The sequence below is a fragment of the Melanostigma gelatinosum genome (genome assembly GCF_949748355.1).
Source record: "Melanostigma gelatinosum genome assembly, chromosome: 11".
Lineage (NCBI taxonomy): Eukaryota > Metazoa > Chordata > Actinopteri > Perciformes > Zoarcidae > Melanostigma > Melanostigma gelatinosum.
Window position 1 is genome coordinate 2,495,075 of NC_136644.1, and position 125,998 is coordinate 2,621,072.

At 45.0% G+C, this 125,998-nt stretch overlaps 15 protein-coding genes across 22 annotated transcripts; 8 read left to right on the forward strand and 7 right to left on the reverse strand.

Annotated features, from left to right (window-relative positions):
* The first annotated feature begins 866 nt into the window (after window positions 1-866).
* LOC306784172 (uncharacterized protein) lies at window positions 867-7,264 on the forward strand. Of its 2 annotated transcripts, none has more exons than XR_013772348.1 (11): window positions 867-965; window positions 2,188-2,286; window positions 2,418-2,558; window positions 2,730-4,419; window positions 4,530-4,583; window positions 4,671-5,499; window positions 5,586-5,789; window positions 5,943-6,006; window positions 6,091-6,212; window positions 6,364-6,465; window positions 6,639-6,663. XR_013772348.1 is itself a non-coding variant. In XM_079278029.1 (11 exons), exons 1-11 carry the CDS (start codon window positions 870-872, stop codon window positions 6,737-6,739), a joined length of 3,552 nt encoding a protein of 1,183 aa, XP_079134155.1. In that variant the 5' UTR covers window positions 867-869; the 3' UTR covers window positions 6,740-7,264. The 2 variants fall into 2 exon arrangements, 1 of the variants encoding a protein (XP_079134155.1); XM_079278029.1 differs by having other exon boundaries at window positions 6,314-6,465; window positions 6,639-7,264.
* Window positions 7,265-8,406: 1,142 nt separating this feature from the next.
* On the forward strand, window positions 8,407-13,830 carry ogal (O-GlcNAcase like; the record flags this gene model as incomplete). The annotated part of the gene is made up of 17 exons (XM_079278508.1): window positions 8,407-8,479; window positions 8,599-8,650; window positions 9,041-9,138; window positions 9,538-9,668; window positions 9,983-10,154; window positions 10,360-10,458; window positions 10,554-10,693; window positions 10,776-10,920; window positions 11,352-11,450; window positions 11,560-11,804; window positions 11,902-12,076; window positions 12,252-12,337; window positions 12,489-12,581; window positions 12,660-12,748; window positions 12,829-12,949; window positions 13,044-13,173; window positions 13,687-13,830. 17 exons carry the CDS (start codon window positions 8,407-8,409, stop codon window positions 13,812-13,814), a joined length of 2,076 nt encoding a protein of 691 aa, XP_079134634.1. The 3' UTR covers window positions 13,815-13,830.
* A 332-nt stretch (window positions 13,831-14,162) lies between these two features.
* On the reverse strand, window positions 14,163-19,754 carry cant1b (calcium activated nucleotidase 1b). Of its 3 annotated transcripts, none has more exons than XM_079279390.1 (5): window positions 19,660-19,754; window positions 15,930-16,526; window positions 15,704-15,844; window positions 15,288-15,491; window positions 14,163-15,032 (listed from the first exon to the last, which is right to left on the reverse strand). In XM_079279390.1, exons 2-5 carry the CDS (start codon window positions 16,465-16,467, stop codon window positions 14,662-14,664), a joined length of 1,254 nt encoding a protein of 417 aa, XP_079135516.1. In that variant the 5' UTR covers window positions 16,468-16,526; window positions 19,660-19,754; the 3' UTR covers window positions 14,163-14,661. The 3 variants fall into 3 exon arrangements, with proteins under 3 accessions (XP_079135516.1, XP_079135515.1, XP_079135517.1); XM_079279389.1 differs by lacking the exon at window positions 19,660-19,754 and adding an exon at window positions 18,318-18,383; XM_079279391.1 differs by lacking the exon at window positions 19,660-19,754 and adding an exon at window positions 18,101-18,191.
* Window positions 19,755-20,472: 718 nt separating this feature from the next.
* afmid (arylformamidase) lies at window positions 20,473-25,080 on the reverse strand. The gene is made up of 11 exons (XM_079277792.1): window positions 25,016-25,080; window positions 24,587-24,677; window positions 23,642-23,746; window positions 23,482-23,530; window positions 23,311-23,396; window positions 23,129-23,201; window positions 22,883-22,980; window positions 22,114-22,192; window positions 21,830-21,965; window positions 21,549-21,653; window positions 20,473-21,239 (listed from the first exon to the last, which is right to left on the reverse strand). The coding sequence occupies exons 1-11, from the start codon at window positions 25,043-25,045 to the stop codon at window positions 21,195-21,197; spliced, it is 897 nt and encodes a 298-aa protein (XP_079133918.1). The 5' UTR covers window positions 25,046-25,080; the 3' UTR covers window positions 20,473-21,194.
* Window positions 25,081-27,420: 2,340 nt separating this feature from the next.
* Window positions 27,421-30,213, forward strand: tk1 (thymidine kinase 1, soluble). Its single transcript, XM_079278255.1, has 7 exons — window positions 27,421-27,622; window positions 27,806-27,837; window positions 28,259-28,372; window positions 28,648-28,741; window positions 28,859-28,948; window positions 29,254-29,373; window positions 29,625-30,213. Exons 1-7 carry the CDS (start codon window positions 27,557-27,559, stop codon window positions 29,802-29,804), a joined length of 696 nt encoding a protein of 231 aa, XP_079134381.1. The 5' UTR covers window positions 27,421-27,556; the 3' UTR covers window positions 29,805-30,213.
* A 643-nt stretch (window positions 30,214-30,856) lies between these two features.
* On the reverse strand, window positions 30,857-36,892 carry syngr2b (synaptogyrin 2b). Its single transcript, XM_079279416.1, has 4 exons — window positions 36,610-36,892; window positions 34,097-34,334; window positions 33,410-33,546; window positions 30,857-32,622 (listed from the first exon to the last, which is right to left on the reverse strand). Exons 1-4 carry the CDS (start codon window positions 36,718-36,720, stop codon window positions 32,368-32,370), a joined length of 741 nt encoding a protein of 246 aa, XP_079135542.1. The 5' UTR covers window positions 36,721-36,892; the 3' UTR covers window positions 30,857-32,367.
* A 174-nt stretch (window positions 36,893-37,066) lies between these two features.
* On the reverse strand, window positions 37,067-41,511 carry LOC306784545 (Fc receptor-like protein 5; the record flags this gene model as incomplete). The annotated part of the gene is made up of 13 exons (XM_079278579.1): window positions 37,067-37,156; window positions 37,248-37,313; window positions 37,479-37,527; window positions 37,771-37,798; window positions 37,877-37,978; window positions 38,065-38,364; window positions 38,457-38,729; window positions 38,819-38,919; window positions 39,588-39,774; window positions 40,420-40,595; window positions 40,685-40,811; window positions 41,370-41,393; window positions 41,481-41,511. 13 exons carry the CDS (start codon window positions 41,509-41,511, stop codon window positions 37,067-37,069), a joined length of 1,554 nt encoding a protein of 517 aa, XP_079134705.1.
* Window positions 41,512-41,842: 331 nt separating this feature from the next.
* On the reverse strand, window positions 41,843-45,246 carry LOC306785146 (Fc receptor-like protein 5). Of its 3 annotated transcripts, none has more exons than XM_079279375.1 (9): window positions 45,113-45,246; window positions 44,991-45,017; window positions 44,497-44,778; window positions 44,071-44,367; window positions 43,672-43,902; window positions 43,256-43,588; window positions 42,902-42,955; window positions 42,700-42,809; window positions 41,843-42,578 (listed from the first exon to the last, which is right to left on the reverse strand). In XM_079279375.1, the coding sequence occupies exons 1-8, from the start codon at window positions 45,159-45,161 to the stop codon at window positions 42,751-42,753; spliced, it is 1,332 nt and encodes a 443-aa protein (XP_079135501.1). In that variant the 5' UTR covers window positions 45,162-45,246; the 3' UTR covers window positions 41,843-42,578; window positions 42,700-42,750. The 3 variants fall into 3 exon arrangements, with proteins under 3 accessions (XP_079135501.1, XP_079135500.1, XP_079135502.1); XM_079279374.1 differs by having other exon boundaries at window positions 43,672-43,944; window positions 45,113-45,239; XM_079279376.1 differs by lacking the exon at window positions 42,902-42,955 and having other exon boundaries at window positions 43,672-43,944; window positions 45,113-45,238.
* A 130-nt stretch (window positions 45,247-45,376) lies between these two features.
* On the reverse strand, window positions 45,377-52,373 carry tmc8 (transmembrane channel-like 8). Its single transcript, XM_079278184.1, has 16 exons — window positions 52,064-52,373; window positions 51,115-51,376; window positions 50,245-50,393; window positions 49,996-50,130; window positions 49,847-49,899; window positions 49,629-49,768; window positions 49,377-49,524; window positions 48,329-48,493; window positions 48,100-48,251; window positions 47,957-48,023; window positions 47,740-47,849; window positions 47,395-47,581; window positions 46,685-46,842; window positions 46,431-46,574; window positions 46,119-46,197; window positions 45,377-45,979 (listed from the first exon to the last, which is right to left on the reverse strand). The coding sequence occupies exons 1-16, from the start codon at window positions 52,104-52,106 to the stop codon at window positions 45,833-45,835; spliced, it is 2,139 nt and encodes a 712-aa protein (XP_079134310.1). The 5' UTR covers window positions 52,107-52,373; the 3' UTR covers window positions 45,377-45,832.
* Window positions 52,374-53,941: 1,568 nt separating this feature from the next.
* Window positions 53,942-67,509, forward strand: tmc6b (transmembrane channel-like 6b). Its single transcript, XM_079277781.1, is given in 25 exon segments — window positions 53,942-54,073; window positions 57,619-57,802; window positions 58,520-58,650; window positions 59,207-59,317; window positions 60,817-60,981; window positions 61,118-61,226; window positions 61,725-61,809; window positions 62,445-62,489; window positions 62,491-62,550; window positions 62,552-62,578; window positions 62,580-62,619; window positions 62,622-62,707; window positions 63,064-63,269; window positions 63,365-63,509; window positions 63,655-63,810; window positions 64,040-64,206; window positions 64,289-64,379; window positions 64,503-64,600; window positions 64,696-64,791; window positions 64,883-64,958; window positions 65,335-65,468; window positions 66,202-66,378; window positions 66,538-66,616; window positions 66,701-66,787; window positions 66,883-67,509. Coding segments are annotated over 24 exon segments (2,442 nt in total). The 5' UTR covers window positions 53,942-54,073; window positions 57,619-57,746; the 3' UTR covers window positions 66,898-67,509.
* A 124-nt stretch (window positions 67,510-67,633) lies between these two features.
* notum1b (notum, palmitoleoyl-protein carboxylesterase b) lies at window positions 67,634-73,626 on the reverse strand. The gene is made up of 11 exons (XM_079277782.1): window positions 72,962-73,626; window positions 71,783-71,835; window positions 71,590-71,685; window positions 70,940-71,000; window positions 70,451-70,509; window positions 69,945-70,047; window positions 69,667-69,858; window positions 69,456-69,553; window positions 69,211-69,358; window positions 68,968-69,015; window positions 67,634-68,766 (listed from the first exon to the last, which is right to left on the reverse strand). Exons 1-11 carry the CDS (start codon window positions 73,315-73,317, stop codon window positions 68,430-68,432), a joined length of 1,551 nt encoding a protein of 516 aa, XP_079133908.1. The 5' UTR covers window positions 73,318-73,626; the 3' UTR covers window positions 67,634-68,429.
* Window positions 73,627-75,907: 2,281 nt separating this feature from the next.
* Window positions 75,908-88,275, forward strand: aspscr1 (ASPSCR1 tether for SLC2A4, UBX domain containing). 3 transcript variants are annotated; one of them, XM_079279080.1, is made up of 17 exons: window positions 75,908-76,010; window positions 76,236-76,291; window positions 76,739-76,853; window positions 78,440-78,540; window positions 79,320-79,377; window positions 79,464-79,537; window positions 79,626-80,364; window positions 80,664-80,723; window positions 80,985-81,124; window positions 81,841-81,922; window positions 82,016-82,082; window positions 82,396-82,458; window positions 83,162-83,214; window positions 85,521-85,572; window positions 85,680-85,749; window positions 86,194-86,372; window positions 87,991-88,275. In XM_079279080.1, exons 1-17 carry the CDS (start codon window positions 75,921-75,923, stop codon window positions 87,999-88,001), a joined length of 2,010 nt encoding a protein of 669 aa, XP_079135206.1. In that variant the 5' UTR covers window positions 75,908-75,920; the 3' UTR covers window positions 88,002-88,275. The 3 variants fall into 3 exon arrangements, with proteins under 3 accessions (XP_079135206.1, XP_079135208.1, XP_079135207.1); XM_079279081.1 differs by lacking the exons at window positions 75,908-76,010; window positions 76,236-76,291; window positions 76,739-76,853 and adding an exon at window positions 77,885-78,039; XM_079279082.1 differs by lacking the exons at window positions 82,396-82,458; window positions 83,162-83,214; window positions 85,521-85,572; ... (1 more) ...; window positions 86,194-86,372; window positions 87,991-88,275 and adding an exon at window positions 82,235-82,364.
* Window positions 88,276-91,232: 2,957 nt separating this feature from the next.
* Window positions 91,233-94,756, forward strand: LOC306785162 (myeloid-associated differentiation marker-like protein 2). Its single transcript, XM_079279398.1, has 2 exons — window positions 91,233-92,168; window positions 92,463-94,756. The coding sequence occupies exons 1-2, from the start codon at window positions 91,888-91,890 to the stop codon at window positions 93,103-93,105; spliced, it is 924 nt and encodes a 307-aa protein (XP_079135524.1). The 5' UTR covers window positions 91,233-91,887; the 3' UTR covers window positions 93,106-94,756.
* A 4,060-nt stretch (window positions 94,757-98,816) lies between these two features.
* pycr1b (pyrroline-5-carboxylate reductase 1b) lies at window positions 98,817-103,998 on the forward strand. The gene is made up of 9 exons (XM_079279069.1): window positions 98,817-98,950; window positions 99,504-99,597; window positions 99,966-100,036; window positions 100,212-100,391; window positions 100,719-100,826; window positions 100,995-101,108; window positions 101,433-101,525; window positions 102,027-102,190; window positions 102,445-103,998. Exons 2-9 carry the CDS (start codon window positions 99,531-99,533, stop codon window positions 102,620-102,622), a joined length of 975 nt encoding a protein of 324 aa, XP_079135195.1. The 5' UTR covers window positions 98,817-98,950; window positions 99,504-99,530; the 3' UTR covers window positions 102,623-103,998.
* A 15,511-nt stretch (window positions 103,999-119,509) lies between these two features.
* mafgb (v-maf avian musculoaponeurotic fibrosarcoma oncogene homolog Gb) lies at window positions 119,510-120,406 on the forward strand (the record flags this gene model as incomplete). Its single annotated transcript, XM_079278580.1, is given in 4 exon segments — window positions 119,510-119,578; window positions 119,582-119,590; window positions 119,763-119,828; window positions 119,918-120,406. Coding segments are annotated over 4 exon segments (633 nt in total).
* Between the last annotated feature and the right edge of the window lie 5,592 nt (window positions 120,407-125,998).

Genomic DNA, 125,998 nt, shown 5'->3' on the forward strand with positions numbered 1-125,998 from the left:
CGACAGGAAGCAGACACACCACTCCAAGGACTGATTCCAGTGATGCCACATATTATTACGTCGACTCCACTATGATACTCGTGTTGAATGCCTTTACACAATGTTTTCAACAACGATAAGGAGGAACACAATGAAACACTTTGTGTTCTTTCCAATTTCAAGATAACTCAGTTACACTCAGTGCTCTCTCTGCCATACAAGGAGGTAAACTGATCCAAAGGAATGATAACTCCACAGCTGTGTTTCACATGGTTTTCCCTCAATTTGCTGAAATTGTGAATATTTGATAGATACAAATAATATGACTGCATCTTTTCAACACTTCATCGACGATCAGTACAGTTGACCATTACTAGGATTGGTCAATTACAGGTATATAAACCCTGTGATACCGTATTTGGGTTATTGCTGTATCGTCATTTGGACGCAAGGTGTCACTTTTGAGCAATATTAAAAAATAAAAAATCGTATTAAAATGTGAAAGTCCTGCATTAAAAGTCCTGCAGTAATGCTGATTTATACGACTTAATTGACGCCGATAATGTGATACTGAAGCAGCTCAAAGACACCAATTAAATGCATCAACTGTCAGAGACATGAACAACCGTTTTCTTGATTTGACTATTGACTATTCAATCAAAATGAACAAATAATCAAACACCAGAACAGCGTTGATCCACTGAGCTCTGGAGCAATGTTTCGAGAAACGAATTAGTCACGAGAAACATGTGGCTGACCTTGGATCGTGTATCTCTTCATCTCCTCACTCTCAGTAATGAAATCGGTGGTGTCAATCTGATCCCAGGTCGGTGCTTTTCGCGCGCTTCTAGTCTGTGACCACGTGTCTCCCTCCGGCCTGCCAGCGGACCATGTGGAGCAGCAAGATGGCGGCGCGGTGGAGGGGGAAAGACGGGGATTTAAATGCCGGCAACAGCGACTTTCTGGCCAGCAACACTCCCAATGAGGTACCGGTTTGCTAATATTACCTGGCCGACATGAAAAATAGCTGCACGCGAGCGGTTTCCCACGTGTTAATAGGCGGTGTTTCGCCGGCGCGCGAGGGCCACATGCGCGCATCGCGACACGTGGCTGGAACAGGGTAGTAGTAGTACTACCGAGGTAGCGACCGGGGAGTTGGCTGAGCTGGTCGATTAATCTGCCGTTTGGCCCGTGCAGCTACGGAAACCTATCGGCGACACGTTACTTAACGGAGTTACCTATTCGCACGTGTTTGACACAAACCTCACCGTCAATGATTAACATGTGAAAGCTGCCGGAGAGACCGGTTCACTTCCTCTGTAGTACACGATGCTCAGTCCTGCTCACTGCACTGTCCTCTTTCGTTGTTTTGTCTTCAACTATACTCTAAAATGTGCCGTCCTCGTTTTGCAGTCACGAGTGTAATTTAGTTTCCAGGCAGGCACAGATGTAAACTGCTTTGCTGTCACACAAAAGCGTTGAAATGCCTTCTTACCACAGTACAGGGCCTGAGAGCAGTTGTTTCAACTTCCTAGTACCGGTGGTGACCCGCCTCTCGGCCCCTTGTCTCCTACATACTAGCACACTTCTGTCCTGATTAAACTGTGGTATGGAAAGGCGTTGCTCTATGACAGCGTCTATGAATTAAGCCACAGAGGTAGTGACACATGTACAGATATGGCTGCTGTTTTCAGTTCTATAGAGCTTAAACTATACTTAAGATAGATCTAGAAACTATATCATTCACTGGTCTCAGTTACTCATGAGAGTAAACCTAATATCTTTGGTTTTGGACTGTTGTTCTGACAAAACATGACGTGTAAATATGTAATCTCTGACTTTCCGTGGTTGCGATCTGATAATTTATGAACCAAATGATATATCGAATAATCAAGAAATTAATTTACATAGAAATGTCTCATCAATGCACTTATTTATGTTATTACTTTATAAATATAGAGCATTTAGCACCAGCTCTGCCTCACTGTTTTTTTTTCACTGCTGTATTTGAAGAATTGTGTGAATTGGCGGCGCTTCCTGTTTATGCTGCGAAAGTTCATTTTGAGCTCAGTGCGTCCTGTTCCTCAGCTTCTGGTCGCACCCAGAGGTATGAGCGTCCTGTGAGATCGCAGGAGGAAGGAGTAGACCAGATCAGTGGGCATTCAAATTAAAATTCAATAATAAAATTGTGTGTTTTTGTCGCTGCAGTTGGTCCTGAGCAGAGTGGGAGGCGTGGAGATGGACAGCCAGTCCTGCATCGATCACTCGATCCTGGCCATTTTTGAAGACTCCACTGTCTCGTCAGAGGTCAGCGTTAAAGCCCATCGTCACAGCGCATCGGTCGTTCAACAGATGCCCTCTTCACTCCTGTCGTTTGTTGGTAAAATATGAATTCCGCGTATAAACGAATAAACCTGGATCCTCGCGCTTCCTTTCAGTACAAGAGTGGAGCGGAGGAAGAGAGCGAGACTCTGCTGTCGGCTCTGACCGAGATGCTGGACAGCGTGGAGGACGACGACGGGACTCTGTCTCCCTTTGACACGCTGCCAGACACCAAGCTCCTCAGGGACGCCTCAGTGGTGGGTGCACACACATGAAACGAGCTTTCAACTAAACTTCCAGTCAATTGTATTGTGCGTCATGGTCATTATCAGGACTTAGATGGTGATGTATCTGTACAATATTTGTTTAAATATATGATGTCCCATTATTAACATGTCGGCTGTTTTTTATTTCTCTCTTCTCTTTAGGAACCATCACTTGCTGACAGACTGAGACCGAGATCCAAATCACCAAATGTAACCTTCTCAATGAAGTTTGACGGAAAAAACAAAGACGAGAGCAAACTGGAGAGAAGCGGTCCTCCACCGCTGTTCAAGCGACAAAGTCAAACGTTGTTTCACTCCACAAATAGGAGAGCGGAGGCTGAAGTCGAGGTGTTCACCTCGACTTCTCTCGTCAACCTGGTGAGGCTCATGCACCCCTACTGCCTGAAGCTGCGCGTGGAAGAGGAGGAGGGGGATAGACTGAGGAAGAACCACACGGTGTTCTCTCAGGAAGAGGTGTGGAAGTATGAGAGACCCAGCGAAGAGAGCGATGAAGAGATAAATGTTGTGTCTGATGATGAGGTAATGGGGAAGGACACAAAGGAGGAAGAAGAGGGAGCTGAAAAGAGAGCGAATGACATCCTCTTGAAGAGTGTGCTGCTGAATGGAAACTCGTCCAGAACTCCTCCATCCAGAGAGAGACGAAGCGTGAGCTTTGGCCCCATTCAAGTGGCTTCGTTTGAATCGACAGAAAAGGGATCGAACGAGAGAAATGTAACGACTGGGCACACAAGTGAAACTGCAGCAGTTCCACTGAACAGCATCAAAGCACTTGAAAGTCCGGCTGGCTCAGCACTCGAACCCCAAACACTGTCCTCAGAAATGAGCAGCAACAAGGGGGCAGTTCTGTCTCTTAAAGGTGAGACGAAGGCCAAATCGCTCAGCCTCCAGCAGTACAGACAGCTGCGCCAGCAGAGACGGCCTCTGGTGGAGAAGCTGGGAAACTACACCACCATGTGGCCCTGTGTTTCTGAGCCCCCCGAGGGGCTGACCCCCATCCTCTGTCTGCACAGACCAAACAGCTGCGGGCCAAAGGCAGCACACGGTTATCCCGACGGCAGGAGAAGTGGTGCTGGTCAGCTCCGAATATCTCAAACTCCAGGTCACAGGGCCCATTGCGTCTCCGCTCCGCCCACGCCTCACCGCTCAGAGCCCAAACCATCCACTCATCTACGCCGCAGCGGATTGAAGCGCTCACGGACCGAATCCAACATCACCTCATCGGCCGGTCTGCAGCCAGACGTCGCAGCTAACCCGACTGTTACTGTGCCTGAAAGCAAAAAAAGTCCAGTGAAGAAACAAGCACTGCTCAGTAGTGATCCCCCAAATCCTGTCCTCCTCCCCTTACCGGTTAGCCAAACAGCATCACCAACCGCTGACCCCTCCTCATCAAAGTCCAAAGGGGAGTTCCTCAACAGAGACTCCTACCCTGACAGCACCAGACACTTTCCAGAAATCCAAAATGAACCCTCGGGCACATCTCTTCAAAGACAGCCATCCGCCTCAGGGCCGAAGCCCGAGGTGTTGTCAGTAAACCAGGGCCGCACCGCCCCGTTCCAGGAAATCAGAAACGGGCTCACCGAGATCGCTTCAGGCGTCTCCTCCGGACCCCCAGCGCTGGGCCCAACCGCAACACAAACCAAATCTGCCTCAGGGTGCAAGAAACTGCAGCCGCAAAGAAGCGGTTCGAGCCCGACTGAAGAAGACGCCGAGCTGGAACCAAAGAGTCCTCGGTCACCAGGTCCAGATACAGGGAGGCGAACAACGTGTCCTTCCCTCCCTGCTCCTGTAGACGCCCCCATACCAGCAGAGGGGACGGCAACAGCGGACTCAGGTAAACTGTTGAGACATGTTTGTTCATGTGACTTACGATACATTGAGTTCACTAAGAACTGAGAAATATCAACTTCATCTACAAAATGTCTGTTTGTTCTTCTGCTCCAGGGATTGAAGCGCTCGATGTGACCAGCCTGCTGGAACAGTTTGAGGAAACACAAGGTGAGTAATCAGATTACTGACACCGCTGTATCGTCGGATGCTGATGTGCGATCGTCGGGTGACCTCTTGTCGTTCTTCCTCCTCCAGCTAAAGGGGAGCGGGTGTGTGAGAACGACGCTCCTTCACAGTCGGACCTACAAACAGACGGACGCCCGGACTTGGACAGAACTACGCCTGTCGTAACGCAGAGAGCCTCTGTGGAAACACTTGAACCTTTAGGCACTTCAGAATCACCGGGGAACCCAGAAACCCTCGGGAGTTCACCACCTCTTCAAAGTGTCCCAGAGCCCCTCGGCACTGAGATCGTCCTCGGCACTCAACAAGATCTGCCAGCAAGACGCAGAAACCCTCCATCCAAGGCCATCCAGATGATCGACCCCCGTCCTCTACCGTGCAGGAAGACCAGCACGAGCCTCCCCGCCGCTCACGTCTCCCCTCACACGTATGCATCCGTGTCCTCCGATCACGATTACTGCGGGTCCGCCGACCGCTCGCTCACGAGTGCTCCTCAGCGCAGCAGAGCCTCTAAACCCAAGGATGCGTCTCCAACCTCTGATGAATTGCAGGTGACGACCCACGACTCGTGTGCTGCCGCTGAATGCAAAAAGCCGACCTCCACCGGCGAGGTCGGAGCCGTCGATGACTCTGCAGTGACGCAGCGTCTCTCTGAGCGGCCCGGGACGAGCCCGTCCACAGACATGGTTCTTTCGGACGCTGCTTCCACGGAGCCAGACTGCGTTTGTGCAGCTGAAGACGAGACGGCGTCATGCGCGCCCCCCACGCCTCCACCCAGCCCTCCTGCCAGAGGCAGGGAGAAAGGAAGATACCGGAGAAGATCTCCTCGTTCGGACTCCAGCTCCAGCTCTCCTTCCTCGTCCTCCTCCAGCTCTGCATCTCCCTCTCCAAAAAGACAAAAGTAATCCTCTCCTGCTGTGTTCAGCGTTCGTCTTCATTTGTCCTCTTTGTGCTTCACGCCTGATTCTCCATTTGTCCGTCTTACAGGCACCGCCACAAGCGTTCAGAGAGCAGCTCCTGCTCGTCGTCGTCGTCCCCCTCTCGCTCCCCACCTCGGCGCTACAGATGGTCTTACTCCAGATCGAGGTCGAGCCGGTCCAGATCCAGATCTTGGTCCCAGTCTAGGTCCACGTCCAGATCCCGATCGCCATCCCCGCGGGTTCGCCGTAGACAGTGGACAGATGTTTACAGGTCCGTTCTAGTCGGGAGTTTTCCATTCAGACATTTAAAGGGAAATTAAAATAGACAACGGTGTTCCTTCTTAATGTCCGTTTGTGTTGCACGTCTTTCGGGCTTCACTGAGTTCATGAGTGTAATCTCGGTTTCCGTCTTCCTCTCCTACAGCAGCAGAGAGTCCAGGAAGCTCAGGAGAGAGCACGAGATCAGGATCCAGAAACTTAAAGCCATCGTGAGTGAAAGATGACTGACATGCGTTTGTGTTGTTTTGGTTACGTAGTGAGTGGTGAGTAATTCTGATCATCCTCTCGCGCAGGACGAGCGCAGGGTGGTGTACGTCGGCCGCATCCGCAGGTCGATGACGCACGACGAGCTGAGGGAGCGCTTCTCTCAGTTCGGAGACGTAGAGTGCGTGTCGCTTCACTTCAGAGACAGAAGGTGAGAGTGTACAATTGAAGTAGATGTTTTTACAGTGTTTTGTTTTGTACTATCCATCTGTTTCTGTTGGTGTTAAAACGCTGCACCTTTGGCTCCCATAGCGACCACTACGGATTTGTCACATTTTACAACATGGACGATGCTTTTGCAGCCATCGATAACGGCGGGAAACTCCGGAAGCCGGACGAGCTGCCGTTTGACATCTGCTTTGGTGGAAGAAGACAGTTCTGTAATTCACACTACGCTGACCTCGGTGAGACTCAAAGCACAGAGCTCGGGTGAAAGTCTGACTGTCTGGTTTTTCTCTTTTTATTGCAAGCTGCACCATTGAAACTGTGACATAATGTTCCTAGTAGAATGTGAATTCATTGATTCAAATGTTAAACACATTTGCAGATGTGTTTTAAATGTCCATCTCTCCCTCAGACGCAAACAGAGATGCAGAGCCAGCTCCTGCCAAGTCCAGGCCCGAGGACCTGGACTTTGATTCGCTGCTGAAACAGGCCCAGAGAGGAATAAAGAGGTAGCACAGCTGTTTGAGAGCACAACAACAACAACACAATGTAATGCAGCAAAGATCAAAACGGGTTTTTGTTTATGAACCTCAGAGCTTTATGCTCGTACTCGTGTAGCAAACTTTTGTATGGAAGTCTGTTCTTTTTAAATGTTTTGACTCTTAATACGCATGCAGTTTCTGAAATGTGCAGTTGATATGTACAAATACGTAGCACTGTTTATTTCAAGGCAAGGCAAGTTTATTTGTATCGCACATTTCAACAACAAGGTAATTCAAAGTGCTTCACATAAAACCATTAAAAGCATCAAAACACAAGGCAAAAGAAAAGGAGATTTAAAAACAATTAAAAAACAAGAAATAAAATGCAGAAATGCAGGAAATTGATTAATATATTAATTGAACGTGGTTCAATTAAAGGCAGCAGCAAACAGAAAGGTCTTCAATCTTGATTTAAATGAGCTGAGGGTCTCACAACATGTTATCAGTGGAACCCACGAAAGATTTGTGTTTCATTCCACAACACTTATATATTATGTTTTGAATATTTGTGTATATATATATATATATATATAAAAAAAAAAAATGCTCTTAATTTTGTTTCCTGATTGACTGACTGGTTTAGTTTAAATCCAAAGAACGATTCCAGTGAGCCAGCATGCACAGAGCCATCAGAGCGCTTTTACTATAAATGTTACTCGTTATATATTCGTTTCACTCGTCTAAACCGTCTGTCATGTTTTTGTTAGATTATGCTTTCACTTCTCTGCTCTTAAACTAGACATTTCTCATTGCGGGCAGAATACATTTTCAAACTGTTGTAACTAATAGCATAAATTATACTTGTACTCCAATTAAGTAACACTTCCAGAGCCCCATGATGTCCCCACTGGCTTTCTAGCTCTAAATGAAACTGTGCTTCACTGTGCAGAATGATATCACATGTGTGCAGGTTGTTTTCACATTGACATGCTGGAGGGGGGAAGGTGTCTCTGTACTCACCTATCACATATCGGATACAAATTACTATTCAAAGTATTTTATATATACCGGTACTTTGAAGTGTTGGGCATCTCTATAACCTGACACTAGTCCTGATTGGTAGTCTTAACATTGTTTGTGGCTGCAGCTTTACATCAGTCATTGCCTACATTGCTGTCAGTCACAGATACCTCCAAATAATGTGACTAGAGGAAAAACTCACAGAAAGCATGACGCCGTGCCATGCAGTATGGAAACTAAGCTCAATATTTACTGAAGAGCTATGAAATGCAAAGCGTTTGTTATTGTGACTGCTCCTTTCGTGTTTTTAAGGTGAACTGTCCCTTTAAGCCACAGGGACACTGTCTCTTTAAGACGTACGCGCACGGTATGCTCAGCCGCCGACACGCGCCTGAACTATAGTAAACACTAAACAAGAGCGTTTTACTGGCTCACAGCATTTACAACTTCAGACTTTAGACCATGCGAGCATCATGCTGTGCAATGCCCCAGGTGCTTAACACCGACGGGTCTGCGCAGGCGTGAGAGGACGGTGCAATAAAAGTCAGACCAAATTAAAAACTGGCATAAAAAGCTGTGACTGACGAGAGAGCCGTGTCAGTGCGCGGAGCGTCTGTCTGAGCAGCGGTGAAGTGGAAGCAAGAGACTGAAGAAGAGACTTCACATCCACTGTAAATCATGTCAACACCGGGCAGTGCCGAGGGCCGAGCCCACACCGGGACGAAGCGGTTCATCAGTGGAGTGGTGGAAGGTGAGCAGTGGAGACCCAGCTGGAGCACAGCGCAATCAACGAGCGCATATGCACATCGTGTAGAAGTGCAGTCGGGACTTCTGGTATTCTATGCATGACGTGACCTTTGCTTGATGCAGGCTTTTACGGGCGACCATGGACTATGGAGCAGAGAACGGAGCTGTTTAAAAGGTGCGTGCGAGGAACAAGTGCAGGAACACAACTGAAAGTGGGGGTTGAATACAATTTTCAAACAGTCACATGACAAGACACTGGTGTTATTATGGTGTCATTAGACCTTCATCAACACCTCCTCAGGTGATATAACAAGATAATATAATTAAAACTAAATCATATCCCCCATACTGACAATCATATCAGGATAACAGTAATTTTCAGGTTAATATACAGTCTATATATACCTCTAAATAAGCCACAATGCAGAAATGTAATGGTCATATTCAATCATGTCTTCGTAGAAATATGCATATAAATGCATAAAGAGGAGAGTTAACATCACTGGACAAACCAGCCGATGTAATATGTGAGGAGATTGTTGATCGCTGGCGTTGGGTTTCACAGAGAGCAGAAGTGGGGTTTGAACACGTACTTTTACGCCCCGAAGAATGACTACAAACACAGGATGTATTGGAGGGAACTGTACTCTGCAGAGGAGGCAGGTGAGTTTCAGCCCTTCACATGGCCTTGTTAGGGATTGAATGACATCACAAATATCATCGTAGTACATGTCGGTACCAGGATACTCCATTTAATAACTAAATCAAAAGACTTAAAAACAGAACAGATGTGGTCCTTTTCAAACTATACTTGTTTCTCATTCGTATCGGTGTCATACCAAAGTCCTATTCTGATTCATCACTATCTCCCGAGACACATTGTTGAATTGCTCAGTTTGGAGCCTCTCCTTTTGCATCTTATCAACAGTGTTGTATACTGAAGGGCAGTGGGGATTTGAAGTTTGACCCATCATATCTCTGATGACTCCTGTCCAAACAGACAGTGGACTTTGGTCCGTCACAGATTTGTTTGTTCGTCTCATCTCTTATTCTTATTACCAGGACAACTCACCGCCCTGATATCAGCAGCCAAACAGCACGACGTTGAGTTCATCTATGCCATCTCTCCTGGCCTGGACATTACTTTCTCCAACCCCAAAGAGGTTGCCGCTCTGAAGAGGAAACTGGATCAGGTTAGGACTTGTTATGCAGAGATGAAGGGTGGAGCAGGAGAGATCATTTAATCTCAGCTGTATGTAGTTTTATGGCTCCCTGGGGGATTGGTTTGGACACCATATTACTTCATGTGAAACATGCAGCAGTAAAATAGAAGCATTTAATACACTGAGAGTAGGTCAACGGGCAAACGATAGCACTGACGCAGCTGCAGGTGGTCGGTTCAATCCCTGGTGGAATAACTTTATTGTCCAAAAAGAAAATGTACATCGTCAGGAGCTGGAAAAATACAATGATGGTAAGATGTGAAGCGGTCCTCTCTGTCCCCCAGGTGAGGCACTTTGGCTGCAGGTCCTTCTCTTTGCTGTTTGATGACATTGAGACTGAGATGTGTGCAGCTGATAAGCAGGCCTTCAGCTCCTTCGCCCACGCCCAGGTGGCCATCACGAATGCAGTGTACCAGCACCTGGGTGACCCCGAGACCTTCCTCTTCTGTCCTACAGGTCAGGCAGCGGGGTTGCCTAAAACTGGAAAAAAAAAAGCACACAGAAGTTTGTTTTTGTAAAATGTTTCAAAAATGATTTTGTCCTTTTGAACGCAGCCTGGAGAGTTGTAAGCATGTACACACTGTGTGATACCTTTACATATGACGCTGTTCTTTGTCGCTGTTTTCCGTCATTCACACTTGTTCTGTCCCTGTCACTCCAGATTATTGTGCTGCATTCTGTACTCCCAATGTGTCCCAGTCCTCGTACCTGCACACGGTGGGAGAGAAGCTGCTGCCTGGGATTGACGTACTGTGGACTGGTGAGGCTGCACTGACCCAGAACCTCACTGAACCTGCACAGAAGGATCTATAACACAGGTGCTCTCTCTGTCTCTCTCCTATTTGTGTTGTTTAGGTCCCAAAGTGGTATCCCACAAAATCTCTGTCGAGTCCATAGAAGAGGTGTCCTCCGTGCTGAAGAGGGCACCAGTCATCTGGGACAATATCCACGCAAACGACTATGACCCCCAACGGACTTTCCTCGGACCCTTTAAGGTCAGTTCATAGGTTGACATGTCTGTATAAGCTCCAGTCTGAACTGCATCCAGAAATATTGAACATGATCTCCTCCTGTTAGGATCGTCCCACTGAGCTGATTCCCAAACTGGGAGGAGTGCTCACCAATCCAAACTGTGAGTTCGACCTGAACTTCGTGGCCATCCACACCTTGGCGACATGGTGCAAAGCGACCGCTGACGGAGCGCAGAGGGATGTGGAAATGGGTGAGTGTCTAGTTTTTCGTGAAATGAAATAACACTCTCTGTGCTGCTTTTTATTGCATCCATCAGCTCTGGTGCATACACAGAGTATCCCCGCACAAATTAGACTTTTTTTCTTTTGCTTTGCCAATACAGCAATGTGACTATTCGTAGTGAATGTGGGGAAGGAGCTGCAATGGTCCGCCCTACTGCCATGTTTTCCAAAACTCAAGATGGATAAGATCTTGTCATAATCCCATATACGTCAAAAATACCGTCTAGCTCATGCAGGTCTCGAGTGTGAACCTGAACCGAGACCAGGGGCTGCTTGAAGTCTTTATTGCATTCAAACTTCTTGTGACATAAAACACAGTTTGTCCAGAGGTGATCAAACCCAGAAATCTGAGAATAGTGACAAAATATACGATATATTTGTCTCTGACCTCCATCGCCAGGCGACGAGGAGCAGGACCCCCGCTACAGCCCCCAGAAAGCCCTGACCCTGGCCCTCACTGACTGGCTGCAGGAGTTTCTGAGCACCGATCAACCTGGAGGTAAAGAGTCATGAACCCTTAACGTTCAACCACAAACTGTTTAATGGTATCCGAAAAACAAGGTGTGTCAACGCCCTCCTCATCCTCCCGGGCCCTTGTCGTCCTCCAGCTCGTCTCAAGAAGGACTCGTCCGACGAGGAGCCCGTGCAGACAGACGGGGGAGAGAGCTCCTATGCTCCTGGACCCGGGGAGAAGCCGCTCTACACAGCAGAGCCCCTGTCTCTGGATGACCTGAAGCTGCTGTCCGACCTCTTCCACCTGCCGTACGAACACGGCCCGGCGGCCAGGGCCATGCTGCGGGAGCTGGACTGGCTCAAGAAACACAGTAGGGCCGCCGGCGCGGAGACGGACGAGGTAGAGTTCCGTGTGTTAGATTAAAGCAGACGATGTTGTGAATAATTATCCTCATCCTGTAAATTCATGCTTAAACGCTGTTGTTCTGTTGTTTCAGACTGCAGAGTGGCGCTCCAGAGCGCAGCAGTTTGATGGCACGTGTGAAGCGGTGGTGCAGATGTTCAATCGTCTGTCAAACGCCCCGAACCGCAGCATTCTGTACGACCTCTACAACTACATCTGTGACATCAAGAGCGGGGTCGATCTGGCTCGAGCCTACGTGAAAACACTCGGTGAGAAAAAATCCTTTTAATGCCGATTAAAACACGCATGCTGGCGTGTAACGGACACAGTGTGTTCAGGGGGGGGGGGGGGGGGGCTGCTGTAGGCACGCTAAAGGGATCTTTAACGAGATTTAAAGCACATTTGAATCCGGAACAGTTGGCCATCATGTCGTGTTGTCCTTAGGAGGGGAGAGTGGACCCTCAGCCCAGCGGATGAGCGAGGATCCTGAACCCTGGGGCTTCAGAGGAGGCCTCTCTGGAGAGTTCCAGGTAACTGAAACTGTGTCTCAAGACATTGACTTATTTGACCACTTAGTATAGAATGTGTCATTAAAAGGACGGGTATCTGGTGAATCTCTTCTTTTATAAATAACTTTCCAGTGTAGGGCCACATGCATGTACTGTGTGTTTGTACTTGCAGAGAATGCTGCCTTGCCACGGAAACAGGGACCTGTTCAGACATCCTCCCGCGACGGCGGTTTACAGCATACGGGAGTACTGCACTGAGGACAAGGTAAGGATGCCAGCTTTTTTTAAATCAATTAAATTTAGCATTGACGTTAGTCAATTGACGTTTTGTTTTCTGTACTAGCTGGAGGTGCAAAGGATTTCCAGGGAGATGCAGAGTGCAGGAGAGAGCAAAGTCCCCGTGATGACGCAGCCTCCACTTCTCTGTGACGGGTAAAGAAAGAGTCGAGTTTCTCTCCAGAGTGTTCGTGCGTTTCTTCTTCTGTCTTAACGTTCCCTCTGGCCCCCCACAGCCTGTCAGCAGGGGAGATCTCCCCTTCCCCTCAGTGTGCTCTCGTCCTGGAGGATGAGATCGGGGTGTGTGGTTACGCCCTGGCACTCACCGACGCCAAACCAGCCGCAACCAAGATCCAGGTGATCAAATGCAACAGACAGTTGTTTTAGAATACAAGAGGAAAATCAAATGCATTTTTTATTTTTTTGTATTTTATTTATCTCATACCTCTAGAGGGCAGTAAGTGAATCAGTGTTCAAGGACTTCCCCTCCCTGGTTACCGTACAAGTGCTGCCCCGGGTCACCGATCCCTCTCCAGCCAAGCGCATGATTGGTCGGCTGTTGTCCTCCATCAGGAGCAGTGGTAGGTCAACACCTGGCACAATGCCTTTGATCATTGTGAGAAGTGCCTCATGGAACTGGCCTGCTACCGATTCACAGACATTCAACAAGCTGCATGTTCTCCACCAGGAGGAGCTGTTCAGTCATTGTCACAACCGCTCTACACCTGCCAACCCTTCTGTAAGGAGGGGAATTCACAGCAGTTTATCCCTGCAGCTGTTTACCTTTAATACTAGTGCCAGCTGAGAGTTGAAGCTGAGTTAGTTTTTTCAAATACAATCCAGGTAGGAAGACCCTGCTTCCCCTCCAGAGTAAAAGGACGTAAGATAGCTCCGAGCAGCAGACTATATGCTCGAGTACAGGTCCAACTCTGGAGGCACCGCTCGTCTGTATTAATACCCGCTGCTCTTTAAGGGCTTAGCATCCCTGATGCTGCAGGAATATGTTGCAATATTTAGCAATTGCATTCTAAAACACAGTATCGATCATTTTCTAGGACTTCACAGAATAAACGTCACATCACTTATCTTTTAAGGTTCCAGAGGAGTTTTCTGTGAGTTGAGGCAGAACGACCGGAGGATGCACGACTTCTACGCTAAACTGGGCTCCTTCAAACCCGTCCAAACACCCGGAGACATCGTCGCCATGGGAACAAGCTTGTAAACCAGATGAGTCGCAAGAATCTTCCTCAGGTTTGAAATGTTTTGAGATGAAACTGAGAATGATTGCTTTCTGTGCAGCTCGTCAAACTGGAATCAGTCGTAATTTTTGATCAGTTAATATCGTTATTTGTATCATTTAGAAGTTATCATCATTGTCCTTCTGCAAAGTTACATGACTCAATGAAATGTGTGCGATAAAGTACAGAATAATGATGAAGTGTAATGCGATATTTTTAAATGGAACGTGACTTTTTTTTTGATAAAAATTCGGGTTTTTTTCAACGCAGCACAATTCAAATGTTAACATAATGTTACACATTAAAAACAAGATGTCAAAACATTGAAACAAGAACATGTTTTTATTATTTGCATTTTGAAATGATACAAAATTAACTTATGAATGGTTTCCGGTTAAATAAAGTAGCTGGTGTTTAACAGAGTCCTGTCTGAGCAGGTAAGATAAAAACAAAGTAATGGGTGAGTTTAATATTTCAAGTTATTTAAGGACATTCCTTAAAAACATTTAATCCTGAGTGTCTGACCAGCAGAGGAGAAGAGATCCACATTACCTGCTGTTTGATAAACTGACTCATTTACCCAGACTCCTCTAGAATGTCAGCGGTGTCTTATTATAAAAGCATTAAAAGATCTCATAGGTGGAGACCTTCTGTGTGGCTGGTCACAGACGAGAGGCCCGAACGGTCTTCTCCTCTACCTACCATTGTTCCTCTCAATTATCATACAATATATAATCATGAAATATATACTTTTGGGTCATACCACATTATTGCACAGTGGGACTGTAATACTAAGCACTGAAAACAAGTGTTGCAAGTACACAGTCCGTCTCAAATGAACTCCAGTCCTTCAAACTTCACGTTCCCTATCTTTGTCTCGGGCATCAGCACCCGACCGTCTAGCGTAAACGCAATGATGTAGGTGGCAATCCGGCCGGCATCCTCCTCCGACTTCAGGGCCACGACGATCTGATCGTCGGTGTCGGGAACAAATTTGAACGAGGAGAAGCCGTGGGTCGGGTCGAGCGGGCCGACGTGCCGCACTGTGGTGTAGCTGAAGTCCGCGGGGCAGGACAGGAGGAGGTTGGTGGCACGCCGCTCGTCCGCGGTCTCTTCGTAGTGCTCGTGACTGGCGCGGCGAGGGAGGAAGAACCAGCGCTGGAGACGCTCGCTCCACGCTGCCGATTCATGGATGAGGTAGCCTGGAGAACACGGGACATAGAAGGAAGAGTGGGAGGAATTATGAGTGTCCTAAAATCTCTTAAGTGTCCTAACTCAAAATCCAGATAATAGCGGAGTTTAAAACTTTTTTTATTTGCTCATCTCCGTCGGTGAGCAGGTTTTAGTCATTTATTTTTAGATTAAGGAACCTTTGACACCTGTTCCCTTGGTTCCACTCATGTGTGATACCACTGCCCTAATGGCTGTATGTGGCCAGGACTATAAAGAAGACGAACCTGGCGGTTGTATCCCCGTTGCGCTCCGCAGGGCGTTGTAGTGCGGCACCCAGTTCTCATGCTGCACGTCGCCGCGGTAGCCGACAACTTTCACCCACTCGGGGTGGTTGTTGACGACCTCTCCGGACGTCGTGGTCCACTCTTTGCCCAGGCCGCCAACATACAGTTGCTCATCTTTCACTGCCAGCCACTCTGCCTTGAATCCTGCACACGAAACGAGGACTGATTTGTGAGACGGTATGTGAATATCTTAAAATGGCCGCCAGCCTTTCCAAAGCTGTTTCTGTGTTTTCTGAAATATAGTGCACGACACACATTTAAACAATCGAAGACAGGCTGCATTGGTTGTATTCTGACAACGACCAGAATGTTCTTCACGAGTTTGTTTGAGAGCTCAACTTCTTTTGGGGACTGACCTTTGGAGACTGAGCCGTCCCCGTCGGGTAGTATAACCCAGGGGACGGCCCGGTTGCCTTCGATCCTGTACACCACGCCCGTACGGTCGTCCACGCTGTACAGGTGACCGTTGAACGCCACCAGCTCAGACAGCTCCATCCCTGCAGTCAAACAAACCAACATACTGATGTGAGAACACAAACGTAGTGAGTGTAGATCAGTATGTGTGTGTCCTCGTCTCTTCACCTCGTCCTTTCTCAGCCAGATGACTCTCCAGTGTGACCGTCTCAGCATCCCACTCCACCTCCAGTCTGTCCGCGCTGTCTGAAACGGTCAGGTGACCTCTCTTCATGTAGCTGAACCACGTCTGGTCCTTGGAGCTACGCGACGCCGTGTCCAGATCTGCGATCACACCGACGCGGTAGCGGATGCCGTGCTTGGTCTTCTCCGGCGGACTTAACGGGTAAGTGTCATTGTACGGTTTCCCCCTCCTCTGGTGGCGTGAGAGGCTTCTCGCATTTTGCCTCTTCGTCTCTTGGAAGATGCCATCCTCGCCCTCGCTGTGCATTTGCAAACCGTCGACCCTGTTGCGGTAGTAGCCTCTGGCGGCAGTGTCTCTGTCCCCTACTGTGCGGTGCAGGTATAACATGAGCACTAAAGCCAGCAGGGTTGCCACAGTGATTGCTCGCCATTTAGGGTGGAAGCGGGAGTCTGAGGCGGTAGCTTGCGTCATGGACGCCAGGGCCAGGGGGAGGCCTCGGACGGCGACGCCAAAGGAGGTCATGGAGGTGTCGTCGGCATCCTCGCTGACAGGTTTGGACTTGGGGCGACGACCACTATTGCCTGGGGTTGAGCATAGAGAGGCACATTAGAGCCATGATCAAGGATGTGGTACAAAATGGACTGACGGAGGGAAGTGCAGTTGCAAACAATACCAGAAAAAAAGTATATCTATACTTCCATTAAATTGTTTATGTATCGTTAATTTCAAGTCTGTATACAGTTCAGATTTTAAAAAAACACCGAAAACGATAGCAGGGAAAGATGAAGGAATGAACACGGGGGAGGAGGAAACATGTTGGAAAAATAGAATGTTGTTCCTCTTGTTCTTTGTTCACAACAGAGCTGTGTTGTCTCATTCGGGCACAATCTCTAATCTGCATACTGAGGAGGTAGCCGACACGTCCTACTGTCTCAGGACTACACGCGTACAAGTAACCTCGCTCTGTTCTGACCTCAATGTCAAATTATTTCTTCCTTCTGATCGCCAAATATACATGTATGTAAACGGAAACTGCATTCACTAGTGCAGTGTGGGGTAAAAACAGCTCAGTTTTGTGTTTTTATTAAACGTTGTCGGTTTAACAGGATGGTTCCCTGCAGTGTTTTGTAAGCAGCTCCAATAACCTCATTAAAATGAATACACGTATAACTTCACTAACCTACAGGGAGGCACACGTTCACACCTGTAATGAGTGAGACTGTTGTTCAGGCCCTCGTCTACTAACTACATTGATCACGAGAAGAGATGCGTGAGGACCTGGCTGGCTTATCACCTCTGCTGAAGCACATCCTTTGGGACTTCCTGTTCCTCTGTGGATTCAGTGACATGCATGAAGCTCATCGGCTAAAATGCACCGTCAAAAGGTTTAACAACAAGGTCCCTTTTCTCTGCTCCTGGGAGAATTATTTGGGAAATAATTTGCAGACACAAAATTGACCCGATCATCCACTTCTATAATTCTGCTGTGTAGTACTTTTGACCCGTCTCATGCCAGTTGTAGTCTGCTGTCGGAGGCTTCTCGTCTAAAGCGAGAAGCCTGCTGACCATGTGCAGGAGATGATAAGCTCACCGCTCTGAAATACGAGAGGTGAGCTTATTATGTGACAACAAGAGTGCCATGGTGTCCCTCGACCTCTCTGCACAGTCATAGGTTGAGCTCCGTGGAGTCACATGTCCCCGTTTAAATCATTTTATATTAATAATAACTGGAGAATATTATCATGTCTGAAAGGCCTCTCTCGCCTTTTAAAAGTCATCTTGAAACATTAACCATCCAAAACAATGACACTGCTTAAGTTGACTAGATCTTTCTCTCTGCATTACCACAGGCATTTATTTCTGCAGTTTACGTAATTTTTCTGAAAAAGTAAACCACGCCCGGCTAATTATGAATGATTGCTTGACAATGAAATGTGTGACTGAAGGATAATATATTATAAAGTTAGCTCTCTGGAGGATAACGCGCTGAAAATGTACATTGTCGTTGCTGAAAATCATCATTTAGCAACACAAAATAAATGTCACAACAACGCCAACAAAAGAGCGACATCAGCCGGAGAAAACGGTCTGATGTAATGACTACATTCTGAACAAATATGAAAGCAGTTTGTTGAGCTTATTTGGTATTACTTACATAATGTCACATCCCATGCCTATTCAGCGGCTCTCTAAACAAGTTCATACTCCTTGACTAACACGCGCTATACAACATACACACGTCAAACTCTTGGCAAACAAATAATGCCCTTATTGTCACTATTGAACGCACGACCCCCCCCCCATTCCCCATCCCTCCACAGCACAGACCCAAACACTGCCTCGCTGTACGCTGTAAGAGTGCAACTATTCACCCTCGCTTCGCCTCTTCTCCCCTGGATGCGCTGTAACCACCATGCTGTTAATAAACTCCACGTCCCTTCAGCCCTCGGGCCCGTATGAATAACTGATCTCTATCTCGCAGAGTCTCCTCCTTTTCTCTCCGTTACACCGTCTCAAGTTCCCGATCCCTTGTTGTAGACTCAAGAAAGAAAGGCAGGCTTCACTAAGATGCTAACTACTAAGTAAATCAGGAAGAACTTGTAAAAAGGTATAGCATGTCTGAAACAATAAGGCCCCGTCAGCAATTACTGATTAGTGGTGGTGAGAACATTGAATCCTGACAGTTTGGTAACCAGCAAAGGACTCGACAGATCATACGTGTGGTTGGATACACAATATATACATTTAATACTAAGCTTCTCCATGATGTTTCATGTAAACATCACAAAACGGGCAGAACCTGCTTTCAGACGTGTGACTGTACATTCAGAAAGATTGTTAATCAACACAAATTGTCATTTCTCCATATTTCATTAACCCAGTTCATCCAGCAAACAAACTGACCAAATATTTGCAGATTACAGATTTATTTATGCGACATGTTTGCGTCCCCTCTTTTCATATTCAACTCATCTATTTTGACCAAAGAAAAATCTTTACTCTCATTTACTAGTTTTTGTTTTCTGGAGCTTTCGACCACATCTCGTGGTCTTCCATTGTGGGTGGAGTTTGCTCAGTTGTCATGACAATGCTAGGAGCTGGACCTCAACGTTAGATTATTTTACGCCAGACTTCACGGTTATGACGACACGTGACGCTCTACTTTGTCTGTGTGTATTTATGGCACGTGTGTGTATTGTATTCTACACGTGTCTCTCCGTTGACCAATACCGTTACAACGGGTTTAAAGATACAAACAGGTTAATGTCATGGCTAAAGAAACATTGTAGCTAATTTAACCGAATGGCTCATTGCACGCGACCTGTTCAGAGCGACACGACGAGTCAGTAAAGCGACGCTTGTAAACTTTGACTGGCTTCCACAAAAGTGAACAAAATGTCAAACTGTCGAAGCTATCACCTATTCCAGTCATATGAAAGTATAAAGCATCCAACGTCGACGTGCTTCAGAATAAAAGACACGTCGCTGAGTACATAGTTAGACCAACACGTGCTTATGCAAGAGTTTTAGACACAACGGTTCCATTTAAAGGCGCTAGCCGTGAAGCTAACGTCGGCTAGCAGCTAGAGCTCGCTAGCGTGATGCACCTTCGTGTTATCGTTAGTGTTACCAACGAGCTGAGGCACCGGACTCAAGAGGCCGGACGGAGTGAAGATGTGTCAGGTCGTCATTTAGTGACTTTTAAAACCTCACCTGGTGCAGAGGGTCTTCGAGTCCGACCAGCTGGCCATGTTTGTTGGACTGTTCGGCGATTAGCTCCTCCTGCCTGGAGACTGAACACTGAACTGATGTCGCGAATGTTCAACTCACCACACTGTCAAACCCCTTAATGATCTATTTATCTCATATACCCTCATTTATATTGATGGCGTGGACAAAATATTCCAAAATGACCTAAAGTTGAATGGACACCTTTCTAATGTAAACTAACACTGAACATCATAACCTTCAGCGAGGTATTACTGCAGGCTGTTGTGTTCAAATTGCATTAGTTTCAGCAACATAGGCACCTCATAGACTGGCAACTAAAGGCAACACCCAGAAACCAACCAGCCCTCCTCTGATAACACATCTGACAAACAGTCATTTTGACTGGATACAGCTTTATTTGTGAGTAAGCAGCCCTGTGAGTTCAGTTTATACGGTAATAAAGGTCTTAAAACTAGATTTTGAGACAGGGCCACAATATCAATAATGCAGGACCAGCCTCAGCATAATAGTGGACTTAAGTTGTTCCCTAATAAACTTTCATTAATCAAATTACCATAAATATGGCTATGACAGGTGTGGAACTAATGCTAAAATCAGACATATAGAGTACATATTTTATATTTTTGAGAGCATTATAACATGCAACTAGTTGATTCAAAGACAAGACAATCAAATATCATCTACTTACACGCATACACAAACTGCCTCCACAGCAATTCTCAAATAAATATTTATTATGATGATTCTCTTTATGATCTACAGTAATGATGAATACAACACTTTATAATAATAAATAATAATAATGTATTTTATTTGTAACGCATTTTTCTAAAATGTAACAAGTGCATCGCTACATTTAGTCACATCTGTTTGTTTAAAATATGTGTACTTAAATATCAGTAATCTACGATTAGGTGCAAATATATAGTGTCCATTAAAGTGTCCTGGGTGAGATGTCAGCATTGTGTAGGTTACAATTAAAACCTACATTAACTCGGTATGATGTCAGTAGTCTTGACATGAGCTCCTATTCATGTCCTACCGATGAACTTTAAGTTGCATTTCAGATTGTTTTGTGATTTTCTTTCTTGTGACAAACAGACTCACCCTTTTACAAAACACTGGAAATATGTCTAAACTACGTATCAACTCTGCAGCTCTTAGTGTGCCGGTGGAAGAGTCCTTCCTGATGATAACATTGTGCACAATGGTCGTTAAATAATCTGTTTATAATGTTTATAATAATCAGCAGTATCATTTGCTACAATCACCCTCCTTGAAGTGACTCTGCTTTAGGCACGCAACGTTTTTCTGACTATCTACAACGAACAACTGTGTACAACAAATGACTCAGTAATCAAGATGTTCAAAACAATCCATGCCACCTGATTATTGATGAATCAAGATGATAGACATTGTACATTCACCTTGTACAAACCTGAAATAATGCATATATTATCAGTGTCGGTGCACGATGACTGTTAAGAGGTGTACGCTGATACAGAGGTACGTTGAGATTAGGTGATGGAATAAAGACCGCCGCCGAAGCTCTTCCCCATCATCTTCAAGAGAAGTTAGAGGAAAAAATGAATTTAAAAACTGGGTTAAGTGCCTCCCACAAACATAAAACAATCTTAAAGATTATAGAAAACATGCTACAGTCAATAAATGTATGCTGAATATTGTAACTAGTAACTAGATAACTAGTAAAGATGTGTTGATGATGAAAGGGAGGCTGACGGTAGCAGGTTTAAGACTACTATGCTGCACAGTTACAGGGCTTACATTAATATTGTATCGCTATTGGTCAGATAAAAAGACTGGAAAATGATATCAACCTCAATCAATGCTTGTTTCGTGAACGTGTGTACCTTTGTCAGGTGATACTCCCCATCTACCAGCTGCTCAATGATATTGAAGTGGTCGGTGTCCGCCACATCCTCCTTGGTCACATTGAGTCCTGACGCCTCTAAAGTCTTTAAAGCCAGAAAATACACTTTATTATTAAAAGGTAGCTTTAATAAAGAAGTCCCATCATACTCTAATCAAGCCCGGCGACGTCCAGGATAAGCGGTTTAAGATCATGGATGGTCATGGATCATGGATCATGGATACTCTCATCAAAACGGTGTTCACGCTCAGCAGCACTCACTTTGTAGTATTCTTCCGACTGCTTGCGAAACTCGGGCGAGTCGTTCTCAGCGACGGCCACCATGATGCGGCAGCTGGAGGAGGAGAGTTTGAGCTGAGGGACCAGTTTGCTGGGGCTGTTCCTCACCGCCACCTCCCTGCAAACAGGAGACACCCCGAGGAGAGAGGAGTCAAATACTGAGTGGTACGACACACACACACACACACAGTTCTCCTCCACAAACACAATCACAACACCCTCACACACACAATGCTCTCTACATCACAGTGCGGTAAGGAACGTACTCTGTCATCTTCAAAGGCTCGTTCACGTAGGTGGACAGGATGGGCAGGAGGTCATATATGCCACTAACAAGGAAAGCACCTGTTAAGACAGTTGGAGGAACAACAAAGACAAAACTATATCAGCTGTGCAGTGTTTGCGTCTCAACCTTTGCATTTCCGAGATAGCTCCGATCTCTCCACTGGCTTCCTGTAGCATCTCGGATACACTTCAAAATTCTCACCATCACTTACAGAGCACTTCACGGTCAGGCTCCGACTTATGTAGCTGATCTACTTCGCCCCTATTCACCCGCCCGCACTCTCAGGTCAAACGCTCTAGGTCTTCTGTCAGTCCCACGCACACGATTTAAGACCCGTGGTGACCGAGCCTTTGAGGCAGTGGCCCCGAGGCTCTGGAATGCTCTGCCTGCAACTCTACGCCTCGCAGATACTGTGGATACTTTTAAAAGCCAGCTAAAAACCCACCTGTTTAGGCTGGCGTTTGTGTAAAAGTAAACCCATGTCCTAGACCTGCTCTTAACATTTGTTTTACATTTTTATTTTATTTTTATTTTATTCTTTAACATTTTTTATTCACTCTGTGTATGTAATGTATTGACCCTAGGGTCACATTGTGTTTTTTATGCTTTTAAATGTCTGCTCTGTTAAGCACTTTGTGATAGTACTGTCTGTGAAAAGCGCGATATAAATAAAATTCATTCATTCATTCATTCATTTCTGTTTGTCAGTCGCCTCCATCACTCGTCCCGTTTCACCCGATGGACCTTACCTTTGATCTGAGGAGTCACGCTGTATTGCGACCAGTCAGTGGAGAGGACCATTGCAGCCAGGTGAGCCCCAGCAGAGTGGCCGCACAGGTACAGACCACTGAGGGAGGGATCAGAGTTTAGAAAAGACAAACGGAGATGACCTTGATGATGGCATTTCATCTCTTTCTGGGTGAGAGGGAACATTTCAAAATGCATTTTAATGTAATGCTTGAATTAATAACGGGTCAGAAAACAAGCATGGGTACCTGATGTGAGAATACTGCTGGACAACAGACACGACACTCCTGCGTACTTGAGACACCATCAGGTCCATGCTGCCTGAAAGGGGCACAGGCAGAGCGCTGACATTCCCAGCTCATCTTCATAAAACAATCTTTTTTTTCCCCCAGGAAGAGAAAAAATCTTCTCTGAAATGAAGAGACTCTACCTTTGGGGGCGATGTCATAATCGACGGCAACCACCACTACGCCTTTGTCAACGAGCGGAACAGCCATGAATCCTGACTCCTCCTTGCTGTATGAGCACAAAGCATCAACAACGGGACAAACCTGAAGAAGAAATTTAAATCTGCAACGCAGACGAGAACACAACGCCGTACCTGAGGACCTGCCAGAAGCCTCCATGTAGGTAAATAACAAGGGGGACATCTGAAACAGAGGGAATCAGGCCCGTTAATCCGCACGAATTATCTGAGCTTCTGCTATTTGAAGCATGTCAATGGGGGGGGGGGGGGTGTTAACAGTCACACATGTCAGTACCCAAAGAGCTGGTGCGGGGTATGTAGACATCCAGTTTCTCTCCATCTCCCTCTCCGTACGGCACGTTGAGCAACGTTTGAGCCAGACCGCGGGCGAGCGCCGTCCCTGGACACACTCAGAATCAAAGCACGACACGAGGGGTGCACAACGTGACCACACATACAGGGAGACAAGGTCACCCTGACATCTCTGGGTGTATTAGGTCATTGTGGACAATGCTGCTCTGTATTGGATTTTAGCATCAATGTGATGAATTCCTGATTTTGTGTCTAATTCACTGGTTTAGACGGAAGCAGACAGTCCCATTAGTTGTCCCAGTTTCTCACGGGAGGCCAGTGGGTTGAGGCACTGATCGTGAACGGTAACAACCCAGATTCAACTGCGGTTGGGGACCTTTGTTGCATATGGCTCATCTCTCTCACCGCTCACTTCCTGTCATTTTCCTGCTGTTGGCTGTCTAATAAAAAGGTATCAAATGGAAATTGTATATACCATTCATTCAAAATCAAGTTATGGAGAAGCATATTTGTACAAGATTTAGTCCAAATTATGCAGATCAGTGAGAGGCAACTTAATTTAGAGACCCTCATTACCAATTTTCCCTTCTTTTGTTTAGCTCTGGCTACAAAACCTGGCACAGTATCACCAAATTCAATTCAATGTCCCAATTAGGTAATTCTGTGTGGCACATGTAGCCTAGATGGATTTTTGTTGTTTTATTTCTTACACTCTGAAGTTTTGAAATCTTAACACAACTCATCCAGAATACCGATTACTATTAGACATGTTAGACTTATTGAAATATATTAAAGCAGCTTGCGTTTTCGAAGTTAAAATATCTTTCGAAAAACATGTCGACTACCTATCTCGGGCTACACACTTCCTGTCCGACCGGATTTATGTTAATTGTTGCGAATTAGCATTTTAGCTTTAAAACAGACCGACCTTCCTTTAAAGCCTTCTCGTGAGCCTTGAGCACGTCGTCTGCCGACATCCTGTCCGACCACTGGCTGGGTGAATACTGCCTGTCAAGCTCCTGTCACACGGAGAGACTGCTGGTCAGCTGGGCGGCCATGAGAGCCGAGACACCGACCACAATGAGCCGCTGATGACCGGTGTAAACATGGGGAACAGCGCTCTCCCCTGCTGTTATTTACCCCCTTTACTGAGGCAGTCAAGCTTCTAATGCAACTTCATTCATCGGTTGTAAAAACGGGAACTATAGAATATTGTTTTTCCAAAAAGTCAAATTATATCCTTAACTCACAGTAAGATACAAATTACAACAATCCTGTCAACGTTACAGCCAACAATCTCAGAATGTTAGCAGAGTAAACACATCAAATAAAAAGCACTTAAAGTCAAAACTCTTACATCTTTCTTCATTTTAGTCCAGTGCATCATTTGTAGTGATGTTACGAGATGTGCCGACACTTCGAAGCGTGTGTCGAGTAATGGAGGGGGCGTTTCCTTGAAGCGCGTATCGAGGCTTGCTTCATTTAGGGGAGGAGCCAAAAATGATGACGTCCGAAGCCTCGCTGCCCGGCTGTACCACGTGACTGCTTCGGGAAGTGGTTCAGATTTTGCCGAGAGGTTTGACAGCAATATAAACCACTCAGGCTCCATTCAAAATGTGGGTTGTTGGTGGAGAGTTGTGAGTTTGGATAGTTTGGATAGCGTTTATATAGTTTGGAGAGTTTAGAGAGAGATAGTTTGGATCGCGTTTATATAGTTTGGAGAGTTTAGAGAGAGATAGTTTGGAGAGTTAGGAGAGTGAGGAGAGAAGGATAGGTGATAAGATGGAGCCAGCTAGGAAGAGGAGGATTTCTCCTGTGTGGGAACACTTTGATTTGATAACTCCTAATAAGGTAAGCTAAATCTAACTCTATTTCAGACACATTAGGTTTGCTTATCAAGAACTGTATTTTTCACAGTTTCTTATTTTATTCAAAGGTGAGGTGTTTATTGTGCTCCAAGGAGTTGGGGTACAATAACAACACCTCATCCATGCTAAGGCATCACCGTGCCTTGCATGAGAATAAGGAGGAAACTGGAGCTTCACCTAGCCATTGTAAGTCATTACAATATTACAAATGCACCATCACAATTTTTCCCTGTTCACTTTTGTTTATTGTGCAAATAAAGACAGGTAACAGACACTGTATTTATTCTCTTTTAACCAGCCACCAGAAAACAAGAGCTGGATGAAGCCCTCGTCTCCATGATAGTGAAGGACACACAGCCCTTCAGTATTGTGGATGATGTTGGATTCAGGGCGTTTGTGTCCAAACTGGATCCCGATTTAAAGTAATAGGATTTTTCAGCCAAACAAAAGCCACCGAAGCAATAAAACGACTGACCTCCGAGTGTGCCACCATTATACGGTCAAAACAAAGCAGAGAGGAAATCCCCCAGGCTTCCACCTCTCATGATGTCACAGGAGGTAATCTATTCTTTTACATTTTGAGATTGATTATTCCGATGAGAACACTTAGTAACATGATCTGTGGTTTCCTCTTAGGTAGCAAACTGTGGCATCGTTTAGACACCAGCGTCATGGAGGCACGGAAGACTCAAAATGTAACAGCAGATGCCACTGTGGAGGTCCAGCGCTACCTTTCCGAGCCAAATATAAGCAGGCTGGAAAAGCCTCTGGAGTACTGGGAGAGGCAAAAATTCCTGTATGCAAATTTATATAGACTTGCGCTTGCGTTTTTGTGCACGCCAGCATCTTCTGTACCCTGTGAAAGGGTGTTTTCAAAGGCCGGAGAGGTTGTGTCAAAAAAAAGGAATCGTTTAAAACCAAACACTGTTGAGAAACTGTTATTTCTGAATAAAAATGAATAAAATGTCCCGTGTCCTGTACATCACTGTCCAAGTTACACAAGCATATTCAGTCCCCTCTTCCTAGTTCCACAAGCACTTTCACTGTCCTCTGCCTGCTTAAGCCCATGCCATTTTCCTAAAGTGACATAATAACATCATTACACAACCTGCCATATCATGATACTACCATTTTGGGAAAATGTACACACACAGAACACATTAAAAAAATATTTTATTATGCACATATGTCATAATTTATGTACAGAAATGATTTGGTCATACATTTTTGTAATTCCGTCATTCCCAACAGCCATAACAGACACAAAAATTCAATGCATCACATTATGTGGTTCAGATACAGCTGCCTGTGATTATACACTTGGCCAGTAGGTGGTATCGTGTGCACATGAAGCTTCGAGTAATGAACTCTTTCTCGAACCAATTGGCTGAAGTGTTGCGATGCCTCATGAGGCTTCATCTCGCCATCACTAACTGAAAGTCTGCTGTCACATGACTCCGATCCACATTGTGCGCAGCTGAGACTTTCGGACTTTAGACTAATGACCTAAACACGTCAGTGTCTGACTGCACTAGACACAGCTGCTCTCTGCAGAGCACACGTCACCGCGTGCTGATAAAACTGATAAAAATTGTTCAGAGTTGCCTCGGTAAATAGCCAATTAAAAAGAAAACCTGAATGTGTGAATTTAAAAGGGTATGCTGTTTAGTAACATTTTACAATCCCACATTTTAATCTTTTTGTCCTATTAGTGCTCCCTTCCTCTAAAAAAAAATAGAAAAACAAATGTAACAGAGGCTCGTCCCAACGATATGACGTTATGTGCTCTGATTGGTCAGAAGTCGCTCAGGGGCACTCTACCGTCACATCTCTGAGGGCGCTGGTTGGGTCAAAGAGTCACGTGACTCTACGTTCATTGCTTGAATGGGAAATAAAAAAGCGCACAACCGCTTGCGCGCTTTCTCAACGTTTGGATTCAGGACAACTTCTCCTGTGGGATTGAATTAGTAATATATTTCTTATTTATTAAACTTTTTTTAAATTATTATTTATAGCATCTTTAAGTCAGAATGGACTGTGTGGACTTTCCGAGAGTTCTGCCAAATTCCCCGAGAAAAGCACGCGGACAAATTCAGGTTCGTGTCTGATTGATCTGAAGGTTTATGTCTCTATCATATCGTACTATCAACAAACTAAGATGAGCAGGACACGATAGTGGATAACTTTAGGTGTCTTTTTTTAAAGAATACCATGTCATTGACTCGTTAAACGTTTATCTACTTCCTCATTCGTCACTAACGGCCTCTGTCTGTCGGCAGGTCATCTTTGGACCGATGTTTTCAGGCAAAAGGTGAGTTCTTCATTCACAAACAGAAGGTCTCTCTGCAGGTGAAGCTAGCTGTTGTTATTCATATCCACTGTTAATAATTACATTACGCAGGAAAAACAATATTCCGCCCAGACTTCAACATCCCGCCAAATCTCGTCCATTGTTTACCGAACTCCCACAGAATGCATGTCATACTAACGTTATACAGTGAGTAACGTTATGTTTTGTAAGTTAACTCATTGTATGACCATATTTTACTGACGTTGCACATTATACGAAACAACATCGCAGTATTTATTACCTCATGCTTATGGTATTGTAGGAAGTTGGTGTTCAAGAGGCTCTGTCATTCATCTGACTGTCATCGTCTTTTAATGAATAAAATAAACGTTTGTTTTTTACTGATATAAACTCAATTTATATGTTTCCTCTTAACCTGCAGCACTGAACTGATGAGGAGAGTGCGCCGGTTCCAGATAGCCCAGTACAAGTGCTTGGTGATCAAATATGCCAAAGACACGCGTTATTCTGACACAGGCATGGCCACACATGACAAGTAAGTCCCCCGTTTTCATTCACTGGGTTCTATGTGTAGTTTGCATGTTCTCCCCGTGTCAGCGTGGGTTCTACGGCTTCTGCCCACAGTTCAAAGACAGCGTAGGTTAATATTGATGACGCTAATTTGCCCGTAGGTGTGAATGTGCTTGTATGAATTAAAGTGCCTGTGTATTTATTACACATACCTCTCTTGCATCAAAGTTCAGCAGCTTGATGGAGGCCAGAACAACACGACATCGTCAAGTTTTCCCCTCCATCTTGTCCATCTTTTAGAAACACAATGGAAGCTGTATCCGCAAGCTGTCTGGAAGAAATGCGGCCTCTGGCAGCACAAATCTGCGTCATTGGAATCGACGAAGGGCAGTTTGTAAGTCTACATATTCCGTTTATTTTCCTCTTCGTCGCCCTAAAACCGTTGCTGTTCACTTCCGTAGAGACCAGAATGTTTTACTCGGGACAAATCCCGCTCTAACTGTTGTTGTAGTTTCCAGACATCGTGGAGTTTTGTGAGGAGATGGCCAATTTAGGGAAGACGATCATTGTAGCTGCTTTGGATGGAACCTTCCAGAGAAAAGTGAGTGTTTGTGTTTTGACTCCACATGTCACTGTGATACTGGCAAACACTCACGGTCCGTACTGACAGACGGACAGTGTGTGGATGCTGCTGAGGCAGATAAAGCACCTCTGTGGCTGTGGATGCAACAAGAGACTCATTAAGGAAGGAGCGTCAACAATCTGCACGAGCGGCACTATAACCGAGAGTTCAACGTGCTCATTATTCCTCACTATAGTGCGTCTGTTCTGTCCTCGTAATGTGATTGTGCCTCCATCCATCCAGTGGTACTTAGTGCTTTTCTGCTGTCCTTTGCGTTCCTGTAGCCGTTTGGAAACATCCTGAACCTCGTCCCTCTAGCGGAGAGCGTCGTGAAGCTCCACGCCGTCTGCATGCAGTGTTACAAAGAAGCCGCCTACACCAAGAGGATAGGAGTGGAGAAGGAGGTGAGGAGGAGATCCCAAGAACAGTCAATGAGTTCGCCATAAACATAAGCGAATGACTTCTAATCTCTCGTTATGCATTAAGTATGTTGTAACAAGATAGTTTTACCAAATATGTTATTGTATGATAATTCTGAATATCATTGTTATGTTGTGTCCGTCAGCCATCTTTAATTATAGAGTGGTTAGTGAACCTTTCTTTTCTTTGATCAAACTCTTGTGAACCCGTCGACTGTTGTTTCTCTGTGCCACAGGTGGAAGTGATTGGTGGAACTGACAAGTATCAGGCGGTGTGTAGAAAGTGTTACGGAGGTCTGATGGTGGACAAAGAGAACAGCGCTCCTTTCAGGAACGAAACTCCACAACACATCCTCTCGGGAAAACTCGTGGAGTCAGCGATTCCTAGGAAGCTTTTCTCTTCTCTCCATTTCTGAACACAAACATAAGACTTGTTGCCTGAAGTTCGGTGGAGAGTATAAATCCAGAGATCTAATGGTGTTTTTTTTGGTTGGTTTTTGTGCATGAGCGAGCATTTGGTTGGAAAATGGATTTTTATTTGACATTAACTTTTGCTTCCTGATATTTTAGGTACCTTAAAGTTTCTGCTAACGAGTTGGATTTCATCAGCCCAATTAACTTCCTAAGTGTTTGTATGTGTTCTTTATTTGGTGTCTAATAGGTGTAATGTATTAAAACAGTTTTTACTTAACGGGGCGCTTAATAACCCTGAAGACTAATAACTGTTATGGGTTTAAACTTCCTTCATTGTAGCAGTATCCTGTCAAGTGTAAGGTTTTTAATTGTCTGTATAATTGTGTATTCTGGTTACATTTGGCAGGTCAGCAGGAGTTTGAAATACAAATTAAATTTTAAAGTGTACATTATATCACAACAGTTGGGAGATTATCTTTTCCCCATTTTAAAGCGTACGGTATGTTTTTAACTCTCGCACACTTAACTGTGATACGTAACTGAATGCCCTCACATGTGACAGAGGACCAAAATAACCTGTTTAAATCCTGGCAGGCTGGAATGGAAAAAGTATATCATCCCTAAAATATAAAACCTGTAATACTGCAGTGCACATACGCAACAATAACCTTAAAACAACTGAACATCCTGTGAATGATTTCATTCTGACATCAAAGAAAAATGAAGGCGAAGGGTCACATGGCAACTTAACTGTCATATAAAAACAAATCACACTAAAAGTGACCAGTATTTATAGAACAAATCATCCAGCCTTACATGTAAAACATGGCTCTTGATCAAATGTAACTTAAAATTTACAGAATACCAAATTACCTAACTTTGCAAAAATATCACATGCGCCACAAAATAATTACCGTGTTACCGTAACGCTATATTTGGAGAGTAAATCTAAAGAGATGTCCTGTCAGTCGGGTGATTTAGGAGGTCGTGCAATGACGAGCTGCAGCTCCAACTGCTTCTCCAGAGCCTGAAACTCAGCCTTTGCAACACAAAAAAAAAACACACTGGCAGCTGTGATGCAGTTTAACTTTAATATTTAATCATTGCACATTTGACTCACTTTTCTTCCCCAAAAACCCTTTGTTAAATTTCTCCTTACGGTACAAATGACAAATCAACAGAAGTTTCTCATATAGATGGCTTAAGCAAGTTCTTTATGTATTTTCTATTAATAATCAATGTATTTCCACTTGTACAAATATCTTCAATGTGGTACCACAATAGCATGTTTATTTAAATGCAACCACATTCAATTACTGGTCTGTCATTCGCAGATCTAGAGTCTGTTCAAATCAAAATCTATGTTTGAGCATCACTTTAGACGAGCTGCAGCAGCCGGACCTTCGGGCACAGAGCAACACATGAAACCAGTCGTCTAACGAAGGACGTCGCAGGCTGAGCTGTTAATCTGTCGTTGGTAAAGACACACCTGCTGCCTTCAACAGTTTAGATTAAGACGCCTGTAAACGGGAGATAAAAATCAGTGTTTAGGAAACTAACCGTCTCACAGACCTTGGAGGAAGTGAGAGGCCGCTCAGTTCGCAGGTTTGAGAGGGAGCATTGTTTCTGCTAGTTAATAAGTTACTCCCCAGTAAGAGCACATGCTCGGTGGATAAACCTGTTCAGTGCAGTTATCTACATTCTCCTCCCTCCTGTCTATCGGAACCACAAGTTTAAAGGGCAACACCGACTATGAACATCCAATAAACGCCTCTACAGACTACCACCCGTAACCCACTGTTAACACATATTAGTTATATCTGCAATGATCAGAGTTTAAGAACCGGAGGGGGTTTTATGTGTTCTCATGTAACCAACAGCACATTAGAGTGCTCTTAAAGACGCCACTAGTTGAGATGGAAAACCCAGGAGCAACATTACTGCAAAGATTGCAAAACTCTCAGAGGTGATTTTGTGGTTTTATGTCTACGAAACATGACTGCACAATCTGTACAGAACTACATCACGGGGGGACATTTGGCTTTGTAGTGGTCTTTTCCCACTGTAATCGAGTACATCCTGAAACATCCACTGAACCAAACAAGCAAAGAAAAACAGGCACATAGATCCATGAAAGTGGCAGCTTTGTAAGGTGACGTCTATGTACAAATGCAGATTCTCAGGTTCCACCAGAGAGTAAAGAGGAACACGTTCTTCACACCGTCACATTATATGTCACCTTTGACCTGCTGGGCACATTCTATCTACCTCTCCCCATCAGGATCAGCCCACTGGAGGTAAAGAGCTGCGTCTTTGCACACAGGTCTCAGGTCAGATACTCGACAGTCAGCCCGACGTCTTGATATCCGACCGCCGACCCGGTGGCGTAAACGGCGGTGTCCCTCGTCTCTAACTTGCAGTTGCACTGCGCGGGCTCTCAACACTTGGAAAGGTGTGTTGAATCAAATGTAAAACCACATCAATATGATATAGCTGTGGGTCTGTGCAGTGCAACAACAATCAGTGGACCAACAGATGATCTGGTCCAGGCGACCTCCCAACGTCTCAGTAGCTGGGCGGCTGGTAGTCAGCGTCTCCTTGCGGCTGAGGGTTTGGCTGGAAGGGGGGCTGCATGTCGGGCGCTTTGCTGGGATGGGCGTTGTAGGTGGTAGGGGTGTAGGTGGTGGGGTTGTAGGAGGTGGGGGCGTAGGTCGGAGGGTACGGGGTGTGGTGATCTGCTCGTGGCTCTGTGTAGGTCGGGATGGTCACTTCATTCACACCGCGGCGGAAACGGATCAACGCAAAGTAGGTCAGGAGTCCCTGTTTAATGAAATAAAAATGTCACGGTTAGTACAGTCACTTTGAAGAGTTCCAGTTTTGTTTCACAATATTCCCGAGGATGTTTTAAATCTTTACTTTTTTTCAGTGATTGATGCATTTTTCTCAACTTCTAACTGAACTGGTTTCACTTCGTATCGTTGTGTCAAAACTTGCCCTAACGTGCAGAGACCTGAGGCTTCTCAGTGGAGACGATCCACCACGATGACACTTAGTCGGTCCATGCATCACATTATTGCAACATGTGTGATGTGTGCTAATGAGGCTTAATGCAGGGTTTGAAGTCTTCTGAATGGGGGGAAACACCCTGACGATCACATGTCCAGAAGACAAACACTTGCTATTTGCGCTCAGCTATTATTGTAACTTAAGGGAAATAGAAGTGTTACACAAGATGGAATATCTGTGTGAGAGCAACTTCATTATAGTTTCTTGAAATATAAGGTTTGCTGTTCAGCAGATGACTCTGAAGCATCAAATGTCAGAGGTTCCCACCAGTAATGGAACGCACCGTCCTGGAGGACTTTTACAAACAATATGCAACTTCATTAATGATTGTATGGAACACATGATGTCTCTTAAGCAGATTTAAAGTCTCTTGCAAGTTTTTGTACCTTACCAACATGAACTGAAGTCAGTGGTGGCTTTAAAGGACTCATTTTACAATTTGGGAAATATGCGTATTCGCTTTCTTGCAGAGAATCAGGTGAGGATGAAATTCGGAGCTGTTTTTTTTTATTAAAAAGAAGACAACAGCAGTCCTGCTCACCCATGTGGCGATAGAGAAGAACGAGAAGGCCACAGTGGCTCGCGCCGCGTCCTGTGGGACGCCGGCGACTTCGTCAGTTCTCGCCCACTCACTGGCCAACAGGCAGAAACAAACAAACCAAAGGAAGCACCACACCCCTATAAAACACAGAGAGACACAGATGCACAAACACACACAGTTGTGAATTATTAAAAGATATCAAAACTGTGAAAAACATACTGTGAAAAACATACTAAAAACAATGTCAAATGAAAACAAAGGGCTCTGCTGTTGCCATCTGCTCGAATGACCACAAGCTGTGTTTCTAACGGCCACTTCTTTGTTTGCTTGAAGAATGGCTGACTGTGAACTGTGGCATGTACAGCTGACGTTGCTGCCGCGTGCAGCGATGAATAATACACGTCGTCGTGTGTCAGCAGAAGAGGCGGCGGTCTGTCGCACATTACGCCAATTCCCAGAGGCATTCTGTCCAGATACAACACTGACATATTGTCACCTAATTCAGTTGATATGTGGTGAACATGTTAGCAAACCGTAACACCAAAACAATGAGCTAAAAGGAGATAAACACGACAAACTACACACTCTTTTATATTACACAAAGTCATTTGATCCACTGTTAATATAAAAATATGAATTAGTGCAGCTTTAAAGCTCTTTCAAAACAAAGACAACGCTCCTGCTCACCTGAGAATCCCAGGTCTGCCATGACAGCGTACTTCCTCTCCTGTGCGTTGCTCATGAAAGGCACGTAAGCGTCCAACACCAGGAAGGCAACGCATGCCAGGAAGGCGATCATCCCGATGCCAATAGCGTAATGACATGCCGAGTCGTTCTGGTTGAACATGCACTTCGCCTCGGCACTGTGGGCAGAGTTGATGTATCCCTCCGTTGTGATGGAAGCAAACACCACCAGGGCAAATATCTACATTGAATCAGAGAAAAGAAGAAGGTGGCCTTCAATGACTTGCAAAGCCGTATGAAGAACGTGTCTTGTTGAAGGACCATAGCGTTGGCTTTTACAGTTATCCATTAACTTCACTGCCGCGCTGCTCGCTGTTGTTTTGAGGCTGATTTGCTGCCTTTGGTTTCACTTCACGAAAGCACAATGTGAACACATCACCGAAAGAGAGTTTTGTCACGTGACAAACATCCTCAGGTGGAGTACTGAAAGCAAACTTTACAGAAGATATATGTAGAGAAGAGGTCTGCTGCTGTCTCCTCTGGTCACCCACCGAACCATGTGACCCACTTCTGAGTGCAGCTGCCATGTGACTCCAGAGACACCACAAACTCCACCAACAACACTCACAATGAGCCTGGGAGGAGGATAGAGAGGGACTGTTTCACTCTGTTTCCTGCTGATGGGACGAGACGAAAAGTACCAAAAACTAGCAGAAGACATCAGGGAAGTGAATGTGGGGAGTTCCAAAACACAAGACACGAGTGAGACAGAGGGATCGTTAGTGGAGCAGACGGATGTTTCTGTGCATTGTGACGACAACACAATCGGACAGATGGAAAGTGTTTGAGAGTGACAGATGTCACAAACATGTGAAAACGTCCCGTATGTTCATGCAGCATGTCCTTTTGGCGCTAGTTTGTTTTGCCCTGTCAGACGCCATTAAGCTGCACAAATAACAGAGACACCCTCCGTCTGATGACTTGTGTTTACAACATGAATAAAACGCCACCAGAAGGGAAACATCTACCGTTTCACATGCAACAGCAGGGTCAGACCAGGTATAGTGATGTGATTCAACACCTTAGATGAGCAAGAAACACTGTACGCAGACATTCCATGTTGCAGGAGCAGGTGTGGTGCATTGTGGGACCTGTAGGCTGTGTTACAGACCGAATAATCCTCTCTTGCGTCACAGGTGCAGGCTTGTTGAAGTAAGATTAGAATCACCAGAGATACACGGCGATCTAGCCAGTGTGAATTTGAGATGAGTTGACCACAGCTGAACTTATGTGCGTGCGTGTGTGTGTGTGTGTGTGTGTGTGTGTGTGTGTGTGTGTGTGTGTGTGTGTGTGTGTGTTGTGCGTTGAGGAGGAGATCAGTGGCAAACATTCACCACGAGTCAAAGCGAGGGCCAACGGGGGAGAGGTATCACCTTCCCTTCCCATCAGCCCCTGTTTTCCAGTTCACACATAATCTCACATACATTTTCCCAAACATATCAACACTCAGCAGTTGTGGCAGCCAAGGGCACATTCTGTCCTCTGTCCTCATCTACCGCGCAGGATAACTGTGTGTCTTCTCACCCACCTACGATCACCCTGCATGTGCATTAGCTGGAGGCCGGACGAATAGCTTACGCTCCATGAACCCAGTAAATGGAAATCAAGCTTGGTCTCTGTAATCTTGGACACGAGTCTGTGGGGAGAAGACGGCAGTCACGTCCAATAAAACTCTCTCTGGATGAGGATCCAAATCGTGTGCTTCACCAGGGAAGTGTTCCAGGACTTCAGTTCAAATCCAGTCCTTTAAATCGGCTCGCTCACAAACACGCAGGGTTGGACAACAATACATTTTATCGCACAACCTGTCTGGTTACAAGACTTTCCAGATCAGTGTTTTAATCACAAAAACAAATCTTTGCCACAAGATCTGCCTAGCAACAGGTGATCAGCAGGAACAACTTCTCAGAACTTTCCTTGGTACATGAAACCTCCTTTTTATGCAAATAAACGTTGTGCGTACAGCCCCTTTATGATGACAACAACTACTAATACTACTGTCATGTAACCATTGAAATACATAGACTCGTGTAGCAGAGAGTATTGTGGTCTGTCTATAAGTTAAATGTAATCTTCCTCTCTGGGGAGCACAGCTCCAGTGTAACAGACTGCAGAGATCTCCAAAAGATGAACATGATCAAACATCCTGGCAGATTGAGTTGGTGTTTTGCTTCTAACTCAGTGTCTGACAGTTTTCTGTCTTTTGTCCTCTGACAACAGCAGTGTTGACCTGCGCTGTCACCGAGCTGCTGTCACGCACCAGCTGCGTGCAGCACGACGCCCCGTAGAGACGCTGCACATAGGAGCCTGTTGTTCTGCCAACTCAAATAGAAACGGAGCGTTTCGCTCCACAGAGCCAGTTTACGCGCTCCAGGCCATGTTGGATATGACTTCTGTGTCTCCTTAACCTTTGAACACGCGCTGGTAAATCTCCCACGCCCACACGGCCCACTCACCCAACTCAGTATCCGCACGATGGTTGGCGGCTGTCGGATAAACTTGTAGAAGTCGAAGCCTCCTCCTGCGAGCGAAGCCCCGTACGCACTTGCACCGGCCGTCTCCTCCATGTCTCTCTCCCGTCCAACAGGTTGTCCGAAGCTCGCCGAGGGGTTTACTTTTCTCTCCACCGACCTGACAGGACAGCCCGCTAAACTAAACTACACTACGCTGCTGTCACCTCCTGTCGTGCTGCTTCTCCAGAACGAAGACCAGTGGCACCCGGAGGAGCTGCTGCGCGTCAGAGGGGCGGAGTTGCGCGGTTAGGAGCCCGGAAACGCGATCATGAGCTGCTCTTGTCATTCTTTTTCACTCACCACAAATACTTTAAAGATAGACAGTCTAATGCACCATACTGAAAAGAAGTGACAGCACAGAGGATCACGAGCAGATGTTTATTCAACCACATCAGCCTGTTTATGAACAGTTTGAACCCTCAGGGTCCCTCAACTGGTTCATCCTCCAACGTCTTCTTCTCTGCCATTCGTCCACCGAGGCCTCAGATGCCTGAGGAGACAACAGAGTTTGGCAGCTTGCTTGTTTGAAGAACCGGTTCACTGGTTGATATATTTCATGATGAATTCATTTAGTTTCTAACCTGATCAAATTCACCACCTCTGGCCATTGCCACTAAATCAGCATCTTCATTGTACTCTGACAAATCCTGTGAGGAGAGAGAGAGAAAGAGAGATAGAGATCTCTGTGTCACAGTTCAGTGTTCATCCTAATGGAGATTAAACAGTGTGCGACAGTGAAAGTGGCTCATGTGAGAGTGGATGAATGGGGGAAGTGAGCCGCCTTTGGAAGACGGAGAGGCACAGAAACTAACCAGCTCGCCCTCATATGCAGCTTCCATTCCCTTCATCTCCAAGCTCAACCTGAGAGGAGAAAGGTGCAGTTGAAAGCATTGGTACAGTGCCATAGCATAAAATGAATGTAATATCGGCGCCGTGTTGTTCCTGGGAATGGAAGTGTACATTCCACAGTTGACAGTTCACACACCCAAAAAACATGATTTGTTTCGGACTGATTCAGAGATTTCTTTTGACTTATCCTATTTACATTTTATTTATGTGGGCATTGTTTTTTTAAGGTGTCAGAGAAACAGAAAAATAACTCACAGAGACCTTCCTCCATACTGCCTTCGCCCTGCAACGAGAGTAAAAAGATGAATTCTCAGTAGCAATGAGGAGCTACACCGAATGAAAACAGGTCTCCGAAACTCACTGAACATTGCTCCAACCAAACAGCAAATAGAGACCAGGACAACCAGGAATGTAAAACATCCAAAGACAACTGCCACCACCGAGACGCCGAGACGATTCAGCACTGGAGGAGCCGGAAGAAGAAGAGGAGGTGAAACCAGCTCTCTGTCTTAAGAATGTTCTACCTGACTCAATCAGTGGATCGACTACCTTCTTCATTCAAATACATCCAATTGCTGCTGATGGAGCTGGTGTTGTCGAAGCTGTCTGACACTTCGCAGTGGTACGTTCCAGCGCTGCTCCTCCGCAGCAGGAGTATGGACTGCTCTGGAGGCTGGTTGACCACTTTGTAGAAGCTTCCTCTGTCATGTAGGAGGGTTTTGTTGAGGAACCACCGGTACTGAGGAAGAGATCCCTTCGCTGCCTTGCAGTAGAACCTCAGGCCGGTCACGGCGTAGTTCTCTCCGACGTCATAGTCGTAATGCATCATCACAGGCCCACCAACCGGGACTGTTGCAGACGATATGGATCGGAAAGATACATCATGGACAAACACTAACAGAAAGCAGTGTTATGTCAGCAGTTTCAAACAATTCACATACCAACTTCCAGGGGAATCCATTGACTGAATCCGGTCCGGTCTCCGTTGTTTGCCTGGCACTGGAGCCATCCCAAGTGCTGGCCCAAGACCAGTGGAACCTTAAATGTCGCGTTTCTCTCTTCAATGGTTATATTGGCAACTAATTCTGTCCTGTTGTAGAGTGAAAAGGTGACGGGCGGAGCCCCTTTTGTTGACTGACAGGTGACCTCGGCAGAATAGCTGTGGGAATCTGCCTTTAACACGGCGAAGGAGATGTCAGGGGTCGACACCACGTCTGAGGGAGTAAGACGTCGGAGAATTCAATGTTGTTCAATGAAAACATTTACAAACTTTGAACGTCAGAGGTTATTCATGGCAGCTGACCTTTGACTGTGATCATAACTTCAGAGCTGGAGGTGAAGTTTGTCTTGTTAAAGTGGTTGGTGGCGACACACATATAGGATCCGCTGTCTTTGGAAGTAGTTCTGGGGATGAAACACTTTACACATTAACTTCCTTCAGTGGCCTCCGTGACAAAGGACTTCTCTCTCAGACAGCGTTGAACAAATGTTTGTTGCGCAAAATGAGTCATAGAACACAGGAACTTGCTTAATAATCAAAAGCTGCAACGCGTTCCAGCATTTGACCCCTTTTTCATGTCTGTGTAATATCGAGAGCGTCTTTTTAGTCCAACTACACTTTTTGTTTTTCTTCAGGGTTACAATTCTCTCCGTGTTTTTCTCAGGTACTTTCAGGTTCTTAGCTTTCTGTCTGTCCACAGATAAAACAAACGAGTCACATGTTGATAAGTGAGCTTTCAAGGTACTATATATTTATAGCCACAGTAGCTATCGGTGTCCTGTCTGTATGCTAAGCTAACTGATAGCCTCTTTTGCTGATATAGTTAATTTAATATGTAATTACTGACAGCTAATAATACTTTGCGGCTATACTACTACTCTGTTGCTGTTATTTACACATTGTATGCTCTATCGTTCATGCAGTACTTCCTGCCAGCTAGAATCAGAAGGCAACCACCTCCCACCAACCACCAACCAGCCACCGATAGGGCCCCAGTTTCATGTTTGCACCGGTACATTCAGCTGCTCACATCACCATAGCAACCCTAAAATCTCGATGGGATTCGACTGACCTGTTGATCAAGAGATTGTTATCGGCAACATGGTGGAGAGGTGACTGAGAGACAAGCTGACCATTCAGCAGCCACTTGTAGGAGACCTGATTTCCAGCGATGAGGTCACAGTGTAGCTCCAGCGTCTTCCCCTCAAAGAAGTCCACTGGACCTGACCGAACGGCAACCTCTGCACCCTCCACTGGCTCTGCAGGACAGATACAGCAACAAACTGAGATCCTGGTCTTATTTCAAACCAACAACAATCCTTAATGGAGAGAAGTAAAACACCTGGTGTCCAAATATGATGACTGTTGTAATGTGGCTCTATTGATGGCAATGTTGTTGTTGTGTTGTGGTGGTTCATCACTTTGGACCTGTCTGAATATAACAACTATTGGATGGACTGTCATGAAATTTCGTACAGACATTCATGTTCCCCTGAGGATGAATCCTTCTGACGTTGGTTATCCCTTGACTGTCCCAACATCATATTACAGGGACATCATTGTTCCACTGTCTTGGCTTCAGTTATAGAAACATGAAGGTTTATAAAACAGCTGGGTGGCTAATGGACAGCAAATGGGGGGTAACGTGTCAGAGCATTCATTATGGGGGGCCTGTGTTAAATGTACACAATGCTGATGTAAAAGTAGAGAAATAACTGTAACATAGACAGTATTCCCAAGCTAAGAAAAATGTCACTTTACAAAAACAAGCTGTTCGAGAAATGTTTTTTTCTAATTTTGTTGAGCTTTTACAAGCACGAACGCCCTGAATGCTCGATGTTGCTGCTATAGGGAAGCCATGTACATGTGACGTACAATACATCCATGCTAAAGAAGAGACTCACCAACAACCTTCAGGTAGTGTGTGTAGCTGACAGTGGGCTCTATGTTAGAGTTGTTCTGAGCTTTGGCCACACACTCCAGGCTGCCTTCATGGTATGGTGTGATTACCATGGGCATCGTTCCAACCTCCCCGTTCAGGGAGGTTGATTCGCCCAACAAGCTGTCACGGTTATCCTTCCTAGTAACGGTTGATAATTAGAGGGGTTTTCTGACATTACTTAATGCATTTTGATGCAGTGGTTAGATTTAATGTGAACAAATACTCACTTGAATAACTGCAGCAGGATAGTTTCATTCTCTGGGTAGATTTTCAGTTCACACTGGAAATCTATAATGCTTCTCATCAAAGCTTCCGAAGGGCCAATTACTTCTGGACGCCCCAGAGTGGACCGGCCTGTCAGAATCAAATGTAGGTATAAATATATAGGGGTAGGGTTTCCTAACCCCTAACCCTAACCCTAACCCTAACCCTAACCCTTAGGAGGGCCCCGCTCCCAATTAAACCTAACCCTAACCCTAACCCTATATATCTATATCTATATAGATATAGATATATCTATATCTATATATATGAATATGAACCTATAAACAACAATGGAATTGAGGTGATAGTGCAAGTAGTGGTAATAGTGCAGACAGAGGTACAGTGCAATATGTCTGATTAATTGTTCATCAGAGTGATGGAGGGGAGGAGTTGGAACAGGTCGTGTCCAGGGTGTTTACCAAAAATAAAATAAAATAAAATAAAATAAAATAAAATAAAATAAAATAAAATAAAATAAAATAAAATAAAATAAAATAAAATAAAATAAAATAAAATAAAATAAAATAAAATAAAATAAAATAAAATAAAATAAAATAAAATAAAATAAACACTCAACAGAAAGAACCAAGAGCTACACAATTGACTAAATATGTACTAACAGACATTCAACAAATATAACTGACTTACTGCTGCCCTTACAGATGCAGAACCCTGTAGAGAGGAAGAAGAAATCAAAAGGTTGACAAGAGTTTCATGTTGTGAAATGTACTGCAGTGCAGTTTGTGTTGAGTAGCTTACCCAGTATGACCACGAAGAGGGAAGCAGACATTCTTGAAGAACAGTCGTTAATAACTATAAACTTCAAATATGATTACGCTACGCTGTGTTTTGCAGAAGTTTTGACAGGTTCGAATGGAGGATTGAGGCACTGCTGGTGAAAAAAGTGCACACACACATTTAAAAACGTGCAAATAACTGATAGTGATAAACTAACCCCTCCCTGGAGCCCCCCCCCCCCTCGTTAAACATCATGAGATCAAGTAATTTACTCAGAACTGTTGTGTCATATTTTGAAAAATGTCAGTGTCAAAACAACATAAGTCAGAGGATTTGCGAGGATGTGAAGGTGTAATAAAGCATCATTTATTTCATTGGTTTATTTGAAAAAAGAAGACCAACAACAAAACATCAGTTGACAGTCACATTCACAATCACTTCATTCCAGCAAACAGAGATCATCAGTAAAGTTGCTGTGCACTGCCTACATGCCTGCGTAGTTCTTTCCAGAAAACGTTTGAGGAAGTTAACGGGATTCTTTTTGGGAAAATGCAAACATTTTCAACTGAAAGTGTACCAATTACATATTGTGTCTATTTTTCCTATATTTTGAAGTAAGTAAGTAAGATTTATTTATAAAGCGCTTTTCACAGACATAAGTCACAAAGTGTTTAACAGGGTCAGAATCACAAACATAAACAACACAATGTGACCATATAAGGGCCAATCATTGACATACACAGAAAGTACAACGTTAAAACATGGTTTAAAAGCTAAATTAGAACATGGTGTGATAAGGCCTAGGACATGAGTCTAAACAGGTGTGTCTTCAGCTGATTCTGTCATGAATTCACAGAATCTGTGAAGTGCAGGGGTGCAGGCAGAGCATTGCAAAGCCTTGGTGCTACTGCCCCAAAAGCTCGGTCACCACGGGTCTTAAAGCGAGTGCGTGGGTCAGACAGATAACCTGACATGTTTGACCTGAGAGCGCGGGCGGTGAATATGGGTGAAGTAATTCAGTGGCATATGTAGGAGCCTGATGATTTGAGTAACAGAACAATTAACTTTCTGAGGTCCATCAAGACAAAGCTTACTCTGTTGTAGCAACGTGGGCATGAGCTGGGAAAGAAATGAGAGGAGAAGACATAAGAGCAATTAATATAGGTTGAGTTACACATTTCCAGTGGATTGATTTCTCTGTCACACACGCACACACACATGCACACACACATACACACACCTTGCTTGTGGTCAAACATCTTGTACACACGGCCTACACCCACTGCTAACATCAGAAAAGGAAGCAGCAGAACGTGATGGTGAGGACATCGATGGTGCTGAGGAAAACCTCTGTGGAAGAGAAGGGACAACGCAAATGAAGCATTATGTACCGTAGAGGCAGGATGTAAGGCGTTCAAATATCTACGATATGTGCTTTTTACTTGGTGCTGTTTCAGTGGAGGATGTTGCTGGAGGCAAGGAGTTAAGGATCCTGTCTGAGCAAGAGTAGAAAGTGTGATGTGGAACACTAAAGATCAACTACACAAAGAGGAAATGTAGAAACGGGCACATGTGAAATATTAAGATGAGTCTGTATTCAAGACTCACAACCCCCTCAAAAGAATAAGTTGTCCTCAAACATGTTAGTTCGTGAGCGTTAGAGGTGTTTATAGGCAGATTTGGTGACCTTTCGACATAACCAGGCTATCTATTTCCCCCTGTTTCCAGTCTTAATGCTAAGCTAAGCTAACTGACAGCAGACTGTAGCTTATTTACTGTTAGCTTGATGTTTTTACCTGTGACTCGGACCAGCACGGCTGCACTCTCCACCCAGGGCCCGGAGTCATTGTAGCTGTCCCTGGCCCTGCAGCGGTAATACCCAGACTCCTCTGGGCCGAGCTTGGCCAGAACGAGGGTCCGTCTACGGTCAGTTAGGGCACCGTGATACAGGACGGGGTGGATATGGGAGTCCACATCCGTCTCAGTGGGAAGGCCAGAGGTGTTCAAGAGCCAAGAGACGTAAGGGAAGGTTCCTCTGCTGACTTGGCAGCTCAGCTTGGCAGCAGTCAGTTTGGAGTCAGCACTGTAGAGATATTCAACTTCCACTTTCACATCACCTCCGACTGGCACTGGACGAATGAGGGGGGGGATGAAAGACAGGTCAGCAATCACAAAAAGACATATTTCCTACAGATGTGGGTGTAGTTCATACCCATTTCCAGAGTCACAGGCTCACTCATCAACTCCTGCGCCTCAGTCTTCACCCGACATCGAGCAACGGCCGTGTCCTGCCCGGGTACCATGGGGACGGGGAACCAGGCAGCGAGGGATCGAGCAGCTGTGACAGATCCCACTTCTGTGTCATCTACTGAAAGAGAGATGTTGACCGGAGGACTCCCTCTTGTTGACCAGCACGTCACGTTGCCACGGTGGCCGGCTCCCTCTTTGGAGATGGAGAAAGAGATTCTTGGTTTTGAAACGTAGACTGGTGGAGGAATAAAGAGGGGAGAAGTTGGGGACAGGGATGACACAATACATGTTAGGCTAAAGTGAAAACACATCTCATCAGCATTTCAGGCAGGTGTCATTGTTTTCTTTTTTTGTCACACACCTTTGACTGTGACCTGGACCTCTGAGCTGCTGGAAAACCTCCTGGTGTCCTTCACCCTGGACCAAGCCATGCAAGAATAGTACCCAGCATGCTCTGGAGCCACCTTCCCCATCACCAGCTTGTTCCCAGTGAGCAGAAGCAGGGGAGAGGTTAATGATGTCACTTCCGTCCTGTTGAAAAACCAGGTGTAGAAAAGGTGGGAACCCTTCGCGACGCTGCAGCTCAGTTCAATGCGTGACCCCTCGTATGCGACTGGGGGGAAGGGTTCAGCAGTCACTCTGGTGTTTGATGCTGGAGCTAGAGGTTGGGGAAGGATGGGTGGTTGGGGAGGCGAGACAGAGGTAAGGTTTGGGAGTGTCTCCGGTAAAATAAGCCAGTTATTAAAGCTGTAACAGGATGAATGCTTTCTCTGTGTTTGTCACTCACTGACTACAGTCAGCTTGATGCTGTTGCTGACTCCAGTGCTTCTTTGTGTCGTCGCCTTGCAGTGGTATGACCCCTCCAACGTCGCAGCGACTTTTAGGTAGAATGAGGCCGTTTGGTCCCCTTGGAGATCAGCGACGGTGGCGATTAAAGCGCTCCCATTCCTAATCAGCTCATAGGTGACTGGCAGAGAGGAGTTAGGTGCAATACAGCGGAAAGCCAGCCTCGAGCCGAGGTAAGCCACGTCAGGACCAGTCAGAACCGGGCGAGGAGAGAGCGATCCACCTGAAGAGAGACAGCGAGCACTGGCAGTTTAAGTGGAGCCCTGAAATTTAACCACAACAAGTTTTAAAGAGAGTATGAGCAGGTACAGCCACAAATTATTTGAGATCAGTTTTTGAGAACAAAGAATAATGTCTGAAAAGTTCTGAACCAACGAAAGATCAATCGATCAGCTGAGCACCAGATCTCAATGAGCTCCACTTTAACAAACTTACTTATGCTGATGAAAACACCTGCCAGAGCTGAAAGAAACAACAACAGATTGTTGTAAGAATATAAATGAATCGATCAAATTATTCATTCATATTGCCGGTTTAAACTATGTTGATCAACTCACCCAAAGTTGGCAGCAAAGTTAGAGTTTGTAGATTCTTCATACTCTTCATAACTGCTCCGCATTTATCTTTGACACGGTTTCTCCATAGCTTCGTTCAGTGTCCGAATGTGTGTGTGTGTGTGTGTGGATCCTTCGGATTCTGTTAAAGCGAAGGGTGTTACACACGTGTTGCAACTAGATAACATGTTAGGCTGCGTTTTAGCTTTTATTTTAAGTGCGACATATAAAGCTTAACAATGCACCACAAAGCTTTAATGAGCAGGATATTTGAAAATCACTTACAGTTCATTGAATTCAGGTAAAGGGACATTTTGGAACAAAACTTAGCACTATGATCATCGTATCAACAATAATACAATTACATAATATGTATTGTATGATATGCATAAATTAATAATTTACCCCCAAAAACGTTCAAACACTTTTTCGCAGTCACGACCATAAAATAATAATCAAATCTTTAATTCCCCAAAAAATGAATGCAGAAATGATTTAGAGAATGCATCACATGAAGGTTAAAATAAGACCTTTGCAGGAAGAGGCCACAACTGCTTTTCTTATCTTTGTATCTCACGTAACTGGAACAGCCCTTTTGACTTCTTATTTTCAGCCACTCATAAGCCTCCGCCCGGCTGTGGCTGCCTAAAAGCACGGCTTTATATTTAAATGATATTTAAGTCTGTGGATGGACAGGCCTGACAGCTTGGGGACTTTAATGAGTTAGTATGCCTGAAGGGGGGGGGGGGCTTCCAGTGGTTGAGGGGGGGCTTCCTCTTCGATGGCTGCAGAACAGACTCTGTGGGGTTTTCTCCGCCGTCTGAGCATCGTGGCATGCTGTTTAACCAGGAAACGCTTATCTGAGCTGCTCTGTGGGACAAAACACATACAAATGTATATAAAGGCACAGCATGCACACAGATAGACTGGAGAAGCACAACTCACCAATAGACATGAAAAGTAGTACCTTGCAACAACCAAATCAGCTGCAAACTCAAACATTCCTTACCACAACCAGCATGTCTTTCAGTCTCTCGATGGCCTTCTGATTGGCTCGTCCCCGTGACACATACGAGGTTAAGAGTATACTGAGGAGCAGAATCAAGACAGACAGATCAGAGGAAAGGACTGTACGTCTATCCTTAAAACAGCTCGTATCCATTGAAGATCATCACTTCTACATAACGTGTTTGCTGCTGTGCACTCAGTGCCTCTCGTTCTGCTTTTCAACGTAGATTTTACTTGTTTTCCTTCAAACTGGAAAAACTCATCCCACTGCAAATACAGAGCCAGTGTTTGTATAAACCCGTTGCATACTTACATCTCAGCGAGTATGAGCGGCAGGACGAAGGCCTCGGAGGCCAGGTAGCGGAGCGTGGTCTGTGCCGGGCTTGGGAGGCTGTTCACACACACTCCTGTCACGTTAAACACAGTTTCTCCATTTCCAAATGGACCACAGGAGGACCTGGGTAGAAACAGGGGGAAGAAATTGGGGCAATGAGCTGCAGAGAAAAGTAAAACTATAAATGGGATATTTCCTTCTAGTGCTAACATGTTAAGAGAGTAAGAAAGTACATGTTTTGGTCGGGTGTGCCTTCTAGCTGGTAGAGGTTGAAGCCCAGTGTGGTTGCAGCCATTAGGAGACCGAGCAGCAACATGAAGTGGAATAAAACAGAGGAGCTGGAGCCTCGGAACATCCTCTGCTCTGCCACACAGCACCGCAGGACCGTGAACTGAAGACAGTGTTAGAGGGAAGGACGTGGACATTGATGGTAAATGTACAGTTGACGGTCACCAGTGCTTCTTGGTCACAACTCCATCTAATCATGCACCATGGGCCGGTAAAAAATACTCAAATAGACTCAGATCTCTAGAATGTGACAAATGTATAGATTACTTGAAGGAATAGTTCGACAATTTGGGAACCTTGCTTAGATACCACTCACACGTTAGATATGAAGCTCGAGTCAGGAGACGCTTAGCTTAGCTTAGCATAAAGACTGGACACGGGGAAACAGCTAGCCTGGCTCTGTCACCTCTACAGCTCACATGTTCTTTCTTGTTTGTTTAATTTGTACAAAAACCAAATTGTCCAATCAACCTTATGTGGCAAACTATTTAATTTATTTTATTAGTATTAATATTTAGTTTATTGTTGTGTTTTTAGGTCATTGTTCTCAGGCATCTTGTGACATTCTTGCCAGTACAAGATGCTTAACTGGATTTAAGAGACACAAATAGGGAGCGAGAGTTAGATGGTCCATAGCGCTCATGTCCCAGACAACCTTTTGGATGTAGAAGGTGGCCATCAGCGTGACAGCTCCTATCAGAGGCAGTAGAGGGCAGTAGTAGACTCCCACCCAGGACACTGTCTGACTGTACACCAGATCCAACACTTTGAAAGGGATCAGGAAGCGCTGTTTCCCCAACAGCCGGGCCAGCAAGGATGAGGGGTACTTCTCCTGCAGCAGCCTGTCAGTCAGAGGAAAGTTCATGAATCTCGACAACATACGAACTGAGCTCCATTCTTTCCCTAGATCAGACAAACTATTCCAAACGCATCGATCTTTCTATTCAAACCACAACGATGACTAAGAGAGAAAGAGACTGTTGATCTCAAACAAACCCACTTCCTGGGGTAGTTCAAGAGGAAGACGTTGCAGAAAGTGGCGAGGAAGTTGAAGATACACAGCTTGTACATCTCTCGACCAAACATGTTCTCCCTGCAGTGAAAGGGATACTGTACAAGAAATCAAAATGGATTCAGAACTCACTTAGAAAAACATCGATCTGACACCACATATCAGTCCGCAGGACCTCGAAACATAAATCTCACTCTCAACTCACTTTATGCGCTGTTGTGAAGATGAAAAATAGGTAGATCCCCAGCGAGGCCAGCTTCAAGAAGATGCTCCTGAAGAAAAGAGGGTGAACCAGTGCAGTTGTGTGTGTATGTGTGTGTCCTGGGTTCATCTCCCCGTGCACCTTACCTCACTAGAGTGGCATTGACCTGCATGGTGAAAGAGTAGTCCTCAAAAGATGAGATCTTGCGGAACATGTGAGGGAGGAGCAGGTTGACAAAGGTGATGGTGATGGGAGGGAGGTACTGGAGGACCAGGCTGACCAGCCAATAGTGCCCACTCTGAAAAACACAGTCAGATGTGAAAATCTATTCACCAAATCCAGGACACACGAACAAAACCAGCATCAAAGTCTCACCCCGGACTGTGATGTTTGGGTGGCGAAGTAGATGAGGTAGAAGGCTCCACCCAGCAGGGACAGAACAAGCAGGTTGAGGACAAACCTGAGCAGGTAGAGACGCACCCTCTGTCCAAGAGTCCTCTGAGCCTCCCGCACAGAGAAACTCTCCTCCTCCAGGAACAGCTGAGGACGAGCGGAAAGAGGGAAACCTCTCAACTGTGAGCATCGCCGGTGTTTTAAGTCAATCAAAATATTAGACCAGCAGCACACACACACTAAAACTACAATCAAACAGTATAGTTTTATACATACAAAGTAGGACATGCGTTGGGGGAGTGTGTAACCATTTCCTTCATGGCAGAAGTGCAGAGAAAATGCTTGATGATAAGAGCAGTGTGTTTGTTTCACCTTACACTGAGTTTTGTATATTCATATTTCACTTTTGAGCTGGTTCTAAAAAGAGGTTTGAAACTTTCAACCACTCATTTCTAAATTGGCATCACAACTTCCTCATCTGCCTCAATGTTGATGCATGTGACACCACTTTTCACTGACATTTACCACCTTGTGTCTGCATAGTCAGGAGTGTGTGTGTGTGTGTGTGTGTGTGTGTGTGAGTGAATACATCTGTTTTGAAAGCCAGGTGGTCACCCACCTGTTTGGTCACCCATTTTTAGGGTTTAGTTTGCTGTAAATAAAGCTGTGGAATTGCAAAATGTTACTTTGTTCATGAAATTCCAGGTTTGATTCTAAATAAGAGAATTGAAAGACAGGTGACACATTTAAGGAAAGACCTGAATAGGTGAGTGGAGAAAACATGCAGATGCCTCCTTGCAGAGCATGAAGGGTCACTGAATAGTTTGATCATGATAGGTTGAGGCAGGACATCTCATTGAACACCATGGACCGGCCTTCAGACCCAACATTACGTATACGCAGTACGGAAAACAGCCAAAGTGGGCAATGGGTTTGACAGATTCACCGTTGGACCAGCGTGTGGTGTGCGACCGTGGTAAACTAGAGCAGCGCCATCATGCATGCCGGTGATGCGTGTGCATCCCTTCACCTTGAGATCGTTTCTGATGAAGCAATGTTTGAGAGTGGCAGCAGCGGGGTCCTGGATGGTGAAGTCCCAACCACAAAAGATCTTGTAGCTCACGTTCATACTGTAACGCTTCCCGAGCATCCAGGTGTGCTTGTAGCCAACCGTCGTTCTATCGGAGAAGTTTACAGATTGAACACAGAAGCTTTCTCTACGATGTGAGGAAGATGGATATCGAAACGTTTTGTTCTTTTTGCAGTTACTTTCCTGACTGACCTACGGACCACCAGGACGAGACTGAGGAAGAGGATGATGAGCATTCCAGCGAGGTACAGCAGAGGCGTATTCAAGCACAGCAAATTCAGGGAACCACGAGTATAGAAACCAAAGAAGACCGGAGAGCGATCCAGGTAGCCCTGTAGAAAGGAGCAGATATATTATATGAAAGATGTATAAAACGTACAGTACATACACACAAGCAAACAAACCCTTACCGATCCCTGGAAGAAATCCAAAACCGAGTCATTGCCACCAAACTTCAACGGCTCTGTAACATCACAGAGAACAACACAACAGTGTTTTTGCAGGAGTCTGCGTTGAGTTGTGGTTGCTGTACTTTAATCTGCCTTTACAGAGGACTCACCACTGCTGTTGCTCCTGCCATAAAATGTTGTCGGCCCCAGAATGAAGGCCCAGACGAGGGCACAGTGAAGCAGGTTTAAGTAAACCAGATATCTGAGGAACACAAAGTAAGCCTTCACGCCAACTCCAAACCTGCCTGGAACAGATCAGTGAGGGTTAGAATATGTTTGGGTGAAATCATCTAGTCGTGGTGATACAACAGACTGGAAACGAGTCCTTATAATCCTCATCATCACCGGTCCTGTCTCACCTTCGATGGTGTGGAGAGTGTGCTGCCATGGCAAAAGGTCTGATAGAGCTCCTCCCATTTGTGCCCAAACCCTCTTCCTGTTGATGCTCTGGCTCCGCCTCCAGGACTCCCAAAAACCAATATTGCTGATTTGCATCTTCCTCCTGTACCTAATGAGCAGAGTAGATATGATACTTCATCAATGCCTCTTTTATTTTAACATGTTAAATCCTGAGCATGAAAATATCTAAAATAACACAAAACTTTAAACACGACTGAACTTTTGAAAAGGAGGTGAATAAACTCGTCCTGATGTTTAAAGGGACAGTTGTATATTGTTTTCTGAGGCTCTGGAGGAGCTTTCAAAAGTTACCCTGATGACGTCATCCCCAGGGTTATTTTTCCAGTGTGACCTTTTGTTGTTGTTGTTGTTGTTGTTGTTGTTTGTAATGTTATGTCTTATTCACATTTCATTTGATGTTGTTTGTAATTTTGTAAAATTGTAATATGATATAGGTGGAGGCTTCACATAAGCCCAGTTGGCTTTTTGCCTCTTCCTGCACTGATTCATTTATCTCTGTTATGTTTGTATATTTGTATATTTAAACTAAACTTCAGGTCACTCGCTGAGAGTGTTCTCACCTGTGACATCGTCTGCTGGTACAGGAAGCTGAGCTTAAGCTTTGTGAGACACACAGCCTGATCATTGGACAAACACAACTGGAACTCCAGGACCTATATATACAACTGGTCCGAAGCCAAAAAGGCAACCCAGGTCTGTAATGATGCCACCCAAAGTCCAACTAGCAGGAACAAATGTGGACAAACAGTAATTTGTGTCCTCTGCTGTGGCCGTCCTAAACAGAGACATATTAGAATAACCTCTCCCACCTGGCGTCTCTCTTCCTCTGAAGACACATGACCAGGCTCCTGAGCGGCTGTGTAAATGCCTTGTCTTTGGGTGCTCTGGACAGGTGGCCATGGCTGATCCTCTGCCCCGCTTCTGGGCCACCCTGGTGGGCCTCGCAGGCTTCCCAGAGACCCTGTCTGTCCTGCTCTGGCCGGCTGGCCTGGATGCTGGGCAGCTGATCAAATATCTCTGTCTGATAGTACTCGCAGGAGTCCGACGACACGGTGGAAACAGTGCTCTCCTCTGTGGTGGGAACACATGAATGTAGATCACAGTGCATGTTTACGTACAAGATGTTTTACTTAGCTCCGCATTTGTTACAGGTTGCAACATAGTAGCAAAGTAGTGAAAAAGGCCCACGGTCACATCCTCAAATGTCTTGTTTAGTCTGATCCACAGTGCAAAACCCCAAAATATTTAATTTACAATGGTATGATTTTATTGGGGACTGATGTATTGTAATTTGATTATTTATTATCTGTGTTGATCACACCTGGTTTTATTATGTGTAACTAATGTTGACATGTGTATTTAAGCATGTTTATGCATGAGTGTGTTCTATGCGTGCATGTGTATTGTGGGATGCAGCGGCTTGGAGCTCAAGACAATAAAGTACATCTTATCTTATCTTCTATAAAACAGAGAAATATTTACGTTTGAAAAGGCGGAACCAGGAAATGTTTGAAATCTATGCTTAACAAACAATCAACACCTGTATTTTATATGTTTAGTTTCCACAATGTCTTTAAACATCCCGAAACAGAACCACATGCATATCCATTTCTTTACCTCTAGCCTATGCGTAATATCAGCAGTGTCTTATTTAAATTCATAGATCATGTAACACGTTAATGTCACACACACACACACACACACACACACACACACGCACACAAAAAAAGGCACATTTTTGTAAAATGATTCTGTTACCTGACAGGAGTCTCATGAAGTTGACAGAATTGTGCTCCTCCATTTTATTCTCCCTGCACTTCCTCTTTTATAACAGATCTTCAGAAACCAATCGTCCCGCAGTATATACAGCACAAGGCGACAAACCTCTCCACCAAAGCTGCAACTCAAACTGAAAAAAGTTACTTCCGCACTCTGCATCTAAACAGCCTGCTTTGCAGCCCACATCAAGGCCCACTGAAGTGAAGACCCATTAGCGGCGGGCCTGCAGTGAGTGTTGTCCCTAAAGTCCTGTTGATGTCAGATCTGTGCTCCACACAGGCCGCGTCTCAATTTGACAGCTCACAGGAAATCACATGACAGGATGCAAAACGCAGGCGTTGCATTGGTGGCTGAAAATAGTTGACATGAAGCACACCGGACAGTGTTTCATCATCTGGAAACCGACGTTTGGAGTTAATGTATGAGACGATGGAGCAGAAAGGCTTTCTCCACCCACTCACACCACAAAGACATTTGAGGCTTCCAGTCAGAAGCATTTACAAAGAAGCAAGTGTCATTTCTTAAGAACTTGCTCGACATACACAGTTTCAATTATGTTGAGACAATAACCACACAATAAACACACAATAAACACATATGGACACATCAGGTTTGACTTAAAATGTAAAAAATAACGTCCCCTTCGTTGGTGAAACATGATTGTGCACGTGTAGCAGATGAGTTATGATGGGTACAGGCCTTTTTCACAAGAACACCAGTGTTATTACTGATTACATTAAAGATGGCTCTATTCCAGTGACCCAGTGAGCCACAGCAATGAAACAGTGCGCTACCATACAAAGTACACAAAGTATCAGGATCCTGAAACTGAAGCAGCTGAATGGAATCCAGACACTTTTCCCACTTTGACGTGTCAGAGTGTTGCTGTTGCTCACACGTTCAGTTGTGGCAGGTCACGCATTCAACCTCACACAGGCTACTCAATGTTGTTGTTTTTAAAGATGTAGCCTATAGGTGTGGTCAGGTACGGGCAGGTGAGTCAGTCTGTAATGTTTTATTTTAGTTGCAAGTGGCCTCGTGCTGTTTGTTCACCATCTATATGTACATTACTGTCTGTCTTGTTGTCTGTCGCTTTGTCTGTCTGTCTGTCTGTCTATCTACCTACCCACCTGTCTGTCTGTCTGTCTGTCTGTCTGTCTGTCTGTCTGTCTATCTGTCTGTCTGTCTATCTGTCTGCCTTGTTGTCTGTCTGTCTGTCTGTCTGTCTATCTATCTATCTATCTAAATGTGTTTTTTTTGTGGGGGGATGTGCACAGATTGTAAAGGCATCTGAGGCAAATTTGTGATTTTTAATTTTGGGCTGTACAAAATAACTTGAATTGAATCTATCTTAATCAGGTGTGTTGTTTAATGACTTACTTTACTTCCAGTTAAGTTTCAGCGTAGACTCACTCTTTGTAGGACATGTAGCTACCGATAAGTCAAATGTATTGAACACTAACTGTCTCGATGAGTTACGGTGAGACTGTCTTTATGTACTTCTGTTTTGTTTGAGTAGTCAAACACCGGTAGGGGCATGATTTCATGCCTGAATAGGACTGAACCAAGAGTGTCAACCCTGTGGGGGGTGGTCAAAGTTACCTCACCTCTTTATCAGAAGCTGGTGAATCAGTTCAGATCATTGGTGTTTTGGAGAACATGAGTATGTCATTACTATGAATGTGTATACGTGACTGAAGGTGCAGCTCTCGCTTTGTACCGTTTCGTTTGAAGAAGTAGAAACACAACACCCCTCGGAGAAAATGGTTTCTCCCGCGTTGTCCGGCCGAGCGTGGGGACTATTTTGACTGACATACTGGCGAGCACACACACACACGCACACACACACACACTCAACTGGTTTGTCAAGTTACTGAACGGGTGAGTGAGCAACTCTGTGAACGAGTCTTTGTGGAAGTTTGATAAGCTGGTCGCTTCATGTCGCTACCTCTGGATTCCTAAAACCACAGCCTTGTTGTCTCCTCGAAGGTAAAACATTTGTCAACCGAATGAAACTCATTGCCGTGTTGAGTCCGTAACTGAGCTCACAGCCTGCCGAGTTAATTAAGATGTAAACTAACATTAAATGACAACAGACAGCAACACAAGAGAAGTCGGTGTTTTTAAAGGAACGAGCTGACTCGTCAGTTTGTCTGCAGAAGTAATTAAATATTCACAATCTCGGGTGAATGAATTGTCGTCTATTGTGCAACGGCAGGGTGCTTTGTTGTGGAAGATCTCTTGTACTTTATTAATGTCATAAACTTTGGGAATATGAACATTGATTGCCACATCTGTGTGTTTTATCACCGGGGTTTACAGTCGTGTTGTGTCCTTATTCTGAATGAAGGCAGAGAGACGTGCAGCGCTATGGGCCCCGCAGCGCAATAACAGTGCAATTGTGTATGTACATGCATGCCTGACTTAATTGCATGCACATTTTTTCTTTTGTCTGCCCTCATCTCCGCTGTTACCATTCTCTGCCTCCTTTGCTCTTCTTGTGTTTTCCCTTTTTAAATCTGCATTCCCCCACAAACACAAGTTAGTATTGATTTGTACCAAAACACCGAATTGCAGCTCTGCTTATTCAATGTAAGCCCCTTGTTCTTGAGGCAAACCGTGATAACTAACAGATAACTGTTGAAATACAAGTATATCTACTGCAATGTTTGCTGGAGCTTTGTGCATCCCTGCTCCTCTATCCCCCCCCCCCCACACACACACACACAGCACTCTGGGAACTGATTTCCATGCAGTTGTTGAAAGCTGTCAGAGTGGACAGATTCCTTCTTACCCCTCCCTTCACTCTCTGCCTCACCCTCATATCGGCTCATAACTACTCTGTTTTCTCCACTGGTCCATAATGCATGCGATGTCCAGCCGTGCTTTCATTTATGGACAGCGATGCCTTCCTTGTGTCCAGATTATACGGCTCTCTAGTGCACTTCTGTGCGTTTCACACTACTTATTTCCTCCTTTTTTTTTAACGGAACAATGTTCTCTAATTTACTTGTAACCCAACTTAAACTCACATTGACTCACCCATCTGTGTTCTGTTATTCCCATAAGTTGTGTCCCCGTCTTATTTTATTTGGCAATGGTGCAGCTCAGCGCTGACCCTCCAGTCAGGGCGGGTTGAGTGTTTGTCCCACCCTCTTAATATATCCTGTCCTGGCTCTACGGTCTCGGAGCACTTCTTCAACACCAATATTCACACATGCAGACATTTTAATAAGTCACAAAGAGTCACAGCCAGACGTAGTGCACAGTGTTAGAGGATGACACCCCAGCAACACAGTGGTGTGTAAAGGTGTTGTGTTTGTTTCTGTGCCCGGCAGAAATTAAGTCACACAAAAAAGAATCGCCTACAACGAATATATGGAATAGAAAATGGGCCGTTAAGAAAAGTGTAACATGATCCTGGAAACATCAGGTCATGAAAAAAGTATGTGTGAGAGAGAAGCAAAGAAAAAGCAGCAGATGTGTGCAGTAGATCAGTAGGTTGCCTGAATAGAACGGGCACAGAAGCAGGATTACCGGTGCCGGTGGTAGAGCGACATTTTTCAGCCGTTCGGTCACGTATTCAGAGCTGCAGCTGATATCATAATCACTCCAGACCAGAACCAGAAAGACCTCCACCCCGGAGAAAAACCCCGGGCCTCATAATGATTGAAATATTCACACACCCTGTGTTGTTATCAGCCGTTACACATTATTACACATCGAACAAACACAACCAACTGCTCGTGCTGCGGTGGAGGTTTGAATCTTTACGTCTTTGCAGTGCGTGTGAGTCGATGTCGGAGCAGCTTACTGGGAACTCAACCTCCAAGCTCTCTGACGGTGAAGCAACAGTGGAGTTTGCTGTTGTGACTTTCCCAGAATGAGACAAACTCTCTGATGTTTCCCATGTCTGTGTGCAGTTTGGAGGCTTGTTGAATGGCGAGCTTCGCCTCGTTTATCTTAATTACTGGATGTCTGTGGAAGCAAGTAGCAACTCTGCGATACAATGTTGCACCACAGAGCAAAGACTCAACCCTGAGATCCTTTCACAGGAAAACAGCACCTCATGAACTTCGTTCTCTGTGTGGGTGCATGTAAACAGGAAGTGGATCTGACGTTTGTGCTTTTTGTCACTGAACTTTGAACTGAATTTTATAGTTGGCCCAGATATTCATCTTTGGAAACAACATCCAGATGTACGTCAATGCTATTCTTTCACACAGGGCTGCTCGGCCATAACTAGATATTGTCTTTTATATTGTCTCCGAATAATTAATTACAGTGAATCAATTTCAAACCGATGACGTGGTAAAAGGTTTGTTACAAGCTAAGTAGGAAACGACAGTGACTCATGCACATGCAGTTTTATGTTCTTTAAAATCAATTGATGAATTGAATATGGATACAATAATTCAGGATGAATGGTGACTTAAATACCTGAAAAAATCTATTTGTGTTGGCATATTAATGCAAAATTCCGTCATTCCCGTAAAAGGTCATATTCATTGATTTGCGTCATTGCCTACGATGACCTCATAAATCCAAAGATATCAAAGAGAGAACCGCCACACGTCTCTGACGGGCAGGAAGTTTGTCTCTCGAGGAATATTCCATCATCCGACAAGTGCCATTTTAAAAGTGAACCCGCCCGTTTCATGTCATGTTATGTCCTCTTAACTGTGAGGTATGTGGGCATATTATCTGATCAGGGTTTTTATGAAGCCATCGCTAAGCAGAATTTAGAGGTTTTGATTGCGTTTGCTTTATCAAGGCAGGCTTGGAAAGCAAATCTGTTAGAAGAGGTTTAAATAGTCTACAATGCATATCTGGATCCAACTTCTTTAAATCCCATTTCTTTAATATCTTCTGTGATCATGTTGTAAAACAACAGGACGTGTCCTCTCTGGGTCTTTGACCAATGTTGATGAGATTGTTGCGCGTAACTGAGAGCAGATTTTGGATGGGGGGGGGGGGGAGTGGGGGCCTTTTTAAATTTGCACAAAGACAGAGGAACCAGCGTGCTTCCTCCAAACCTCTCATATGACACACACACAATGCATCATTCTGTCTCCTGCCATGAATATTCATCTGGCTGGTGACATTGTGCCATCTGACTCGGTGCACAGTCCTCATCATAAACCACAATGGAGCTCTCGCGACCTAATCCCTCAACTCCATGAGTCACCGTCACCTCACGCTGAAAGCATGCACACATGATGCATGAGATTTTAACAAGTTCTTCATGTGGACTCAGGTAATTGTAGTCCGCGAGACCCCATTCATACTTTAATCCTCATCCAGATACAGATCACATATCAATGAAAAGTGTAAATGACACCTTTAGGCGTATATTCCTGGTCACACGCTCACGTCTTGTTTCCTCACTACGCAGTTACAAATGTGTGCAGGACAAGCAGTGACATGACGAGAGCATTCAAATTCCAAGGATGTGTGTTGGCGTTTCCCCCTCACCTGTAATTCACTCGCTTCCCTTCGCCCCGCCCCCCCTCCCCCTCCCTCTCCTCTCTCAGGTAGCCGAATAAACACCATGGTGGGAGTGGCGCGCGGGTCTGAACAGGAGAGGGTGTGATCCCGCTGCCATTGGTCGACGAGGAGGCCGACAGCCACACGCAGATCAAGACTTTCAGAAGAAGAAGAAATGGCTCAAAATGTTAACCTTGACCTGAACCACCGGCTCATGGAAGCTGGACTGGAGTAAGTGCTCAAGCGGTCCTCTTATCTCTTTACGTTCCTCCCTTTCTCACTGGCGGTGTTTGCTTTGCTGTTTCAATCTGCCGCTATTTAAATTGAAGGCTGTGAGGAAAATAAGGAAGCGAGATGCCGGGATTAGCTGTGCTCTCTGATGTCTTGTTAGCTGCTGAACGGGAAGGCGGATCACGACGTCTCAGGGCTTTCATCTGTGTTTATCTTAAACCGTGTGACCGACTACTAACCTCCACTTCATCGTCTTCAGAAAATCACTCCTGTTTGTTTGGTTGAACCTTGTTTGAATGTGCTGCGCTTGCTTACAGTCTATCTCTGCGAGAACGCTTGCATTTGAAAACAGTACAGGCTTGATCACACTGGCTTCTTGTGCTATCTGTGTGAAAGCACTAAGTCAACAGTAAACTGGACTTGCTGTATTTTCTTGTGGGTTTTCTTCCCTCTTGCTTTAAGACAAAACAGTCGGTCCAGTTTGCTTTGACAGGACATCGAGATAGCTCAGGAAGAGGGTCACACAGAACGCAATCTGGGCTGTGCTGCCCGCAAATGAATGAAAATGACTTCAGAGAGTCTTCCTGGGCTGTTTGGTTGCAGTGAGATGACCGGCACCGTGTTTTATCTGCGGTGTTCTGAGTGACCAACAGTCCTCAATGCACAGGCTCTTTGAACCGAACCTGTATCTCTGAGCCCGTGTCGTCCTCTCGTCAGGAGCCCAGTAGACGAGGAAGGCGTTCACGACTCGTTCAGCCAGCTGATCGAAGAGCAGAGTCAGAACGAAGGACCGCCTGACGCCTTCGAGCTGCAGCAGCTGCAGAGGCGACTGGACGAGGAGGATCGAGGTAACCCCCCCTGTGTCCTTTCCTAACCACTTCTCCTCGACGTCATGAGGTCGAGGCAAGAAATGAAGGAGAATTCACAAGACTTAAGAAAAGACAACCGTGGTGCTCAGAGAATCAGAGTGCACTTACACTCGGCGCTGACGGATGTTTTTGTATTTGAGTAACTTTGTTCAACACATTGAAAAAGAGCACAGCGACAAACTTGATGCCGTACCATTCAAGTAAGTCCAAAATAGAATCGCACCTTCTCGGAAAAATGTTTAAATTTATCCAGAATGCACAATTAAACAGTGATCGTTATTGTCGGCCGAAGGGTGCGTGGCGTTAAATGTTGCTGCCACCAGGAATTGTTGGAAGTGTCTCCTTTTCCTGTCGTAAACAATGGTCCAGTGTACCCGATGCTGAAGGAGATGAATTACATTCAGACCGTACGACCAGACTCTTACTGCTACTCTGTCATTTCACTCAATAAGGAACCGATCGCATCGTGTTTAAGAGCCCTTAGATGCACGCCTGCATGTATTTCTGTAGCAATGTGTCTCTTCTAATTCCACAGACAATGTAGCCTACCTGGAGGATGAGGAAAGACAGGGAGACCCCCTCCTGGGTGAACGTTGGTCCTCAGACACGATGCGGATCCTGTCCTCCATGCCCAGTCGCACAATCGGTGAGTCCTTCAGAAGGCCGGTTAACATACTGAGAAACAAAAGAATTTGACAAATGATGTCGTTTTTTACAGATTTGACACAGCAGCGACACATCCTGATGGTATAGACTGCAGCAGTGTTTGTTGTTGTAATATTCAATACCACATATGTCTTAAGGTGGAGAAATCTTCTACCATCGCTGAGAACAAGGCTGTTTATTATCGTTCCTGAAAAGGTTTCACCGCACAGCAAACACTGTACGCACATTGACAGACGCTCCTGTTGAACGTACATCTACGACTATACATATGTAACCCACAGAGGAAAGGTACCGTGTTAGCATGTGTTAGCATGTGTTAGCATGTGTTAGCATGTGTTAGCATGTGTTAGCATGGGTTAGCATGTGTTAGCATGGGTTAGCATGTGTTAGCATGTGTTAGCATGTGTTAGCATGTGTTAGCATGTGTTAGCATGTGTTAGCATGTGTTAGCATGTGTTAGCATGGGTTAGCATGGGTTAGCATGGGTTAGCATGTGTTAGCATGTGTTAGCATGTGTTAGCATGTGTTAGCATGTGTTAGCATGTGTTAGCATGTGTTAGCATGTGTTAGCATGTGTTAGCATGTGTTAGCATGGGTTAGCATGGGTTAGCATGGGTTAGCATGGGTTAGCATGTGTTAGCATGTGTTAGCATGTGTTAGCATGTGTTAGCATGTGTTAGCATGTGTTAGCATGGGTTAGCATGTGTTAGCATGTGTTATCATGTGTTAGCATGTGTTAGCATGTGTTAGCATGTGTTAGCATGTGTTAGCATGGGTTAGCATGTGTTAGCATGTGTTAGCATGGGTTAGCATGTGTTAGCATGGGTTAGTTCAGTGGAGCCTGTGGACGCTGCCCGCGTTGAGCTCCAGTGTGAATAATACAAACGGACTGTTTCGGTTGAGCAGAGTTTCGTGAGGAAGCTGTTTGTCTGTCATCTTCCTGTCAGCGTCTGGCAGGTCAGGTGCCTCAGCTTGTTGTTGGAGATGACTCGATGGTTATCTGATTTCTGAAGCCACATCATCTTTTTGGTGGTTTAACCGTCAAACTGCAAACATGAAGTATTTTAAATCAACATTTTATCCAAATTAAATCAGTTTATTGTGCATGTTCCATTGATTCTTTCATATTGACTGTAGATTACGATCCCTCTGTGGTTTTCTTGTTTTTAATGTGTATTTCACACATTTATTTACCTAAAGTTTGACTGACAAGTGCCACAGAACAGTAAATTAGACCCGGGGCACCCCTGTTGCTCAGGGGTTAAGACGCTTGTCATTTAAACTTGTCATGGTTTGAGTCCAACCTTTGTTGCTTTTTTTTTGTCACGAGTTGTTATTTAATTCAAAACTAGAGATAAAGACGACACATCTTGAGTTCGTTCAAGAAGTTGTAGAAGTCAGTGTTGGTGGAGCGACCTCGGAAGCAGTAAATGCTGTCGATCCCATCTCTGAACGGTCCGGTCCTCCTCCTCTTGTCAGGGCGCAGCCGGGGAGCCATCATCTCTCAGTACTACAACAGGACCATGCAGCTCCGGAGACGCCGGCAGAGCAGACCCGCCATCCGGGACTTCTCTCGCTCTGCCAGGCCGAGCATACGAGGCTACGGCATGGAGGCGGACAGCGCGGACGCAGAGGGCGCCGAGGGTGAGGAGAACCACGTGATGAGACACTTCAGACAAGAACTCATCCGTGTTTGATGAGTTCATAATGTGATCAACGCTGCCCCTGTGTGTGTGTGTGTGTGTGTGTGTGTGTGTGTGTGTGTGTGTGTGTGTTACAGCGAGTAAGAGGGACCGTTTGGTGAACAACCTGCAGAACCTGTCAGTGAGCGACAGAGTCGGGATGCTCAGAGCGATGCCTCTCAGTGTGGCTGAGAAGAGTGAACTCAGGTAGATGTGGTCCTTGTTCTCATTAGTCCTGTTTGTTTCACTGCGTTTTTCATGTCTCAGCCTGACTCTCTGTCTCTCTCTCTCTCTCTGTCTCTCTCTCTCTCTCTCTCTCTCTCTCTCTCTCTCTCTCTCTCTGTCTCTCTCTGTCTCTGTCTCTCTCTCTCTCTCTCTCCTCTCTCTCTCTCTCTCTCTCTGTTGCTCTCTCTGTCTCTCTCTCTGTCTCTCTCTCTCTGTCTCTCTCTCTGTCGTTCTCTCTCTGTCTCTCTCTCTGTCTCTCTCTCTCTCTCTGTCTCTGTCGCTCTGTCTCTGTCTCTCTCTCTCTCTCTCTCTCTCTCTCTCTCTCTCTCTGTCTCTCTCTCTCTCTCTCTCTCTGTCGCTCTCTCTGTCTCTCTCTCTGTCTCTCTCTCTCTCTCTCTCTCTCTCTCTCTCTCTCTGTCTCTCTCTCTCTGTCTCTCTCTCTGTCTCTCTCTCTCTCTGTCTCTGTCTCTCTGTCTTCAGGAGGTTAGCTTTACAAAAGGAGAAAAGGACAATCACTGGCAGTCAAATCCCCTGTTGCAGTCAACTCAAATATTACATAATCATTGTAAGTCACTCGTAAAACATCTCTCCATGCTCGACTTCCTTTTTATTTCCTCATACGTGGACACCGAGTCCTTCTACCTCTCTCAGGGTTTCTAGATTACCAGTTTATGTTTCTAATGAGCTCTTTGTGAATCAAAGTCTGCTGTAGCTTTGGATCTGATTGTATCAAACGATCTTCATCAGCAGATGAAGTTTAAAGATGTTTCCATGTTTCAATATATAATACGCAACTATTACGCAACTCTTCCTGTTATTGAGTTACAGCCCATTCATGCACACTTTGAGTTCTTAAAGACGTGTCAACGAATATCAATTCTCTCAAATGATGAATGGCACACAGAATAAGAAGACGTTGTGTTTGGGTGTCAGTATTTCATGCAGGTGTTGTTATCAAGGCGGCGTAATCGCTCTGTTGCTCAAGCGTTTACGGCTCTGAGGGTGTGAGTCACAGATTTCAGACTCTAAACCACAAACGTGTGTGTACGTTTTGTCCGGATTGTACTGCTGCATTGTGAGTCACTTTTTGTAGAACGTGGATAAGTTTCTGTCTAAAATAATAATGCATCATGTCCTGTAGACAATAAGTGGCTGTTGTTTTAGAGATTACAGTGATTCTCCCACACGTTCTGCTCCCAGGGTGCCAGACAGAGTTGGTACAGCTGGCTGTCCTTCCTGCACTCCCCTGCAGCTGTGGCAAGTGGCGCTGAAGAGGGTGAGCGGGCGCTTCGGCACTGGCGTCCTCCTCGTACTTCCTGTTCCTTAAGACCCTACCTCTTCTTCAACTTCTTCCTGTTCCTGGTGACGGGTGCCTTCATGTGCTGCCTCAGGCGGTGCACCCTCCGGTGCTGCCCGAGGCGGGGAGACGCTCCTTCTCTGGACTGGAGCTCCTCACCGGAGCGGTGAGCCGTGTGCTGTTGCGACATGTTATTGCATGTTATTGAGCCTCACAGCACTGAATGTAACACTAGGAGAACGTATCTGCTGAGGGGGGGAAGCTCCTCTGTGCTCCCCTTAAATCTCAGTTCAAGACGAGTCATTTTGCAACATCACAACAAGTTAGAATAACAATTACGATTCAATATGCAACTGAGAGTGAAGAGGAAAAAGTAGGAGACATCTCGAGTCCAACAAAAAACATGTGCTTATTCGCACATTTAAATAGTCTTGTTTAGGTCTTTAAACGTGTCTGTAGGGGGTCTTTTAAGTCTGAAATGATACTAATAAGGTAAATATTCATATTCTCCTTTTGTCTCAGGGCTACTTCTCCGACACAGTGATGTACTACGGGTACTACTGTAACTACACACTGAGTCGGAGCTGCATGGATGACGATGGAGGGCACAACGTGTCTTCGTCCAATGGAACCAGGGTGGACTGTGGACTCTCTTACAACATGCCGCTGGCATACTTTTTCACCATCGGAGTATCTTCCTTCATCACGTGCATCATTCTTGTGTACAGGTACAGGGTTGTTGTAGGTCTTAACACAAACTGTACCAACATTACATGTAATACTAATATCTCAGGCAGCATGCTATTGTGCAATTTGCCAACAGCATGTCGAAGTCGTTCGGTCGGAGCTTCCGAATCGACAAATCTCACAGTATTCTGGCCATGAAGGTCCTCTGCTCCTGGGACTTTAAGGTCTTTAAGAAAACATCTGTCAAGCTCATGTCTGAGAACATCTGCACCCAGCTCAAGGTGCATGACAGCACACACGCACAAACGCACTTCATCGCTCTCTGTGTCTCTTTCTTTGTCACATAATCGGCCGGTAGGAATGCGATGATCCTGGCTCCATCCCATAATCCCTCCTCTGCCCCTCTCCCCGTGTCCTCCTCTCCAGGAGCTGCTCGCGGAGGTGAATCATAAGGACGTCAAGAAAACTGTGGGCCAGAATCTGTGGAGAGTGATGGTCCACGGCCTGGCGTGGACCATCTGTATAGCAAGCACCACTGCCTGTGTGCTCGCCATTTACTACTTCTCTGGTCACATGCATCAGGTGAGGCGGGGGGCTTTCAGGGTCCAAAGTCTTTTGTATTGGTGAATACTCAGACTTCAGGCTGTGTTTGTTGTCCTTTATTACGCAGTCTTTGGTCTTTATGTTTCTTAAAGCAGCCATGATGCAGGACGCCCTTCCTGGCGACCGTACTTAGTTTCTGTCAGACTGTCATCCAATCAAAGCCATCGGTAACATTAAGGAGCACATGGTCGTTCTCTCTCCCCAACAGAACCTCCAGCAGAGTTCACGGAGTGTCCCCCAGAACCCCTTGAGCCTGCTGGCTCTCCCCGTGGTGGTCTCCCTCATCAACCTGCTGCTGCCCGGCCTGTTCAACCTCGCAGCCTGGATGGAGGACTACGACTCGCCTTCCGTGCGCACATACGTCTCCATCGGCAGGTAAGAGCAGAGGAACCGCATTTTGAGTTGAAGAAAGCGCCGTACCGATGGTAACATGTCGTGGGCTTGTCTGCGTCTCTAGAAACTTGATGTTGAAAGTCAGCGTGCTTGGAGTCCTGTGCTACCACTGGCTGGGTCGGGTGGCTACTGACCCTAAAAGTATTGGACTGAAGGTAACAAAAGATGGGACATCATGTTGTCCAGGAATATTGATTATCTTGATGAATTTGAGTTGCTCAGTGTGGTACTTCTCCAGTTGATGACTCTGTGCTCTGTGTTGATGATATTGTCTCCAGTGCTGGGAGAGTTTTGTTGGCCAGGAGCTTTATCGTTTCCTACTCATGGAATTCATCTTCACTCTGCTGGACACCTTGTTTGGAGAGTTTCTTTGGAGGTGACCTATATTTGCTTTTTTTGCATTAAGTTTTCAAATGTATTCTCGCTAAAAACACGAGCGCCTCTGAACTCACTTCCTCCTGTTGTCTGCAGGTTGTTTTCTGAGAAGGTGCTGAAGAGGAGGAGGAAGCCAGTGTTTGATATCGCCAGGAACGTCCTTGAGCTCATCTATGGACAGACGTTGGCCTGGTACCAAACTCGCTGTTCACACGTTCACACAGTCTTGTTCAGTAAAGTCAAATAGTTTGTGTGTAATGACAATGAACGTTGTGTTTTTCAGGTTGGGCGTTCTCTTCACTCCTCTCCTGCCTGCGGTGCAGATTTTCAAACTCCTGCTGCTGTTCTACATTAAAAAGGTACGAAAAGGAAATACTCAAAATACAACAACAGTAAATCCTTTAATTTCCCCGGTTATTACTTCGTGTTATACTTGAAATGATCATCTGTGGCGGTGTGCCTCCAGAGACTCCCTGCCTGTTAGACAGCTTCAGATGTTTGTCTTCTTTCAACTCTGGACATCTGGTCTCATAACTGTACAGTATGTGTCGTATACCACATAATAATGCTAAATGCTGTCTTATTTTGCCGTTTGACTTCTTGTCTGGACCATGAACGTTCGTCTGTGATCACAGCAGTTTGACATCATCTCTCCGTGGAGCCCTAGCTTTTGTCAGATTTGTGATGATGGAGGCGGTGACCCTGGACTCTGGTCTCTGTTTTCTCTCCCCACAGGGCAGCGTGATGATGAACTGTCAGGCCCCCAGGAAGCCATACAGAGTCAGCCAGATGACCACCGTCTTCATCACTCTCCTCTGCTTCCCCTCCTTCCTCGGTGCCTCTGTGTGTGTCACGTACACCATGTGGAGGTACATTTTTAAGCCATCCCAACCAAAAATAATCGTTTTCTTATTCGGGTTTGGAAAACAAATGGCCTTACGTGACACCTTCTTTAATACTAATAAACACACATTGTATGCACACACACTGCTGTCTACGGACGTCTAGATTCTTGTGATGATCAAAGTCTGATCAAAACAGTTTATGACTGAAGAACAGCTGAAAAAAGGTGTTGTCGGGTATAAAAAGGACCATTTCGTAAGTGTTTGTTGTTGTAATACTCATTTCATCCACAAGAGGCTGAAGTGCACCACTCAACACACAATATAAGTACCTTTTTATTTAGAGTGCATGTTGAAATTAAAACATGGATGCTTTTAAGTCTATTCAGAACATTAGTGTTGTTTGGAGCGTGGCCGTTAGCCGCTGGTGCCCGTTCGGAATCGGCCGATCGGCGTGGCCCCCCCAGAAGTGTGTTGTTGCTTTCTGACTCCAGGGAAGTGATGAAGAGTTTGGTTGTAATGTTTAAAGGACCACTGCGGACGACATGCTCAAACCTGAAGTCTAATATTCTTTGCGCACTGATTATTGTTAGATCGGGGGTGAAACTGCTTGCCAGAGCTTTGTCTGCGTGGTCGTGATGTTGGATGCTATTGGACACTTGCCAATCATGGCCAGAGTAAAAAAACAATTCTCCTCGGAGAAAGATCAAAGAAATGAAGAGTCGTGTGTGACACAGGCAGTCTTAATATCTGTCCTCAGCCTCACTCCCTCCTCATCGTGCGGTCCGTTCCGTGAGCTCAAAACGATGTTCCAGGCGGGGAAGCGATGGGTGGAAGCGCTGGAAAAAGACAATCCCAACTTGTCCTGGCTGGCCACGGCTCACTCCTACCTGGTGGAAAACCCTCTCTTTCTGTTTGTGGCAGCAGGCATCTTCCTGTGAGTACACACACACACACACACACACAGACACAGCAAGCTGGCATAAAGCAAGCAGCAGTACACCATCATTCTGCTTTATTATTGAGTATTACGAGTGCTGAACTGGTCGGTGCTGGTTGTATTGATCTGATGCACTCTGTCGGTTCCTCCCGTCAGGATTGTCATCTACTTCCACAGTCAGGTGGTGGACGGGCAAAGGAAGATCATCGGACTACTACAGGAGCAGATAGAGAATGTAAGACATCACCGGCATATAAACGGCTCTGTGTCTCTATCTGTCAATATGCTGATCAATCTGCTTCGTCCCCTCTCTGCGCAGGAGGGAGAGGACAAGAAGTTTCTGATCACTCGCCTCCAGTCGATCCACGAACAGAAACGAACCCCTGCTCGAAGACTCGCCAGTCAGGTCGGTCTCTGCTGCTCTGGTGCTTCACTAAAGCAATCGTCACACGCCGGCCTCCTCTTACCTCCGGTGCTTTGCTTTATTTCATTTTCCTTCAGGACTCCCGACGTTGAGATCCTCCAGTCGACAAAGATGCTCAATTCTATGAGCACTGATGTCTGGAGAAACCTCAAACCAGCTTGGATATAACTGGAATAATAAAAAGGAAGGACACTGCTGTATATGACCAAATCCAAATGTATTATTCATTTTACATTTGGCTACGAATTTACTGGCAAAACAAACCGAGTGGAGACATCGGGCGACACAAAGCTGTCTGCTTTATACGGTGCTGTTTATCGACGACATGCCTGAACTCAGACTTCAGGAAGTCAAATGTTAGACGGACAGAAAAAGTGATGTTAATCAGTTCACGTGGATTTCAGTCATCTCTCGTAAAAAGCACTTTCATATCAACTGTGAACAAATAGTTTTTAATATTTCTGGTGCAAAACACTGTATGTATGCTCCAATGTTTTTTTTAATGCTTTGAGCTTGTTTTAAATAATTTTATTAGTATGCATGTTGTACATTCTAACGTTGGGATCTTGTGGATGTGAGTATGATAATACTGAAAATGAAATCTTGTTTTTCCATTTTTTTCCCGGTTTTCTTTGTTGCTCCTTTAGGGGTGACAACTGCCACTGTACTGTCACACTATAGTGATTAAATTATGTTTTATCATATCAGCACGTACTTGTTCTACTTGTATAAAGTGTGGGCACGACTACAGCACAACAACAACTGTTACAAACTCAACAGTGAAAATAATATGGATACAGTTTGTACTATTGGCATTAATATTACTTCTAGTTACTTACAATATATCAAGTAAACATGCAAATACGAAAGTAAAAGGTTTGGAGACACAGTTACAGCAGCTAACTGTATTTGACTATAAAACACAACATACTAGATATTCTCAGTAGAAAAATAGTTTTCTCACTTTTAAGTACCCTGAAGAACAAAGTAATAACCTTAATATTTGTACCGTTTTATTAGTAAATATTACCCATTCAATTATTATTTTTCCAAAAAGTAGAAAAAGCAGCACATTTGGATGAGGGTAGAAACAGCAGCAGCGTCGACCAAATCACCACGAAACAAACCGGGAGCTGTTTTCAATCTTGTTCTTTCCCATCAAAACTATTTTAGACTTCCATCATGACGTCTCAACTGCATATAGTACGGTACGCATGCATGCACACACACACACACACGCACACACACACACACACACACGCTGTACCCACCTTTCATTGTGTTTGTGTACACCTCGCAATAATAGCATGTCTACACAACATATCTATATCTATGTGTTAAAACAAGTGATCCCGTCTTGTGTTTAAACGGCTCAACAGCACCGTTCTGCTTTGATTGTATCTGACTCAACGTTTTCAGGCACTTGTGAGTTTTTGAGTCGTTTGGTTTTTCAGAAGTTGGGTCTTGTTTGTCGTTGCTGGAGGATAATGTTTGGAAGTATTGCCAGTTTTCTCTTTTGAGTTCAGTTGTCATGCTCCTGATGTCTTCCATTGATGTTCGGCGTCTTCTTTCCTCTGCAGAACTGACGCTACGCGAACATTTCTGCGCTTTGAAGAAAAGCAACTCAGCTCCCGTTATTGAGCATGCCCAGTAGCTTCTTGGGGTCCATCCCGTGCTGCTGGGCCATCTTCTGCACGTCGAAGCCCATGTGCTTCAGGAACTGGATGACGCTCATCTCCTGTCCCGTCAGCTGGTCGCGAATAGTCGGGCAGGTGGGATTGCAGTGAGGCCACGGGCAGCCGTCAATCAAATGCAGCGGGCAACCCCTCACGGGGGGCGTCTTGTGCTTTTCGTGGTTGCGGTTGCTGCCGTTGGCGTGGTTGTTGTCTTGGAGGCTTCGGTCCCAGCAGTGGAGGGCTCTGGGCAGAGAGGTGCCTTTCACCTGAATGTCCACCCAGTAGCTGCACAGTGAAGACACAGTGAAGAGACTCATATTTGTCATTACAATGTGAAATCTGCATACTTTGTCTTTGTGTACGGTTTTAAATGATTCTCGGATTATGTATAATGTAACACAATGATTGTGCGATATGATGATGTACACCACCATGGTTTCTGAGACTGACTGTGTTTACATAAACATAATCATTTTATTTACTTACGTTCTTGTGATGAGTTCATGCGACAGACAGGCCGGAGAAAACATCGCCCTGCCATTCAAAACACAGAATCACAGTCAACAAAACGGTTTCTGTTACTTTACTGTGTGTGTGTGTGTGTGTGTGTGTGTGTGTGTGTGTGTGTGTGTGTGTGTGTGTGTGTGTGTGTGTGTGTGTGTGTGTGTGTGTGTGTGTGTGTGTGTGTGTGTGTGTGTGTGTGTGTGTGTGTGTGCGTGTGTGCCTTACGGTACGTCGCGTAGCGTGCTCCTCAGTTCCTGTGCCAGGTTCTGTATGTATCTCCACTGGCCCTCGTTGACGGGCTGCCCGGTCAGGTGGATGTTGTCGACCGTCAGCTGGGCCTCGTCAAACAGCCACTGCACCACGAACACCGGGCCTGCACGGGGAGAGGACGCACTGCAGGTCAGACTTCAAGTGACACAGCTGCCTGTGTCGTTATAGCATCTACGTTAGCCATGTGGAGGAGCACTCACTTTTTAGCGTGGGGAAGACTTTATATCCAAAGAAACACTTCCACTCCTCTCCCACGTGAGCCTGTCTGCAGCTCTCTGGCACCAAACCGCCCCAGTACCTGCAAAGTATCGCCGCTTTACAAAATCTGTACGGCCTCTGAACCTTAACTTCTTAACCTCCATCAATCTAGCCACCTGTCCATCAACATTAACACCATCTTCCTGCTGCTACCTGATGCCTCTCTTTATGGCCTCAGTGGGGGCACAGCTGATGGTGTCCAGGCAGTCTGTGAGTTTGTACTGTCTGTTGTCCAGGAACCATCCGGAGTCAGCCAGGCCCCTGACCCGCACCCCTCGGTGGCCCTGCGACTCCAGCTGCTCTGCAACGTGGTCCACGTTCAGCAGGACACCTGTACCGCCCGCACTGGTGACGGGAAGAGTCAGATCAGAGGGTGCAAGTGAGCTGCTGTCTTTGGTGAAACACACCCACACATTACGAGCTGAACTGACCTGCTTCCTGCCAGAAGCAGAACCTTAGCATTGTCCAGACCTTTTGTCAGCAGCTCATTCACCACCTCCTTAATGATCAGAGAGCCCATGAACGCATAATCACCTGAGAACAGATATGTTTTCATTGTTAACATAGAGCCACAACATTTATATCTGCGGTACACCTTTTAGCCACATGAGGGAGCCTGAATGTTTACATGTTTCTGATAATAAGGTTTATTATGTGCTTACAGGCTTTAATGCCAAAGGCCCATTCATTTATCCACACTCCAAAAGGCACCTGACTGATTACATTGAATTATACTCAATTTGACAATTAACGACTCATTTTTTGTTTTTAGATATGACATTTTGGAAGTAATAATTGATCTGAAGTTCAAAACTGACAAGTCGATATGAGAGCTTAAAGCTGCCGCACAACAAAGGCGCAGAAAACTGAACTCTGATCTGTTTGCTCTGCTTGTACAGCAGATCTACAAGCTCACAGATGATTTACTGCGTCTTACTGTGATCTGTCTTCGGAGTGGCTCCGCTCCACACATCACTGGAGCAGTACGGGATGAAGCTACAATAGAAAGAGAGAGAAACTCTTTTACTTGAGCCAGTTCACTGACAGCTGACAAATACAACAGTTGTACAAATAACAGCCGACCTGGCTGTGTGACGGTAGACTGAACACAGACAAAGTGTGTGTGTGTGTTCAAAGACAGAGAGCTGTTGTAGGATGCGATGAGTGTGTATTATGTAACAATGACAAGTAGCTGCTGGAACAGAACAGGATCAGACTGACTGTTGTCGGGCACTAGTGGTCTTTTTTTATGTATAAAAAGATGATAAATGGCAAAAACAATAACGGCAAGGGAAGCAAAAGTAAACACAATCATGAACGCACTAAAGACCACAGCTTCACACGCTGGAGATAGTCCTATAAAGCACAGCATGTCAAAAAGATGTCTAACAACTAAAATGATATTTTGAGAGGCAGGAGTTCTTACACCATGTTGGCGGTCCACCAGTGAGGGTTTTCCTCTGGCTGAGGAGACAGGATTCCTGTTCCTGTGAGGTAAAGAAGGTGAGATCCAACATGTAATGCCGTCATCGTAAAAGAGGTTAAAATCATAGGATACTTGTTGAAAGTCACAAACCTTGATGTATAGTTGTGTATTTTGATGTATGAAGTGTGTTTTTACTGTGTGTGTGTGTGTGTGTGTGTGTGTGTGAGTGTGTGTGCGTCCGTCCGTCCGTCCGTGTATGTGTTTTCCCTGTGGTCAAGAAGTCATTAACTTTTCCTGCTTTGGTCAGCACTTACATGCAGGCATTGAGGAGCTCTGTGTAAAGATGGTGGAGAGAGAGAGTCATAAACAAACAAGTAGTCCCCCGATGGCCGGCGGGGGAAAACCAGAGTTTGACTTTTAAAGATTAATGCAAACTCAGCTAAAGAGGAAACACAAACATGTCTATGAATCGCCTTCATTCAGGGGAATTTATTTATTTTTTCAACTGGGGAAAGCAACATCTCAGTGGGGCTGAACAGAGCGTTCGTAACAGCTGCAGGAACCAACTCGGCCATGCGTGTACATGTTTGTGCAGAAGATGTGTGCTTTGATTGTGCTGCACACAACGCAGGACGTGCGTGTCTTGTTACCTCTTCTGGTTTGCGGCCACGTGGTGGAGCTCATCAGTCTCCTCATCGTCTCATACCTGCTGTCACAGGTCTGCCTGTTGAAACAGTACCATCCACCTGAACAACACACACACACACACATACTTGTTAACATCGTACATTGAGTTGTGTTTCCCTGTAATGAGCTCTACATCTGTGTTAGGTTCATCCTCACCTTCTAAGAACAGCAGCCACCTCTTGCTGCCTTTGGACTCCTTGATGTAGTACCTGTGTCAAGCATGCACACACAGATTAATACACACACACACACACACACGCTACACAGTAGGGATGCTTCCTTTGATCCTCCTGACATGAAGTATTTGGCTCTGATCGCACCGCTAAAAATGCATCACAGCAGGAGTCTGCTTTGTGGCTTCAACAGCTGAAATTGATTATTTAAAAACAGAAAAAAAACGCGAGTATAGAGGAAACTCATCAAGCTGTTGGCTGCACACAGTCACAGAGGCTTGACAGCTTGGGTGGCATATGGAAAGGTCCCTCTTATCCACCCAACAGCATTTCATTTATTTAATACTGTTTAATGTACTGCGAATTAAATCCTGTTTGATCAAATTAAAGCATAACAATAAGACCTCGCTTTTCTAAAAGCTAGCCCAGAAAATGACTATGTTCTCAGGATGTGTTTCTGATGTAATGTTCGTCTCTGTGAACAGCTACAGTCTGTTATAGTTACTGTCAAAAAGGCTGTTAGCTGCACTGCCTCACCGTTGATGATATGGGAGTCATATTCATTCCCAAGAGACTTGTGCTCCTTTCAGTCTATAACATCAAAAGTACTGAGATGTATTATTTCTGCCTCTTTTCAGATCACATTGAATTGATCGGCCTCTGGAACACGGTGCCCTTTATCCATTCCTTCACTTTTTTGTGTGTGCAAAGTTGACGAAAAGTGGGATATTGCGCTGATCTGCTGAATGCACAGCAGTCGAGGCACGTGAGCCTCCTGAAGATTTTCACTCATACTCTTTACTCTACAGTAGCTGCTGAGAATGACAGCCTGCTGATCAAAAGTGTACTCTGACTTGGGCACGTTGTTGGTAGTGAGATGATTGTGAGATGTGTTTTAGTCCATAACCAAGACTGTCCAAGTCCAACTGATAGATTCGTTGTTATGATTCATAAAAGTCCATGATTCTTCTATTTGTTCCACTGTAGCGAAAACTATCATTATAATCGATCTTGATCAGTCTGGTTTTAATGTAAATACCTGACTCAACAACTTTAGTCCATCAGACTGAAATCAAATCATCCCTGCAGGGTAGGAAGCGTTTTAAGTGCCATGTTCTGAGTTATTGACAACCTCTAGATGCAGCGCATCCCACTCACTTACCCTGCTGCTGACCCATCATTGCAAGTCACAGTTACATTCTTCAAAAAGTGCAACTTCATGTCTTGATCCAGCTTCTGCGCAGAGCACGGGTACAGCGACTGTGCCAAGTTCTTTATCTGTACCATGAAGTTGTCCATGTTGCCCTCCACGGCTGTAAAGTCTAAGGGAAAGCTCTCTGCTCCTTCCACCCGCTCCCTGTGCGCGAGTGGCTGCTGCTGCGCCCGCGGACTTTGCGCCCGACCGCCGTGTTGGCTCCTCGCCTCCACCGGTGCGTTCACGTGGATGAAGAGCAGCAGCAAGCAGGAGCGCACCGCAGACGGACCGGCCCAGGTCCTCAGCACACCACGGATCTGCATGTCTAAGTGTTACTGGAAAACGTATCTCAAATGTGCGTAAGGAACTTCAATAAAACACAGGATATTTAAGAGTCGTTTGAAAAGTTCAAAGTTCTTTGAAAACGCACGGAGACCTTTATGAAGTTATCGCTCATGAAAGGTGAGCAGAATGAAGTCAGGTTAGGGTCCTCCATGGTGCCTTGGGAGATGGAGAGATGGTTTAAAATTCACCTCGGATGCATGTGACGCAGTCCCCACATCACCTAAATCCTAAAACGGAGGAGCCAGTTAAAGCGTCATTACGCGCGTCGTGGAAGTCCCTGTAGCCAGTCTCGTTCAGCCCAGTGTCACTCGTGACTCTTGGTCCAAGTCCTCATGAGCTGTGGACGAAGTGGAATTTTATGTAACCCCCCACCGTCCCCCTCCCCCTGCCCCGTGCTTCTCACTCCCGCGGGCCAATCGTTATTATCGTTGGCTGATGCTCCTCGCGGGGCGTCGGTCTCATACCAAGCGTGTGCGTGTGCCTGGTACGCCCCCTCAGTCGGTTCACCCGCTGTCTCTTTGATGAAATGTCATCGTACCGCCCTGCCGATTGAATATGGTGTGTGAAGGAGACTCGTTGGACAGGCTGCGGAGGGTCACATGAGTCTACACAATCAAGTTTCCATTGATACACGTGTTTCATCGTCACAGAGAAGAGTCCGTTCAAATGCATTTCACAGGTGCTGATTGTAAACGAATCGAGTTTTTTTGCGTTTTGAGCCCATCAAGGTTCAGAGCAGCTCATCAACTTTTACTCCAAGAAAGACTGAATCCTGAGGGTGGTCTCTCCCTTCAGAGGTCTCCTTTTCCTGTGGCCATGTCCACACTACTCTGTTTACTACTCTGTTTCCTTTTGGCTGCCATTCTCTATTTCTTCATTGTTGAAGACAGTTTTTTGGTTTCACCTTTTTGTGGTTGTAGCACTTTGATAGAAAGGTGTCCTGTTTCTTCAAAGATGTCCAGGTTCCAGTGTTTCTTTTCCTCATCCTCATCGAAAGCACTTTTTTAAACTTGTAGTCTCTTTGAAACGTGTCCTAAATCTAATGTGTCATATACTGATCCAACATATAAAAGTTATTATTTTATTCACTTCAATAGAAACTGTTAAAATCAGTGTGATTTAAACCAGACGCAGCAACATCTTGAAGTCTAACGTTCAGCAACACTGCCATTACATTTTTGTTTTCTGACTTTGATAGGTTTTAGAGTTTTGCAAGAGAGGAAATCCTGTTTTTAACAAGTGCATTTGTTGCCGTTCATTTGTCAATGATTAAAGGCTTTTTTGGTGAAAATGTTCTGTAAAGACACAGATGCCTTGTTGTGCTTTAACGCTCCATCAGGCAGTTTTGAAGTTGCAGACGGAGGAAGGAAACTGATTGTTTGTTTATTCAGGCGGTGGCAATTTCCCCTGAACTGAGATCTGTATTCACCTCTCCCTCTCCCTCTCTTTTAGGTGGATTCTGACTCTGAATGTCTAAATGTTGCTGCAGCGGTAACTCAGTCGGTTGTATGCCCTCTGAAGCTCTGGCTTTACAGCTCTCCATCTGTTGGCAACACGTGTTGTGTTGTCTGTCCAGTCTGATTCCTGCTTTGATCCAACTTGAATCATGCTGAGAGAAAACGGTCTTGATTCTCTATGTCTGTGCAGGTCGTCTGTCAAACTACATATGAAGTCGGCCAAATGTAGAACAGATTGGATGTGTTGTTGCCAGTTATCTTCTTCTTCTATGAGGGTCACGATACCTCAAGTATTTGTTTAGCCAGATTCATAATGAGTTGGTTATGTTGTGTAATATCGTGTTTTTGAATAAGTCATAGGCTACTAAAGGTCAGGACAAGAATTGTAAACAAATTCTGAGCTTTATTTGGGATTTAACGAATCTATCTTAAGAACTCTCAGCATCCAGTTTAAGGCTCAAAGATGAGTCTTTTATCAAATAAAAATATGTTGAAATGATTTTGGTCATGTGGACAAATTTGTGTAAGACAAACTCAGATTTTTAGACAGGGAATGAAACAAAGAAACTGATAGATTGACCTCATGAGGTTTATTGATATTCTTAATAATATTCTAAAACTTGAATATAGATTTACAAGGTTACACATGAGATGACTAATAAAAAGGAAACACAAATGTTTCAGTGCAGAGGGGGCTCGCTCTGCCTTCCCTGATATATGTTGCATGTACAAACATGCATTGTACACACATGTATGTGCACTATTGTACCAAGAAAATATTATATTAAAGCATGTCGTACCGCACACTATACGCTACCTGTACTGTATGAAAGCATCATATGTTTCTCTTCTCATTCAAGTTAGCTTTTTAGTTCGTCAACTGTCTGCATATATTTGTGTGTGTGATATTAAAAGCTACATTGATAAAAGATGATTTGTTGCATTACTGTATGGTTCTGAAGTAAAGCATGATCTACATTTGTGGAATTAATTTCATATTCTGAACTATATTGCACAATATATCAGTTGTCAAACATTAATTCTCATTCTATCCCTGGAAATAAAAGCTGGTAATGTGTCAATAAAGTTTATTCAAATAAACACCGCGGACGTCACGACACACAATGGCAGCCAGTGGTACAGCTGTGACGGTTCTCACTCCTAATGGGAGAAGACAGGCAGTTAAAGTGTCCTCAAACACACCGTTATTACAGGTAACATGTGTATTAAGAGCGTGTTTCATGACATGGACGGTTTGTTTTATTCTGTTTTGTCTTCGAACCAGAGCAACGATTGCGACTCTTGTTAGCTTGTTTGGCTAACAGTAGTTGGCTAACACTCGTTAGCCAGTGACAGATCAGTTTTTGTGCGGATGAAAGTAAATGATTCGGTTACTAGCCGACAACTTTCCTCACTGGGTTTATATTTGACATCTTCAGGTGCTGGAGGACGTCTGCAAAAAACATGGATTCAACCCCGACGAACACGGTTTGAAGTGAGTACCAGTTGGTTGATGCTAGCTGTCTCAGTACTGACGTTTAAGCTACATTAATGTTCGCTTTAGATTCCTGCCCTGAGCCCAGACTGCGTCTAAGTAAAGCCCGATACGTGTGAGCCACGTGTGTGTACTGAATATAAAGTAGTGAAGAATATTGTGTGACTTTACATGGCTGCTGATATTAGACACGTTGAAACATTGTGTAGTAGCAGGGCTCTGTCCCAACTTATTTAGGTGAATTCAACCACTGGATTTTACTTATTAGTTACAAAAACATGTAATATTGTTTTTACATTTATTATGTAATAGTTTCCCTCTAGTCTTATTTCTAATAATAGGAGAAGCCTAGTATAGATCTCTCATCAAACGTAATGGTGCTCGTAGTTTTTGTTTTTGTCCCATCATCCTCACCCGCCTCTCTCTTCTGTCATCAACGTTTGACAGGTTTCAGAGGACCGCTGTCGACCTCACGCTGCCTTGGAGGTTTGCCAACCTGCCCAACAATGCCAAACTGGAAATGGTGACAAGTACAAGGAAACAGGCTGTAGCTGGCAGCCAGGTTAGTTTAGAAAAGGTGCAAGTGTGTGTGTGAGAGAGAGATAGCAAACATGAGTGTATGTGTATGAGTGTGTCAATGTCAATATGTAAGGGTACATATTGATATTGTCTGCTAGTCGGTATCACTAGAGTCACTCTAGCACTAGAGTTACAGCAGTAACTCTATTCTCAGGCCTGACTTAGTGAAACTGAAAGCTTAGCACATAACTATCGTTTTTAAACATGTGGATTTTACATTTTATTTGTTTCCATTTCAGTTGGTTCGTCGTCTAATCGCTCGTTTTTGTTCGGTACACAGGCAGGTAGCTTCTTGCAGTGACCGCCACAGATACCGGATACCATTTTATTTGTTTCCATTTCAGTTGGTTAGTCGTCTAATCGCTCGTTTTTGTTCGGTACACAGGCAGGTAGCTTCTTGCAGTGACCGCCACAGATACCGGATACCAACTCCACCTTTTTAAAAGGGTCGTTTTTATGCTTTTTTTTTCTCCAAGAAACTTATGAGCGCACATCTGGTCAACACGAGATTTAAAGTGGTGCTCTTGTGTGATTCTTTGTGGTGTCTTTTCAACATCTGTCGATTTCAATCACCTAATCGATCAGTCGACAAAATCGTATCGAATTTCTTTGATTGAGGACAAACTTAATTTCGTCAACATATTGATTATTTCTCTCACCCAAAATCATGTTTGGGGAGAAATGTCGGTCGCAATATCGGTATTATTTTGGTGTTTCTGTCAGCTGTATGTGTGGGCTCTTCATCGACAGTACCTGGATGCTCGTCTGTGTTCCTGCGTTCACTCTGATCTCCAGATACAAACACTTTGTTGTAGCTGAGCTGTAGTTTCCTATGACATCACAAGTAAAATCCCGGCTGGGTTTTATCTGTTGTTGTTCATTTGATGGATGGTTGACTGTTGATACCTCACAGATTTGATATGCGCATACACACTGACTCGTTTACCTCCCAACATTCACCTCTGCCAGACTGGTGTGTGTGAGAGGCTTTCGTGTTTAGCGGTCGACAGCCAGAGAGCTCTTTTCATCTCTCCCGGTGTGCCGATGTGCAGCGTGCTTTCTGTGCCGGACAACGCGGTTGTCGAGTAAACATAAACAACTCGTAGAATGACTTCAGAGAACAACAGAGACTCGCACTGATGCCTGGTGTTACTCACTTCCTGACTGAGGTAGGCCCACATGTGCAGCTTAATCACATTTGATTATCAAAGAATTCTCTTCCTGCAAAATGGCTCAAGACTGTCGAGCCAAGAACTTACAAATGACCACCGAGAGAGATTCTTAAACTTAATATTGTGAGTTTCCTTCAACATCAAAGGTTACGATGCACTAAATAGAGAAATAAAGAGTTGTTACCCGGGTTGTTTCTATGCCATGTATTTCTTTTTTAAAATCCTTTTAAAGGTCCTTTTTTTACGAGCTCTTATTATAGTAAATGCAAAAACTGCCACAAAAAAACGACCCTTTCAGTTACCTCACAGCCGGCTACAGCACCTGTGTGATGTGGACTCATTGTTGATCATTTTGACCTGATGTGTGTGTGTGTGCTTGCGCTTTCATATCCCTCAGGTGCGGATTGCACTACAGGTGGAGGACGGCTCTCGGCTCCAGGGTTCCTTCTCCTGTGGACAGAGCTTGTGGGAACTGCTCACACATTTTCCTCAGATCAGGTGTGTGTATGAGCATTCACGCATGTGTACAGTTGTGTGCTGTTGAACATATTTCTTTGTGAGGACCAAACTGAGAACCAGCAGGGCTTCACAGGTTCTTCACAGGGCTGTTTGAGGGTTAAGAATTGGTTTTAGAGTTGAGGTTAGAATTAGTTTGGGGTAATACAATTCGTTAGTGTAATTCCCTGTTCTGTATTCCCATAACAGATGTTTCTTTAAACAACATCCTCAGCGTTAGTTAACGTAGACACACAGGACAATATTAATCATATTATTATTATTAGTATTATTATTATATTAATATTAATGTCATTTAGAAACTTTCACATTAATTAATAGATTAATGATGCTTAGAAAGCTGTAATTAAAAACTAACGAACACACACACTTGCAGCTGTTACTCAGCAGTTCCAGCTGTGCGGTCCCAGGTGCTCGTGCATCTGTCCAGCCCTCATCTCATCTCTATTAAATGACGTCGCTCCAGCTACTGATCCTTTTCCAGGGAAGTTACGCTTCCATGAAACGAGTATTGGCTCCACATCAGCGTGAACGCTCTGAAGCCGAGGGGAACGTGGAGAACAATAGTAAAACATTTACGGTTCAATTAGTTTCTACACGGGGTTGTGCTCTCGCATGGTTGACACATGCAGACATGCCACTGCATCACAGGGCTGAGGCGAAGCCACTTCTGTGTTCAGTTACGTTGCTTTTAAAGCAAACAAAAATCAGTCGCCCTTTAACTTTAATCAGTTTTTCTTATTGTTTCCACCTGATTCCAGTGTGTCCGATTTGTCAGAGTCAGGATCCACTCCTGTGTGTGTTTACATGAGAGACGAGGTATGCAATGTTCCTTTAACTCCAATTTTCAAGAAAATAAAGTGACTTTTATGGGTACTAAGGTGTGCGTGTGTGTGTGCGCGCAGGTGAGTGGTGAAGAAGCACTCAAGAAGGCCACTCTGAGGTCTCTGGGTCTGACAGGAGGAAATGCTATCGTCAGGTAGGTTGCTTGTGTATAAACAACACACTGCACACAAACTTGTTTGAACTTGAGACTTAATGAGAAAGCTGTTGTTTCTTTGTTTCAGGTTTTTACTCAAAAAGAACAAAGCACCGGGACAGGAAGATGGAGAAGAAGCCACTGAAACAGCCGCTGTGCCAACCGCACCTTTTGCCAAGGAAACCACACCGAGCCCGCCCCCTCAGCCCGATCCTGCGCCCTCAACAACAGATGTGACGAATAATAATTCAGGCCCCCACCGGCAAATCGAAGCCCACGTTGCTCCGTCTCCCGCCCCCGCTGCTCCGTCTCCCGCCCCCGCTGCTCCGTCTCCCGCCCCCGCTGCTCCGTCTCCCGCCCCCGCTGCTCCGTCTCCCGCCCCCGCTGCTCCGTCTCCCGCCCCCGCCGCTCCGTCTCCCGCCCCCGCCGCTCCGTCTCCCGCCCCCGCCGCTCCATCTCCCGCCTCCGCCGCTCCATCTCCCGCCCCCGCCACATGCAGCAAACTTCCTGTTCAACAGGAAGAGGTTGCAAACTCCCAGGATGCAGTGCGGCCAAAGAGTCCTCCCGTCGGGAGAGGAACCCCAGAGGAGGATGGCGAGGAAGCGGGGCCCTCAGGACTGAGCTCTCACCCGTCTTCTTCTGCCTCCCCCTCGGCTCCCGTGGCTCCTTTCGTTCCCTTCTCTGGAGGCGGTCAGCGCCTTGGGGGTCCACGGGGCAGTGCAGCGGTACGCTCGCTATCGTCATCCTCGTCTCTGTCGGCTCCGACTGCACCAGCAGAATCACCAAAAGCCAAGAAAGCAAAGTCCAGCCATGGATCTAGCACCAAGGTGAGTCACATCAGTCCTGATATGTTATGGTGGGATTAATAACGTTTATTCAGCAGTTATAGTTTGCCCAGTTATCATGAAATAGTTTTCTCATTGCAAGTCATTTCTTTAGTTCTGTGTTCACTAGAGCCTGAATAATTCACATCTTGTTAACTCCAACATTTAGCTAAATTAAAAGGCAAATCACACATCATTGTGGTTGAGTTTAAAGGTTATTTATCGACCCAGAAGCATGTGGACAAACGATCTCTCCACAAGTAATCGAGTAAAACTGGTGGCCTCTTCTGTTCCTCTCACAGCGTCAAACCACCGCCGACCAGCCGGACGAGGACATGGATCAAGGGGAGGAGTTCTTGGAGGTAAAACCATTTATTTCCTGTCAGAACTTCCTGACGTGAACCTGATGCCTGTCTCTCCTTGTTGTGTGTGTTCCATCTTGAATGAGCATCATTTTCATAACAGATAAATTACTTCCCGTGGTTTTTCGTCTGCACTCGCCCCCTTCAACCTCACACAGTATCTTTGCTTCAAGTTTGAAAACCTCTGCTTTAGTAGAAGCCATCAGCGTGGACATCTTTTAAGTCTCCTATCCTTTCCCCTCCCTCGCTCCCTTTCCTCAGCCCGTAGAGAGGGAGCCTCTCATCTACCACCTGGACGCCATGTCCCGGCACTCCGAGGGCCACAGAGATCCGCCGGACGAGTTCTTTGAAGTGACGATGGACGATGTGCGTAAGCGCTTCGCACAGCTGAAGAGCGAGAGGTGGGAGAAGGAAGTGGATGGAAGCGCTTGTGTGATATTTAGTATAAATACCTTGTTGCTGCAGAAACGCGTCTGGATCAGATGTGGTTGACAGATAATTAGTCCGTTTGGCTTTCGGCCCTGCGGTGTTTTTGTCGATGTACAACCCTTAATTGCAGAATACCATAGCAGTGATGAGTTTGTTTCTTTTTTATTTATTGTGAGTTTGAAGTTGTTTTTTAAATTTATTCATGAGCGCGTCTTCAAAACAGATGCGGAGAAGTTCACGCTGTGCTCTCTGAATGTGGCCCCACCAGACTACAGCTGCGGAGACACAGTGTATGTGCGTTTGCAAACATTCACTCGTTTACAACGCACCGCGCACACTACAAACGCTTCTAAATACGGCACACGGGGAGCAATTGGTACGCCTGTTATGTGTAGACGTTTATCCTCGGCCGTCGGCCAAACACCGCTGGGTTGAGACCTCGCCGTCCTTTAATCTCCGTCTACATCGACTTAGCCGGCTGCCTCATGGCTACGCTACTACTGTGTCGATGACTGCAATTACCAAAGGGGGGAATTAAGCCGACCGCAGCAATTCGTCTCTGTCACGCACACGCGAGTAAGGGTAGAAGAAGAAACAATGTCTGCTCATCGCTCCCGTTGTCGATTCCACTGTTTGCTTCTGATTTCACAGCGCTTCTCCGTACACGTGTGCGTCTGTTTCTCCCCAGGAGGCTGATGGAGGAGGCTCCGCTGATGACTAAATCTCTGAGAGAAGCACAGATCAAGGAGAAGATGGAAAGATATCCTAAAGTACAGACAAATAATCACTATCCTGTTAAATGGATGTGTTTGTGTGACATATACAGACTTTCTGTAACCCGCTGCCACTGTGTGTGCCTCCAGGTGGTCCTGAGGGTCCAGTTTCCAGACAGACATGTTCTACAAGGCTTCTTCAGGCCTCTGGAGACAGGTGTGTGTGTGTGGAGAGTGTTCATTTCAGCTGGCTAGCCACAGGTATGGCTGCAATGTTGGAGCTACTTGCGGCTCCCTCACCACATTTCGACTGTAGCCACACCAGAGTGGCAGAGAGACAGAAATAATGAGACAGGTCTGTAATTCCAGGGATTAAATCCACCTCAGCCCCAACAGCAACACGACAACCAACACAACAACAAACCTGAGGGGAATTCCATCTGAAACATGAACGATCCTCCGCACGGTGACGGAGGAAGCTGCACGTAGATCAGTTTGCTCATCATGAAGTGTGTTTGTTTTGTGTCCAGTTGGTGCTGTGAGGCATTTTGTGAGGAGTCACTTGGAGGATCCTCAGCTCAGTTTCTACTTGTGTAAGTCTCGTTTTACTCTCCCGCTAATTAATCACAACATATAAATCCACCATTGGCACTCACGTATATCAGCTGGGACAATAGCCTGCCTGGTGATGGATTTGTAACGCCTGACATAAACAAACGTTTGAAGCTTCTTGTTACTTATCAGCCATCGTACACGCGGTGAAAAGCTCATATCGTCGGTACATCGTCCGGCCGATGGTCTCCACTCATCGAGTAACTGCTGAAAACAACTCGGAGAAAGTAGTTCCGATTCAGTCCAACGGGGCAAGAAACGGGAGAATCGTAAAGGTTGTGAACAAGCCCAAAGATTAGTCCGATTATCGAAACCACATCCTCCCTTTGAACCGGCTAACCCGGAGGATTCTTTAACGCCTGACCGCTCCAGTTTCTTGCTCCTTCTCTTTAATGACCACGCTGCATTCCCAAAATATAATTGGTGACTTATCTTAACTGCTAAAACTGTTAAAGGACCCACTGGAATTATCTTTCTAAAACAGATTCTTAACGGGTCATTTATCAGCTGTGAAATGAATTTATCCGTCCTCGTGTCCAGTCTGCAGGTCAACAAAGAGTCTGTGAACATCGCTCTCATGTTTTATTAAATTCACTTGCTCAGTTTAACTTTGAAGATTTGAGTGATGTTCCCTCTTTCTAATTTTTACCTTTTTTTTTGTTTTTGGTGGAAACGTTCTTTCAGTCATCACCCCCCCAAAAACCATCCTGGACGACCCGTCAGACACACTGTTCCAGGTGAGTCTCCAGGCAGCGCTTCCTTCTCACCACAAGAGTAAACGGAGGGATTTGAGTCAAACGAAACAATAACTACAGAAACTCTGACACACACAGACTGTAAAATGTATCGAGTGGTCCCTCTCTCCTCTTCAAAGGCCCAACACATTCCCATTCTCCCCCTCCTCTCTCGCTGCTACACTCTCTCACACTTACCCCCCCCCCCCCAATTCTCCACTGCCCTTGACCCCAGCTGGGCTTGATTTTTCCCAGACTGGCACATGGGGTTAATACAGGCCTCTCTTTGATCTTGACACACACACACACACACACACACACACAGAGAGAATTGGGCAGCCTTGCTGCTTTGTTGCCTCTGAGTTCAGAGCTATTCCAATAATGAAAGAGAAACGGATGCAAAACAAGAAGTTGTTCTCTTGTACGGTTCATCAGTCTGAACCCAGACGCCCTCGTAGACTCTCCTTGTTCTTTTATTTTTAGATGCATTATTTTAGAACGGCTGGAACGTTTTCCTCATCGGCGCCTCCTGGTTTTATATTCTGACACTTTGAATCAACCAAAAGTAGACGAAAGAAGAAGAAGAAGAGGAGGAAGGAAGGGGAGGAAGAGAAAGTAGTTTGAAGTGATATCACACGCTTCTGATGCAAGTCGCCCATCTCTGCCTGTTTATCACTACACGTCCCTCTCCTGTACCCCAACTCCAGCTTTCTCTCCCTCTTTTCTTCTCATCCCCCCCCCGTCCACCACTACTGTCCCTCTCTCCGACCCTTTCTTGTGCCTCACCCCCCTCCCTCACCCCCATGTCTCTATCCATTAGAGTCTCAAAAGCGTTAAAGCGGGCAAAAAACCCTTTAATCTCCTTGTTTCATGTCACACACAGACAAACACTGTCTGGCTCTGTTTCCCTGTCTATACATCAATCGTTGACACACACAAGGAATCTCTTTTTTTGCCATGTCACACAGACATGAGTGCACACGCATGTGTCTCTTCCTCACACACAAAGACACACACTTTAATCACTTTGTGTCATGTCAGTGAAGGAATGTTTCCCAACCCAGAAGCCCTTTGATACCAGGCATCCCCTCCCTCATCCGTCTCTCCCTCTGTCTTCCATCAGGATCCGCTCTGCCTCCCTCCCTCCCTCCCTCTCTTAAATGTGTTTTTCTTACACTGTCTCTCACTCACACACACACACACCCGTTGCCCTGGAAGTGCCGCTGCCAGAGGAGTAGGAATGCCCGACGTTTCACTGTAACACATTGTTTCCTGCTCACAGGGCTGTGATAATAGCAATTAGGCGCATGGGTCCCAATTTAGCAAACCATCCACAGAGGGGGGGGGGGGGGCAGAGAGTGAGGAGACAGTGAGGAGACAAGTTGCAGTGGAGAGATATCCCAGTGACCGCCATGCTACGCTTTTGATACTGTTGATTTGAAACAGTGAAAGGTTTAGGATTAGTCTATATATTGACTGCTCGCTGAGCCACGCCCCCTTTCATCCTCTTCTGCTCACAACGCACACACGAGATGACCACGAGACACCGGAGGGCTGGCATGAGTCAACCTAAAAACAGAATATAGGATTCAATTTACAAAGTTATGCAATATTGACCCTTTACAAAGCGTGCACAAACGATGGAAGAAGTGAGAATATTAATCTAAGTAGTATCATCATTCAGGAGACTCTGATACTACATTGTCAGGTACTAAGACGTGCGACACGGACGCTCTCAAATTCAACACTCTCAAAGCAAATAAAACGAGGGATAACTATGTCAATAGAAACATGGACTGAAGACATTATGCTGCATTGTTGGATACTAAAAACATCCATGAATGAATACATACAGCAGCAAACTGCCAAATTCATAAAACACATGTTTATCTTTTACTGGTCTTGTTTGTCTGGTTCCCTGTCGGTCACAGACGCGTGCCCTGCTCGCCCCTGTCTGCGCTTCTACCTCATAATTGTACGCTTGGTAATGCATCTGCCTGCAAAAGGTCCATTATCACCATTAAGACGTTCACCGGAGAGGAGCGTTGTGCTTCGGGGGTGAGAGTGTTTTCTCTAACCGTTTGATTGCTGCTCATTTTGTGGTTTGCTTCAAAGAACTTCGGTTACTGGTTCAGATCCCCGAGCAATTAATCATCTTCAGAAAGGAGCTCGCCTCTGGCTCGGCTGTGCTGGCAGCGCTCGGTGTGCGTGTTGAAGGGAGGCCGTTCTGTTTGGATCTTTCCATGTTTCTGCAGCGATTGACTCGATGAGTTTTTGACGGCTTCTGCTCCCTTCTCCTCCGTCTGCAGGCCGACCTGTTTCCTGGTGCTCTGGTGTACTTTGGATCCGACGTTGGGACAGGTGTTTATCTTTTTGCTTCTTTTCTTTCATATGCAGATTCTGAATAAGATACTGGTGTATTATTGAGCAAAACAATAGTTTACTGTCTGTGTGTGTTTCCTACACAGATTTTTCCATGAAGAGGGACCTGCTTGAATCCTCTGTCTCGGCCTTGCAAGCAAATGAGTCCATAGCAAGGTGTGTGTGTGTGTGTGTGACCGTGCATGCATCGGGGTGTGTATATGCACTTGTATCCCGTGGCACCCAGCCTATTTTCCTGTCACAAAGCTGTCATCATTGGAATCCCTTTGAGGGTCGGCCTGAACAGCAGGTACCCCCGTGCGCCCTCATTTCCTCCACATGCACGCACATAAACACAACCATTTTCCAGTCCTGCTAAAGATAGCGCCTGTTTCCCGAAAGTGCCCCCCCCCCCACCTGTTGTCCGTTTGCTTGTCTAACGAGGTCATCACTCCTGTTTTAGATCTCGATCTCACCCAGTTATTAAACTGAACTTTAGCTCCTCGTGCAAAAACAATGATGCTTTAAATAGATACAGGAACTCCTAAAGAAAACAATAAATGCATTTTTCCCAGAGAAGCTAAAATATTTTAACCTTTTTGTTTCTGCCCCGCCCCTCAGCTGCATGCTCCGGTCCCTGACACCTTCCTCCAGCAATGAGGAGCCGCTGCCTCCTCCGGAGCCGAGGGAGGACACCAGCGGGTCCACACAGGACGAGGGAGGCCCTCCCGCACACGCCCAGGCTGCTAAACCGACCAGATCTGACCCGGGAAAGGTGCCCAAGTGGCTCAAGCTTCCAGGTGAGGACGGGGCAGAATGTAGAGCCAAACACTCACTTACTCAGCTCGTCACTTTCACACCTGCAGGTTGGTTCATTTGGTCCAGACCAAGAGAAAAATACATGCACTATATAAACAAACCAAGAGCTGTAAATAAAGTCGGACGGACGGGCAATGCATTGATCTGACATCTCAAGTGACTTGTCGTGCATCATCAGCACTACATGGACCCATGTGGGGACTCCTACGAACACGGTCCTGATTTCTTGAGCTCCTCAACATGAAATTGGTCACACTAGGCTGTTTGGCAGCTGATGCGGTTCAATGATCCCGTTCTGCTCTTCACATGAGAGATGTTTTCGCTTGTGTAAGTCTTGGGCAGCAAAACATGTTGCACAAGCCATCAGGAACTCCTGGAAGTCAAACTGGGCTTCATAGACACTCACAGGGCTGACTTACTGAAACCAATGAACAGACATTAAAACTCGTTAGCCTAGCAACGCTTTAGGCTACAAACAACCCGTAATGCAACATACTCTGCGTTACACCGGATCGCTCTATTCAAAAAGAACATCTGGTGTCGTGAATACGTCGTTTTTTTTAGCCCTCGAATATAATAAGACGTCGGCTTTTTCAAACAATTTGCAGGCCAAAAAATCTGAGTCCAGTCGGAGGACCAATTGACACCTTTCACACCCGCCAATGCCAAGCACCCCGACACACCCGAAACAGAAACCAGTGTTTCACCCTCCAGCTGTCCTCCTCGGAGATCTCGTCCGTTTCTTTCTTTTATTTCTAGTTTAAGAACAGAAGGCGTTTTGGGACACACTGTTTTTGTCGTGGTCACAAACTCCCAAAACCACAGTGGATAGGAAGTGGCTTTTTGAACGCGGAATTCCTCATGACTCAGAAGACAAGGATGCACTTTAGGATGAATTGAATTGGGAATTATCGGCTCAATGTGTGGAGCCGTAGAGTACAGAGGGCACTTAAACACACACACACACACACACTGAGCCCGTTTGTCTGTGCAGTAGTTTAAAGTGTCTCAGTTATTAAAGATCATAAAATGCCAGATTATCGGCAGGAATTGAGATTAAAGCCGACACGCTTCCAGTCTTCGGCCGTCTGCTCCGTCCTCATGGCACCATGATGATCATCATGTGTCCACGGGAGTTATTACAGGTCACATATTGCAGATTCTGTGTTTAATATTCAGTGGTGTTTTTATATGTCTTCCTGTTAAATTAACACGTATTTAAGGGAATATTTTTGACATTTGGGGAAATGCACGTATTTGCTTTGTTGATATGAGCGACTCATGGAAAGGTTGATGTCGCCCTCCCGTCTTCATGCTCAGTGTAGAGGTGCAGCTGTAAAACGGGAGGAACAGATGTTCTACCTCTGGCCACAGTACGGCTGTCCTCGACCAAAGATCGGCTCTTTTTGTCCACCAACAGTTGATTTAATCGACAGAATCGCCACAAACAATCCCACGAAAGCGCCACTTTAAGTCTCGTGTTTGCCAGAGATGTGCTCAAGCATGAAGACTTTCTGATATTCCAAGATGAACACCAATGCTAAAACAAAGTTACTTGTTCTTCAGCGCTATTAACCGTCTGCTGTTGTTTTCCCACAGGTAAGAAATAAGACTGCTGCCGTGCGTCGATGGGAAGACTTCACCACAGACGTCTGAGAAGCTGCTTGAAGACTGAGCAGAGCACTTAAACCGTCGCTGCGCTTTGATAAAGGACTAACTCCGTCATGGAAGAAGCTTTTGCACTTGACTAGGTTTTGAAACAATCAAAATAATTCGGCCGATGAGTGAATATAAGATTGGAGGATTGTTGTTTCATTCCGGTTGATCTCTTGGAGGAGAGTGTGCTTTCATTCAGCAGGTGAAGATGTAGTGTAAAGTGAATAAAGATGGTTGTACTAAAACTTGTATTGTCTTGTATTAAAGTTGAAATTAGACCACAGCTTTGATCTAACACAGCAGACCTCGTGATGCACAAATACACGCAGCCTCTGACTCTCGCATGCCCTGACTTATCTAACTGTCCACAGGTTCTAGTAAACAAGCAGCATGTGGCCATATTTTCACATGTCAACATCGCACACACGCTTCCTCAGCCGTCTCACCAGCTGCCCCCTCATTCACTGTTAGCTGCAGGAGGAACTTCAAAAAGAGGTCGAAAACAGGGGAGCGTGACTGTGTGTGTGTGGTGTGTGAGTATGAGGGAGGAGTTGCATTCCTTCCACTCTCTCTCTCTCTCTCACACACACATACTTTCTGTTTCCCTCTTACAAATGAATTACTTCCAACTGCCCCTGGAGTCTTTGATGCCAAATAAAGCGACGGGCTCGTAGAGAGGCTGCTTCTGGAGTTTGTGTTGTTTGTGGGAAGTTTAACTTTCAGTTGGAACTTTTGGAGCACTGTTGCTTTAATACAATAACTGCCTCTGGTGGCAGCTGTAGCAATGCCAAGTGGTTCCTCAAGACCACAGCGGCCTTGGTGAGAAGATGGATGACGACACATGAGCATCCATTATCTGTGAGCTCGTCCTTCACCGATCCCTCCCGACCTGGACGGAGGACGGGGCTGTCGCACGGAGACAGACGGTCACGTTCAACTTTTAGAGTCGCTAATTAACCTCTTTGGACTCGGAACCCTGTCACTGAGGCGGCAGTGCCGGTCCATTCCAGTCTGAAATGTATTCAATACGACTTCATTGTGCTGTAGGACGTGGTCCTCTGGGAGCCTCGTATGTTTGAACAGCAAAGGTCAATGGTGGCTGCTCCCACCTTGCTGATGGACCTCTGCGTCAAGGAGACATCATGCAGGCAGGTGCTTATAGACAGGGACAGGTATAGGTTAGAGATGGGTGTCGTCAGGAGTAGATCAATATCTGCATCCATATGGATATTTGACAATGAGGGATGCTTCATGCCAAAACAAGGGGGGAAAAAAGTATAATCTTAATGTAAGTCCACTCTTGTCCCCTCTAATGTGTTCACTGTGAGGCCCTGCTGATCAATAAACTGAACAGCAGGACGTTCACTCATGCTAATGCTACTTATATCCAGTATAAGGGGGCTTCTCAGCCACAGCTGGTTCCTATATTGATCTTTATGTTCGAGTCACAGCTGAGCTATCGAGGTAGGAAATAGATAAACGAATGAAGAAATTAGTGATTAACAAATTAAATACATCAAAATGCTCTCAAAAAAAGATAAGGACATTCAAATGTACTACATTGACAAATGAAAAATATATTTATAATTATATTAATTGTAATATATTTGTTTCTGTATTTATTGATCTATAATTATATTTAATTCATTCATTTCCTCGTATATTTGTATATTATTTATCCATTTACATGTTTCTCCATCTATTTCTTTATTTATTAATCAATTTCTCCAACATATTACAGCGTTCACATACTTTGCATACCTTCAGAGGCAGCTAACGTGTACATTGTATCATTAACGTGTGGAGTGCTCTCCCTCACCTGCAGGAGGAGACAGAGACCTGAGGACAGGTGATGCAACCAGAGCACGGCTCGTTGAGGCTGATGGAGATCATGAGATGGGAGCATAGTTCGATAGATTATGAAAAAAAGACACTTCAAGATGATGATTTTGGAAATAGCAGTTTGTAAAATGCGTGAATTTAAATATGTTATTCATAAATGGGCTCTCATGTGTTATGTGATACAATAAAAATGAGCACAAAGACGAGTACTGAAAAAAGAAAACAAGTCACAGTCTTCCCCCCGACTGCGGTTAGTACAATGTGTGCTCAACGTCCAAGGACACGACGGTCTTCTCTGTTGTCACCATTTGTCATTTGTTTGTTTCACATTGTGGATGAATCGGCTCTCCTCGGGTCTCCTCGGGTCTGTCCTCTGTCTCTGAGATCATTGCTTCGGTTTGGCTCAGCTTCCATCGACCTCACCTCCAGCTGCATCAGGTAGCTGTTTTCAGCAGATAGCTCCGGTTAAGGTCTCTGTGCACCGTCAGTGACTCGATGGTCAACACGCTGGACAGTATCTGCTCATTCGTCTCAGGAGTTGATGGAGATCAAAACAGAGCTCAATCAATCAAAGCTGTTTTCTCACTTTGCTGTACTGCCCCCATGTGGACCAGAAACATTAAATTAGTCTTTTTGCAATCGCATCATTTCTGGAACTCGGGCCACAAAGAGAATAATAATGTCCACAAAATACAAAATATCTTGCATCTCTTGCAAAAGTAAACACTTTCAAATCTTCTAAAATATATATTTTTGCAACACGTGCGGTATGAACCCCTGTAATGTAGTCATTTTCATTTGTAGCATGCTGTGAATATAAAAAAGACTGAATACAAATGCAATGTGTTTATTCTCAATACTCAATAATCAGACATAAATACTTTAACTGACGATGACATGAACATAGTAACTGTATTGTACTTTAAACATTATACTCTGTAACGTTCCACAACGGGCCTTCATTGTTACACACTGAGAAACATAAAGAAAGGGCTCACAACTAATTTGATAAAAAGCGGAACGAGTGAGGTGAGAAATATTTGCACAGGTTTGTTTATATTATTGCCCAGATGTGAAATCTCTCTGGTCATGTCCCAGCTATGTGTCATGTGATAAGTGTCACCTGACTATCTTATATTGGTCCTGATCTGCGCACTCTGTGACACCGCGGGGTCAGCTATTGCACCTCATTCCACAGGGTCTGTAACGTGTCTGCATGCCTGACTCCACGCCCAACCACATGTACGCTTCCCTCTGACACTCGCACGGTGACGGCCCAACCCGAAATAACTTCCACTCTGGTCTGACTGACTGGCAGCAAGGTCACAGCACATGGAGGGACAGTCAGGAAGGAGAAAGTGCATGAGGAAGAGTGTAAGAGGATGAGAGCTGAGATTTGAGGAAAGCTGATGCTGTCGTTGACTCACGTGGCCACGTGGATTCACAGTGTGAGCGTCGCACAGCAGCAGATACAACACAGACGTATCTGGGTTGTTGATCCAAGAGGATTCTGAATGTGGACCGGACCATTTCAGCTGAACGGTTGGACTGGACCATGCAGCAGTTGTTCCTCAACTTGACTGACAACTGCTGGATAAACATCCTGGACTCGAAGGATCTTCAAGTTCTTCTCATAGTAAATATGACTTGGGTGCACGGTGCTGGATCATTGTGATTGATGAGTCAGCGTGATCTTCAGCAGAAGAATAATGCCTCCATGATCCCACCAACCCACACCAGATTACAACAGCACCTTCAACCAGCTGAGACTCCAGATATCCTGCCACATGCTCATCGAGGATGCTGAAATGAGAAAGACATCTCTGGATGTCAAAATCACATCCTTCGCACCAGGACGCTCTTTTGTCTCTTGTTCTTGTGGGACTGGTTTGGACCTTCAACTCCACACCATCCTCTGCTGGACGTCCAGAATCCTGAAGGTTTAACAGCTTGAAGAACTGAGTGAATATTTACTTCCTCTCCGACACTCGCCCAGTCATGGATTCACAGGGTGGTCCGTACCTCAACATGAGGGCCCTCTGCTCGCCTCTGGGTGCTGCCCGCCTTTGTCAGCTAGCCATGGGCTGTGCGGTGATCGCCATGGTCGCCCACAGTGCCGGGTACAGCGGCTCCCACGGCGTGTTCTGTATGGCGGCGTGGTGCTTCTGCTTCGCCATGACGGTTGTGGTGTTTTTCCTGGACGCCACTCGTCTCTACAGCTGCCTCCCCATTTCCTGGGACAACCTCACCGTCACGTGTGCTGCCTTCGCCACGCTCATGTAAGTCACGTGTTCAGTTTAAGGTGCTGATGCAGCACTTGTCTCGTGGCTCTGCTTCCCCATCTTTTGTCTGCATCATGTGAAAAAACAAAGTGCACAGCTAGGAATGTGTCTGTGAATGATGGAAAGGTTACATGTCCATGTTCATCTCACCCCATGTAACAAAGTGGACAAACTAATTTATCAGATTTAAGTACAAAAACACAAGGTCCACTGACAAACTCTGTCAGACCTTTCAACAGCATCTCATGGTCTGTTTGCCCCACTTCTCTTCCTCTTCTTCCTCTTCTCCAGGTATGTGACAGCCTCCGTGGTCTACCCCCTCTTCTTTGTCCGATCTGAGTGCCCCTACGCCGGCTGTGAAGTCAGAAATTTCCGCATCGCTGTGACCGTGTGCTCCATCCTGTGTGCTCTGGCCTACGGGGCCGAGGTGGCGTTATGCCGAGCCAAGCCAGGCCAGGCGGTGGTGGGCTACATGGCCACCGTGTCTGGCCTCCTTAAGGTGGTCCAGGGCTTCGTGGCCTGCATCATCTTCGGAGCTCTGGCCAACGGGAGCGAGTATTCCCGTTACGCCGCCACCATCTTCTGCGTTGTCGTTTATGCCTTCTGCTTTGCTCTGACCGCCCTGGTGGTCGTCATGACTGTGTGTGGGCGGACAAAGGCCGTGCGCTGCTTGCCTTTTGACCGCTTTGTGGTGGTGTGCACCCTCCTGGAGGTTCTGCTCTACCTGAGTGCATCGGTGGTGTGGCCGGTGTTCTGCTTTGACGCAAAGTACGGCACTCCGTGGAGGCCGTCGTCGTGCCCTCAGGGCAGGTGTCCGTGGGACAGCAAGCTCGTGGTGGCCGTGTTCTCCTTCGTCAACTTTGGACTGTACGTGGCGGACCTGGTCTACTCGCAGAGGACACGATTCGTCTCCTCACATAACTCACGAGCGTAGCACCATATGGGAGCATATCATTATCATGTTGGCTTAACAGGTTTAAGTTGTTAATCTGCTCCCGTGTTGATTTTGTTTGTGCATTTATTTGATATTTAACGACAGTATTGAGAGGGGGAGATGGAGTCAAAGATCCCGGGCCCTGGGCATCACTGGTGCTGCACGTGGTCTAACTCTGAGGCCCCCAGGCTCCTGGAATTCAATGTGAAACCACTCTGGAATGTGAACAAGGCATTTGTAATGCTATGTTCCCCATGCCCCACCCCTCTGAGGTGACCCCTCATCTCTTTAACTCACCCCTTCTGCCCTCTCTTGTTTTTTGGAGAACAGCCAGCCTCACCAAGCAGCCAGGGCCCACGGGTGTGTCACGCCAAATCCTCATAAACCAAGAAACTCCCACTATTGACCAGCGGCATAACACACACACTGCACTCGCTGCTTATATTGCTGTTAAAATAACACATAAAGTCTTGAATATAAATAGTAAATCCAGCATTGGCATCTGTGGCATCCCTGTCATCTGCGAACCGCTCACCAAAGATCTATTACCCCGGCAGCCGCAAATAAACACGAGCTCTCACACTGAAGCAGTGAGACAGCAGCTATAAGAAGCTGCTTCATCAAGCCCACTCATAGCTTGACATAGACTCAATGTGTTTAGATTCACAATGGATCAAATGACTATGTGTATATAAAAGGTTTTGCTCTGTAGAGAATTATTGCCAAATCCACAGTTCTCCTGAGCTCTACAGAGCATTTCAGCGTCGTTAAGCTCCTTGTTTTGGTTCTATAGGTTCGCTCTCACCACTCCAGCCTGTTCACCTGCGTCGTTATTGGAGAGAACACTCCGGGAGTGTGATGACGTAGTTCAAACACTGAAAACCCCACACAGGAGTCGGTCAAACACACAAGGGACTTCCAGCAGGAGATGAATGTTCAGGACCAGTGTTGAGTTATTTTGAAGTTACATTCGTGATGTGTTTGATGTGTTCCTACTTATGTTGCATTGTTTACATTTTACTTAGTTTACGTAGTTAGCAGGATGTCTTTTCAAACCCAACTCAGTGGTTTTCTTGTGTTAACCACGTGGTAACTGGTTAACACAAGTATTGTACATGGAAAATATTCCATATACAATACAGTTCTGTCTGTCTTTGGTTTAGCAAGTTTTTTTCTACCTCAACGTCATCCTATGAATAAAATGACTTCTTCATTATTAGATTGTGCCTTTAAATAGTAAACTACTGTTATTTGTGTTGTGCTTGAATTTAAGATCCCTGAAGTCTGATGATGTTATTCGGGTGGGGTGAGACTCCATCTGCCTACAGTTCAAAACATAACTGTGTGATCCCCTTCACGTGTATGAGCTTTAAATGATGTTCAGTGTGTTCTGTTTGTGTAAATTCAAGGTTTACTCCATGATGTCCTGGCTATGCTTCCTCTTTTGCTCCTACCCGTTTTATGATCTCTTCTTGGTCAGCTCCACTTGTACCAGATTTTAGTTCATGGTGTGATTTTTGTGCAACACACACGGTCTCTGACCAGCATTCATTTGCTTAACAGGGTGAATTGATACCCCTGTACCGCTGCACACTCTGAGAGCAAAGGAGCAGAAACAGCTTGTCCTCCTTCTGTCTTAATTAAGATTTCTCTCTCTCTCTCTCTCCTTAACTCTGTCTCTCCAGATTCCCCCCCCCCTCCCATTTCTCTCTCACACATCATACAGCCCCCGTGTCCTTCTCCTCTTTCTCTTCCTCCTCCTCCTCTCCATCCTTCACTCCTCTCTGCTTTGGTCACTTCCTCTCTCTACTCCAGGATCAATGTATTCCCCTGTCACATCTGTGAGTGCTGTGGACGTATTATATGAAGTCCTTGGGAAGCCACTGGGCCACAGCATACATAAAGCAAGACCGTCTTGGTGCTCAGCAGCAAATCCAGCACCAGTTGGCTGCTCTTGCATCTAAATCTGAGACCACAGAAGACCTCATTGTGGGTTTTAGGGATTTGCTATATTAGTCAGTAAATACAAGTGAAGAACATACAGAAAGAACAGATGAGCAGTGGATTATACATGGCTTTATTTCAACTAAACTTTCAACTTCAGCAATTAATATTGTTGTGTAAATAGCACTGTTTGTTGCTTTGGAAAGCGTTATCATCCTCCTGCAGAGTCATTTCTATGGACAGGCCCTCTGGAGGCAGTACTCGCTTTGCACTCCGACTGATATCTCCAAAGTAGGATACAACATCAGCGGACAGAGAAAGCTGCAACTAACAGTGTGTTTAGCAGTGTGTGTAGCAGCTGTTCCATGTTTGGTACTCACTTTACTTCTGACTCCTTGCGGGTCTCTGTCTTAAACATAGCTGTCCACACACACACACGCACAGCCCGGAGTGTATGAACTCTTTTGACAGAGATGAGCAGCGACAGGTGTCCATCATAAGTGCCTCTTCCTGATTCCATAGCCGCGGGGACGTGGAGGGACAGGGGACGACTGGCTCGCTGTCATGACTAATCTCTGCTGGTGCATGTTGCTGATGTCACTCTATGCTAAATACCTGCTGAGCTGAGAATAGAAATAGAAAAGAAGAATTCCATATTTGGTTCCCTTTCTGTTCTTTTGGGAATTTCACTGTGATTTGTCCGTGAGATTTAGTGATGAGCTGAGGGAAATCCTTTATTAGTTTTGGGGTTTACATAAAATTGAAAACTTGCTTTAACGCTCCTGCTTTGTAGTCATTCCTGTCTCAGACTCATTCTTGTCTCAGACTGCAGGAGGGAGACGTGTGCACACTTGGGGAAGGTTTTCTGTCGGCGTGATATTAAATATGCACATCTTCTCTCACTCAACAAAGCTACTTCTCTCTCTCTCTCTCTTTCTTACGTTTTGTCTCTCTCACACACACTTCTGGGCCCTAATCACTGCTAGCAACAAATTGCTGTGAACGCCTCACCTGCATCCGCTTGTCACTGTGCTGAAAAGAAGAAACGGTTTTGTGCTCTGTGGTATTTTTAATAAATCTCTTGGGCGTATGTCAAAACAAGAAGGAGCGAATGAGTGTTGTCACGCCTCAGCACACATGCGTGATAGATAGTGCAGAAGCAGGCAGTGGTAAATTGACTTTTTGTGTGACTGAGAGGCAGAGTTGCAGGTATACATCACTGCAATGTTCAGCTTGTTTGAGATTAGTTTCGGAGAATAGTTTTGGGAGTCATTTTTCTAAAAGCTGAAGCAACAAGGGGAAGGGTACACTATGCCGTACCCCCTCATACACGTCTGCATCTGTTTTTATTTTGTAACAGCAGACGGGAGGAACAATAATCATATTGTTCCTCTGTGCTGTTTTGACTAATTCAAACGTATACTGACTCAAGGAAGAGTTTACATTTTGCAATTACACTCAAAAAATGACACAATTGGGGCAAAGTTGGGGCACTCACAAGAGGCATATCCTGACTTTAAGTCCGTAAGGTTTCAAAAACACTGAATCCTACATTTACCAGAATGCAATTAGACCTCTTTGCCTCCTCAATGCCACGTCTTTCAAACCACACGCCTCCAGTTTGTAATGTAGACTTTCTGTAAAAACAAATAGGTCTCAAGCCCAAGCTGAGATAACCCTGATGACGTCACTCTGACCTTCGTCTCACACAGCCGGACGCTGTGTCAGCGCTAAGGAGCGGTCTGGCTCCACACATTATCCTTCTGTTATGGGGGGGGGAAATGCTCAGAGTTTTGTATTCCTTTAAACCAATCACATTCGTCTCGCAGATAGCAACTAGATGCCACGAAATCCTTCACACTGGACCTTTAACATGTGAACCCTTTAAAATACAACAGAATCAAGTGATTTAGTATCTGTCCATGAAACAGCCTTTACACCATCATGGAAGGAGATACAAATTGACAGAACTTTTCATTGGACAGTTAAATCCATTTGAGCTCATCTCTCAGTCATCAAAAGTACCTTGCGACGACCCTGGGCTAAAATAAAAGACTGTCTCACTGCGTTTGGGTGTTCACCTGTAGAATAAACTGATGAAATGATATCACACTGCCCAGCTGACTGAAGAGGAGGAGTATTTTAACAGCTGGTGCCGTTGGAAGGACATGCCTTCTGCTTTATATATAGACAGGAGCATATGCAATCCCTCCGTCTGCATTCCTGTCCAGCAGCACCATGGGAAAGTAAATGGAACGAGGTCCCTCAAAGGAGACGTGCAGCACCTCTTGTGGAGTATAAATTTAGTCTGGCATGGCATGGCATGAGAAACACGGAGAGGAAGAAACAGGCAGATGGACAAGAGGGTTGGTCCTATTAAAATGTGCACAGGGGAGATTTTAGCATCAAACTGACAGCTACAAGCCAAGTTCATGGCTTATTTTGATATATGCATTGGTGAACGAGGGATCGGCAGCCAAACTGTGTTTGAGAGCCGTGGCTCATTAGTGTACGCGCCATCCAATTCTGCTTTATTTCAGACTCTGTCAAATCTAAGGGCAGAGGAAGAAGCACTGGTCGACGGCCTCATGTAGAATAACAATTCTTCATTCAAATTCAGGTCCCTCAAATATCTCAAAACACTTCTGGTACCCTGAAGTGTTTTGGTGAGTCATCTTCAAATCTCAGTGCATTCTATTCAAAATAATAAACCCTGAACATATCACGGATTATTTCAAGTTAGGTTTCGAGTACTTCTGTTGGCTCCAGCATCTCAAATTTGAGGCTTTGGTGTCTTTCTTTCTCGTATATGACTGAACTTGAACTTTATTACAATGGTCATATACATTCAGGACCATAAATTAAATTGTACCTCTGCATTTAAACCCATCCTTTGCATTAAGGAGTAGTGGGCTGCTGTAAAGTGCCTGGGAGCAACTTGGGGTTCAGTATCTCGCTCAAGGACACCAACCGAACGAACCGCCAACCTCACCATTCAACAAAAGACAAGAGTTGGTTGGATTAAACATTCCATTTAATGATGTCATTTTCAGCTCTGGAAATTGTGATGGACATTTGTTTTTTATTATTATCTGACACAATATTACATTAATTTACAAAATATTCAGCCGACTAATCGACAGTGAACATCTTCTTTTAAAGATGTATAGCTGCGTGGTTTCAAAATCATGGCTTCCTCAATAAAAATGCCACCTGATAAAACTCTGCCATCAATGTTTGGTTTATTTTTAAACGAGTCAGGGTGGTGAGAATCTTTCGTGCTGAGTAATTATGACTCAGACTGTATTATCTTCTGGTTTGAGTGTGGGTGTGCTTGAACACTGGATTAGTGAGGTCTGTAATAACTCAAAGAGGCCAGTTTCATAAAAGACTAAACTGTACACGTATAGGCTATAAGTACAGTAGGTATAGTATTATGCTCTGATTATATTGTATAGTAACATAATTGTAAGATAAGCACTCTCCTCTCCACCCACATACTAAACGTCCAGTCTATCTGTGTTGAATCAGACATACTTGGTCTGAACGTAAACTGTCAGTAATTTAAACAGAACCTGCTTTACACCTCACGGTTCCTATATTTAACCTACATTGTCCCTGGTGTAGCCGCTTAACAACCGCCCAGAAAACTGATGCAACTGGGAGTCAATACCTACAAACCCCGCCCAAATACTGGGATCTAAGTCCCCATTGGTCAGGAGATCAGCGCGTGTCTGTCGTGATTGGCCCGTGTCGCTGTCTGTTACAGTTATGGCGCACGAGTAAAGAGGAAGCCACGTTGACACAAAAAAGTAGTGTTTTCTGTTTGTTTCCTCACGCCGGTACACAGTCAACGTACACCTGGCAACTCAGGAACCTCCGTCGGAACATTTAGGGAAAGGTAACTATCTCTGCGTGTTATCAATGCGTCGTGTTTCTCATTCATTCCTGGTCATGAAACCTAGCTGACGGAGCGGCTAGGTAACGCTCTCACCGTCCACCAGCATCAACTGGAGAGCTAATGTTAGCACTGGCTACATTAACGAATAATTAAACCTTGTTAAAAGGCGAACTCAACAGTGAAACAGGGTTTACTTTCATACGCCAGTGGTTTATGAACAGCAACGTTACAAACTCCGCTGTAAATCAAGGAATAAGGCTTCACTAAGAAGATGTAATCAGATTACACGAAGTTCATGTTGTTGTTCCATCTAACGTTACTCGATCACAACGTTTTTAATGCTAATTAGCTTTATTTGAATGTAGAGTAGTTTATATAATGTGCCCATATCACAGTAAAATCCGTGTCAGAAGAGGTGTTTCATCATTCGCTGTCTGGACCAGCTCCAGGTCTGTTTTGAAAGGCATGCGGTCTATAAATGGTGTTTTATGGTTGGTTTTGTTCATAGATTTGGTACTTTGAAATGCATGACGGTCAGTGGCTGTTTTCACAGGTCAGAGACTTCTCATCATCTGACAGGATGAGTGTTGGATTCATTGGCGCGGGCCAGCTGGCTCACGCACTGGTGAAAGGGTTCATGGCTGCAGGTGAGGCCACTTCTTTATTGTGCAATATTTGCCTTATACTGGATCTAAATTCACTGATAAATCAAATCGTATTTCAGCTTAGATAAGAACCCCCCCCCCCTCTTTTAGTTGGATAAGGCCTGCAGAGTTGCACAACTAATATTCATGACCATGTTTGCACAGATATGCAGAAAGCGTTTTTAAAGTCCTTTCCTGCATTTCTTTTGTTTTATGTTTTAGATGGCACTTTATGTTTCCTGCCTCTTTACTGTTTTTAGTTTCTTGCGCTTATGTGCCATGTTCATTCGTCTTATCTTACAGTGTTCATTTCACATCTCATTGTACATCCTCTTGGCTAACTCTCCACTTTCTCCTGTCTCCCTCCCCAGGTGTGATTGCTACACACAGGATCACAGCCAGTTCCCCAGACGCTGAGCGTTCCAGAGTGTCAGGGCTGAGGGTGAGAAGAAAAATGTGGGCTTTGTAGTCTGATGTCCAGAAATGGGAGTTCAAATGGAAACATTGGTGCGAGCGTGGGCTTGTAATGTGTGCATGTTGCTGCAATAACACCTGTTTTGCCTTCCCCTGTTTTTTTCCACCCATACCTTTTTTGTTTTCTTTTTCTTCTCCTACAGAAAATGGGGGTGAACCTGACATCAAGCAACAAAGAGGTGGTACATAAGAGTGACGTGCTCTTCCTGGCCGTGAAACCCCACATCATCCCCTTTGTCCTGGATGAGATTGGGCCAGACATCGAGGACCGTCACCTCATAGTCTCCTGTGCAGCAGGCGTCACCATCAGCTCCATAGAGAAGGTCAGCCACTGTTTCTCTCGCTCTCTCTCTCGTGCTGTAAAGCCTCTGTTATACTGCGAACACCACAGACATGCAGCTTAATCCAGACCTTTTAATCTGCCGAACATGTTGTGCCGGTTGTGCCGGTTCAGCCAGTTTACATGAAGGCAAACTGGTTTAAGCTTGTACACTGGACAGGTTTTGTGTCGAATACTGGTTCCCTGTCTGTGTGTTTTCTATCTTTTTCCTCCATCGTCTTAAGTTTCATCAATGCTTCCAAACAAGTTAAAGAACATTGTCCTACATCCTGCCTCCTCCACACTCCTATCGTGTTTTTTCCATTTACAGAAGCTGCTTCAGTATTGTCAAGCTCCTAAAGTCATGAGGTGTATGACAAATACCCCGGTGGTGGTGAGAGAGGGAGCTACAGTGTACGCTACTGGGACGCATGCTCTGGTAAAGTGCATTGTTGATACGAGAGTCAAATATGTTTTTGGGATGTCAGTTTTTGCACTGCAACTCAGATGGAAGTATGAAAAAAGCTGCACAAGAAGGTTTAACAAGACCTTTTGCTTTGACTAATTCTTCTGCATTATTACCCAAATGTTGTCGTCCTTCTTTTAGGTGGAGGACGGCAAGTTGCTGGAGCAGCTGATGGCCAGCGTGGGCTTCTGTACGGAGGTGGAGGAGGACCTCATTGATGCAGTCACTGGGCTGAGTGGCAGTGGACCGGCCTACGTAAGTAACTTCAGAGCTGTGTGAGGTTTGATGCATAGAACCAGAGTAGAAGGAAGTCATCACTTTGTGTGTAATCCTTTATCCTAAAATAGACTAGATAGGAACATATGACGTACACAGTAGCCCAGCTGTGGTGATGGCTTGTATTGCCTTTATTCATTGCTTCAGAAAAACGCTCACGTCAAATGCCTACTTAGCAGGTAAAGGTGTGTACTGGAATTGTTGAGGAAATTAAGAATAATTGTGGGTTTTATCTGTCTGCATAGAGATTTACTTGCCGACAGGGAAACCAAACTTACAACTGTGTGTGTGTGTTTATAACAGGCGTTCACAGCCCTGGATGCTCTTGCTGACGGAGGAGTGAAGATGGGTCTGCCCAGAAGACTGGCTGTCAGACTTGGAGCTCAGGCCCTGTTGGTCAGTTGTGTGTTTGATACCGTTTTCAGCCTGATTAATAAACAAAGATATTGCTTAAAGGTGCAATGTGTAGGATGCGGTGATGTTGCAGTTTGCCACCAACTGAAACTTCTCCCAATGTGCCAAGCGAGCAGGAGAACTCCGGTGGCGGGTAAGGGTTAGCTAACGGGTTGGCTCCTTTCTGGAGCTGGTGTTTGGTTTGTCTGTTCTGGGCCACAGTAGACTCATGGTGGCCGGCGATATGTAAATATAAACTCGTTCTAAGGTAATGAAACGCAACGATTCATAAGTCGGGGGATAAACACGAAAGAAAACAAATGTGATAACATCATGTTCCATTTTTGCCGATAGATCTCCTTAAATGCCACACAATGTTTTGAGGAGAAAGGTGTTGCCGAGGATGCACCCATGACTGTGTACAAGTAAACAACACGGTGCCCTTTATCTAATCCCTCGCCTCCTTCCACTTAAGTTCTTTGTCGTGTTCCTGTTTCTCTTCAGGGAGCCGCGAAGATGCTGCTGGACTCGGACGAGCACCCCAGCCAGCTGAAGGACAACGTGTGCTCTCCAGGGGGCGCCACCATCCACGCCCTGCACGTCATGGAGAGCGGCGGATTCCGCAGCCTCCTGATCAACGCAGTGGAGGCTTCATGCATTAGGACACGGTGAGACAGTTGGGAACTAATATAAATGATTCTTTATTACAAAAATAGACATTTCAATATTTGCAATTGTCTCTTGACCCTGCTAGTATGGCAAGTGATCCGACATGGGTTCCTCACTCCAACGTTGAGATACTCTGATCCCATAACATACTACTTAAAACTCTGCAGGCGTTATAGTTGTAGCAGTGAAGGAAATACACACCTGCATTTGTGCTGTATATCTAAACGCACGAGGCTTTCTCTTCCTCTCACAGGGAGCTGCAGTTTCTGGCCGACCAGGAGCGCATCTCCCCGGCAGCCATTAAGAAGACCACGCTGGACAAGGTGCTCCAGCAGCCCGGCATTACAGTCAGCGGAGTGACTAATGGGAACGGCAGGTCGGGGCTCAACCTGTTTAACAATCGCGGCCCCAATAGCAAGAAGAAGAACTGAGTACACCGGCTGTCTCTCACACACACACACACACACACACACACACACACACACACACACAAGCTTGTACATCTGGTCTGAGTACACATCCAAATCACTTAATACCAAATTATTTATTCATGCAGAAGTTCCATGCGGACATTGGACCTGCAAGTGTCACTGCCACATTACACACAAGCACAGGTGCATTCTGGGAGCTTTGCAGACAGTGATAGCCTTATGTTGGGATGCAGGATTACTGTCTACACACAAACACACTGACAAATCCAGATATATACACAGAAGAGCAAAAGTGCATTTACAATCTGTAGTCGGTCTGTTTGGGATCAAGACTATCCAGAGCTGTCGCACAGTAACGAGCATGTGGGCCTTCATGGGATCCTGGTCCACACAGGCAGCAGATGGCTTCTGGGAGACCATCAAGCTCTCAATGATCATCTTTATTTTAAAACCAAGCCATGATGTAAATCATCCTGTACACCTCATTTGTCTGCGCTGATACCGACAGTGTTATACTGTTTAAAAAGACTGAAGATGGAGTTTGTCATCTACGAACGCTGGTCTTCATTAATAATAATCCTTCAATGTTACGATGTTTGTTTTTAGCACATTGAGAACATTGTGCCTTTGACCCTGGGAACCACTAAATACGTTTTCTCCCGTATTAAGTTCATTCCAAGCTTTAAAATTCGGGATGCGCCGATCAGACTTCTTCAGTCCCGATAGCGATGGAACCGCTCCGGTGCCAGTGCTTGATTAATAAGCTGTATTCCACCGTGTGGTGGAACATTAGTACATTATGTGTAAGGCAACATCAGGCTTGACTTAAACATTGCTTTCTTAACTGTATAAAACACAATATAACAAACATAGCTATAAATGTACTGAATTGTTATTTGTCAAAAGTAATGGTATCCAATACCACATTGACTCATCGTCAGCGATACCCGATCCAGCTGTTTAAGTCTGTGTCCGACATCTATCGGTGCATCTGTTTAGTTTTCCTTTATTATTTCCTGTTTAAGGACGTCTGGTTTATAACCCCACATCTTGAACCTCCTAATGTTTTACAATAGAAAGGCACTTGTTACATTATCTCTCATAAAGGAATGTAAGTTGTTACCTGAAGGTCCTACGAGACATTCATCTACACAGAGAAACGATTATATGAAGATAAGTACTCTTATAGATTCTGATGGATCAGCGTTACGTCAATCTGTCCTAACTGTATTTTGTAATGTTCGTTATATTATCCCTATAAGGTTACATGTATGTACTGGGTTTTTTGGGGGGGGGGGGGGGCATATCAACCATTGCGTTTGAGTGTGCCAGTCAATATTAAACGAGAAGAATCATTTCTTCCAAATGTGGTTTGACTCTCAGTAGTGCGTGTCGCTTTGTGTCCTGTGCTATTTTCTCAGCTCCATTTGTTTTACCAAACGTAGACCAGACTCATCAGTGTGTAATTAAGATGCTGCCTGGCCTGCAGATGGCGCCCTATGAGCAATTCTAGATCAAATTACCCTCTCCACATATCTGCAGGTTGAGTGATTTAAAATTGACCCTGGACTAACGTCGGATGTACCTACACCACCTCACTTATTAGTAAATGGCATTAGCTGTAGTAGTTACACGTTGCACCCACTAGTCATCGAAAAACATTCTTGTTTTGTCTCCTCTGGCCCCTCGAGTCTCTCAATCAGATTCCTCTCTCAAAAATACATGAATATGCCTTCAGTCATGAGCGATAAATGTGTTTTGGTCTCTGGCCTGGAGGGGCATTGTCATTGGCTGTTGCAAGAGGAAACACAGTCCAATTGTAGAAGCTGTCGGTCAGCAGGACAAATGACCAATGAGTGGGATCATGGATTTCTCTGCCGGTCCAACCGTCTCCTCTTCTCCTCTATTGTTCTAATAGTATTAATTAACGAAATAAGAAAAGAACCTTTCCTTAAATACACATACCCATTACATAATGTAAAAGTAATCCAGTCCGGCATGAAATATCCTACTTATGTATGAATGTGTTTTCAGCTGAATGTACTTATAGATTGATACCACTGATTGAGAATCAAAAGCATTCTAGAGTACTATCCACTGTGATATCTATTGTTAATGACATTATTGGGTTGTGTAACTCCGTGTAAGTAACATCTTCGTCTAGAAGGCTCTCGAGGTGAAATGTTAACTATTTTATTTACACTTTGGTAGTTAGGTACTTAAGATAGGGGTCGGACCCCTCCAAAGGGTCACCAGATAAATCTGAGGGATGAGGAGAGAAGATCTGCACAAATTAAGTTCAGTTTTTTTTTTTTTACTTTTCTCTTTTCTGAACTTTTTGGGCCTCAAATAGTGATTTAAATGAAATCATCTCCAATGTGAGAAGGGGCCTCAGTTAGACACAGCCTTTTTGTAATCGTTGCATGCGTGCTTTGTATTTTATAAGATTACCGTAGTCCGTTTTAAATGTGAAATCTTAATCTGAAATACGCAGGTAATAACCTCAATGGTGTGCTTAAGTACAGCACATTAATACATGTTGCTTTCCAGCGCTGGGTGCTGCAAGCTCAGGAACTAAATATCAGTGTGTTCAGAATTGGTGCGACAGAAGAGCACTTACCTTTCGGTATGTTATGAGATTGCAGCAGACTTGAAGTCTGGATATTTGGGCCCGTTCCGAGGCTCCAGGCTGCTACATGTTGGATTAGCAGATGCCACTTTGTGTTGGAGTGAGATAGGCCTGTTGGTCTATTGAGGCAGCACACAGGTGCATCATGGCGAAGTAAAAATGATGGAAGAAAAGTGATGGTTTGTGAAGAGCCGCGTTCTCATTATAATTGAACAAGTTGTAGCTGTTGTAGGATTAGTGTATTTTCCTTAAACTAATACACACACCAGTGTCCCTTGATTAAATTGCGCCCGCGTGCTCTTAGTGCACTCGGGCTGTTTATTTGTGCGTGCAATGGTTTTTCCTCCACCGCTGAAGTGTCTCGGTAATCCCCCTTTTATTGTGAAAGGTTATTCTCCGCATGCTCCTAGCTCTGTCGATAAAGATTAGCCATTCCTGGAAAGACTTCCATTTGCCTCTCATCAGACTTCTGTTACCTTCTGTCGGTCAGGCAGCTATGAGCACCTCTCCTCCACATAAGGTGAAGAGGAAGTGCTCTGTGTCAATCATCTTAACACCGGCAGAGGGTCTAAAATGGCAGTTCAATGGCAGATAATCCTGAGTCGAAAGTTTTTACTGTGTGTGTGTGTGTGCGCGCGATCGTGCGTGCACACGCTCCAGCCCAGCATGGGGTTTCTATCCACAGGTAGGCCAGATGCTACCTGTCATCTCCATTCAATCAATGTAATCACTGACCTTTGCAGCAACATGATTGTTTGCATATGGTATCAGGGCCAGAGGGAGTACCAGAAATCAAGACCAGTGAATAGATTGAAGAGCTTTATCTTTGTTTTTCTCCTTCCATCACCACCACCACCTAATCCCCTCTATCATGAAAAACCTAAAGAGGCAAGCTAGGGAAAGAGGTGTTAGTGGGAAGTCCATATTCCTCTTTTTCACTGTGCACCACTGTATTGTCAGTAGTGTGTGTGTGTGTCTCTGTGTGTGTGTGTTTGATCTGTGATCTCCTGTCTGATACAGTATCAGCATGGAGCAGCTGTCTGGTGAAACGGTTGCAGAAAGAGGAAGCTGTAACAGTTACCACACAGTGAGTGAATCTGCAGTATGGGCTTCCCTCTCAAGCCAACTTGCAATGTGCAGAGGATTCCTGGGGACACAGCTTTGGTCGACTGACGGTTATCTGGGAGTCAGACATGCACAGAGGTGTGAAGGCGTGTCTGTCCTCTTATTCACGTCTTTGAAGTAAAAGCAGCAACACAAGTTGCACATTTACAGAGTTTTGTCTCGTCGAGGTGAACTACTTTACGTGCTGTTGTTTGTATAAAAAAGAAGATATATATTTTAAATGCTTGTAGTGAATGTAATAATAAAGCTGTTGAGTAAAAATTACAATATTTTAAAGTATAATGTAGCATGAAATGGAAGTACTCAGCTCACAAGTACCTCAAAATATTACTTTAATGCAGCACTTGAGTGAATTGCTCCTCTACCTCTACCTCGGTGTTGACATATCAAGAGTTGTTCACTGGTTTGGCTTCAACGAGGGCCTACAAGTGGATTAAGTACTCAGATCTTTTACTTGAGTGAATGTAGCAACACTGCAGTGTAGAAATACTATGTTAAAAGTGAAAGCTCTGCAGCTGAAAGTGCTCATTATGCAGAATTCTCCATTTCAGAGTGACTAGTTCCCGATGCATTAAATTAATTTTATACTCAGAGCATCAATATAGCAGCAAACCACTGTTATATGTAAATACATAGTGGGGTAATGTCTACCTGAGCAGAGAATGAAGTCACGCCGTGTTTTGTAATCCAACCTTCTCTGTGCTTTGTTGACATAGCCGGGCCGGCCGCGCGTGCTTTTAGTGCGTGTTCAATCATTTGAGCGTGCACTCTGCACCGTGTTTACAGCTGATGACCTGACAGACGGTGTCATCGCGGAAGCGTACAGCACCCACCCTCCGGTTCCCCCTTCAGGTAAACACTGCTAGCGCTGTCTTTTGAACTTTGTTTGCCCCGTTAGCGCTGTAAGCACCGTTAGCGCTGTAAGCACCGTTAGCGCTGTAGGCGCTGTTAGCCGTGAGCTGCTCAGCCGTCGCCATGTTGAGAGCCCTTTGGAGGCAATGGAAATGCTCCAATCTCGTATAGAGCACCTTTGATATTGCAGTTAACTTTGGGGTTAATCCAATATGCTGCAGAGTAGCTTAATCTATAATAACCATGAACCTCAAGTTGATTTTATGTATTAATGACCTGAATTTCCATAGAAACTAGTGACTAAAGCTGTCAGATAAATGTAGTGGAGTAAAAAACATATTTGCCTCAGAAGTGTCAAGTGGCATAAAAGGAAATACAAGTACTTGAGTGAATATGTTACTTACCACCACTGCCTGTCTGCCTACAGTATAAGGAGCATTTATACATTTCCTCAATATGCAGGATGCTGCATCTCATCAAGAGCTTGTATTCATCTGCAGTGAGGGCATGCCTATAAAATAAGAAACACATCTTGCTCTCTTATCTTTGCTGAGAAATCGTCTGGAGTTTCTTTGAATGAAAAATTGCGAATGCATCCTGAAAACACAATTCATAACCTCAAATTACAATAACTAAACAGGCTGTATGATTACTTTTGGGATAGATATTAGTAATTTCTTAAATATCACGCCACATTTTAAGTGTCATTTCACAATGTGTCTTTACCTTCAGCAGCCTGGCAGAGATTTACTTTAAACAGTTTGGCATGTGAATGCCCGGGTGGAGGTATCAATCGTTTAAATACCGGCTATTTAGTGGCATTATCCAGAAATAGGCTGCTGATATTGGTTGAGTGCTTTCTTGTCTTGTATTGAAAGTCATTAGTTCCTCAGAAGTGGAAATGGAGTATTGATACGCTACTCTGTACATGGGTCCTAATTGTTGTGGTTTGGTTTTAAATTGTACTGTAATTGAGGATGGATACTGCATGAGAGGTTAATGGCTTTCAGTTAGCTTCTAACAGATTGGAAAAGTGGGATTAGAAAGTTGTCAGATAGCCACAGACAAAACTGCAAAATAACAAAAACATCAGTTAGTATACCTAAAGAAATCTACAACACAAACACATTTTGTCACACTGTTACATTCTCAATGCAAGTTCTTTACAACTAAATGGCCTCAAGAAAAGAGGTAAATATCTGCGGTATTTGTGCAAGTAAAGAGTGACACTGATATTTTGGATATTGCTGTATCATGTCCTTTTAGAGGAAGTACAACGATACGAATCTACATGTCACGTATAGATGGTTTCCATAATCGAGTTCATCAGCTTGAAAAACCTCTATCGTGAATTGTGAATATCCTCAAACCAATACAGTCATATGTGTACTGTGTGTTACAGAAGCTTATCTCTATTTATGTACTTTCTCCACATTCAGCATGTAGTCCAACTTTTTTTTTTTGGCAATTACCCCAAAAAATGGGAAATGGGGGAAAATGCAGCCCACCAAATGTCCTAAAGCTGATGGAAGCCCAATCAATAACGACCCCATCAGATGTTTAGATTCCGAGCAGACTTCTTCTTCTCTAAGTTTAGACGCATGCACAGAGGTGGGGCTGTCGTGTCACACTTTCCACACTGGCTGTTATCACAACAGTCCATCACACACAGTAGTAGTGTCTCTTTAAATGCGGGTTGCGTAGATCCTTCATGAATGAAACCATGTGATCCAAACATCATTTGACGTCTGGCGCCTCCGACCATAGACTAAAACAAGCGACGAAGGAGTGGATAAATGTAGACCTGCGAAAAGGCGTGAGCGGAAAAAAAACATTTCTCCAACAGTCTCTCCACACCGGGTCCACCAACCATCGGCGAACCCCCAACCTTCGAGGGCGAAAGTCGCTTGGTTTGACTTCTGGTGAGTCAGCTTTTGTCGAAATCAAAACCGTTTCTAAATTCCTTAAAAAGTGCTGAATATAGAGGTGTTGTTTTGCTGAGTGTGCGCGGCCACCGCCGCTGCCGTGCCGCCGCCGCCGCCGCCGCCGCCGCCGCCACCGCCGCGCTTGTGTTGCCGCTTGTCCCGGCGTGCGCCGCTGCCGCTGAACTCACAGCAACACCGCTTGCCATTGGAAGGGCAGCAGTCTGGTATAGTGCTGAATCATCACGGTCCAGTCCTCATACCAGACCCGCACATCCCGTTCCGAGAGACCTGGTCGGTCTGAGCGGACAGCCACGCCGACCGACCAACCGGCGCGTTTTCGTAATAACGCAGACAAAGGGGATGCACGTCGCGTACGGCTGTCAGGCTTAAAAAAGAAAGAAAGAGAGAGAGAGAAGCCATGTGTCGGAATTAAGAGACCGTGCGGGGAGTCCGAGAGCAGGTCGGCTGTCTGTGCTCGTATGGTCGGGGGTTCCCTTGTTGTGTGGCTGCTAAATGGCTAGACCTTTAGAAAGGTGAACGTATAGCTGAGGGGGGACCCTGGACGAGTAACTTAGGACAGCAACATCAACACACCGTGAGCTTCTGTCCTCTCCTCGGGGTGCTGAAGCGGCAGCGGCGGACACACACACACAGACGGCTCTCCCGCTGTCGCTTCACACACGGACTCGTCTGTCGCTTCTTCACAGGTAAGATGAGCGGCGTGCTCGTGAAGTGTGCTGGTGGACATGTTTATGTGTTATTGCGGGCGGGTACATTTCGTCCACTCGCTGCTGCGCGTGCTGAGTTGGCGGTGTGACAGAAGTAAAATGTGTAATGAATAAAAACCGGCGACAACAATAAACAACTCCGGCTGACGTCGTGGTGCTTTTAGCTCGAGAGTAACGTTGTAGTCGGCGGTGAGAGGGCAGCGGGGACTCTGCTTCTGTTATGACATTTGCTTTGTGTCAGACGCTGTTCTTCCGACAGGCCTTCTTCTCTTCATGTATCTCTTTATTACGTTTAAATGACTCCTGCTGTCGGTGTAAACACAGAGGGACGGTCTATTTCCCGGTCGTACACCGGCTGGGCTCGCGACAGAGATGCTGATTCATCACAACGTTGTTATTTCTCAACGTTTGCGCGAGCAGAGCGGAGGCACGAGGGAGCCATGGCAACATGGCACAGGCGGGCGGGCGGACAAAGGTCTGGCGCGCGAGGGAAGGAAGAGCTCGGTGTATGTTTGAGGGTCTGGCTCTGCCACACGGAGGCCCGATGGTGGAGTGTGATGTTCACGTTTGTATGGGATAATTAGAGCTCGCGTGGGCTGCGGAATGTGTGTTTAAAATGTCATTAGTGCTAAATTTGGTTATTCAGCGGGATCAAATGCATTTCCGGTCAAAGTAAATATGAATAATGTGCACGCGGGCATGATTAATATCGCACTGAAGATTATTCAGTTGATTAACCCGTTTGTACTTTTGGGTTGTGACGTGAATAAACCATGTTTACAGTCACAGGCTGCTGATATCTTGCAGTGACCTCACTCACCTTTGAAAGTCAACAAATCAAAAATGCTAAATATTAAATGTATTTGGACAAAAACTGCTAAAAGCTGCAGGGGAGGAATCATTCCCATGTCGGTTAATGTTGAGCATTGACTGCTCATGAACCCACACAGAGACAAAAAAAAGAAAAGCACCTCAATGAACTCTAATGCGTTGCAACAGAATACCCTCTGATTGATCTCTATTAGATGGGCCATTATCTGCAACCTATATGAGCATTGCAACCCATTACTCTTAAACAGCGACGAGTAATGGGAAGCTCTGTGGGCTCAAGAAAAACAGAAACTTCACCCTAATGACTCCATATCAGCAGCTTTAGTGAGAGTCAGCACTCTGCGCAGTGTATCAAAAGTATGTAGTAAGCAAGTTGGCAAGTACTGTAATAGAGGGTCATAATGATGAAACAGTTGTATCAGTATTGGAGAGAAGAGCACCCCCCCCCCCCCCCCCCTTACTGTCTTTCTCTCTCACACACAGTTTCCCCATCTCCTTCCCTCATTGTGTGTACACACACACACACACACACAACCACGGGGCTAAACTTTTTATACTTGGTATCAGTATTTAATCAGTGCTTGAAGTGCATTTCTCTGTCAAGTACTTTCCCCATCCTTCCCTGGTGTTCGCGGTAATTGAACGCTGACCAATGCTTATGCGTGCAACTTTGCTGATGGTGGCGAAGCGGCAAGGCGCGCGGAGCAAAGGGGGGGATGAAGGAAGAGGGAGGAAGAATGAGAGATGGGATTTGCGGAGAGATTGAGAACAAGGACCTTTTTGTCTTCAAGGCATTCCCCTGAAAATGCTGAGGCGAAGCAAATGCGCTCTCGCTTGACAGATGGCGTTTTCACTTGTTACTTAGCACAGCTAGTTTCTTTGCCTTGCCATGTGCATGTGTCTGTGTGTGTCTGTATGTGTCTCTCTCTATCTGTGTGTGTGTGTGTGTGTGTGCGTGCCTGTGGGAGCAGGATATGTAAAACATCTAGTTGGGCTGTGTGTGAGAGCACAGTAAGCTCCAAGATTAGAAAACTGTGTGTGTGTGTGTGTGTGTGAGAGCTCCATCTTTACTTGCAAGATGTTGAAAGAAGATGCAACGGGAAGTGGTTTTATTATCCGTTTGTCACTACATCACTCATTTTGCACTTGGCAGATTCCTTCTAACAATCTGTCTGACCTGAAGCTTCTCTCTTCACGAGGAAGTCAAGTAATGAGTGTTAACATGACTGTGTGTGTGTGTGTGTGTGTGTGTGCTCATATACAAACTTGTTTGATCCTCTGCATGTAGGGGTCAAGTTGATGTAACACGGTGTAAAACCTCCTCTAGGTGTGTGAGGAAGGAAGGATGGGACAGGAGCTTCTGAGCGTTTTATACCGCTGAGAAGAACATATGCACACGTGTTGTGAGCCGAAATGATTTGCTGATTAACCAATTAGTCAATTCGGGAATTAATTGGCAGCCATTTTTTTTAAGTCTCTTTCTTTTCACTTGTTTTTCAAATGGGAACGTTTGTTTTTTTGACTCTCTTCTGATAGTAAACTAAATCTTTGGGTTACAGACTGTTGGTCAGATGAAACAAGCTAAAGAACACTAGAATATCAGATTAATCACAAATAAAAATCATTTTAAATATTGTCATTATTGAATAATCTGATGATAAATATTTGTTTGAGTAATGAATTATTTTCATTGAAACGTCAAAAGTTTCACCAAAGTTGAACCCAAATTAAAAACTAAACTAAATATTTAGTCTACAATGATCCCCTCTTTGAGAAGCTGCATCAGAATATATTTGACATTCGTCATCAAAATAGTTGCAGATTATTTTTTTTATTTTTGATTGAATAATCGATACTTAGTTTCAGCTTTAATTAGAAGTTTACAAGGAAAAAACATGCATTATAATACAAAAGCCTTGTGATAATTGGCAGGAGGTATCGTTACTCTTTCATACGACTGCCTGTAATGCACATTATACTGATAGGGCTACATGGATCAGAACAATAGTTTATTTGTATTTACTTTAAGGAATATGTTTTTCTTATGTAAACCTTCCTGTTAACAAAACAAGGTAAACGTCTAAAATGCATCAGTGTTCAAAGAGCAGCCGTACAAGCGGTCGCCTTCATTGCAGGGCTGTGGTGCTGGATTGCATTCGATTGCACAGGTGTTCACACTATTGTGTCCACCCCTGTGTGTGTGTGTGTGTGGGAGAGTTTGGTGTTTGTGGAAATGATTTCTAAGTAGCGCCTGCATGTTTATGAGCTTGTTTACTACTGGGATCCATTAAAAAAAAGTCTCGTTATTTTTGCAAATCTCTGAGAGTGGGAGAAATAAAAAGATGGAAAGTAAAAGCAGGAGTAACAGACGGAATGGGAGCGTGGGTGAGAGAAAAGTAAGCCGTGGGGCAGATCAATAGTTGAGTGTTTTTTCAGTAATGATGAAACATGGTGTAAGCAGATCTGGTGCATAATCATTGCTGTGCTCCACTGTTCTCCTGCTCCACTGTGTGCTGCATGTCCTTGTGTTGTCTTGACTTTGTGTGTGTGTTCAATGTACCTTCCCTCCACAAGTGTTTTGACTCCTTATTTACATAACCTCCCCGAGAACCGATAAATTCCACACACACACACACACACACACACACACACACAAACGCACACACACACGAGAAGTCAAATGGATTAGGAAATGGAAAACATGTTTCAGTTTAAGTATCTTAAATTACTGCTTTTCTGTATCAACAATTGCGCTTTGATCAGCACTTTAAAGTTACATTTTCCTGTTTTCCCTCAATAGGACTTCTGCGTTTATTTCTCAGACTCCCGTTAAAGGAGACGACTCGTTCCCGCACTTACACAAATAGACACGTTCACTCCAAACCAGAGCAATGATCTCGTTTTGCACGCATGTGTTGCGATATTGAGAATGTAGCCGTGGAGATGCAAGGCCCTAACAGGAGTATCCATATACCAGCGGTTGTCTACCAGTTGCATCATCTCCATGCGCCAATGCCAATTTGCCGCATTTTTTAACTGCAGTGTGACGATCCCCGAATAGTGGTTTGAATTTCTGAACCTTTCAAAATAAAAATACACACACACACACACACACACACACACACCGTGCAGATCAATGCCAAGAAGCGAAGAGAGGGAACAAAGATGTGTGTGTTTGTGCCTCAAATGTGGCCCCAGCTCTTTGCTCTCACCTGTGGCATTACATTAGTTCCTTGCAACAACAGTTCTCCACCTGTCCTAAGTTCACACTGAAGCCTAAGTTTGGGAACTTTGGGTGTCATCTTTAAAACATCTTTAAAACACCTCTAACTCACCCTCACAGTGACTGAATGTGTGGCATGGAGTAGTGGCTTCACTCGCTCACCATTGAACCTGCGTAGGTCACGCGTATCCTCTCTGGATGCTGATTCTTCTCGTACTGTCAACTGAAGTGTCGCTCGTACGTCTGTTTGACCTTCCGTAGACAACGGTGACTGTGCCCGCAGCAGCTGTTTTCATTGTCCATTTAATCTGCAATCTTTCTGTTTATTTTGATTTCTTTTGTCTTTATTCTGGAAACCTTGCAATATATTATTAAGTTAAATTAATTAAATACAGAGGTAGCCTATAGGATAATGCGCAAACACAAAAGGTGATCAGTTATTTGAATGTACCGGTATGATGTATGGCCCTGTGTGTTTGTGTGTATTGTGTCATACCGTCTTAAAGTGGCAGCAAATGTGAAACCTTAAAACGCTCTCCATGACACCTCCATGAGCTACAATCTCCTTTGTTTGTTTCTCCTAAATGTTTGTCTCTGATGTGATCTCACTCGCACGTGACTGACAGTGATGCACGTTTACTTTGCTGCTGCATCGAAACTTTCTCTCAACTTAGTACTGCTGACCAGGGACGTACAGCGTCCGGGGGAAATAAACATTAACACGCCGCTTCACTTATCGCCGTCTCCCTCACAACCCTCTGTTTGTTCTTCACACACACACACACACACACACACACACACACACACACACACACACACACACACACACACACACACACACACACACACACACACACACACACACACACAAAGAGAGTACCAACTTCACCTACGGTACATACTTCTCTCCTCTTCCAAAAAAAAAAAGCACTTATGAAAAAAGGAGCCAGAGCTCAATTGCCCTGACAGTGCAGTTATTTTTTTGCTTGTGTTGGGAAATTTGTCATCACACTCCGACTTACTACCTGGAATGGGAAAAACGTGTTGACGCCAGGACTTTTTTTTTCATGCCTTTAATAACACACTTGCACAAACACACTGTCTCGCACACATACGAACACACACACACACACATCTGAACTCTCAGAGGAGTGTGAAAGTGATCGCTCCTCTCTTGCCGTAGATTATCATTATGCATATAAGGAGCCAGGCTCTCGCTCCTTTGCGATTCCTTTTCCTTTACTTTCCTTGTGTTTCCTCCATCTCCTATGCTCCCCCCACTGTCTGTGTTATCATGCTTATTACACGCTCTGCATACCTCCCAGTTAATAGCCTCCTGCTCCCTCTCCACAGACACGCCTCAAACTGGTTTTAATTCCCCCCCCCTCCGTGGCCCTGCATCTCTGCGGTGAGCCGCCCCGTCTCTACACAGGTTGCCATTATCGCTGATCTGATTCCTAATTCTCAATTAGCCTGCACACAGTGGTCATTGTTAATTATTTACCAACTCCCTCAGCACCCTCGGCCCACACTGGATCGATGAGAACATTTTTTTATAAACAACGCCAAGGTCCACCGCAGCCGGGGGCCGAGTTTTGTGGCGCTTCCGAGGTTTTAATTCACGTTCCCTACATTTAGCTCTCTTTGCGTCCTTCCATCATGTCCTCCCTGTGTCTTCACCGCCTCACTCGGCTGCCGTCCTTTGTGTTTTCCATTATTGCTCAGAGAGTTGCCTGAGGGAGGAGGCGCAGTCAAGGCAGGTGTTATGTTGGGATTATTCAATAAAGGCAGACTTGCCACTGCATCACAACCGACTTGTGACTCTCACAGTCTATTCTTGATCATTCGCTATACGCTAGCTTGTTTATGCTCGCATACACCCACACACACCAGCCCCCGGGTCGGCATTGAAGCGTCTAATCTGGCTATTTTCCTCTGTGTGTGTGTATGTGTGCTTGCAGCATGCCACCAGCTTTAAGTAGGAAGTCTCTTTCCAAGAAATTCCTCTCTGTGTGTTGGCAGCGGCTAGAGCAAAAGGTTCTCTGAAACAAGATTAATTAGAGCTCTGTCTGAAGCCAGACACACACACACACGCGCACACACACACACACACACACACACACACAGAGTTCATCATCCTGTTCGTCTGCACAAGAGAAAAGAGTCGCGCTTTAAGTCTTCTGCAGTTTCTTGTGCACTTTAATCTTTCTTTATAAACCACATGATCACTGTTCACCTTCTGTCACACTATTACTCTCGTTTTCATCCCGATTTATCAAGAAGACAGCATGTGAAGCTTTTTCTGAGTGTGTGTGTGTGCGTGTGTGTGTGTGTGTGCGTGTGCGTGAGAGAAGGTTGGGGGAGAAAGAGAGAGAGAGAGAGAGAGAGATGGTCAGCAGTAGTTTCATTGGACTGGATCAGCTTCAGAACTTTTCTAATTGGAGGTTTTAGTCGTGGTCATTGCTGAGTCCAGGTTTTTTTCGCCCCCAATCCCCGCCATCCATCCTTCCCTCCCTGCTTCTCCCTCTCTCTCTCCCCCCTCCACAACCCCTCTCCGTACCCAACAGCTAAGCTCTTACAAATGTGTTGAGGATGCATTTTCACCCAAACACTTTCCCACCCCCTCTTCACCCCCCCCCGTCCTGTTCCTCCTCATTGCTGTTCCTCCCTCAATCCCCACCTCGCTCCTCCTCCGCCCGACTCACTTGCCTCTCTCTTTTTCTTCTCCTCTTTCTCCCTTGTCATTTGCACCCCCCCCACCCCGTCCTCCCTCCATACTCAGCATTTTTCTCGGCTGTGGGTGTGATGTCTCCGCTGTAACGCTAATCAGCTCTGGAGACGTCAGCATTCTTTCAGTCCTCCTTCACCAACTCCAGCAACCCCCCCCCTGCCCCCTCATCTCCTCTTTTCTTACCAAGTCGGTCTGCACCTTGCTATCCAACCAACTCTTCACCCTCTTTTCCTCACTTTCTTATCTTTTCTTTCTTCTCTTCTAGCCGTATTGTACTCATCTCCACCTTTTCTTCCATCCCTGTCCCCATGTCCCGTCCTCTGTGTGTGTGTGTGTGTGTGCGTGTGTGTGTGCGTTGTCTCTCTCCACTGTAACTGTAAGCAGCTCTGCTCTTGAGTTGTCAGCGTTCTTTCAGTTGCTCCATAAAAATACAGCCTGCCACAGCAGAAAAGCTGTCTGTTGTAGCAACAGTGGCTGTGGCATTGACCACACCGCAGCGACCACTCCGCAACATTATGGGAAGGACACCTCTGGCACTGTGTGTGTGTGTGTGTGTGTGTGCCCAAGATGAATGGCGATGCCTTTGCTCAGCAGATGATGCTTAACCTGGATGACTTACACATGGTCTGAGCGCTCAGACAACACACACGCACACACTACTTTATTGCAGCTTTATGCTCTGGTGTAGGTCAGCTTTTATTTTGTCTCACCTTGATGAAATAGCCCCAAACTTAATTTACGATCCTGCTCTGCTGGTGTACACCGTGAATACCCCCTCTCTAGCGATAACAAGTCGTATTTTTTAAGCAACAACGCCAAAAATCTATTTGTTCAAGCTCCTCAAATGTGAACAGACGCTATTTTTCTTGATGTTTTATTTTATTAAAGTTAATGTCTTCAATATAATAATATCTCAAAACATGCAATTTGACCATTCGGCAACAAGGACCCCGTAATGATGAAGAGAATGCTGCTGCATGCTAACACAAGCTAACACAATGGCAATGATTACAAAGAAGCTTCTTAGACACTACAAGTACCTTTTGTGCACCTGCAGCAATTCCGTTCTCAAGTTTTATCTCAGACATTTTAATTATGTGTTGTCAAATATGGAATAAAACCTCTGAACCGTGCACGCACAGTAAACTCAATTTCCGCACGTACCGCAAGTATTGTTTAGCACCTGAAACAAAACTACATTTGCATGTTTGTGTACTTGCAGCAGAGCGTTTTACGTGTGTTTTATTGTGCCCCACTGGCATGGCAGCAGGGGAATGTGTGTGTGTGTGTGTGTGCGTGTGTGTGCGTGTGCTTGCTGGCATGCTTTTTGTTTGTATGTAGATGGTTATGGGGGGTTGGGGTTTGGGCACAGGGGAAATAAACCAGTGCCTGGCAGGAAAACAGCCCCCCCCCCCCCTCTTCTCTACCCACACCCCCGACAGCCACCCTCAGTCTTCATGTCTTTGATCCATCTATTGTGCCATGATGCACCTCCAGCTGTGGGAGTCTGCATGTGTATGGAAGACATTTGTTTGTTGAGAAGAAGCGCGATATATACATTGTGATATTAAAAAAACATTTTAATTCCCCAAACTCATTAAGGAGTGCTTGAAGTCAAACGCCTTGAATGAAGCTCCATTATAGTAAAGCTCCCATGTGAGGACACGTTTTCCCTTATTTCACTGACTTCCTGACACAATTTTCACTTGCCGTGCATTTGACGCGCGTCGTGCGCATGTATGACTACTTGTATGTTCTTGTAGCGTACGTTTTTCTTTGATCTGCAGCTATTTATAAACCGTAGGATTTGTGGCAGCGCACCCTCAAAGGCCGACAGAGGTGCATTGTGGGGGAGGTTCACTGGCACGCTCGGTGCCGTGCGGCTTGAAAAGAAAAGAATACGAAGGAAACCCATGTCACCACTTCCAGAAAGCTTTTTTTAAATGACCCAACTTGTGAATGACTGAAGCAGCATTGCATGTTAAAGTGTCTCTGGTGTGAAATCCACACAGGAAGACAACAGGCCTTCCTTCATCAGCAAACTGGTTTAACAAAAGTTCTTATTCAGCAGTATCAGGTGTGGATGTTTGACTGAAAAGCAGGTGTATTTAGGCTTTGAAGACAGCGGCAATTCAGCCAATCAAATGTACGGGATGAGGGACGAGCAGAAATGTGTGTGCAAGGAGGGAGAGTGGGGGGGGGGGGACAGTGAGATCAGGAATCTGCTGAGTCATCATGACTGGTCTCATGATGATCGCTCAGCAGCAGCAACAATAGCTGCCCTTTATCGAACACACACACACACACACACACACACACAGGTCTGAGAGATGAGAGCCAGATCAACGCACCACACAAAGCGTCCCATTGAGAGCTTGTGGAGATGCTCATCGGTGGAGCGGTGCGCTCTGAGGTCTGATCTCATCTCTTGCCCTTCCAGGCTCCCTCTTTGTTGACTTCTGACTCACCCTGTTTTGTCTCCATCCTTTTGTCACTTGTTTCCCCTTCGGTACAAATGCCGATACATCATTATATTTGGTTTGCCTTCATTTTTATATCCCTAGCAGGTGAAGAAGTACAGTCTGTAGGTGTGTGTGTGTGTGTGTGTGTGTGTGTGTGTTAGGGCTCTAACAGTTGGTTTTCCCCTGGAGTCCTTCCCACACATTTTACCACTTCCTCTTCTTTTTACGCTCGTTTCGTTCGTATTGGCCTGAAGCCAACCAATAAGAGATCAACGACACAAAGGTGGTGGGCACTGCAGTGTAACCACCAGGAAACAGGAAGTCAGGGAAATTCTATGACAAGTTTGTGTGTCACTTTCACTCATATACGCTGTGACACAGATGCATGATCCTGTAACATGCTCACACAACAGTGCTCCAACAGGGGATTTATATCTGGTGTGTCTCCACTGATCCTGGTGGGTATTGACACACAGTAACTTTGTTCTTATTGATCTGAAAAACAACACAGGCTATTGTTCTTACAAACACGTGATCGTAACACATGATCGTATTTCTTAATGCTGTTAGTCGAGCTTCAGCTCTCTTTTCTGGTGTTTCTTTGCTTATGTTTTGCACTCTTGCGTCTCCGTAGGTCTGTTCAGAAGAGCAAGGCACTTGTGGCATGACGACGACTAACAAAGGAAATAAAGCCTTGAAGGTGAGAGAGTGCATGTTTTACACGGGATTCTCTGTGTTTCGCTCTGTCGTTCTGTCTCACTCCCCCGTCCTCCTCTTGTTTCCTTGCAGGTGAAGCGTGAGCCGGGGGAGAATGGCACCAGCCTCACAGACGACGAGCTGGTGACCATGTCAGTGCGGGAGCTGAACCAGCACCTCAGAGGGCTCACCAAAGATGAGATCCTGCAACTGAAGCAACGGCGGCGCACCCTGAAGAACCGGGGCTACGCCGCCAGCTGCCGGGTGAAGCGAGTCACCCAGAAGGAGGAGCTGGAGAAGCAGAAGTCCCAGCTGCAGCAGGAGGTGGACAAACTGGCCAACGAGAATGCTTCCATGCGAATCGAGCTGGACGCTCTGAGGTCTAAGTACGAGGCATTACAGACCTTCGCCAGGACTGTGGCACGGAGCCCAACTGTCGGGGTCGGGGTGAGGGCCGGAGGGGGAGGAGGGGGAGGGGGAGGGATGGCGTCCTCAGTCATTGGTCCACTCATACCGGGGAAGATGGCAACAGCCACGAGTGTAATTACAATAGTGAAGTCAAAAACAGATGCAAGGTTTTGAGGGAGGGAAAGACAGGTGAGGGTGTGCCGGGATGTAATCCTCCCTCTCTGCTGGCCACCTCTCCTCCACCGGCACTGACGTCAAACTGCGAGGCAGCCTCCACCGCGTGGCCTCAGCATGTTCCTGTCACCTGTCTCAGATCAGTGCAGGTGGAGGAGAGGATGGAAGCAGAGGAAGATTATTGAGACTACAAAGATGGAAGTCCTTGGTCAGCGCAGATACACAGATACACAGATACACAGACTTCCTACGGTCACTGAAAACCTGGAAAAGTCAGAGAATTTGAGATTAGTTTTAGTCCAGGCCAGAGGGGGGGAAATGTCAATACCTCCAAACACTCAATCATGCAATTTTGTTCAGTTGCTACTTACGTCAGTCAAGTGTTCAGTGTCACGTTTTACTGATCAAGATATCTGTAAATTCATAATAATCCTGTTACACACTAGATTTAAAGTGTTCGTTTCCCCCAACTAAGATGAAGAATATTTAAATTTGCTGGACCAACAGAAACATTCTAACACATGCGTTGCATATGAATTAGACTGAAAAAAAAGATGCTGTTAATGTGTTATAGAGTGTTGGGTCCCTGAGCGCCAAAAGATTTCCTGTGACCCGTTGATTTCAGTGGCTGAAGAGAAGTCCCATCATGCTCGACCCTAGCCGAGAACTTTTTTCACAAAAGAACTATAGAAATATACATATATATATATATTTATATATATATACATATATATATATATATATATGTATATATATATATATATATATATTACACAATGGTGGTAACTGTATTTTTACTGTTTTGTACGGTGTTGTCATTCACATGAGGTCCAAAGTGTATTCTCTGTGTGTCGACTGTTATATATCAGGAATTCTGTGAAATTCTGTGGCGCGTGTTCGTTTTGGTATCGCTATATTTAGTTAGCTGGGTTTTTTTCTACGGTCTCTTCACTTCCTACGTCCGACTCTCTTTCTCTCGCCGGCATTCACATTTTTCCCGATTCCAACTGGTTCCCTTCATTACACGGAGCACTTCCTGGATCTAACAGAAAGAGGGGGGCGGGGGGGCAATTGATATTTAGCCAAAAACAAACAAAAAAACATACTGTAGAGAAAAGGGGATAATAATTACTGGAAGCCACTGACCTTATCTAAGTTTGTAGGATTCTTTTTCAGGGAAATGGCCATTTGAAACATTTGAGCTCCTCTCAAAAGTATATTGAAGTAATAATTGGAAGGGCAAGTGCCTTGGTGGCCCACTGACGAGCATCAAGAAGAAGGCAAGAGGACGTGAACTGTGGAAGGACGGTGGAGACTCGGTGCAGCTGTTTGCTTGTGCTTAATGTGAAACAATCAGGAATCAGGTTGTGACAGCATTTAACTGTGCGTTGTTGTATGAGCTGTGTAGTAGCAGGATTAATTATGTGATGAACACCCATCTGTGTGACTGGCAGTTCATTTACCTCAAGAACAAAAAAAACAGAAGAGTCTGCAAAACAGCTCCGTTTTCTTGCACAAAATGTCTGTTTTATGTTAATTGCTTGGTTTATGAGTTTGATTGTCTTCTGACTCAGACATCGAGGTTATTATTACACCTATAGCAACATTCTGGCCTCAAATCAAAGCGGTTTCTGTTGCAGCCATCTTGCTTTTAACCACAAAAGCTCACTTTGCAAGTGGGGGGGGGGGGGTTCTGACAATGCAGTCAGTCACACAAATGGGACGTCATTTCACACGAGTTTTACCATAAAAGTAGTCTTACGTGGTGTTCTATACTCCAAGAATCTGTGTCTGTGTGTGGTAGAGTCTGGAATTTTATAAAGACAATTATCTTTGCATTGTTTGTAAAAAAAGGTAGAACAAAATCCGTTTGATATACAGTATCTCTCTATTTTGCAATTGTACCAAAAGTGGCTTAACTACTGAATAGCTTTGTTTTAACTCTCGTGACTAGGCACGTGTGTGTAACCGTGAGCTGGCGTGTGCTGTGCTGTGTAGGTATGTGACGAGGTAACTATAGCGTTCACTATTTCATGGATATGACTTTGATCCTTGTTTGATTTCAGGCCAAAGCGGGTGATGTCACTGTGGGTAACTCTGCACTCTTTCTCTAATCATAAGATCTTTGTCCTCGCGGTCCCATCATTCAGCTCCAGCACTGTACACGTGTTAGATCGGGTGTTTCTCTGCTCGTGATCTGCACTCACGATTTGTACATTTTAACTTCACTTTGGCCCATTTTCTGCTCTTTTTTCCCCTGAACATGTCGCTGTGGTTTTATTTCGGTCCTTGCGGTGTTGAAAGCTCGTTATTGACGACAGAATGGCGGATGAGAGGAGGAAGTGTAATGGTTAACCTCACATGCTTCATGCTATTGTGTATTCATCTGGTGTCAGAGATGTGAAACTCAACAACGGGCCCCGATGGCTGCACCACCCTTACTCCTTCAGTACGTTGTTTTTGTAGTGTGTGATAAAAAATACTTGTTTCTGCTGTGTATATTTTATATTCTGTGTATATAACGTTCCTGTTTTGTTTGTTTTTGGATTGTTCTCTAAGTGTCAGGGAAGTGAAACTAATTTGGTGATGTATTTGGTGTTTTATGAAGTGAAAAAAATGATTATACTATTTAATAGTTTGTCTGTCAAAGAGTTAGGTTTACTTCACAAAGTACAATTGCCTCAAATTGTTTTTTTTAAACCAACGGAGACCTTGTCATTTACGGAAATATAATTAACGGTAGCCTACGTCCATGCAGCCTTTTACCTGAAACCACTTCTTTCCCACTGTGAAGACAAAAGGGTGAACTATCCTACTGCTGTGCAGTTATTAAGAGCAGCGAGGTATATGTCTGTACCTGCACCCTACATTCATATTATATCAAACGGGTGAACAAAGGCACTGGAAGGGAAATGGGTTTGAGATTTAAGAATGTGATTTCTCCATAATCTTAACACTGGTTTGCGGGTTCAGTCTACCGTGAAATGGTATCACGTCTATCACGTCATAGCACAGGAATAAACTCCACGGTATTCAAGCAAATATAGCTGTCACACCCAGTGTATCTGTGCTCTGTGTGCTCTGTTTAACGTGTCCTGTTTTTATGGTCAGAATGCAATGTTCTGTTTATCTCCTGGATTTCTGTTTGTTGCTTCCTGTCTGGATTTCCATTTGCTTGTTGAATGGTGTTTTTTGCCGGCAGGTCTTGTGTGTGTGTGTGCGTGTGCGTGTGCGTGTGTGTGTGTGTGTGTGGTCATGGCAGTATATGAAATAGGAAGAAACACAACTAAGTTTCGGGTTGTGTCAAGTTGAAGCAGAATATGAACCTTCCCAGTGCTTGTTAAAGTGTGCGTACTGTACTGTACTGACAGTGTGCCGCTGTCAAACAGTATGTTTCCACCCAGTCTGTACGTCTGTGCTCCTCTTGTTTAACATGGATGTGTCAACATGGTGGCTGCTGTTTCATAGACATTTCTAATTATGCAAAATGTGGAAGGGCAGAATTAGAACTCCTGCCACACATGAGCAGTGAGGCGGTCATGTCAAGTTGTCTGTTTTATATTTGCAGGTACTTGTGTGATGTGACACGTTTAAAGACCTCATATACACAGAGTGTTTAGCAGTTTATTCTCGGTTATAAATGCCAGCTCCAGTTGGTCTCTGTTTTAAATCTGGCTTATCATTGTCACTTAACTATTAACTGTGAAAACATAAAATCAATTCCAGTTGAGAACAAGGCAAAGTAGCTGTCACGCGAGGCCTGCAGTCAAACTGAAGAAGGTTATTGTTTTTGTCTTTGAGACGTGAACATTTTGTGGTGGTTGTATTTCTCCAGTGTGCAGCTGCTGTCAGGTCAGGGTGTTAGGTCTTCTAATCGAATGAGGTGATACATCGCAGACGTTTCTTCCTGATTTTCACTCCGCAGACATGATCAACTGACCAACGGTGATCATCAGACAGGGCAGCTTGCTGGTTTTTTATAACAGAGTTTATGAGCTGGGAAGACACGCTGACCTTATTTCCCGCTGCCCGTACAGGGGCCATGACCTCCTGATGAAAAGACATCTCTCCTCAAACCCAAGCAACAGCTCTTAAACCACATCTATAGATATTTCAGAGGCAGAAGGGAGTGGTGGAGACACATCTGATGAAACGCTTTCCCACTCCACTTATCCCTTCCCCTTTTTTACAAAGTGTCTGTGAGTTAACTCAGCAGGCTCTTCTTCAAAAACATCCAATTCTTATAGAAGATGCAAATCATTAACTTCTTATCTTGCTGTGTGGCCAATTGGTATGTAGTCACTTGGTTGTTTTCCTGTCCAGTGAATCACGCCACAAGACTCTAAAAGCCCTTTCACCCACCTCCAAAGCCGATCGATGAGAGTAAATGAACCAAGGATTCCTTTCATCGTTTGTTTGGTGTTTTCATCAATAATGTTTGTTTAGTACTCCCTTCTGCTCCTCTCTACTGCCCTGGCCCTTATCAGTTGCACAGCCTCTAACATGGTTCACATCATCATATTCACTTGTTTTTATCTCGTTGTAACAGTCTCCCTCTCTGATTTTACCCTCGGTAACATTTGTTTCCCCCATCAAACCACACGTGTCTACTGGTGAGCGTTCGGCCAGCTTACTGGTGGGAACATGTTCGTGTTCTTAAAGTATCAGTTTAAAAGTGTAGAACAGTAGTGAGCCCTTGTAATGGGAAATTCTGTGTTTTGTAATATTTCTGTATGGGGTGTAATAAATTATTCTACGATAGTACTTTATATGGGTAAACACTTAAAATGTGACAGTCTTTGTAAGTATTTATCTTCAACTAAATTATTGTACTTTTTTTTGGCAATTTGTAGAAACGTAAGTGATGATGAGGTGTTGGTACTCATGAAATTAACTGTTTCATCATCGGTCTGATGCATCTTTTAATTTATTGATGTATATACTGTATGTTTGTTGATAAACAGCTTACTTTATTTTGTATATGACCAATAAACATGTTTTGAAATGGAACAGCTTTTGTGTGTCTTTGGTAATTGGAATATAACAGTTATAATTTTAACATAGTTGTTTATTATATTATTATTCAAACCATATTATGGTCTTTCTTTCTGTGCGATGCAAATATACCATGTTGTTGATGTTGCACATGTGTCTTGTTCACTAAATCAGGAGACACTGGATGGATATACGTCCTCAGTTATAAGTCTTACAGAGTTTAATCAGAAACATTTGATCAAGTGTCCTCATTCCTATAAATGAAAATATAATTAAACTGACAGGCTTTTAAACATAATCTTCAAGTCTGTACTGCTGTTGCATTTAAAAAAGACATATACAAAAATATGTGTGTAATCTATTTATTTGAGATATAAACTAAACAGTATACATATTCATCTTTATAAATGTGTCTTTTCACAGCAGACATTTTGACTTGTCAAACCCACGTGTGGTAACAATATTAATTGCTGCAATGCATTGCAATAGCTTGGGGAACAGCCGAAATGTTTTTGGTTCACCTGCGCTTTTTCTGCTGTGAACACTTCAAATGGTCTGCTATTTGGACGCACTGACTTTCTCTGATCTTAAACAAAC

Excerpts from the sequence above, each read along its gene's own strand:
- pycr1b (XM_079279069.1), top strand. The coding sequence starts at position 99,531 with ATGAGTGTTGGATTCATTGGCGCGGGCCAGCTGGCTCACGCACTGGTG. Across the intron at positions 100,037-100,211 it reads CCAGAGTGTCAGGGCTGAGG|AAAATGGGGGTGAACCTGAC; the intron begins GTGAGAAGAAAA and ends CTTCTCCTACAG. Across the intron at positions 100,392-100,718 it reads CCATCAGCTCCATAGAGAAG|AAGCTGCTTCAGTATTGTCA; the intron begins GTCAGCCACTGT and ends TTCCATTTACAG.
- LOC306784172 (XM_079278029.1), top strand. The coding sequence starts at position 870 with ATGTGGAGCAGCAAGATGGCGGCGCGGTGGAGGGGGAAAGACGGGGAT. Across the intron at positions 2,559-2,729 it reads TCCTCAGGGACGCCTCAGTG|GAACCATCACTTGCTGACAG; the intron begins GTGGGTGCACAC and ends TCTTCTCTTTAG. Across the intron at positions 6,466-6,638 it reads TTCACACTACGCTGACCTCG|ACGCAAACAGAGATGCAGAG; the intron begins GTGAGACTCAAA and ends TCTCTCCCTCAG.
- aspscr1 (XM_079279080.1), top strand. The coding sequence starts at position 75,921 with ATGGCAGCCAGTGGTACAGCTGTGACGGTTCTCACTCCTAATGGGAGA. Across the intron at positions 76,011-76,235 it reads CAAACACACCGTTATTACAG|GTGCTGGAGGACGTCTGCAA; the intron begins GTAACATGTGTA and ends TGACATCTTCAG. Across the intron at positions 80,724-80,984 it reads AAGGGGAGGAGTTCTTGGAG|CCCGTAGAGAGGGAGCCTCT; the intron begins GTAAAACCATTT and ends CCCTTTCCTCAG.
- afmid (XM_079277792.1), bottom strand. The coding sequence starts at position 25,045 with ATGATGCACTGGACTAAAATGAAGAAAGAT. Across the intron at positions 22,981-23,128 it reads CAGCAGTATTCTCACATCAG|TGGTCTGTACCTGTGCGGCC; the intron begins GTACCCATGCTT and ends TCCCTCCCTCAG. Across the intron at positions 21,240-21,548 it reads GGGAGTATCACCTGACAAAG|ATGATGGGGAAGAGCTTCGG; the intron begins GTACACACGTTC and ends CTTCTCTTGAAG.
- notum1b (XM_079277782.1), bottom strand. The coding sequence starts at position 73,317 with ATGCAGATCCGTGGTGTGCTGAGGACCTGGGCCGGTCCGTCTGCGGTG. Across the intron at positions 71,001-71,589 it reads GTGGCCGCAAACCAGAAGAG|GAACAGGAATCCTGTCTCCT; the intron begins GTAACAAGACAC and ends TTTACCTCACAG. Across the intron at positions 70,510-70,939 it reads TGGTGGACCGCCAACATGGT|CTTCATCCCGTACTGCTCCA; the intron begins GTAAGAACTCCT and ends TTTCTATTGTAG.
- tmc8 (XM_079278184.1), bottom strand. The coding sequence starts at position 52,106 with ATGGAGGAGCACAATTCTGTCAACTTCATGAGACTCCTGTCAG. Across the intron at positions 49,900-49,995 it reads TGGCAGGAGCAACAGCAGTG|AGCCGTTGAAGTTTGGTGGC; the intron begins GTGAGTCCTCTG and ends GTGATGTTACAG. Across the intron at positions 47,582-47,739 it reads CTCTTGAACTACCCCAGGAA|GCTGCTGCAGGAGAAGTACC; the intron begins GTGGGTTTGTTT and ends TCTGACTGACAG.
- LOC306785146 (XM_079279374.1), bottom strand. The coding sequence starts at position 45,161 with ATGAAGAGTATGAAGAATCTACAAACTCTAACTTTGCTGCCAACTTTG. Across the intron at positions 43,945-44,070 it reads GGTCCAGGTCACAGTCAAAG|TCTACGTTTCAAAACCAAGA; the intron begins GTGTGTGACAAA and ends TTCCTCCACCAG. Across the intron at positions 43,589-43,671 it reads GCCTGTGACTCTGGAAATGG|TGCCAGTCGGAGGTGATGTG; the intron begins GTATGAACTACA and ends TCATTCGTCCAG.
- cant1b (XM_079279389.1), bottom strand. The coding sequence starts at position 18,360 with ATGGTGGTTACAGCGCATCCAGGGGAGAAGAGGCGAAGCGAGG. Across the intron at positions 16,527-18,317 it reads GGAGAAGAGGCGAAGCGAGG|GCAATAGTGGTCGTCGCCCC; the intron begins GTGAATAGTTGC and ends GCTCAACCCCAG. Across the intron at positions 15,845-15,929 it reads TCTGGCTGAGAAAGGACGAG|GGATGGAGCTGTCTGAGCTG; the intron begins GTGAAGAGACGA and ends GTTTGACTGCAG.
- LOC306785162 (XM_079279398.1), top strand. The coding sequence starts at position 91,888 with ATGGATTCACAGGGTGGTCCGTACCTCAACATGAGGGCCCTCTGCTCG. Across the intron at positions 92,169-92,462 it reads GCTGCCTTCGCCACGCTCAT|GTATGTGACAGCCTCCGTGG; the intron begins GTAAGTCACGTG and ends CCTCTTCTCCAG.
- syngr2b (XM_079279416.1), bottom strand. The coding sequence starts at position 36,720 with ATGGAGGAGACGGCCGGTGCAAGTGCGTACGGGGCTTCGCTCGCAGGA. Across the intron at positions 33,547-34,096 it reads GGCAGACCTGGGATTCTCAG|GGGTGTGGTGCTTCCTTTGG; the intron begins GTGAGCAGGAGC and ends TGTGTTTTATAG. Across the intron at positions 32,623-33,409 it reads TCTTCTCTATCGCCACATGG|GGACTCCTGACCTACTTTGC; the intron begins GTGAGCAGGACT and ends TTCATTAAACAG.
- tk1 (XM_079278255.1), top strand. The coding sequence starts at position 27,557 with ATGGACTGTGTGGACTTTCCGAGAGTTCTGCCAAATTCCCCGAGAAAA. Across the intron at positions 28,949-29,253 it reads ATGGAACCTTCCAGAGAAAA|CCGTTTGGAAACATCCTGAA; the intron begins GTGAGTGTTTGT and ends GCGTTCCTGTAG. Across the intron at positions 29,374-29,624 it reads GGATAGGAGTGGAGAAGGAG|GTGGAAGTGATTGGTGGAAC; the intron begins GTGAGGAGGAGA and ends TCTGTGCCACAG.